Consider the following 144,179-nt stretch of genomic DNA (forward strand, 5'->3'; position numbering starts at 1 on the left):
AAGACACATCTCACACAGCTTTATCAGGAGGGAGATTCTCAGTGGTCCCTCATGAAGTGCTGAGTTCACATCCTGAAGAATATCATATATCATATATTTTTTCAAAACCCTTTTGGTCATGGTATTTATAAAATCATTAGAAAGGAAACTAGAACAAATTTCTGCCAGCTCCCAGTTAAACTCTTAATTATGGATAAATTAAAACTTAGGTAACATAAGGGAAAATAATATAAAAATCTGCATGAGACCTTTAGCTAGCATCAACAACTATAAAAAACATGAAAAACTGTGTTGCATCTAACTTGCGTGCAGCAATGTATATCAAATCCAAGATGTCTCCTCCATATGTGCACACTTTCTTCAGTGTGTCCTCCAGATGAATAGAAATTGAACATATCCATAGCTTTACACATTTAGAAATAAATAATAATGAATCACATTTGACATCAGTTTTTAACCAATGCCAAATCTCTAATGATCACATAAATCTAATTTTCTGTTTTGTTTATGTTTTCAAAAGACTTCAGTAAGTTCAGCTATTGTATTTGGTGGAAGTAAATTTTAATTTTCCTAGATTTACTTTCCTTTTGTACTGTCCATGAGGAATACAAACTTGCAATTGATGTGAGAACTCCTTCAGCCAATAGCCTTTAAATTTCCAGCTCACTTCGGCGTGGTAACTTATACTACAAATGCAGCTGTAGAACTTGCATGCTCTCTCTGAGCTGCTGGATTCAGTTCCTGTCCCGAGTTCGTGCAGAGGACCATGATCTGTGAGTCTTCCCCTAAATTAAGAACCTTTTATTATACTCAATTCTGAGCTAGTGTGGGACTTCTTTATATCGTCACTCTACATCTGACGCCCACATGAATCCCAACTCCATACCTACTGGGACTGGCCCAGAATGTCTCCCACCCCTGTTCACCTGGCTTGATTTCACCTACTAAGCAGTTTTTTTTTGTTTTTTTTTTTGGCCAAAACCCCACCATAGCGGGGATACTCCTTTTGTGGGTCTACATGCAGTGTTGACTTTTAAAAGTTGCAGCTTTTAGTTTGTGTTCCTAGCTCACAAGCTCTGGGTTCCTTGATATTCTGGCCACCAAAAAACTCTTGCCTAGTACAAAATTGCTTTAACTGCTCTTAATTTGTTAAGCAAAGCAGATTTGTCAGTATTTAAGCAGACACCAGTATGCAGAATTAGGTGGGACTGTTCACGCTCCACTGGTCTATCACATGGTTGCAACCACGACATCTGTTGGCCAATAAGGATTATTACACTTACAACAAATTACTGAAGACCCATGGCAAAGTACATTCTTTAACATAAACAAATCAGTATTGCAGACAATACCACCATCCAGGAATTTAATAACCTTTTTACTTATACTATGAAAGGTATTCTCAAGGCTTATATGTTTTTTTCTGATACATCCATTTATTGGATATTGGTACTTAGCTTTCTTTAAGAAAATGGTTTGATAACAGAGCCAAGAATGAGGCACTTTTAGAAATGATATAGTCTTTACATACAATAATGAATGAACAGCTAGCTGACAGGATTAATACCATCAAAAATATAATATATAAAAGACATTTTGGATCAGCATACTTTAAAAGCATATTATTAATAAACACAGATATGAAGTACCCCAAACAATCATAAATACATACAAGGCCTTTGAAACTGAGGCTCTTTTTCATTTTAATTGTTTTGTTAATTTTACATAGCAACCACAGTTTCCCCTCCCTCCTCTCCTCCCAACTCCCACTTTAGCTCTCCCTGCACCCCCCTCTCATCTCATCCACTCTTCAGAGAGGGTAAGGTCACCCATGGGGAAACAACAAGGCCTTGCACTTCAAGATGAGGCAAGATCAAGGCTCTCCCCCATTGCATCAAGGCTGAGTAAGGCATCCCACCACGGGGAATGGGCTCTAAAAAGCCAACTCATGCACCAGGTATAGATTGAGAAGGGCTGATCACATGGGCAGCCTCACTCCCACATGTCAGCACCCATTGTAAGGACAAGACAACCAGTCCTCCTTAACTCAGCTTTGTTTCTCCTGGCCCCTGAGAAGACATCAGTTGTGTTGTATGATCTTTCCTTGGAGAGACAAACAAATATCTATTCATCCCTTATAGGCACCCATAACAAACCAAAGAAACATTGTCTTACAAGTCGAGTTAGGAACATTGATCACCCACAGGCAGCTGGGTCACTGCAAAGCCCACCTTAGAGTGGCAATGATTCACCAGAGTCACAGCCCTGGAGGCCCCAGCATCATTTGCAGGTATCTTCGCAGGCCTGAAATCCCCACTCCTGGGAGAATAATTTTTGCTTTTACAACCTGTAGGAGAGCTTCATGACTCTTTTAAGGTTTGCACTATCTAAGATATTATTTTTATTTACTTCCTGCCTCTTATTTTATTTTATATTTAAAATGTGTCTCTCTGTTTAGTGTGCATGTTCACACATGTGGGGGCATGTGAGGCTTATGTTGAGCCTGATCCTCAATTTTTACTTTATTCATCAAGGCAGGGTCTCTCGATTGAACATGGAGATTGCAGATGTACACACTCTAGGCAGGCAGCTTACTCTATGATTCCGTTCTCTCTCTGTTTTCTGAGCTGGGAGTTCAAGGTGGCTGGACACCCACTCTGCATTTATGTGGGTTTTGGATATTGAGTTCTGGTCCTCATACATGCATGGCAAGTACTTTATGCACTTGATCATAGATTCCCTCAACTTCCTGAGTTTTCATTAGAATGATTAGGAGGAAAGAGCAATAATACAACTATGTGTGCGTGTGGAGTTGAAGATCAGGAAGGAAGGTAGAGAGCTGAGGTTGGGGATTGTCAGGTTCTGACATAATAACACATATGAACCCTACCCTTAGGTTTTCCCATGTTGATAGTGGATGGGCTAGTGTTACAAGGGTGGAGGGCAGGCATGGAAGTACTGGGAAATGAATAGGATTTGGGTACATGCTGTGAAATTCTCAAAAAATAAATCAATTAAAATATATGCTAAAAAACAAACAAAAAAGCAGAATGTGGAACTGTAAACAGTTATGGAGTCCAGTCATCTTACAGATGCACCCTCCATTTCTGGACTCTAGACTATTCCAGGTATAGTCAGGTTGACAACCAAGAATCAGCATCACACTTATCAAACAAAAGCAGTGCCAGTTTGTGGTACCTGCCCCTGAGTTGTTGATTAGGAAGGTCCCAGGGACCTCAAAATAAAGCAGTCGGCTATTGGTATTATTTTTCATTCCTTACCAGACCCTGATGTTAAGATTCTGTTGCTGAAGACACCACATATTTTGGGCACAGGACATAGAGAAATATTGGTACTGAGCAGAAAGCTTCGTGCTTTGTGACCAATGTTCACAATATGGAGGGTACTATGCAGCCTGCTGAGGGAGAACAGTAATTAACAGTCTTGTGTGACTGGGGATTTGGTCAAAGACCAGTCTTCATGGGAAGAACACTTGCCTTTCTTTTCTGCAAAAATCTTGACATCTAAACCTTGTCCACTATGACTCAAGACTCCAAGACTCAAGGTCCAGCTAAGGCCAGGCATTTCCAGCTTATTTTCTTCCCCTTTTAAAATGGGTTTAAAGAACCTAGTGATGGACCTGTCCCTTTATCCCAGGAACCAGAGTCACTACTGCAGCATGCCTTACCACTGTGTGTCTGAAATACTTGTCTTATTGGCAACTACAACTCATTCTGGAATAGAATTCTGTTCTACCAAGTGTGAGTCTCTGGAGCATCTCTTTTCTGTTAGAGCCATGCCAGTGCTGGTCTCTGTTCCCCAGGGACAGAGATACTGTCACATCCCGTCTTAAATGAGCTACTGAGCCCTATATCTGAGTCACAGACCTGTGCGTGTTATGCATTCCGTGTTTTTTTTTGTGGGTTTATGTGTATTTGTTTTCTCTACTCCCCAGAGGCTTAAGAGTGAATATGAGACTAAGTCCTAGGTGCTACAGACCCTGGGGCCATAGCCATCACTTCACTGCAGCTCCAAACAGGCTCAAGTGATGCTGGTATTTCTTGTGGGTCACATTATACCTGAAACCTTTCCAAATAGCCCTGACTTACACCGAGTCTTCAAAAGCTCAATTATATTGCACATAAAGTTGATACTCACCCCACTCCAGGAAATACTATATAAGAATTTATTTCCCCTTTTTTTTCTGAAATGGACTGTCCATGATTTTTGTTACCAGCAGCAAACAAACAAACAAACCTCATATGAAAGGCAAAGCCTTTCTAGTTGCAGGTTCCTCCCCAGCTGTACGGAGGCCTTCATTCCTAGAGGAATGATTGACAATGGGAAGAGAAGAATGTGGCAGATATAAGGGGACCTGTATTAATCTAGCTGATATGACAGTGGCTTTGGCCTGGGAGGCTTTGTCTTGTGTACTTAGAGTTTCTCAAAGCTCAGCAATCTCCTCACACAGCTTCCTTCATGGATGGTGTTCTGACAGTCAGTGTTTCTTCTCATCAACAGAGAAAGAAACTAAGACAATGTACAGATTACTTCTTAGGGCCTGAGACACCAAACCTTTGATCTATATTTTATCTGTCTGGCAGATTCTATAAGCTTTCTATTGGAAATTGGCTCATTGCTCCCTTTAAGAAGTTTACCTAGTGGCTCAAGGTCTCCCATAAGAATATTATAACTAGGGCTTTAGCCATTAAATATCTAATTAAAAGTTTGTAAGCTGTGCTCCTCTTAAGGTGTAAGTCTGTCTAACTGATAGAAGAATGGAAAAAGAAAACATTTTAACTCATGATGCTGGCCTCATTAGACATGTAGAAGATTGAAAGTAGATTCACATCCATCTCCAGCTAAGTCGGTAGAGCATGAGACTCTTAATCTTAGGGTCGTGGGTTCAAGCCCCACGTTGGGCGCAATCTATCCCATCCAGAGGGATACAAACTGGGGTTCCTGACAAACCTGGAGGAGAGGAATGAAAGGGCAAGAGATAGGAGAAACAGCGGCAAGACAGGTTTTCTGATCACGTCGTGTTTTATCGTTTCTCATAAGTTGTTGTACAGAAAAAAAAAAATAAAAAATAAAAAAATAAAAAATGGGCAAGTGGGAGGGGAAGGTGTCAGGACCACTGGAATTCAGGTCCAGAGACATCCCTAGCTGATAAGGAAATACTGAGTGTCTGTGATTGTTGACTAACAAAGGAAATGCTAATTGTTTCTAAAAGCCTGGGGCCAGCAGGTCTTATTAGGAGATAAGATACCAGGTTGATTTCCTAGGCCCAGAATTTACCCTGCAGAGGGGAATAACTTACTTGTGAACTTAAGATGACTGTAAACAAAATACAGACCTCAAAATACAGGTCTTTGCTTCTGGCAAGGAGGGGCTTGCTTCTGACTCAACTGAATGTGTCAGGCTTTGGTGACTCACCATGGGAGGCCTTAGCATTTCTGAGGAGTGGATTGGGGTGTGCTTATGGGAGGCAGGGGAAGAGGGGATAGGAAGACTGTGGTTGGTATGTAAAATGAATAAAAATATTAAAAAAATAAAATGTGTCTCTCTGTGTGGTATGCATGTTCATGTGTGTGTGTGTGTGTGTGTGTGTGTGTGTGAGTATGTCAGACTTATGTTAGGTCCTATCCTCAATTGTTCTCTAGTCTTTGTCACCAAGACAAGGTCCCTCAATTGAGCCCAGAACTTGCAGTTATCTCACACTCTTGACAGCCAGCTTGCTCCATGGTTCCGCCTTCTCTGCCTTCTGAGTTTGGAGTCCAAGGTGCCTACCATACCCACTCAACTTTTATGTGGGTTCTGGAAATTGAGCTCTGCTCATTATATGTGCACGACATGGCACTGTGTGTGTCTGTGTGTGAGTGTGTGCATGTGTGTTTTAAAGTGTACATGTGGAGCTGTGTAACATGAAGGCCTGCTTGTTGGTTCCTGTCCTGCCCAGTTCCCACAGCTGGTAAGCCCCAAAGAAAGTCACACAGAGGTCTCTATAAGTTATAAACTGATTGGCCCATTAGCTCAGGCTTCATATTAGCTCTTATAACTGATGTTAACCCATTATTCTTATCTATGTTAGCCACATGGCTCAGTACCTTTTTCAGTGGGACAGGTCACATCTTGCTTTGTCGGTGTCTGGACAGGACTCAGAAAGAACTTCCTTCTTCCCAGAATATTCCTGTTCTCATTGCCCTGCCTCTACTTCCTGTCTGGTTGTCTTGCCTATACTCTCTGCCTGGCTATTGGCCTATCAGCATTTATTTAAAACATGATTGACAGGATACAGACAATTCTCCCACACCAGAGTTGAAAGACAGAGAGGAAGGTAGAGAGTTGAAGCTGGGGATTGTCAGGTTCTGACATATTAACACACATGGCCCTTATCCTTAGGTTTCTCATGGTGATAGTGGATTGGTTAGTGGAAAGAAAAGATATAAGAGGGGGAATTTATCTAGTGATTCCATTGTATTCACCATTGATCTTGTGATCTTGTCATGGTCAGTCACTGTGGATGAGCTGATGATGGAGGAAGGTCATTGGTTAAATAAAAAGAAACTGCTTGGCTCTCATTGGTTAGGAGATAGGTGGGAGGAGTAAACAGAACAAAATGCTGGGAGGAAGAGGAAGTGAGGTCATACTCGACAGCTCTCCTCTCGGGAGCAGACGCCTCAGAGAGACACCATGCTCCCTGCTCCTGGGCAGACACACGCAATGAAGCTCTGAAGCTCCCACCCAGGATGGACTTAGGCTAGAATCTTCCGGTAAGACCGGTGCTACACAGATGATAAGAAATGGACTAGTCCAGGTGCGAGAGTTAGCCTAGAAGAGGCCAGGTAGAAATGAGCCAAGCAGTGATTAAATGAATACAGTGTCTGTGTAATTATTTCGGGGCATAAGCTAGCCGAGCAGGCGGCTGAGGTGTTGGGGATGCAGCCCCGCCGCCGCTTCTTATTACTACAAGCTGAGCTTGAACTAGTTTTTTAAAATATGTCTCTCTAAGGAGAACTTTGGCATCTTCAGTCACTGTGTCAAGGAAATAAAGCTGTAAGTAAAAGGTTTTACCAAAGTAATGCCCTGTAGCAAGAGGCCCACCATTAGCTGAGGCAAATTTCTCCACATATTTCAAAATCATTTCTCCCAATGTTTCTTCTTTCTTAGTTTCCAACAAATAAGGAGATTTAATGTTTTTTTTCAGTTGTTCAACAGGCACTTGAGAATCGTTAGCCATGACTTCCAGGGATTCATCATCCAGTCCAAAGAGGACTCGGTAGTGGTTTAACTTCACTTTCAACTCCTCGACTTCATCCATGAGGATGTCCACTGTAGGAACAGTAGCCAAAATTCCAGCCTGGCAGGCTTCCAACAAGATAAACTGCTGCATAGATTTGTGCTTTTTGTCAACGACAGCCTCAGTATTATTAGGCAAGGAAAGTGTAAAGTTGTGGTGCTGTTGAGCAGGAAGATATTTTATCAGGGTGTTCATCAGGACTGGAAAATTATAGTCTGATAAATTGTGGTTAGAAATCAAGAAAATCGGTGGAGCATCCATGTTATTCTGAATGAAGGTGTTCATACAGTATCTTCTGATCTTCTGCAGGGTCTTTACTCTGTCAAAGGTACATGGTTTGGATTCCTTTTCATTTTGTAAGTCAGCATCCACTTTGGTTCTTACAAAGTAGCAATTCTTTCTCTTCAATCTGATTTCTTGGGCAAGGTCTAGTTCAAGTAGTTTAAAGCGTGTGGCGGAAAGAATCACGAAGAAGTCATACTCTTGGAATTTCACTTTTTCCAGATAATATTTTGGTGGAATGTTCATAGTTCCAATACCAGGCAGCTCCCAAAAAGTCAACGTTTCAATTTTGGGGTGCTTGTATGGAGTTCTCCTCATAGCTCTCTCTGCTATCCCAACTTGAGTTGCATCTTCCTCTTCAGGTCCAACTCCCCTCAGGGCATTGATGAAGCTGGACTTCCCTACTCCAGAATCTCCTGTCACAGCAATGTTTATTGGGGCACAATAAATATATTTTAATTGACCACTGATTAAATAATGTGCCTGCTGAACATCTCCTTTTCTCAGAGACCTTTTTATAAAACGGATGATTTCCGGAGGAATGATTTTGTTTTCTATTTCAATATTATTAAAATATGCAGTGAAACTGGATTCCAAATCTCCACGGTCTTCATTCTCTGATGTAGAAGAGAATGACTGACCCATGATCGTGATTAAAGAAATAAGTCACTGAAAGAAGGAAGGGAGAGTAAGTTACAAAAGATCAAAGATGCCTGTAGTTTGCATTTTAATTGTACTTCAATAAATAAATACTTCCTGAAGATTTAAGAGTAAAACAGTCCCACTGGTCAGCCTTACAGACCAGGAAATGGTAACACACACCTTTAATCTTAGCAGCCACACTAGTTGCCATAGAAACCAGGCGATGCCAAGGACAATGGCACGCGGTTTTGATCCAACGCAATGTGCTGGCTTGGTGGGAGCCTAGCCAGTTTGGATGTTCACCTTCCTAGATATGGACGGAGGGGGGAGGACCTAGGACTTACCACAGGGCAGGGAACCCTGACTGCTCTTTGGACTGGAGAGGGAGGGGGAGAAAAGTGGGGGGAAGGGGAGAGGGGTGGGAGGAGGGGGAGAAGAATGGGAGGAGGGGGAGGGAAATGGGAGGTTGGGAGGAGGTGGAAATTTGTTTTTTTTTTCTTTCTTTCTTTTCTTTATTCTCCTTTTATCAATAAAAAAAATACATAAAAAAAAAAAGAAACCAGGCGATGCATGCCTTTCATAATAATGGTACAAGCCTTTAATCCCAGCCCTAGAAAGGATTATAAACAGGAGAAAACAGCTCTCACACACAGTCTCATTCTGTGGTTCCAGGAGGCAGGATCGCCATTTCAGACTGAGATCAAGGTAAGAGCCAGTGGCTGACTGCTTTGCTGTTCAGATCTTTAGGTTGAACCCCAATTTCTGACCCTGAGCTTTTATTAATCTTGGTTCAGATGCCTTCATTCTTAGCACTCTTTTGCTTCACTGTGCTGCCAACTTAGTTACATTCTGTTATTGACTAGTTCCTGGATATTTTGTGCTTTTTTTTTTATCAAGTAGATACAAGCTATAGTCCTATTGGAGAAGAAAACCTCATTTGAGGAATTTTTCCCATCAGATTTGACTTGGGGCACTTTGTTGATTCAATATTGATGTGGGAAGTGCCAGTTCACTGTGGGTGGTACCATCCTTGGACTGGTAGTCCTGGGTAAATTAAGAAAGCATTATCAAACTATGGAGAGCGAGTCAGCGAACAACATTCTCCTATTGTTCCTGCCTCTGCTCCTCCAGAGTTTCTGCCCTGATTTCCCTGAGTGATGGACTGGGATCAGAATGTGTGAGCCACCCCCCCCCATCATATGATTTTCAAAATGTTTTTGTTCCTGGTGTTTATAAAAGCAATAAAAGGAATCTAGATTAAATTTCTACTAGCTCCCAATTAAACCCTTAATTACAAAAATTTGATAACTGAAGTAAAGCAAGGCAAAATCATATAAAAATCCATATGAGTCCTTTAGCCAGCGTCAACAAGTATAAAAACACGAACAATTGTACTGTATCTAACCTGACTGCAGTATTGTATAACAAATCCAAAATATCTTATTCATTTGTGCACACTTCCTACAGTGTGTGCCTTCAAATGAATGGAAACTTAACAGACATCTGGTTTTGCACCCTGAGAAATAAATAATAATGAGTGATATTTGATATTATTGCTTAATCAATGCCATATCTCTAATGATCACATAAATCTTTCTGTTTTCTTGATTTTTCCAGAAGATTTCATTAAGTCCAACTATTGTATTTGGTTGAAATAATTCTTAATTTTTCTAGATTTATTTTCCTTCTGTCTTTTTTTAATTATTCGGAGCTCAACTCCATGAGGAATATAAACTTGTAATAATGTAAGATATCTTAATATTATTAAAGTCCAAGTTAACATCTATTTCTTCAGTCCACTATTTCAGGTCCTCAAGTCATCTTTCTGATTCACTGCTTTCTTTTAAACCTTGCATGTTCTGAAAGCACTCTAACTGTGCCCTTCAGATATAGGCCAATTGCTTTCCTAGAATGAACAGGGCTTTGGGTTCAATCTCCAGCATCTCATCAAATGCAGGTTCTTGTGGATCTCTGTCATTCTGGAGCATAGGAAGTAGAGGTAAGAGTATCAGTACTTCAAGGTCATCCTTGGTAAACTGTGAGTTAAGGGCTATCCTGGGCTACTTGAGACCCTGACTCAATAAAATAAATATTATGTTATGAAAGATGACTCGGGGTCAATATCAGGACTAAAGAACTAAGTTTGATTGCTGGGTAATTTTTTTTTTAGTTCAGATATCATATTTCTGTCCTGTATTATCCACAAACCTGTCTACAAGACCTCCCATGGCAGCACAATGGATGTTACTATCAGTTAAGAAAGCAGCAAATCTCCACTGTCACCCTGGAGCCTTTTCCTGTCTCACCCATATCAAATTGGTTTGCAGACTTAAGCTCTATTTCCAATTCCACTCACACTGATCATTCCTCCTACGTTATCTTCTTCAAGACCTCCTCAATCTCAGCTTTGATAATGTCATTGACATTACTGTATTCCCTGTGATTGTTCTTGCAACAGCATGGATGATCAGCCAGAGTTGTCCCATTGACACTGAAGTCATATGAGGTCATGTCAATTCTGAGATGTACCATTAGGATACCACTTTCCCTCAGGGAAAGTTAATTTGATAAAGAGCGCACATGCTACATACAACATAAATTGAACTTTATTATTACACTTCTGGGGTTTTTTCATGTCTGAATAACAGTCACCCTGGTATTTTGGGCTATTTTCTCATCTCAGAACTTTGTACTGAATGACTGTTTCCTTTCCTTGTTGGTCTCCCCTTCAGAACCACAGGTCTATTAACTTAGTCACCCACATCTAGGTTGTGCATCAATTAGGCATGCTTTAGCATTGCCATCCCCATTGAGATATAAAAATCGCACCTGCCTCTATCACCCACCATCCTTTATCTTTCCAGCTCTACACAGCACTTGTTGGCAGATGATGTGCATTTGTCTGGGTTCACTTGCTCTCAGCCTTCCACAGTATAATGAGCCTCAGGTATCAGAATGTGCTTTTGTCTTGCTCACTTTTCTATGACCAACACACAGCAATGGTGATTTATCATTAGGCAATGAATGAGGGCTATGAGGGAAACACTAGATGTTTATTGTAAACATTTGTGCCTATTCTGTAGTTTTCCCTGGCCAGTAGGTTATTGAAGACCTAGTACTTTCATAGAGAGTGGGTACCGGAATCTCTGGGAGAGCTCAAAGACAGTCTATCACAAGAGAGGGCTGTCCTTAGAATCCTACTGTGTATAAGCACAGGCACATACAGACTCGCTGCACAGGACACCCCATCCATCTACAGGACAGATGGGGTACAGCTGTGCAGGAAAGCAGAGCTGTAGAACTTTGTTCAGTATGACTGCAGGCACAGGACAGGAAGAGGTGGGTAAAGAGAATGTCCTGAAAGGGAAGCCAAATCTGATTAAATAAACAGCGTTGCCTGATTTCCTGTTGACGGGGACAGTCACCCACAGGGCACAGACAGCATGTTCCTGAAGTGCACAAGCTGTTCTCATCTTCAGTTTTCCCCTCTCATTCTGTCAGCTCCTGGATCTGTGATGCAGACTCCGGTGTGACAGTTGTCTGCAAGGTCTTTCCACTGAATATGAACACAGGGAACGAGAAGGCTGTGATACAGCGAACATTTCAAAGGGAAGCCTGCCTAAATGTCAGCTGTCACCACACCCTGACATCCTCAAGTTCTCATAGATGGAGAGAAGATCCTTAGCACTCCTGCTTGACAATAAAGGAAACCACAGTGAACAAGATTTGCCAGGCAAAGATCTCCGCAGCCAGCTATGGCAGAAGCGGCGAGCAGAGAGACCTCTTCTCCACAGGCCAGAGGCCTCAGGGTGTAAGGAACTAAGTACTATACCCTGAACTAGGAAGGAAGATGAGAATGACAAACAGCAATCTCGGGCCCACTGCAGATATTCCATCAGCTGCAGCAGCCAGTTACAGCCATGTTAGAGAAAGGAATAAGAAACAAGCCAAAACAATTTGAAACGTTTTACCAAAATCAATACCCAAATAATTTCCTTTGTTCCTTCCTCAACTTGAAGAATTGGCTAAGCCCATCCATGATGCAGTCCTGTCTGCCTTGCACCAGAGCATCCCAGCTTCCAAGCAGAGGATCCCCACTCTCAGAATATGTTCATAAATGTCTGATTACCTATCTTCTCTTTAGAGAAGAGAGATGGTGAGGGTTACAAGTTAGATCTGAGTGCCCCTGTCCACTTACCAGAGAACCCTGAGTCCAGTGTGTGCGCTCACTGTAGTTCAGCTGCAGGAACCACTGTCCACTGTGCTGCAGTCTCTTCCCATGAACCAACCCCTCCTTCCTCTGTGGAAAGCAGCAGGTTTCTGACAGTTTGGCAGGACTCACACTCTCTCCAGGGTTCTGCCCTCCCTCTCAGTGTGTGCTGACCAATTACAGAGCAGCACCGGTCAGTAGCTTTCAGACCTGCTGCATTTCCAAGAAAAGGAAAATGAAACTAAAGTGACCAGCTGTGCTTCATTCTATTACATCTTTGTTTCTTGGCAGACAAGTCTGGACAGTCCTAAAATAGTACAGGTGTGAAATGTGGGGCTTGGGAATGGAGGGAGAGCACGGAGAAGCAGCTGACTAACCAGGCTGGAACACAACCCTTGAAAGGTAATTTTTGGGATCCCTGACTCCACAAATACAGCCTGAACTGAAGTCTGGTGTTGTGTGCAGATGCCAAGTTAAGGATCACCCATGACACAACCTATTTCCTCACAATTGTGGATTCATGTTCCTTAATTCTTGTCATTCTCAACTCTCCTGTCAGTGCACACATTTGATCTGGTTTGGGTGTGACAGGTTTTACACATGTTGTCACAACCCTTGTGAGCTTATACATCCAGCTGCCTTGTTGTGTCCAGAAGACACAGTTTCGCTGTAGCTGTCTACCCTACTGACTCTGGCTCTTATAGTCTTTTTGTCTCCCCTTCAACAACCATCCCTGTGCCTTTGGAACTAGAATTATAAATATTCCATTCAGGGCTGGATATTGTTCAGTGTCGTATTCTCTGCATTTTGGCCAGTTGTGGGTCCCTGTATAGATTATGATCTACTGCAAATATAAAAAACTATAAGAAAGGTTGGGAATTGCCTCAATCTATGGGTATAATGATAAATCAAGAGGAGCTGGCTTAATAATATATCCATTTAACAGCATAACAATAGAAATTTTTACCTTGAATCTATAATATATCTAGCCTTAAGTTCTTGCCCAGGTATGGGTTTCATTTAGTGGAGAAGCTATTAAATCTAATCAGGAAGCAATTAGTTACATGGATGAGTTTCTTGCCACTAATACACTGGAGAGCATGTCTCATCTGTCCAGTCATTATAGTTCATAGAGTTCAGAGACTGGTATGATTAATGATTACGTTTATTCTTTGTAGTATAATATGACTACAATTTGACTACATAGATGACTTTTAATTTGCATTTTTAATTATACTTTTATTTTAAATGAGTTACACAAACATAATGCCTCAAACAAGAATAGAAAGAAATATGCAGTATAAGAAATTACCTTAAATTTGTAGCAATAAATGGAAATACATATCAATGTAAAGTATTCATTTCCATATCATATCCTATTCATATTCCATATCATATCTTTCTTTAGAAAGAGATTGACTGTGACCATTAGCTGTTTATAAGCAACCCCTTTTAAATGAAAACAAACATTAATAGACAGTATTTAGGAATTTTGGTATAGATTTCTGTACTACTTCCTGCTGATTGTTGGTCTTGAGAAAGTTTAGAATTATGGTTAAATCTTGGCTGCAGTAGTCAGTGAGGTTGCATAATCTCAGCCAGTTGCCTTGAAGCTGTTTCAGGGGGTCTTTTTCTATCAAACCATATTAACATAGAAGGAATCCACATCTTATCTTCCTTAAAAACAAAAGAAGAATCTCTTTTTCAAAGCAACATATCCTTAGACCTGAATTTTGAAGTTAAATACTTATATGTGGGTTTAGCTTAGCAGATCCCACAATTAAATATCTTTCTTCAGTTAGCTCATTAACAGTTGAAAAATTCAAAGAAAACACAATAATTACATAATCTAGACTCTGTGTATTTTCCATCATTACGTGGCCCATTATAAATTTTTTACTCTCTTTGTCTTTTAAGTACCTCAGTTTACTACCCTTAAATTTCTTTTTTTAATCTGTGACTCTGTCTGTCTCATATTCTCTTCCTTCCAAGCTCATGCACATTTATCAAACACAGTGTGATCACTCACAGGCACACTCACTGCAAAGCCCACCTTAGAGTGGCAATGATTCACCAGAGTCACAGCCCTGGAGGCCCCAGCATCATTTGCAGGTATCTTCGCTGGCCTGAAATGCCCACTCCTGAGAGAATAATTTTTGCTTTTACAACCTGTAGGAGAGCTTCATGACTCTTTTAAGGTTTGCACTATCTAAGGTATTATTTTTATTTACTTCCTGCCTCTTATTTTATTTTATATTTAAAATGTGTCTCTCTGTTTAGTGTGCATGTTCACACATGTGTGGGCATGTGAGGCTTATGTTGGGCCTGATCCTCAATTTCTACTTTATTCATCAAGGCAGGGTCTCTTGATTGAACATGGAGATTGCAGATGTACACACTCTAGGTAGGCAGCTAACTCTATGATTCCACTCTCTCTCTGTTTTCTGAGCATGGGAGTTCAAGGTGGCTGGACACCCACTCTGCATTTATGTGGGTTTTGGATATTGAGTTCTGGTCCTCATACATGCATGGCAAGTACTTTATGCACTTGATCATAGATTCCCTCAACTTCCTGAGTTTTCATTAGAATGATTAGGAGGAAAGAGCTATCTATCTAATCATTTTTGTCTGCGCTTGTGCATGTTTGTGTGTTGTATGTGTGCATGTGTCCATTTGTGTGTGTGTGTGTGTGTGTGTGCATGTGTGCATGTGTGCATGTGTGCATGTATTCCATTGTGCATGTAGAGTTGAAGATCAGGAAGAAAGGTAGAGAGCTGAGGTTGGGGATTGTCAGGTTCTGATATATTAACACACATGAACCCTACCCTTAGGTTTTCCCATGTTCATAGCGGATTGGCTAGTGTTACAAGGGTGGAGGGCAGGCATGGAAGGACTGGGAAATGAATAGGATTTGGGTACATGCTGTGAAATTCTCAAAAAATAAGTCAATTAAAATATATGCTAAAAAACAAACAAAAAAGCAGAATGTGGAACTGTAAACAGATATGGAGTCCAGTCAGTCCCACAGGGTGAAAGGTCCATCTCTCGGCCTTTACCCCGCTATTCAAATAAACAGGGACTTATTTTCCTAAAATAAATAACAATGATAAATAAATCTTTTTTAAAAAAGAGTTTATTTTTATTTTTATTCTATTTATATTAACCGATTTGGTTATGAGTTTTTCTATGGTTAGAAAATTTCTAAATTTTCTTTTAATCTCTTGCTCTTCTCTCTTCCCCTCCATGACTTCTCCACTCTCTCCTTTGCTCCTTCATTTAATTAACTTTGTTTCTCAAATTTTTCTCTTTCCTTGCCCCTTTCCTTTGTCACAAGGGGAAGAGAAAGAATAAAAGCTTCTTGCTCTGTTAAAAGTAGAGGCACTTCCTGCTTTTGCAGCTGGTAGTGTTCCAACAGAAGCCCTTTATTTTGTTCCAAAAAGCAGCGCCAGGCACCTAAGCTGAGGGAGCAAGCAGCATTTGTGTCTGGCCTGAGAACTGTATCCACGTAGGAGCAAGTCTCCAGTTTTTCCCTCTCTGTGTCTTCAGTCCCCAGTAAGTCCAGATGCTTCAGCCTTTGTTTCTATTTCCAGAACCAGGAAAGGGGCACTGGACAAAAGAAGGTGTTTGGAAATCAGTCATGAAAAGGGGGTTGAAGGAAACAATTCCAGAAAGTTGTCCCAGGCCAGCGGGGCTCAGCCCCAAGTTAAGATGATCTGGCTTTTTGCATAAACAGGATGTACATACCAAAAGCTTTGAAAAGTGTGGCATAGGCGGCCGGCCGCACTAGTATAAAGCTGTCCACTAGATGGAGCAAGTTAGAAACAGCTTCAACTAGCACTGGCGAAGCTTGGGAAATTGCGGTTCTGTGGGTACCAAATAGCAGAAGATAAAAAATAAAAATAGCCTGGCGGTGGTGGCACAAATCTTTAATCCCGGCACTTGGGAGGCAGAGGCAGGCGGATCTCTGTGAGACTGACGTCTACCTGATCTACAGAGTGAGTTTCAAGACAGGCTCCAAAGCTACAGAGAAACCCTGTCTCGAAAAAACCCAAAACCCCAAGTCGAAAGAAAGAAAGAAAGAAAGAAAGAAAGAAAGAAAGAAAGAAAGAAAGAAAGAAAGGAACGAAGAAACAAAACACAACTAGGCCAAAAAGAAATTAGTGTTCTTCATAGAAGCATACTAATCAAAACTTCCAGAACACCATTCAAAGCTGTCATTCACACGAAGACATAGGAAAGGCAATCAGAATACCTTGCAGAAAAAGTAAGTTAATAGAAATATCAAATTTTTCTTTGAAAGAAAGTTGATAAAATGAAAAAGACATACTATTGATTTGGAGAAAAAATTGCAAATGAAGAATCAGACCTTATGCACAACATATAAAGATTTCCTAAAACTCAATAGTAAGAAAACAAGCAACTTGATTTTCTAATCTAATAGACACATTAGCAAAAAGAAACACTGATGTCAAATAATCACTTGACTATACAGTCACCATTGGGGGAGTTCTAACGAAAACTTCACATACCCACTAGGTGGGGAAGGATTTCAAATGCAATTTAAGACGCTTAGCAAGTATAACCTTGTCTCATGCTGCTGGGAATGCTCCCATTGAGAAACAGTTTGCCCGTTTTCAACAATATAAATTCCACTTTATCCAGCATTCCTGATGTTGAGGACCAGCTTCAATGAAAACACTTCTTACCAGGGTAGGGGAGTGGGAAAATAGAGAAAGGAGAGAAAGGAACCATAAGACAGTAGGAGTGAGTTTCAGGGATTATTCAGATCCTGAAATCACCTGCATTTATTTTGCCACAGTTTTTATACTTAAGGTAAACTGGGGGAGAAGGTAACAAAGGTTTTGTTAACATGACAGCCTGAGACTTCCCATCATTAGCATTCTGTTGCCTAGGTAGCAGGAAGACTCAAGTCAGGGTTGACTCACAGACACTGGTCATGCAGGCAGAAAACACCCCTTCCCCAGGTGATCTCATAAGTTACAGTGGAAGGAACAGAAGTACATTGGCAATCCTGACCACCTGTAGGGATGGCGCTGAGCTATCTTAACTTAAAATAGAGGCCAGGCAGCCACCCCCTGACTGATAATGATTAATGCTTATTATTCCCCAAATGCTCTGACCCTCAGATAACGTGGGAAAGGGGCCTGCATTTCTCGGCCCCAACAGGTAGATACTTACTAAAGAAAAATAAAAAAAATAAAATGAGATGGCTCAATCTGTAAAGATACTTGCAGCCAAACCTAGACAAACCTAGTTCAATCTCGGAGAACCACATGGTAAAGAGAGAACTAATTTTGGCAGGTTGTTCTCTCACCTCCACCTATGTGCATAATATGCATTCATATAAATAAATAAATATGTAAAAAATTCATGGAAAAATGAAACGTTGCATTCATATAAAACATAATCCAAAGGGCTGGTTCAGTGGGCAAGAGCATCATGGTTTAAGGAACTAAATAGCATACCCTGAACTAGGAAGCAAGATGAGGGTGAGATATACCAACCTCATTCACACTACAGAGATATTCCATCACTTGAAGCAGACATTTCCAAATCCATGTTAGAAAGAGAAATAAGAAATAAGCCAAAATAATTTAAAACATTTAACCAAAATCAATATCCAGGTCATTTCCCTAAGGAGTACCTCAACTTGAAGAACTGGCTAAGCCCATCCATGATGCAGTCCTGTCCACCTCCCACCAAAGCATCCCAGTTTCCAAGCAGAGGATCCCTACTCTCAGGGTATGCTCCTAAATGTCTTGTTCCTTGTCATCTCTTTAGAGAAGAGAGATGGTGAGGGTTACAAGTTAGATCTGAGTGCCCCTGTCCACTTACCAGAGAACCCTGAGTCCAGTGTGTGCGCTCACTGTAGTTCAGCTGCAGGAACCACTGTCCACTGTGCTGCAGTCTCTTGACATGAAACCCACCCCTGCTTTTTCTGCAAGACATACAGACTCTTCTAGGTTCTGCCCCTCCCCTTTCAGTGTGTTTTGGACAATCACGGAGGACCATGGATCTATTTGCTTTTAAGGAATCACCTGCATTTCCAAGAAGAGGAAATGAAGTAAACAAAAAGTTGTTTTTGATTCTATTAACTCTTCCTTACTTGGCAGAAAAGGCCGGACACTCCTAAAATAACGTGGAACGAGGCTTGGAAAAGAACAGAAACACGGAGAAGTGTCTTACTGACTATGCTGGAAAACAGCCCTTGAAAGATAAATTTCCTGATCCCTGACTCCACAAATGCAGCCTGAACTAAAGTCACACAGCACATTGTCTGAGTTCCTTTGCAGACGCCAGTTTCAGTCTCACCCAAGACACAACCCATGTGACCCCCTCTGACCGTAACCTTATTCCTTCACAATTGTAGATTCACGGTCCTTAATTCTTGTCATTCTCAGCTTCCCTGTCAAGGCAGAGATTTGGTCATGCCTGGGCTTGACAGGTCTTACACATGCTGTCTCAACCACAGCCAGTTCACATGTGGAGCTACCCTGCAGTTTCCAGAAGACCCTGTTTTCTTGTAGACATCCACAGCTCTAGCTCCCACACTCTTTTTTATCCTTTCCGCCACAACTATTCCTGTATCTTTGGAAATATGACTAAGTATATTCCATCTAGTTCTGGACATTTACCAATGTCTTATTCTAAGCATTTTGTTATATCAGTTGTGGATATCTGCATTGATTATAATGTACTGCAAATAAGAACTTCCATGATAAGGGTTAATCAGTGCCTTAACCTATGGAAAATCATTGGGAGCTGGTTTAATATTATGTTCTATAGCAGAATAATAGTAATAGGTTCTCACTAAGATGTATGACCAGCACAGCCTTAGGTGATTGTCTAGATATGGTACCAAATACGGGTTTTGTCTTGTGGAGAAATATTAATCCCATCAGGAAGTACTTGGTTACTACCACCGCATTCTTGTACTACTAGTATATTGGTGGTTATTTCTTATCTGATCAGTCATTATTATTGCTCAAAGAGTTCATACCTGGATATGATTAATGTTTCATTTTCTTCTCTGTTACTCTGTCTAGAACCTTCCAGCACTGTGAAAAATAACTGGTAGGGGTGGAGTTTCTGGGTCAGTATCGCCTTGGTTTCTCCATGTCCTATAACTCAGCAATATGGTGTTTCACTAACAGGATCTTACCATGGAGTTCTGGAAGGTGCTCAAGAGCACTGACAATGGCTGGTAATGATTAGGATCATCACTGGCCAACAAGTTGAAAAAAAGCCAAGTAATTCTTGGGTCTGGGCTTTTTATTTATTACCCTGTGGTGTCTAGCAGGGACATCACTACCCCATTAGAGGGTCTCTCCATTGTCTTTTTCATATATGTATACATATATTCAGGAAGCCTTTACATTAGTAGGTTACATGTGACATTTTGAAAATCCTTTAGTGTTATTTAGCCCTCCGACTTTCACTCCACTCCCCTATTCTCAACTCCCAGCTCAATTTAACCCTTCTTTACCCATACTTCTCTTTTAAATCCCATCTTCCCTCTCCTGCATTTTTCCCTCCATGACACCATAGTAATTTTGAAACTCTGTGGGTATTCCAAATGAAACACACATCTGAAGAAGCTAAGAGCTACTCATGAGAGGGATTAAATGATGTTTGTATCTCTGGGCCTCTGATGCCTCACCCAGAATGGTTGTTTCCAGCACCATCCATTGCCCCAGGAATTTCATAGTTTCTATATTGTCAACAGATGAAAAGTCTTTCAATCTGTAAAGTTGCACGTATTCAGCATGCATCCATCAGTTGATGGACATCTAGACTGGCTCCATTTCTTGGTTCCTGTGAATAGAGTGTAGATGATGGATAAGCAAGTAGGTCAACAGAAGGAGATGACGTCATTTGGGAATATTGGCAGGAGTAGCACAGCTGGATCATGTAGCGAAGCTATTTTCTCTTTGTGTGGAGCTTCCACACATGGTACCCTAGAAACCTCCAGTTTGCCCTCCCACTAGCGGGGACTGAGTGTTCTCCTCCCCCACCCTCCACAATGGCATTAGTTGCCATTTGTACCTCTGTTTCTAGTCTCTCTGACTGGGCTGAGGTGAAATCTCAATGTAGTTTTGGCTTGTATTTTCCTGACATACAAAAATGTTGAAAATTACAAAAAAAATATTTCTCAGACATTTGCACTTCATCTTAGAGAACTCTGTTTAGCTTATGCTCCATTTTTAGGTTGGGTTCCTCCTTTTCTTGAAGTTCAATATTTCTCTACAGATTCTAGATACTTACCCCCTGTCTCCTACATAGCTGATAAAGATTTTTTTTCAGTATTGTAAACTGCCTCTTCATTCAAATGATGGTGTCTTTTAAAAGTATTTTGTGTCAGTGTCTTCCTTTGTATACAGTGTAGGTCTAGTGTCCCCATGGGTCTATGTAATCCAGACTGATCTTGATCTCCTGGTGATTTTCTCACCTTAGCGTTCTGACTGCTGAGATTTCAGCTGTGAAAACCTTGTTTCTCCGGCTCAGAACCTCCTTTTGATTTCGTGAGCCAATCTACAGCTTATGGACATTGGCTGTACATTAAACAGCCCCTGTGCATGGATATTGAGAGGGTGTAAAGTGCCCAGACAAAGCAATTTCTATTTCTCTGAGTTCTTTGAGAAATGATACACAGTTCGCCTATGGCAACTACTTTCAGGAGCTCCAGTTCATCCTAAGCAATTCTGCTGGATGAATCCTGTTGATCTGTAGCATCTGCTCACACGTGCCAGAGATCAGTCAACAGGAATGAAGTCACCTGCTATGGTCAATTTCATCGTCTGAGCTATTGGAGCTCCTTTCCAGGGTTGTAATTTAGGTTAGTTTTGTTGATGTTGTTGTTTTCCCTCAGGTTGGGTCAGGCCCTGGAGCACTGTCTGCTCACAGTTCTGAGAGAAAAGTGAGAGTTATGTTAGTAATGCAGGACTCCCAGTGGACTCTTAGCCAAAATAACAAGGAGAGCTGCATTTCCAGTCATTGCCAGGAATGCGAAACTGAAACTGCTTTTCTATGCTGCCTGCTAGTCATAAATGCTGCACATTCAGAGTGTGGGAAGGGGTGCATGTAACAGAGGGGAAGCTTTGGTTGAGCCTTCCTGCTCTACGCAGATCCCTCATTGTTCTTCTCCCATCGTTCCCTTTCTCACCAACACACCAGTCTTTCATATTCACCACCATGTTTGCTATTTTTCAACATGCTATTATTCAGCCACACTGTTCTTGAATTGCAACGGAACAGTGGATGAGCATAAATTTTTGTTTGCTTCATCTCTAGCTCCCCAGTGCTGGGAAATAACAAATAGGTGATATTCGGTGATTCAGTGTTTTCTGAACTCTACCAACTGAACTACATCCGCAATCTTACTTATTAATTCATTTACTTGAGTCTGTGCCTCACTATGTCACCTTGGCTGTCCTGGAACTCAGTACTTAGACCAGACTGACCTATAACTCACAGAGATCTGCCTGGTTTTGGTCTCTGAGGGGTGGGCTACAGGCAGATGCTATCACTGTAGGGCCATTACCTCTTAAAGTTAAATATTGAAGGATGGAGGGATGGTTCAGTGATAAAGCACTTGCTGTGCATGCATGAGGACCTCGCTTAGGTTTGCCACACCCACTAAAGCCAAGCATGGTGAGGTGAGATCACCGTGCAGCCTTCTACCTATCAATGGTTATTAGGATCAATGAGAGACCTTGTATTGAAAAATAAGGTGGAGAGTGATAGAGGAAGACACCATACCTTGACCACCTCCCTGCATCCTCCACATGTTCATATATGGTTGAGTGCATACATATGGATACACACACTCACACGAACATACACCACTCACACAAATGTCAAATTTGAATTTTTAAAAATAGTAAGAAGTTTTTGTAAAATATATTAAAAAGTAAAAAGTCATTTCTAGTCAATGACATGAGCAGAAAATGATTCCCATTTTCTGAGGCTAACTTAAGCCTCACCAAACTGATGGAAAATAATGATGTATATACTCTTTATACAAATCTCATTTTATTGTTTGCTACAGACATCAGCTACTTGATATCATCTTAAGGATGACGTCAGCATTTCATATTTATCAGTAACAGCTGGAACAGAACCAGTGGCATCTGATCTCAGGACACACAAAAGGTTTACTAACTGTTTGACAGTGTAATTCTAATCATTCATACAGAGAAATGCAATGACCATTGCGGTCTCCCAGCTAGCATCCCTTGGGATTGAAAGGCCTTAAAGAGTTTCAGAAGAGACACACTGCGCTGCACCTCACTGGCCAGCAGGAGGCAATGCTGATTCACCTGATTCTAGTCCTAAGTGATTGAGGTGTAAAGCAAAAAAAAAAAAATAAAAAAAAAAATAAAAAAAAATCTATGGATCTCTAGGATCAAGACTTATTTATAAAAGGAAAAAATGGGAAGTGCTGCTTGCCTTTTTGTCACTTGTACAAAGCAGCTGCTTACAGAATGGGAAAAGATGTTTACTAACTACACATGAGCTTTGTCTGGGTAGGTTCCAATTTGCAAGTCATTGCCTTAGAGGCCCAGGGCCTCACATGATTTTTTTGATTTTTTTGGGCTGTCCTGTTGAAGACATGGCTGTGCCAGGCGCCTGGCCTGACTGGGACAAAGGGTGGAAACTAAGAGCTATATATGAGAGGGATAAAATGATGCTTGTCTCTCTGGAACTCACTCAAAATGATTGTTTCCAGCTCCACCCATTTTCCCGTGAATTTCATAGTTTTTATTTTTTTAGCATATAAGTAATATTCGATTCTGTAAAGCTGTACTTTTTCCTCATCCATCCATCAGTTGATGGGTACCTAGGTTGTTTCCATTTCTTGGGTATTGTGAATAGAGCATGGCTGATCAATTATCAAGTAGTTTAACAGTAGGAGATGAAGTCATTTGGGAATATTGCCATGAGTAGTCCACCTGGATTATGTAATAAATCTGTGTTCCCTTCTTGTGTAGCTTCCACACATTACCGTAGTCACTTCCCCAGTGTGCCCCCCACTATCGGGGACTGAATATTCTATTTTCTCACCTCCACAACACATTATGTTGTCATTTGTATTTTTGTATGATATGTTACTTTGGAGGAGAGATTTTGCTTTTGTATTTACAGAAAAAGAGAGGTTGTGGATTCATTCTAGGTTAAGAAAATAAGGTTTGATTGAGAAAGGTCTCCTGAAAACTCTTCAGTGGGAAAGGATGGCCAAGATGATCCAGTGTTTCTGAGTACCTCTGTTATAGTTTCCTCTGAGTTCTACATCCAGAATAGCTTCAAGATGGCTGGCTGAGATGATCAAGCCTCACAGAATACTCTAGTCAGGACTTGACCATAATTCTAAATTTTCTTTGTGTTCCCATAAGTTTATCAGTGCCCCCAGTCAGCAGGAAGTAGCCAAGAAAACTAAGCCCACATTCCCAAAATATGGATTATAGATCTTTGTCCTTGTTTAGAGTGTTGGTTACAAGCTTTTATGGATAATGGTCAGAAGAAAAGCTAAACAAAGGAGATTTGAGTCAGATTTATTGTTTTGAAAAGAAAAAAGGTGAAATGCTGTGGGGGAAATACTCTTGTAAAATGTAAACATTTGTCACTTGTTTTGGTTTAATAAAATGCTGATTGGGTAGTAGCTAGGCAGGGTGTATAGGCCAGCAACCAGACTAATAGAATTTTGGGAAGAAGAAAAGCAGAGTCTGTCACCAGCCAGATGCAGAGAAAGCAAGAGGAGAATGCCTCACTGATACAAGTTACCAAGCCACGTGACTAACATAAACAAGAATTCTGAGTTAATTTAAGATGTGATAGCTAGTTAATAATAATCCTAAACCAATAGGCCAAGCAGTTTATACTTGTTATAAACTTCTGAGTATTTTTTTGGTACTGAATGACCGTGGGACTGGGCAGGATGAAAACTCAGTTTATGATAAATTATGTAGGACAAGCCAGCCTACTGTGGTGTGTGCCATCTCTAGGAAAGTGGTCCTGGGTTGTGTGAGAAAGTGGAGTGAGCAAGCCATGGAGAACAAGTCAGTAAGCAGTGCTCCTTCACAATCTACTTCAGTTCCTACCTTGTCCTCCCTTGATGATGAACTATAACCCACCGGGAAAATCAGGACATTCTGAGGGTTAAACAAGGTCTTCTGAGCAAAGCTTAGCTGAGTTCAAGTTTTATACAGTGAGGAGGGCAAGGTCATATGAGGTCAAGACTACATACAGTCATGATGACAACTTGTATTTAAAAATATCATTCTAAATAATAACGGGAAAGATCATGCGTAATTGAAAAAGCAAAATCCACTGCTATTTATCCCACCTGAGAGGGGGCACAAAAGCATATTCCAAGAACAAATCCATGCTAATGAGTAACAGAGGTTAGAAGACTCTTGTATGTAAATATGTAAATGTGATGGGTGCTTTGTCTTGTTTACTTGGAGTTTCTCACAAGCTCTCAGAAATCTCCTCACACAGCTTCATTCAGGGATGTTGTCTGACAGTGAGTGTTTAATCTCATCAACAGAGAAACAAACTAAGGGAATGTATAAATTATCTTTTATGGCCACCAAATTCCATACTGTGACAATGGCTACTTATGCCAAAACATCTCTCTTATTACATGGCTTTTCCTGGGAAGAAAGAAAGAAATGTCTATTCATACTAGAAAGGGCACTGGTGACAAGCTAAAGAAGAGATTCCAGCCATGTCTGGTTTAATGAGTCACTGAGTTTATTAGGTTTAATTAGAAATTTTATTGCTCTCTGTCATCTTCCTCAGGTGGGCAAACACATGAGGAGAGCTTTGTATCCTGGGACTTCACTTGGTTTTACTTAACTCCTCTCTGACAATGTACTGGGCAGTCTAAGACCTTCACCTGCATGTATTATGCATGCAAATCTCGATAGTGACACTTCTATCATCCTAGGACATTACCCACTTCTACTCTGGGTGCATGTACACCTACTATAGACAATGGGTAGGATCTCTGTCTCAAGAACCCACTAGGATCTACCTCTGTGTCCAGTTTCTATTTAGGTATGTCTGGGTACAGGATTGAGAGGGCCAATCAAATGGGCATCATCACTTCCATATATTAGCATTCATTGTAAGAACAAGGCAATGAGTTCTCCTTAACTCAGCTTTGGTTCTTCTGGTCTCTCTTCAAGGCATCAGTTGTGTTCTGTGTTTTTCCTGGGTAGACACAAAAAATCTATTCATCCCATCTAGGAACCCACGACAGACCAAAGGGACGTCTTTCTAGTCTAGTTTGTGAATGAGCGAGTTTATTAGAGTGAGAGTGACTTACAGGAAGATTGCCCAATCAGAGGAGGCTGCATCACTGAAAAGCCCACTTGAGAAGGGCAATGATCCACCACAATTGCTGCCTTGGGGCCCCCTGAATGATTTTCAGGAACTACAGCTGCTCTGAAATCTCCACTACCACAGAATTCTTTCTGCTTATATATCCTCGAGGGAAAGGAACTTCATGAATCTTTTACATCTCTGTATGTTGTTGTTTTTACTTTTTAACTCTTTGGGCGGGGGGTGGGGCTGCCCCTCAGCTCCCAAACAAATGCACACAGAGACTTACTAATTTTAAATGCCTGGCCTTAGCTTGACTTGTTTCTTGCCAGCTTTCCTTAAATTTTCCCATATACCTTTTGCCTCTGGGCTTTTACCATTCTCCATTTCTTTATCTCTTTTCTTTCCTCCTTCTTTCAATTCTGGCTGTGTGGTTGGGTGGCTGACCTCCTTTTTTTCTTGATCTTTTCTCCCAGATTTCTCCTCCTACTTATACTCTCTGCCTGCCCCTCATATCCTTACTCCTTCCTTGATATTTGTCATTCAGCTCTTTATTAGACCAACCACGTGTTTGGACAGGCAAAGTCACACCGCTCCACACAATTAAACAAATTCAACATAAAAGAATGCAACACATCTTTGCATCATTAATTTAATTGTTCCACAGATCCACAGCATAAAAATGTAACACTTCTTAAAGTAACATTCTACAACATTTCTCCCTTTGTCTAAATAAAAATGAAAGGTTTTAACATTAACAAAGCAAAACTACACACAACAAAACAGTCACCAAGTAAGAATTACATTTACAATATTTAGCCCATTTCTGTTTAGCATATTCAGAGAAAATAATCCATTACCTATCTTATCTTAATTTAAAGTTTTACATCCAATTTACTTTCTATAATAACTTAGGAAAATAGCAACTCTAGCAATCTAGTCTTTAACTCCATCAAAGTTAAACCCTCAGAAGAACATAATATTATTAACAGCAGAGACTACTTGCTGCCTGGACAGTCACTCCAAGTTCATTTGCAACACTGGGGCATCTACTTTCAGCCTACAGGTGAAGAGTATCTCACAGACTTTTCAGTTTAGCAGGATATGTGAAGGACTGTTCTGCCTTGTTTCAGCTGTCATTTTCCTGTGAGTCCTGTGTGTCCAGTCTTCAAGGTACACAGTCAAGCAGTCGAAGAACAACCAGTTTCTTTCCCAAATGCCTAATCTTGTCACAATGAAAACAAACTTCTATGAAGTTTCTTTGATGCCCATCATCCTCTTATGATGTTCATGTATGCTGCCAGAGGCAGATGTGTCTCATTGACATGAAAAGCCCTAAGTTAATAAAACATTTTAAATACCATATTCTATAGGTTTTTGTACTGTTTGCAGAGCATTTATCTATCTAAAATATACCTAATAACCTAGAAATCATAACCAATGTGACTACAACTTTGATTATTATAGACTATTAACCTCATTTCTTATTTATATATTTCATCCTTAAATGAACTGCATAAGTGCAATATTCCCAAGAGTAGAAACATATACAGTGTTATAAAATTTATTTATAAGCTTTAAATTTGTATCAATATACCAAAATTGATGCCAGTGCAAAATATCTGAGTTTAATAGTTGTGTTTTTATCCTATATTTCTATATTCCCCTAAATGATAACAATCATCCATACCCCATCAAATATCCAAAAGCCCCCCACATCCCTCTTGGGAATATTGGCATTGTGTTCTCGAAACTATATCCTGTTGTTGTATGTGGGCATAGACATTTTTATGGGTCTCTGAGGAAAATTGGGATAATGGCCAAGTCCTGGGAAGATCAGCTATAACCTTTATAGATATTTATCAACTGTCAAGATTCAGGAGGTCTCATTGTTCAAAGCTGATCCATATTATTCCCGAAGGAATCCAAAGTTTCTTGTCTCCTGTGGGAACAAAACTCCAAAGCATATTTGATTTCCATTTGACAAATATGTTTTTGACTTAATTTTTAAAGTTAAGATTGTCCTAAAGTATATAGGCTGGTTCATTTTTTCAGTCCTGTTCATAATCCCATATCTCCTAACAGTTGTCTTTGCCCATCAGCATTCAAAAACTTCAACACAATACTATACTTGTATATTTCCAATCTAATGTGGCTTTTTTTTCTTTTACTCCATTGTCTCTTTAAAGACTTCATTATTTTTAATCTATTTCTTCCTATGGCTATCTACAACAATTTTCTTTTCTTTCTTAAACACACTGGAACATGTTTACAGTTTTTTTCTATCTGAACCTCTTTTACTATTTATCATTTAGCATTTTTTGAACTCATGAGTCTTTAAACTGCTAAGTGATGTGGATCCTTTCCCAGCTTTGGTGGCTGATTCTGTCTGCTTCTTGGGTTGCGAAAGCTAAGGCTAAAGCTTATGGCCTGGTTGGAGGTTCCTGTTGAGGAAATTCACACCCCAAACTCTGGAATGCCAGTACCCTGTACTAGGACAAGTGTCACTTACTTAGATTTTTGTTTCTACTTTGAGGACAGAGGCTGCTCGTTCATTTTCCAGATGACCAGACTCAAAATAATCACACAGAAACTGTATTAATTACAACACTGCTTGGCCAATGACTTAGACATATTCCTGGCTAATTCTTATATCCTAATTAAACCATTTCTATTAATCTATGTATCATCACAAGGTTGTGGTCTACTGGTAGGCATCTTTCTTCTTCAAAGTTACATTGCATCTCTTTGGTTCTGCCTACTTTCTTCTCTATTTCTGCTTGGAATTCTGTCTTATTCTGTTCTGATTTTCTGTAGGTCAAAGCAGTATTACTCATTAACCAATGGCAAAAGAACACATTCACAGCATACAGAGGGGAATCCCACATCACCTCTCCTTTTCTGTCTAAATAAAAAGGAAGGTTTCAACTTTAACATAGCAAAATTTAACATAAAAAACAGGTATCAAGTGAGAATTATAGTTACAATATTTATGTCTATTTTATTTTTTATCATAACTAAGTAAAACTATGATTATACCTATCTATTCTTCAACTACGCCAAAGACCCCAGAAGCTTATAATATTACCTAAGTTAACAAAAAGTCCATTTTAAGCAACTTCCAAAATTCTTGAATTGACAGAGACATCTCATGGCCTGGACATTCACCCAAAGTTCTGTAACATTGGGGCATCCATATTCATCCTACATGCCTATAGTTTCTGATAGACTTTTCCATGAAACAGAAAATTTCAAAGACTGTTTCGCCTCTATTGACAGTTTGTCATTCACTTTCTTTTATTTCCTGCAGAATGTCTGGCAGACTCTTTTATGAAGCAGGAACCCTGAAGGACTGTCTCACTTTTTGGCAAGTTTAGCAGTTATTTTTGTGGGTTCTGCATGTCCATTTCATACAGCATAACATCTAGCAGTCTAGGCAAGAAAAGTTACATTGAAGGCAAATTTCATAATGAGTTTCTTCAATGCCCATTGGGCTCTCTGAAGTAATTGGTGCTGCCAGAAGCAAACATGTCTTACTGTTGAGAAGAGTTTAAGTTCTTAAAACATTTTAAATGTCATATTCTGCATATCTTAGAAAGATTTCAAAAATACCTATAAGTCTGTACATCTAGACAACCCAACTAAAATGACCACAAGTTTGACTATTACAAATGACTTTTAATTTCTTTTTCTTAAGTATACATTATATTTTAAAATAAAATTTACAAATACAATACCTAAACAAGTGCAGAAATATACATATAACAAAATTGACCTAAAAATTTGTATCAATAAACAAAGATCTAAACAAATGCAAAGTATTCATTTTATAGGATATCCCCCTTTAAATGCAAACAAACATTTATAAAGGATATTTGGGAATTTGGATATAGTTCTCTTCAGATTGCTTCTTACTTTCTGTTGGGGGAGGTAATTTTGGGGTCTGTTGAGACCTTTCAGAGGGTCTTGGTTCATTAAATTACAATACTTTGGAAGGAATCCACAGGTTCTCACCCTCTGTGGAAGAAAAGCAAAACCTCTTTTCCAAAGGAACATATCCTTAGACCAAATTTTGAAGTCAAGATACCTTTAAAATATATATATAAAATATATATGCTGGTTTAGCATTGCAGCCCCCAGAATCAAATATCTCTCTGTACTTAGCTCATTCACAGTCAAAAATTTAAATAAAATTTATACATAAATTAAAATAAATTCAATGTTATTCAAAATTCAATTACAATACAATATTATACATATTATTGACATCTTTATGAGACTTATTTTTTTACCCTATTACTTTTTTTTCAAGTTTAATATTTATTTTATTATCTTTACATATTTAATATAAGACTGCCTGTACTCTTATATATTATAACTGTCTATACACTTTTTCCTCTCTCTCTCTCAAGCCTATGCACATTTATGCAACAGTACGACCCACTTAGAGGTCTTTTTTTAAAATCTGAATTTGTCTTTATTGAGTATGTATCTGTAATTATTTTTTTGACCAGAAGCACTTTAAAAAAATGCTAAACAGGCATGATTAGGACCAACTCTGTGGCCCTGCCTGTTGACTTGACCCATTTTAACATGGCAGAGAAATGTTCACTGCATCTACATCATCATTAAGCAATTTGTAACATGCTACTCACATACCCTATTTAAGTGCTCCATCTCCTGAAAGAGCCAGAGTTGTTTGTGCTACTAGCATGAACAAGTAATCCCTCTCCTAAAGAAGCTGAGCAGCCTTCGCTGCCAATGATAAGTCAGGAAGACCTCTCCTAAAGGAGCCGCTGTGCCCCCTGCTTGCCACCAGCAAACAGAGCCCACTGGAAAGAAAATGTGACTACCAAGAAGCTGTGCTCAACTCTGTTCTGTTTGGAATTTCTTATTAAACTCTCTCAAGTTTTGTGTGGATGTAGTTGCCCACATTTAGCACATCTTACAATTTATATTTCACAACAGTAGTTTGTAAGACTTTAGATTTTTTTACTTCTTGAGTTTCATTTTATTTCATATTCAAAATGTGTCTCTCGTATGGTATGCGTGTTCACATGTGTCTAGGCAGTTCTGCCTTATGTTAGGCTTTATCTTCAAATGCTTTCTGTCATTTCCCAAGGCAGAGTCTGACAGCTGAACCAGAGCTTGCAGATTTACTTGCTCTAGCTAGCCAGCTTGCTTCATGGTTCCACTGTTTCTGCATTCTGAGTTTGGAGTACAAGGTGGCTGTCCCACCCACTCAACATTTATACAGGTTGTGTAAATTGATCTCTGCTCCTTCTATCTGCACGGCAAGTGCTTTATGCACTGTGTGTGTGCATGTATGCATGCATGCATTCATATATGTGTGTGTGTCTGTGCATGTGTATTCAAGTGTGCATGTGGAGCTGAAAGACAGGGGGGAAGGTAGAGTGCTGAAGCAGGGGTTGTCAGGTTCTGACATATTAACACACATGACTCTTACCCTTAGTTTGTCCCATAGTGATAGAGGACTGGCTAGTGAAAAAAAAAAGCTATCATAGAGGGAATTTATCCAGTGACTTCCCGGCATTAACCGTTTGATCTTGTCATGGTTAGTAGCTGTGGATGAGTTGAATTTGAACTATATTTTTGAGTATGTCTCTCTAAGGAGAACTTTGGCATCTTCAGTCACTGTGTCAAGGAAAAGAAATTGTAAGTAAAAGGTTTTTCTAAAGTAAAGACCTGTAGCAAGGGGCCCACCACAAATTGAGGCAAATATCTCCAAATATTTTAACAACATTTCTCCTAATGTTTCTTCTTTCTTAGTTTCTAACAAAAAAGGTGATTTAATGATTTTTTTCAATTGTTCGGCAGGCACTTGAGAGTCCTTAGCAATGACTTCCAGGGATACATCATCCACTCCAAAGAGGACTTGGTAGTGGTTTAACTTCACCTTTAGTTTCTCTACCTCATTTGTGAGGATGCCCACTACAGGAATAGCAGCCAAAAGTCCAGCCTTGAAGGCTTCCAACCAGATATGCTGCTGCATAGACTTGTGCTTTCTGTCAATGACTGCCTCGGTAATATTAGGCAAGGAAAGCATAAAATTGTGGCGCTTTTGATTAGAAAGATCCTTAATCAGAGTATCCATCAGAACTGGAAAATCATAGTCAGATAAATGTTTGTTAGAAATCAGGAAAATATGTGGTTCATCCATGTTATTCTGACAGAAGGTGTTCACACAGTAGTTTCTGATCTGCTGCAGGGTCTTTTCTCCGTCAAAGGTGCGTGGTTTGGATTCCTTTTCATTTTGTAAATCTATGTCGACCTTGGTTCTTACAAAGTAGTAATTCTTTTTCATGAATCTGATTGCTTTGGCAAGGTCTAGTTCAAGTTTTGTAAAACGTGTGGCAGAAACAATAATGAAGAAATCATACTCTTGGAATTTCACTTTCTCCAGATAATCTTTTGGTGGAAAGTTCATAGTTCCAATGCCAGGCAGGTCCCAAAAAGTCAAAGTTTTAATTTTGGGGTGCTTATATGGAGTTCTCATCATAGTTGTCTCGGTTACCCCTTCTTCAGCTGCATCTTGGTCTTCAGGTCCAACCCCCCTCAGGGCATTGATGAAGCTGGACTTCCCTCCTCCGGACTCTCCTGTCACAGCAATGTTTATTGGGGTGTTATGAATATTTTTTAAAGCATCATTGATTACAGAGTTTGCCCCTTGAATGTTTCCCTTTTTCAGATGAAATTCTATTAAATGGATGGTCTCTTGAGAAAGGATTTTGTTTTCTGTCTTAATCTTCTTAAAATATTTAGTGAAGCTGGACTCCAAATCTCCGTTGTCCTCATTCTTAGATGCATCAGAGAATAACTGACCCATGTTTTTGATTAAAAAGCAGTCACTGAAAGAAGAAAAGGAGAGAAAGTTGCAAAAGATCAAAGATGCCTTTGTCCTTAGCACTATGTTTCTTCTCCGTGCTGAAGCCTTAGTTATGTTCTGATATTGACTAGTTCCCATACATTTTGCACTGATTATTTTTTATCAACAAGATAAAAGCTTAAGTCCTATTGGAGTAGAAAATCTCATCTGAAAAATTTCTCCCATCAGAATGTGCTTGGGGCATGCCCATGATAGGTTTTCTTGATTTAGGATTGATGTGGGAGATCCCAGCCTAATCTGAATGGTACCATCCTTGTGCTGGTGGTCCTTGGTAATATAAGAAAGCAGTGTCTGACTATGGGGAACCAGTCAGTAAACAGCATTCTCTCATCATTCTTGCTTCTATTCCTGTAGAGTTTCTACTGTGACTTCCCTCAGCAATGGACTGTGATCAGAATGGGTAAGCCATCCCAAATAATTTCTTTTTTCAAAATCCTTTTGGTCATGGTGTGTATAAAAGCAATAGGAAGGAAATTAAAACAAATTTCTTCTAGTTTTCAATTAAACCCTTTATTATGGAAAAATTAAAACGTAAGTAAAGTAAGGGAAAATTATATAAAAAACAGCATGGGTCCTTTAGCCAGCCTCAGGAACAACAAAAACAAATGCAACTGTATTGCATCAAACCTGACTGCAGTTTTGTATATCAAATCCAAGATGTTTTCTCCATCTGTGCACACTTCTTTCAGTGTGTGCCTTCAGATGAATAGAAATTAAATCAACACACATCTAGTTTTTCACACTGAAAAATAAGCAATAATAATTGACATCGGTGTTTAATCATTGTGAAGACTGAAATGATCACATAAATCTAATTTGTCTGTTTGATTGATTTTTCAAAATATGTCAGTAAGCCCAACTACTGTATTAGGTTGAGATAATTTTTAATTTTTCTAGATTTACCTTCCTTCTGTCTTATCCGTGACTTGGAATTCACCTATATGAAGAATATAAACTTCGAATAATATAAAACTTCTTCCTGTTACTGTTAAAATCCTTTTCTTCAATACAATATTTCCGAGTCATCAAGTCATCACTTAGATTCACAACTGTGCGCTGGAGATGTAGATCAGCTGGCAGTGAGCTTTCCCAGCATGACTAAGGCCTTGGGTTCAACCCCAGCATCTCATCAAATGCAGGCACTTCTGGATCCCTGTAGTTCTGCTACACATGGAGTAGATGTAAAAGGTTCAGTATGTTCAGGCGATCCTTGATACACAGTGAATTAGAGCCTAGCCTGGGCTACTTGAGACCCTGTCTCAAGAAAATGAATATCAAGTTCATCATGATGGCTCAGCAGGTAAATACACTTGCTGACAGATTCAAGGACATGAGTTTGATTGTTGGGTATTTAGGTAGCTCAGATCTCATATTTCTGTCCCTTTATTCTCCACAAGTCTGCCTTAAAGTCCTCAATAGCAGCACAAAGATCTCACCATTAGTTAAGGAGACAACAATCCCCATTGTCACCCTGGAGCCTCCTCTGTCTGTCTCCCCTCTACCAAATCAGTTCATAGACTTAATCTCTATTTCCAAATCCAAGCACAATTGACAACTCTGCCTGCATTATCTTCTTCAAGACCTCCTCAGTACGAGCTTTGAGCATGTCACGGGCATTGCTATATTTCCTGTGATGGTTCTTGCAACAACATGCATGATCAAACAGCCAGAGTTATGACACTGAAGTCATATCACGACAATCCTGAAATGTACCAGAAGAATCCCAATTTCACTCAGGCCACACATTAGGTATAGAGTGCACAAGCTACATACAACATACCTTTGAATATAATTATTACACTTCTGGGACATCTGGTGTATGAATTCCAGACACCCTGGTATCTCAGTCTGTCTTTTCATTCCAGGACTTGTACTTTGTCACTGCTTCCTTTCCTTATTTTATTGCTCTTCCGCAGTAGCGACATGGCTAGTAACTTAATGACCTTTCTCCAGGTTCTGCTTTGAATAGGCAGGCTTTAGCATTTACACCCTGATTGGGATATAAAAGTGTACATGCCCGCATCTTTCCCCACCCTTTCACTATGTTTCTGTCTCTCTACAGCACTTGCTGCCCATTAATGTCTATTCATCCGGGATCATTTGCTGTCATCCTCCCACTGTACAGTGCACTGAGATAGCAGAGTGACTGCAGGCACAGGGCGGGAAGAGGTGAGTAAAGAGAATGTCTTCAAAGGGCAGCTAAACCTGATTACATAAAAACCACAGCCAGATTTACTGTTGAAGGGGACAGTCACCCACAGGACACAGACAGACTGTCTCTGAAGCACACAAGCTGTTCTCATCTTTCAGGTTTTCCCCTCTCATTCTCTCTGTTCTTGAATTTGTGGTTCAGATACCAATGTGTCAGTTGTCTGCAAGGTCTTTCTACTGAGTATGATCTGAGGGAACGAGAAGGCTCTGACAGAGCAATCATTACAGCAGGACGCCCGCCTAAATGACAGCTGTCACCACATCCTGACATGTTCCTCACAGATGGAGAGAAGATCCTTAGCACCCCTGCTTTACAATAAAGAAGACCACAGTTTACAAGATTCTTCAGGCACAGATTTCCACAGCCAGCTACATCAAAAGCAGTGTGCAGAGAGACCTCTTCTCCATAGACCAGGGGCCTTGGAATGTAAGGAATTTAATAGTTGACCCTGAACTGGGAAACAAGATGAATGTAACATACAACAACGTCATGCACAAGGTAGAGATATTCTATCACCAGAAGCAGCTATTTACAGCCATGTCAGACAAGCCAAAACAATTGAAAATGTTTTTTTAAATCAAAATCAATATCCAGATCATTTCCTTTAGGTTTACCTCAACCTGAAGAATTGACTAAGACCATCCATGAGGCAGTCCTGTCCACCTTCTACCCAAGCACCCCAGCTTTAAACTGAGGATCCCCACTTTCAGGGCATGTTCCTCAATGCCTTATTACCTCTCAGCTCTTTAGAGAAGAGAGAAGGTGAGGGTTAGAAGTTTTCCCCTCTCATTATCTCTGTTCTTGAATTTGTGGTTCAGATACCAATGTGTCAGCCGGGCGGTGGTGGTGCACGCCTTTAATCCCAGCACTCGGGAGGCAGAGGGAGGTGGATCTCTGGGAGTTCGAGGCCAGCCTGGTCTATAAAAGCTAGTTCCAGGACAGGCACCAAAGCTACAGAGAAACCCTGTCTCGAAAAAAAGAACATATACCAATGTGTCAGTTGTCTGCAAGGTCTTTCTACTGAGTATGATCTGAGGGAACGAGAAGGCTCTGACAGAGCAATCATTACAGCAGGACGCCCCGCCTAAATGACAGCTGTCACCCATCCTGACATGTTCCTCACAGATGGAGAGAAGATCCTTAGCACCCCTGCTTTACAATAAAGAAGACCACAGTTTACAAGATTCTTCAGGCACAGATTTCCACAGCCAGCTACATCAAAAGCAGTGTGCAGAGAGACCTCTTCTCCATAGACCAGGGGCCTTGGAATGTAAGGAATTTAATAGTTGACCCTGAACTGGGAAACAAGATGTAACACACAACAACCTCATGCACAAGGTAGAGATATTCTATCACCAGAAGCAGCTATTTACAGCCATGTCAGACAAGCCAAAACAATTGAAAATGTTTTTTTTTTTATCAAAATCAATATCCAGATCATTTCCTTTAGGTTTACCTCAACCTGAGGAATTGGCTAAGACCATCCATGAGGCAGTCCTGTCCACCTTCTACCAAAGCACCCCAGCTTTAAACTGAGGATCCCCTCTCTCTGGGCATCTTCCTCAATATCTTGTTATCTCTCAGCTCTTTAGAGAAGAGAGAAGGTGAGGGTTAGAAGTTAGATGTGAATGCCCCTGTCCACTTACCAGAGAATCCCGAGTCCAGTGTGTGCGCTCACTGTAATTCAGCTGCAGGAACCACCCTCTATAGTAATCCAGTCTTGTCACAAGAAACCCACTCCTCCTTCCTCTGCAGGATTTAAGGACCTTCTAGGTTCTGCTCCTCCTCTCTCAGTGTGTTTTGGCCAGTCACAGAGGAACAAGGATCAGTTGCTTTTAGGAATCACTTGCATTTCCAAGAAGGAGAAAGTGAGGTAAAACAAAGAGTTGTTTTTCATTCTATCAAAACTTTGTTACTTGGCAGAAAAGGCCGGACATTCCTAAAAGGACAATGTGGAACAGGGTTTGAAAAAAGAACATAAACACCAAAAAACAGATTGTTGACTATGTAGGAAAGCAGCTCTTGAAAAATAAATTTCCTGGTTCCTGACTCCACAAATGCAGCCTGAACTAAAGTCACACAACACATTGTCTGAGTTCCTTTGCAGACGCCAGTTTCAGTCTCACCCAAGACACAACCCATGTGACCCCCTCTGACTGTAACCTTATTCCTTCACAATTGTAGATTCATGTTCCTCAATTCTTGTCATTCTCAGCTTCCCTGTAAAGGCAGAGATTTGGTCATGCCTGGGCTTGACAGGTCTTAAACATGCTGTCTCAACCACGGCCAGTTCATATGTGAGCTGCCCCGCTGTGTCCAGAAGATACTGTATAGTTGGAGTTATCCATGACTCTGGTCCTGACATTCTTTTTATTCTTTTCTTCCACAGCCATTGCTGTGCTATTTGAGTAGAAATACAGATATTACATTTTGTTCTGGACATTTGTCAGTGTCTTATTCTAAGAATCTTGGCCAGTTGTGACTATCTGTATTGATTATAACCTACTGCAAGTATGAGCTTCCATGATAAGGGTTAAGCAATGCTTTAATCTATGGGTATCATGGAAAATCGTCAGGAGCTGTTTTAATGTTATGTCCTTTAGCAGAATAATAGTAGCAGGTTCTCACCAGGGTGTAGACCAGCATAGCCTAAAGTAATTGTTCAGATATGGTGCTAAGCACTGGTATCATCTTGTGGAGCAATACTAAATCCAACCAGGAAGTAGTTGGTTACTACCATGATGTTCTTGTCACTATTCTACTTGTAGCTGTATCTTATCTGTCAAGTCAGTATTGTAGCTCACAGAGTTCATACCTGAATATGATTTATGTTTCATTTTCTCCTCTGCTACTGTGTCTAGAACATTCCAGCACTATGAAAGATAACTAATAGGGATGGAATTTCTGGGTCAGCATCAGCTTGATTTCTCCATATTCTCTAACTCAGGAACGTGGTATATTCACTAACAGGATGTTACCATCATGTTCTGGAAAGTAACCAAAGCTCTGGCAGTGGCCTCTAAGGATCAGGTTTATCACTGGCAAACAAGTCTATAAAAACTAAGTAATTCCTGAGTCTGGACTTTTACTTTTACCTTGTGGTGTCTATCAGGGACATTGTTGCTCCAGTAAGAAGGTATCCCCATCATCTTTTTTATCTCTGTGTACATATATTTAAGAAGCCTCTGCATTATTAGGTTACATGTGACATTTTGAAATTCTTTTAGTGTTATTTATCCCTCCTACGTTCACTCCTCTCCCCTATTCTCACCTCCTAGTTTAATTTAATTTAACTTTTCTTTGTTCACAATTCTCTTTTAAATACCATCTTCTTTGTCTCATAATTACCACTCCATGGCACCATAGTAATTTCAAAGCCTGTGCTGGTATTTCCAATGGAATATGCATATCTGAAGGGTGAAAGCTAAAATCTATCTACACATGAGAGGGGCCTCTGTCACCTCACTCCAAATAATTTTTTCCAGCTCCATCAATTTCTCCACGAATTTCATAGTTTTTATTTTGGTAGCAGGTGAGTAATGTTCCATTCTGTAAAGCTGCACATTTTCCTCATCCATCCATCAGTTGATGGGCATCTAGGTTGTTCCCATTTCTTGGGTATTGTGAGTAGAGCATGAGTGATGGAGAAGCAATAGCTCAGCACTAGGAGATGAAGTCATTTGGGAATATCACCATGTACAGTATAGCCTGATCATGTAGTAAATCTATGTTCCCTTTGTGTGTAGCTTCCACACATTACCTTAGTCACTTCCCAGTGTGTCCTCCCACCAGGGGGACTGAGTGTTCTACTGAGTATTTGTTAACATTTGTATTTTGTTTCTAGGCACTCTGACTAGGGTGTGGTCAAATCTTAAAGTTGTTTTGAACTATGTTTTCCTGATAGATAACAATGTTGAAAAATTAAAAAAAATATTTCTTAGGCATTCTCAGGTCATCTTTTCAGAACTCCTTATTTATCTTATGCTCCATTTTTAGATTGGGTTGATTGTTTTCTTGATATTTAATTTTTTTAACAGATTTTAGATTCTAAACTGCTGCTCATTACATAGCTAGTGAAGATTTTTCCCATTCTGTAAGCTGTCTCTTCACTCAAGTGATAATGTCTTAAAAATTCTTAGCTAAGGGACCCACTTTAGGGTGGGCAGGAGAATTGACCCTAGAGGGGCTCCCAGGTGCCCAAGCTGAGGTCCCCAGTTAGTTCCTTGGGCAGCTGAGGATAGGGAACCTGAAATGACCCCATCCTAGCGCAATACTGACAAATATCTTGCATATCATCCTAGAACTTTCATCTGGCGATGGATGGAGATAGAGACAGAGACCCACACTGGAGCAATGGACTGAGCTCCCAAGGTCCCAATGAGGAGCAGAAGGAGGGAGAACATGAGCAAAGAAGTCGGGACCACGAGGGGTGCACCCACCCACTGAGACAGTGGAGCTGATCTAGTGGGAGCTCACCAAGGCCAGCTGGACTATTACCAAAAAAAGCATGGGATAAAACTGAACTCTCTGATCATGACGAACAATGAGGGCTGATGAGACGCCAAGGACAATGGCACGCAGTTTTGATCCTACGCAATCTGCTGGCTTGGTGGGAGCCTAGCCAGTTTGGATGTTCACCTTCCTAGATATGGACGGAGGGGGGAGGACCTAGGACTTACCACAGGGCAGGGAACCCTGACTGCTCTTTGGACTGGAGAGGGAGGGGGAGAGGAGTGGGGGGAAGGGGAGAGGGGTGGGAGGAGGGGAGAAGAGTGGGAGGAGGGGGAGAAGAGTGGGAGGAGGGGGAGGGAAAGGGGAGGCTGGGAGGAGTTGGAAATTTGTTTCTTTTTCTTTATTCTTCTTTTATCAATAAAAAAATCACTTTCAGATATTAAAAAAATATTTTGAAACAGCATCTTCCTTTGTATACCACGTAGGTCTAGTATCCATGTAGGACTATGTAGTAAAGACTGATCTTGAGCTCCTGGTGATTTTCCTACAATAGCCTCCTGATTGCTGATTTACAGCAGGGAATCTTCATGTTTGCCTTGCTCAGAACCTCTTTCTTGATTTTGTGAGCCAGTCAACAGCTTATAAACATTGGGCATACATTAAATAGCACCCGTGGATGGATATTTGGAACGTGTAAAGTGCCCAGACCAAGCAATTTCAATGTTTTTGAGTTCCCATGAGAAATAACACACAGATCACTTATAACACCTGTTTGTAGGAACTCAAGTGCATCTTAAGCTACTATACAGGGAGAACATGGAGTAGCATCTGGTCACAAGAGGGAAAGACCATCCAACAGCAATGAAGATACCTGCCATGGTCAGTTATGCCATGGGAGCTCATTTCCAGGATAGTACTTTAGGTGGATTTTGTTGTTGCTATTTTCCCTGCAGAAAGTAACCCAAAGTGTGCTCAAAAGTATGAAATCTTACAGAAGGATGTGTTCCATTTTGTAGAATTTGGAAAACTGAAATATGTACACCACACCGTTGATACCTACCTACTCAGGTTTTCAAAGGGCAATTGCCTTGAGTTAGGAAAAGGCTGATTTAGTAATCACACATTTGCTAGAAGTTATGGCCGTCATGAGCGTAGCTGGGCAAATAAAGTCAGACAATGCTCCAGCATATGTGTCTAAGAAAATAAAACAGTTTTTGCTTATTATAATATAAAGCATATTATACCTATCCAAACAATCATACACATTAGGCAGTTATAGAAAGATCAAACTGAACTATAAAGGATATGTTAGAAAAACAGAAAGGTATGATAAATACTTATAGAAATAAATTGCATAATGCTTTCTTAACCTTGAATTTTCTTAATGATTATGAGAATGGAACAGGGGTTTCAGAGAGACAATGGATAACAGAAAAAAAAACCCTCTGAGTTAAATCAGCTGGTGTATTTCAAAGATGTGTTGACCTCAGAATGGAAACCAGTAGATGTACTATGTTGGGGAAGGGGATTTTCTCCTTGTTTCCACAGGAGAAGAAAAGCTATACATATCATCAAAATTAATCAAGATGTGATTTGAAAAGGAGAAACCTCTTGATAAAGAGAAGTGACAGCTCATTCTCAGAGGTGACAACTTACAGGTTGTAGGGAAATCTCATAAGGGTTGTGGAAGGGTTCTGTTGTTGTCTTTGCAGGAAAACATCCATCTTTGAAAAGACAAGAGACCTTGGACATCTAGATGCCTAAAGAAGAAAACATAGCTAACTAGAATCACCAAGCAAAGAGAAATATGAATTATAATACCAGTATCCTCTGAGAGTAAACTCTATCTAATCTCACTATCTAAACATATATTTCCCTACTTCTCAGTATAATTGTAGTTGAGACTCACTTAAAAATCAAAGCTGACTTTGGAGTCGGACAGTGGCTCTCCTCTAAATCCAAGTGTGCTGTTACAAGAAAAAGTCAGAGTTTGTGTTTCATATCAGGAAGCACCTGGTGTGTGTCAAAAGGAAGAGAAAATCTAGGGACTAACGGTATCAAGACTCTGCTCTCAAAATTTTATTTCTCTTTCTACCATTTTCATCTCTATGGTACCTTTCTTTGAGTATGTGTCTATTGAAATTCAGACTTTCTGTTTTGCTATAAATAATATTTAAGTTTTTCACAGTTTATAATACATTTTTCTACAGTAATCTTTGAAGTCTCCATGAAGGGGATGGGGCCCCACAACAATGATTCTACCTGGTTGATATGATGTTATTCAGTTGATAGCAACATTTATACATCAGTTTGGATTGCAAACTGCTGAGAACAATTTCAAAGTTGCTAGCAGACTCAGAGACTGCTCTAGCCAGGATTTGAGACAAGCCCTGTGCTTTCCCATTACACATAGACAGAACAAAAACAATACTGCTACCTCTCTCAGGACTTGATAATTAATTAAAATTTTTTCTTTTAGTATCCCCTAAAGGTACCATAGCCTCCTCAAAGCAGGAAGCAAATTTAATAATATGATGCCCAAATTCAACTAAAAGTCCTTAAATGTTTTACATTGTATTCAACTTTTGTATATTGTATACAAATTTTGTATATGTATACAAATTTGAGATTAATTTTATTAGGATAAACTGTCCATATCTTCTGTTTTTCAAGGTGTTGTAACTTTATAACTCATTTAACAATGTAACAGAAAATTTTATTCTTGAAAGTTATTATTGCCAACTGTTTAGGACAATAAGGAAATGGAGGTTATACTAGGTTGTCCTCTAGTATAACAAAACTTAGGTACGTTTTCAAGGTCAAACAAAGATAAACTTTAGATAATTAGTACATCTTCAAACACCTCAGAAATCTACAGAATATGGCATTTAAGATGTTTTAATACCATAGGATCTTTTTATGGCAATGACACGTGTCTGCTCTTGGCAGCACCAATCTCCTCCAGAGAAAATGATCCACATGGAGATCACTTTCCTTGTGACAAAAATAAGTCACTGGGCAAGAAAATACCCCTGCCTTGACTGCTAGAGTACGCTGTCCTAATTAGACAAGCAGGACACAAAAGAAAGTGACTGTCAAACATTGTCAAAACAAGGAGGAAAAGCCCTTCAGAGTTTCCTGCTTCATTGAAAAGTCTGTTGAATATGCTAGACCTGTAGGCTACCCAAGTGTTGCACAGGAACTTGGATTACTGTCCAGGCAGCCAGTTGTTTCTGTCATTACTCACATTTTTTAGAAGTCACTTGCTTGCACTTCCTGCTTACTCAGTTAACATTTTTTTTCTTGGATCTCTGAAGGAGCTGAAGACTAGATAGTTATAGTTTTCCTTGTTTAGCTGTCACAGATTGCAAGTTAAGATAGAAAGTAAATTAGTTATAAGACTTTGGACTCACCAAGATATAATAGATATGGAATATATTCTATGGATTTGTCAAATTCAAATGGACTAGATATTGTTGATATATATATTGTCTGTATATATTTTTATATAGTTATTGTACTTATTATATATAGTTTTTTGTATTAGCTATAGCATTATTTTTTTTTTATTTTAGACACAAAGGGGAAATGTAGTGTTAGTTCATTTGTATTTTAATAAATGAAACTTGTCTACAGATCAGAAAAGTAAAACAGCCATTCTGGCCAGCCTTACACACGAAACAACAATGATACACATATTTAATCCCAGCAGCCACACTAACTTGCTATTGGAGGAGGGGCTGCTTGTTTGTCCTGCCTGCCCAGATAGCTTAGACCCAAAATAATCACACAGAATCTGTATTAAGTAAATTCACTGCTTGGCCCCATTAGCTCTTATTGGCTAACTCTTACATCTTAATTGAACCCATTTCTATTAATCTGTGTATCGCCACATGGCTGTGGCTTACTGGCTAAAGTTGCAGCACGTCTGTCTCTGCTGACACCAAGGCATCTCTCTGACCCTGCCGTTCTTTCTCCCAGCATTCAGTTCCATCTTCCCCACCTACCTAAGTTCTGCCCTGCTATAGGTCCAAAGAAGTTTCTTTATTCATTTATGGTAATTTAGTATACAGAGGGAAATCCCACACCAACTTTCCATAGAAACCAGGTGGTAGTAATACACATCTTTATTCCCAGAACTAAAGAGGATTATAAGATGGCAGGAGACAGCCCTCAGTCTCATTTTGAGATTCCTGGAGGCAGGATCACCATTTTGGACTGAAGTCAAGGCAAGAGCCAGTCACTGGCTGTTTTGCTTTTCTGACTTGTAGGTTGAACCCCAAATTCTGTTTCTGAGTTTTTAATAATCGTGCTTCACTGTCACATCCCTTCTCCTGAAATGAGCTACTGAGCAATATGTCTGAGTCACAGACCTGTGTGTGTGTGTGTGTGTGTGTGTATGGAGCAGAAGTGTGCTTGAATTCTGACCTTTGGTCAGGGTGGAGAGCATCTACCTCTATGGGCCATCTTAATGTCTCAAACACCAAGTAACTACACTCTAGGTCAAGGTGTGCAGCCACAGTTGCCAACAACATCGAGTAACCTCAAAATCTCTGATCTTCAGACAAGGTGGAATAGGCTCACATTTTTGGTTCTCCACAATTTTCAAGCCCCATGCTGATACACCAAAATGTTGTTTGATTTTAGACTTTGGCCCTTTGTGGGGCTCATCACACAGCTTCAAAATAACTACACACAGAGACTTATTATTATAAATGCCTGGCCTAGGCATGGCTTGTTCTTTTAAGCTTTTCTTAACTTAAATTATCCCATATACCTTTTGCCCCTTGGCATTTTCTTTCCCCTTTTTCTGTATATCTTTTCTTTCCTTCTTATTCCATTTCTGGCTATGTGGCAGTTTGGCTGTGTGGCTGGCCACTACTTTTCTTGCTCCGAGTTCTTTCGTACATTCCAATCCCTGTTTATCTCATTTTATTTCTTCTCTCTGCATGCTAGCATCTCCTATACTTTCTACTACCTTGCTATTGGCCCTTCAGCTCTTTATTAGACCAGTTAGGTGTTTTAGACGGGCAAAGTAACACAACTTCAGAGAATCAAACAAACACAACAAAGAAGCATGCAATACAACTTTGCATCATTAAAACAAATGTTCCACAGCATAAACAAATGTAACAAATCTTAAAATAATATTTCTCAACAGTACTTTCTAAGACTTTATTTTTACTCCCTAAGTCTTATTTTATTTCATGTTTAAAATGTGTCTCTCTATATGGTATGTATGGATGTTCACATGTGTGTGGCAATGTCAGGCTTATGTTAGGCCTTATCTTCAATTGCTTTCTGTTATTTTCCAAGGTAGGGTCTGTCAATTGAACCCTGAGCTTGCAGATTTACATGATCTAGCTTGCTCCATGGTTTCACTCTTTCTGACTTCTAAGTTTGGAGTACAAGGTGGCTGTCACACTCACTCAACATTTATACAGGTTGTGTAAATTGATCTCTGTTCCTTCTATCTGCATGGCATGGCAAGTGTTTTATGCTCTGTGTGGGGGCATGAATGTATGTATGTATATATATATATATATATATATATGTGTGTGTGTGTGTGTGTGTGTGTGTGTGCTGTGGGTGCATATTCAAGTGTGCATGTGGAGTTGAAAGACCAAGAGGAAGGTACAGAGTTCAAGCTGGGGATTGTCAGGTTCAAACAAATTAATGCACATGGCCCTTACCATTAGGTCTCCCCTTGGTGGTAGGGGATTGGCTAGCGTAAATAAAAGATATCATATAGGGAATTTATCCAGTGACTCCGTGGCATTAACTGTTTGATCTTATCATGGTCAGTAACTGTGACTGAGTTGAGTTTGAACTAGTTTTTTGAGTATGTCACACGTAGGAGAACTTTGGCATCTTCAGTCACTGTGTCAAGGAAAAGAAATTGTAAGTAAAAGGTTTTACTAAAGTAAAGACCTGAAGCAAGGGGCCCACCACTAGCTGAGGCAAATTTCTCCAAATATTTTAAAAACAATTCTCCTAATGTTTCTTCTTTCTTAGTTTCTAACAAATAAGGTGATTTAATGATTTTTCTTAGTTGTTCAACAGGCACTTGGGAATCCTTAGCCATGACTTCCACAGATTCATCATCCACTCCAAAGAGGACTCGATAGTGGTTTAACTTCTCCTTCAGCTTCTCCACATCATCCCTGATCATGCCCACTACAGGAACAGTAGCCAAAATTCCATCCTTGAAGGCTTCCAACCAAATATACTGCTGCATAATCTTGTGCTTTCTGTCAATGGCTGCCTCTGTAATATTAGGTAAGGAAAGCATAAAATTGTGGCGCTTTTGATTAGGAAGATCCTTAATCAGAGTGTCCATCAGAACTGGAAAATCATAGTCAGATAAATGTCTGTTCGAAATCAGGAAAATCTGTGGTTCATCCATGTTATTCTGAGTAAAGGTGTTCACACAGTAGCTTCTGATCTGCTGCAGGGTCTTTTCTCCGTCAAAGGTGCGTGGTTTGGATTTCTTTTCATTTTGTAAATCATTGTCCACCTTGGTTCGTACAAAGTAGTAATTCTTTTTCATGAATCTGATTGCTTTGGCAAGGTCTAGTTCAAGTTTTGTAAAACGTGTGGCAGAAACAATAATGAAGAAATCATACTCTTGGAATTTCACTTTCTCCAGATAATCTTTTGGTGGAAAGTTCATAGTTCCAATGCCAGGCAGGTCCCATAAAGTCAAAGTTTGAATTTTGGGGTGTTTGTATGGAGTTCTCATCATGGTTGTTTCTGTTACCCCTTCTTCAGCTGCATCTTGGTCTTCAGGTTCCACCCTCCTCAGGGCATTGATGAAGCTGGACTTCCCTCCTCCAGACTCTCCTGTCACAGCAATGTTTATTGGGGCCTTATCAATATTTTTTAAAGCATCATTGATTACAGAGTTTGCCCCTTGAATGTTTCCCTTTTTCAGATGAAATTCTATTAAATGGATAGTCTCCTGAGAAATGATTTTGGTTTCTGCCTTAATCTCCATAAAATATGTAGTGGCACTGGACACCAAATCTCCATTGTCTTCATTGTTAGATGTATCAGAGAATAACTGACCCATGATTCTGATAAAAAATAATCACTGAAAAAAAAGCAAGAGAGAGTTATTTGCAAAAGATCAAAGATGACATTTTCCTTAGCACTGTGTTTCTTCTCTGTGCTGCAGCCTTAGCTATGCTCTGATATTGTCTAGTTCCCGTACATTTTCTGCTGATTTTTTGTTTTTGTCAACAAGACACCTGCTATATTCCTATTGGAGGAGAAAATCTCATTTGAGAAATTTCTCCCATCGGAATGAACTTGGGACATGCCTATGGAGCATTTTCTTGACTGAGGATTTATGTGGGATGTCACAATTCAATCTTGGTGGTACCACCCTTGGGGTGGTGGTCCTGGGTAATTTAAGAAAACATTTTGAACTACTGGGAGCAAGCTAGTAAACAACATTCTCCCATTGTTCCTGTTTCTATTCCTGTAGAGTTTCTGTGGTGACATCCTACAGCAATGGACTGTGATCAGACTGGGTAAACCCAAATGTAGGAAGGTGGGATCTTATTGTTTCCCAGTTACCAGACTAGCTTAGACTCAAAATTAATTAATTAATAGAAACTGTATTAATTAAATCACTGTTTCCCCCATTAGCTTTTTATTGGCTAACTCTTATATATTAATTTAACCCATTTTTATTAATCTGTGTATTGTCACGTTATAGTGGCTTACTGGTACAGTTTTCACACATCTGTTTCTGGTGGTGGCTCTATGGCTTCTTTCTGATGCTTCCTCCTTTCTCCCTGAACATAATTTAGTTTTCCCTGCCTACCTAAGTTCTACCCTATCACAAGGCCTAAGTAGTTTCTTTATTCATTAAGCAATAAAAGCAACACATGAAAAGTCCTAAGTTATTAAAACATTTAAAATCCCATATTCTGAAAGTCTCTAAGGATTTGAAGAATATCTATCTATCTGAAATATGTCTCTATATATCTAGAAAACCTATCTAACGTGACTACAAGCTTTACCTATATTTATTAATTATGCATTACCTTTTTAAATAAACTGCACAATCACAATACATTAATCAAGAACAGAAATATATATATACACATACATATACAGTATAACAAAATTGACCTTAAATTTGTATCAATAAACCAAAATCCGTACCAATGCAAATCTCTATTGAATATCCCCTTTAAATGTAGAAAAAATTTATAAGCAATATTTGCGAATATGGGCATAGTTTCTCCAAAATGCTTTCTGCTATTTATTGGGTAAAGTATTTTCTTTGTGGGGGTGTTCATGGCAACCTTTCAGGGAGTCTTGTTTCATCAAACCATATTGGTCTGGAAGCAATCCACAGGTTCTCATCTTCTGTGAAAACAAAATAAGAACCCGTTTTCCAAAGCAACATATCCTTAGATCCATATTTTGAAATCAAGATACCTTTAAGATATATGTATGTATATATATATATATATATATATATATATATATATATATATATTTAGCTTAGCAGCCCATACAATGAAATGTCTCTCTGTATTCAGCTTCTTCACAGTCAAAAAATTCAAAGATAATACAATAATATACATAATCCAGACTTTCTGTGTAGTTTCCATTTTATGTGGCTTATTTTTTATTTACTCCCTTTAATCTATGACTGTCTATACTTTGCCTATTTAAGGACTTTACCTTTTACTTCTTTTTTTTTATTTTATTATTATTTTTTTATTGGGAAAAAGGAAAAAAAGAGTTTCCCCCTCCTCCCAGCCTCCCATTTCCCTCCCCCTCCTCCCACCCTTCTCCCCCTCCCCCCACTCTTCTCCCCCTCCCTCTCCAGTCCAAAGAGCAGTCAGGGTTCCCTGTCCTGTGGAAAGTCCAAGGTCCTCCCCCCTCCGTCCATGTCTAGGAAGGTGAACATCCAAACTGGCTAGGCTCCCACAAAGCCAGCACATTAAGTAGGATCAAAACCCCGTGCCATTGTCCTTGGCTTCTCATCAGCCCTCATTGTTCGCCATGTTCAGAGAGTCCAGTTTTATCCCATGCTTTTTCAGTCATAGTCCAGCTGGCCTTGGTGAGTTCCCAATAGATCAGCCCCACTGTCTCAGTGGGTGGGTGCACCCCTCGTGGTCCTGACTTCCTTGCTCATGTTCTCCCTCCTTCTGCTCCTCATTGGGACCTTGGGAGCTCAGTCCAGTGCTGAAGTGTGGGTCTCTGTCTCTATCTCCATCCATCAAGTCCAAATGGATTAAAGACCTCAATATCAGTCCGAACACACTGAACCTGATAGAAGAGAAAGTGGGGAGTACCCTACAACAGATGGGCACAGGAGATCACTTCCTAGGTATAACCCCAGCAGCACAGACATTAAGGGCAACATTGAATAAATGGGACCTACTAAAACTGAGAAGCTTCTGTAAAGCAAAGGACACTGTCACTAAGACAAAAAGGCAACCCACCAACTGGGAGAAGATCTTCACCAACCCCGCAACAGATAAAGGTCTGATCTCCAAAATATATAGAGAACTCAAAAAACTAGACTTTAAAATGCTAATTAACCCAATTAAAAAATGGGGCACTGAGCTGAACAGAGAATTCTCAACAGAAGAAGTTCAAATGGCCAAAAGACACTTAAGGTCATGCTCAACCTCCTTAGCAATCAGGGAAATGCAAATCAAAACAACTTTGAGATACCATCTTACACCTGTCAGAATGGCTAAAATCAAAAACACCAATGATAGCCTTTTACTTATTTTTATAACTCTCTATAATTCTTTTTTCTTTCCCAAGCCTACATACATTTATCCAACACTATGATTCATCTGGATTGTCTTTATTGAATATCTGTAATTTTTTACTGTCCAGGAGCACTTCTTAAAATGCTAAGCGCTTTTTAAAAACTTAAATGTGCCATTGATAGGGGAAATAAGGCAGTGCCTGCTTGCCCCACCCAGTCCAGCATTGTGGAGCTGCTCGTTGCCTCAGAAATCCATGCACACTGCCTCACTTCCAGGTACACAGCTGGTACAAGTTGCCATCAAGCAAGCTGCAGCATGTTGCTCACAAACCCCATTCAAATATTCGGTCTCCTGAAAGAGTCAGAGGTTGCACTGGGATCATGTCCCAGAAAGCCAGCATTTTAAAACAGCATGGCTTTTCTGCTATGGCCAAGTCAGGAAAACCTCCCCTAAAGGAGCTGCAGCATGTAGCCAGCTGAAAAAAAAAAGGCGGCTATTTTTTTTTTTTTTGTCTAGAGTTTGTTCCCTCTCAGGTTTTACATTGATTTAGTCTACCACATTGGCATGCTAATTGTAGGAAGGATGGCACTTGTTTGGTTCCCAGCTGTTTGTCTAGCTTAGACCTGAAATAATCACCAGAAACTGTATTAATTAAATCACTGCTTGGCCCATTAGCTCCAGCTTCTTATTGGCTAACTCTTACATATTAATTTAACCTATTTCTATTAATCTGTGTATTGCCACATGACAGCGGCTTACTGGCAAAGTTTCAGCACATCTGTCGCTGGTGGTGGCTCCATGGCTTCTCTCTGACTCTTTTCCCAGCATGCCATTTAGTTTTCCCCTCCTACCTAAGCTCTGCCATATCAAGAGGCCAAGGCAGTTTCTTTATTCATTAACCTATAAAAGCAACACATGTGCAGAAGAACCTCCCATACTACCAAAAACTCATTTCTATTTTCAAAATCCATATCTTCTTGATGTTTATAAAAGCCGTAGAAAGGAAACAAGAATAAATTTTGTCCAGGTCTCAATGAAATCCTTAATTATAGAAAATTATATAAAAAATAGTATGAATCCTTACGCCAGCGTCAGGAATAATAGAACCAGAACGATTGTCTTGCATCTAATCTGACTGCAGTGTTGTCTGTCAAGTCCCAGATATTTTCTTCATTTGTGCACACTTCCTTCAGTGTGTGCCTTCAGATGAATGGAAATGTAATCAACACACATCTAATTTTTATAAATATAATGAATGATAATTTACATGAGTGTTTAATCAATATGATGTCTCTCAAATGTTCAAATAACTCTAATTTGTCCGTTTTATTGATGTTTTCAAAAGATGTCAGTAAGCCTAACTACTGTATTTGGTTGAAATATTTGGTTGAAATATTTTTTAATTTTCTTAGATTTACTTTTCTCTTATCTTTTTCACGACTTGGAGCTACTCTCCATTAGGAATATAACCTTTCAATGACATAAAACTTCTCATTCTTATTGTTATAACCCTTTCTTCAATACCATATTACAGAGTCATCAAGCCATTACATTGCATCTGCCACCACCCTCTCACTGTTTCTTTCCAAATACTTGCTGCCACATAAGGTATATTCATCTGGGATCATTTGCTGTCATCCTCTCATAGTACAATGCACCTCAGCAGAGTGAGCTTTTGTCTTGCTCACTTCTTCCTCACCAACATACAGTAGATGGCACTTTATCATCACAATGAATGAGGACTGTGATAAAAACATTTGAACTTTATTGTGAACAATTGTGCCTGTTCTGTAATTCTAATTGGTCATTGGGTTATTGAAGACCTAGTACATTTATAAAGTGAAGACCTAGTACATTTATAAAGTGTGGGTACCAAGAGTCTGGTGAAAGAAAAAGACAGTCTAATACAAAACAGAGACGTCCTTAGAATCATGCTATGTATGAGCATAAGCACATACGGACTCATTGTAAGGCAGCCCCTGTTCTATCTACAAGAATAATGCAGACAACCTTACAGGAAACCAGGGCTGCAGAACTTGGTTCAAACTGACTTTATATATATTCCAGGAAAGGTTGAGTAAAGAAAATGTCCCCAAGGGGAAGCTAAGACTATTTAAATAAACACCTTTGCCTGATTTGCTGTTGAAGGTGATAGTCACCCACAGGGCACAGACAGAATGTCCCTAAAGCACCCAAACACTCTTCTATCTTTCCAGTTTTCCCCTCTCATTCTGTCAGTTCTAGCTCCTGGATCTGTGATGTAGACTTCAGTGTGATTGTTGTCTGCAAGGTCTTTCCACTGAATATGAACACAGGAAATGAGAAGCAAGCATTGCAAAAGGAAGCCTGCCTAAATGGCAGCTGTTTCCACACCCTGACACAACTCATGTTCCACATGGTTGGAGAGAAGATCCTTAGCACTCCTGCTTTACAATAAGGAAAAGCACACTGAAGAAGATGCTTCAGGTACAGATTTCCACAGGCAGGTCCAGCAGAAGCAGTGAGCAGAAAGATCTCGTCTCTGCAGGCCAGAGTCTTCTGGATGTAAGGGATTAAACCATTGACCCTGAACTAGGTAGCAAAATGAGACTAAGATACAACAACCTCAGGCATATTGCAGAGACACTTCATCACCTGAAACATTCAATTACAACAATGTTAGAGAGAGAGGAATGAGAAACATCAAAACCTATGTACAGATTATTTCCTTTAGGCCTACCTCAACTTGAAGTATTTGCTAAGACCATCCATTGTGTAGTCCTGTCCTCCCACCAAAGCACCATAGCTTTCAAGCAGAGGATCCTTACTCTCAAGGCATGTTCCTAAATGTCTTGTTCCCTATCTGTTCTTTAGAGAAGAGAGGCGATGAGGGTTAGAAGTTAGATCTGAATGCCCCTGTCCACTTACCAGAGAATCTTGTGTCCAGTGTATGTGCTCACTCTAGTTCAGTTGCAGGAGCCACCATCCAGTATGTTCCAGGTTCTTTACACGAACCCACCCCTGCTCCCTATACAGGACTTATACCATCTTCTAGGTTCTGCCCCTCCCCTCTCAGAGTGATTTGGCCAATCATGAAAGAGCATGGATCTAGTATCTTTTGAGAATCACCTTCATTTACAAGAAAAGGAAAGTGAAATAGCTTCAACAGCTGTTCTCACTCTATCAACATTCATTTCTTGGCAGAAAAGCCTGGACAGTCCTAAAATAACATTGTGGAACAGTGCTTGGAAAAAGACGGTGAAAGCAGAGAAGCAGCTTATTAGCTGGGCTGGACAGAAACCCTTGAAATATAGTATTTTTTGTATTGAGATTTCTTCTTGATGGGTTTTTCCTGTGACTATTATGAAATGACCTTCCTTGTCTCTTTTCATTGATTTTAGCTTGAAGTCTATTTTGTTAGGTATTAGGATAGCTACACCTGCTGGTTTCTTAGGTCCATTTGATTGGTATATTTTTTCCCCAACCTTTTACTTGGAGATGATATCTGTCTTTGAGGTTGAGATGTGTTTCTTGTATGTAGAAGAAGGATGGATTCTGTTTTTGTATTCAATCTGTTAGCCTGTGCTTTTTTTATCGGTGAGGTGAGTCCATTTACATTAAGGGATATAATGACCAGTGTTTGCTATCTCCTGTTAATTTAGTTTTCATTGTTGGTGATGTTAATTTGTGCGTTTTCCCTTTTTTTGGGGGGGGGATTTGCTGCTATGAGACCATCAGTTGTCTGTGTTTTTGCTGGTGTAGCCAACTTTCTTGGGTTGGTGTTTTCCTTCTAGTATTTTGTGTAGGGCTGGGTTTGTGGCTAGGTATTGGTGAAATGTAGTTTTATCATGGAATATCTTGTTTTGTCCTCCTATAGTGATTGAAAATTTTGCTGGGTATACTAGTTTGGGCAGGCATCCATGGTCTCTTAATGTCTGCATAATGCTTGACCATGACCTTCTGGCTTTTATTGTCTCCAGTGAGAAGTCAGGTGTAATTCTGACAGGTCTATTTTTATGTGTTACTTGGCCTTTTCCCTTTGCAGCTCTTAATATTTTTTCTTTACTCTGTATGTTTTGTGTTTTGATTATTATGTGGCAAGAAGACTTTTTGTTGATCCAGTCTATTTGATGTTTTATAAGCTTCTTGTATCTTCATAGGCATATCTTCCTTTAGGTTGGGAAAGTTTTCTTCTATGATTTTGTTAAATATATTTTCTGTTGTAGTAATATGGGCAGCGGGGCTGCGTCCCCAACACCCCAGCCGTCTGCTCGGCTAGCTTATGCCCCGAAATAATTACACAGACACTGTATTCTTTTAAACACTGCTTGGCTCATTTCTACCTAGCCTCTTCTAGGCTAACTCTCGCACCTGGACTAGCCCATTTCTAATCATCTGTGTAGCGCCCCTAGGTGCGCTTACTGGGAAGATTCTAGCCTAAGTCCATCCTGGGTCGGAGCTTCATAGCGTGCATCTTCCCTGGAGCGGGGAGCATGGCGTCTCTCTCTGAGGCGTCTGCTCCCGATAGGAGAGCTGTCCAGTCTGAGCTCACTTCCTCTTCCTCCCGGCATTCTGTTCTGTTTACTCCACCTACCTATGTCCTAACCAATAAAATGGGCCAAGGCAGTTCCTTTATTAGCCAATGACCTTCCTCCATCCATCATTCTGTGCTTTTGAGTTGAACTTCTCCTTCTATACCTATTATTCTTAGATTTGGCCTTTTCATGGTGTTCCATATTAACTGGATGTTTTGGGTTAAATTTTTGCTAGAGTTAATGTTTTCTTTAACTGATGAGTCTATTTCCTCTTTTATATCTTCAGCGCTTGAGTGTCTCTTTTCCATCTCTTGTATTCTGCTTTTCATGCTTGTGTTTGTGCTTCCTGATTGTTTTCTCATAATTTCTCTTTCTATAATTCCCTAGGCTTGTGTTTTTTTATTGTCTCTATTTCAGTTTTCAAGTGTTGAATAGTTACCCCCCTTCTTTGGCAGCTACATGTTGTCTACCTCCTTTGGCAGCTACATGGCATCTTTTTGACTTTGCCTATTCTCTGTATATATCTATGTTCAGATTTCCCACCTGACTATGCTCTGCTAAGCTTTTGGCCAAAACAGCTTTATTCATCAACCAATAAAAGCAACACATATAGAGAGGAACATCACACATCATATTCTGTAGGTCTTTTAAGTGTTTGAATATTACCTATCATTGTGGGATACCTCTCTGTGCATCTAGCAAACCTAACATGACTGTAAATTTGACAAACATTGGTGACTCTACCTGTAATTCTCAATAACCTATGTGGTTAAAGACTAAAGCCTCAGAATATAAAATAAACAACCTGTAAACAGATGTACAATATAAGTACAATGACTTTGACATTGTGAAAATATACAAAAATATTTTCACCAGAGCTAGAAATGTACAGTGCAATATGACAAAAATAACCTTAATTTGCATCAATATACAAAATATCCTAAACAGGAGTAGAAACATATATACAATATGACACAAATATTTTTACATTTGTATTAATATACAAAGATATTTTAATAGAAGTAGTAACATAGATACAATATGACAAAAGTAATTTTGAATTTATAACAATATACAAATTAAATAGGGAAAGAAAAATAATTTTATATTTGTATTAATATGCATGAATCCATAATATTGAAAATTATCTAAAACTGATATTTGTTTATTTAGTTTACAAGTAGATATAACAATGTACCTCATTTCCCTATTATATATTCCCTTTTTTTCTATTCCAAATGAGATTCCCAAGTCTAATTTTTATTGCTCTGCCCCAACCCTTTAACAACTTATAATCAACCCATTACAGATGATAATTATCTGTATAACCCTGAGAAAAAACAAAAACAATACACCTTTCCTGATGGTAGAGGGAGTGTTGTATTGTTAGAATTACTTCCAACTGTCTGGGGAGGGTGACAATATTGCTATGGGATTCTGTAAAAGACAAAAACAATCGTTACTCAGGAGAACTAGCTGTAACATTTATAGCTAGTCTCTGAGTAATGGGTGAAACTAATTTGACATTCTGGCTAGAGTGTATAAGAAGATGGAACATCTCAGCTAGCCACCTTGGAATTGTCCTGAGCAGTTTGTAGTCCAAAACCAATCTTTGGGTGGTGTTTATTGGCTAAATGGCATTATTATGAACCAAGTAGAATCGTTGGTGTGGAGACTTCAGAGATCACTGTAAGGAAATTTTTTTTGTTCACTGTGGAAAATTTAAACAGTATTAATATCAAAATGAAAAGTTTAAATTTTAGGATTGTATTATATCTAAAGAAAGGTTTTAAAGAGTCAAAAATAAGTATGAGGGGAAAGAGATTTGTGGCAACAGTTGTCTTTAGGTTTTGAGTTTCTTCTGTCCCAAATCAGGTGGTTCTTCTGATATGATATAGAGACTCTAGAATTTTCTTTTAACAGCATGCTTGGGCTTAGGGAAGAAGAGAGCCACACTCCAACCCCAAGGCCACGTTTGCTTTTTAATTGAATCAAGACTACACATTTTTGAGAAGTAAAGAAATTTTAATTTTTACGTACTGAGAATTTACCCTGTAGAGAATATTTGTACAATTAGGCCAGATATTTCTTTTCTTGGCAATTTTTTTCCCAGAGAGTTTCCCTTCTTCTTTAGATGTATAGATGTTCAAGATCTTTTGACTTCTTGAAGATGGGTATTTCCATTTTTCTGTAAAGACAATAACAGAACTCTGTCCCGATCCTTATTTGGTGCATTTTCCTTTGACATGTAGAATTGTCATATCCATTAATGAAGTATCACTTCTCCTTCTTAAGAGGTTTCTCCTGTTAGAATTAAATCTTTATTAATTTTGATGGTACCCATAGCTTTTCCTCTCCTGTGGAAACAATAGTGGAACCCCTTCCCCAACTAACACATATCCTAGTTTCAATTCTGAGATCAACACATCTCTTAAGTATACAGGTTGATTCAGTTTAGTAGTTTTTTCTATTTCCATTGTCTCTCCTCAGCTTTTGTTCTTTTCTTATTAATATTTATGACTTATAAAGCTGTTCAGTGTTAGCGTGTGCTAGTATATTGTGGAAATACATTGGGGAGATGTAGAGCTTAATGGGAAAGCACCTGTGGTTTCTGATGTAGATACTTTAAGCCAAGGAGGGAATCATAATTAATTATAATATATTGTTCAGGGTCTGTCACATCTTACACACGGTGAGATGCTACAGTAGAAAGTTTAGGCCCATTCCATAGTAGATACAGACACTTACAGAGATTGACCTCTCTATCAATCTTCAATGGAGAATTCTGACTTGGACAGGGGACTAACTGCTTTCTCAACTTTATGTGCCTGTGCTGGAGAGACGGTTCATATCATATCAGGCCACCACAAATGAGCTGTTGTAAGGAGCTGCAGACCTGCTTTTCGTCCCGCCAAGCTCCCACATGGTTAGCTTTACACCCGAAATAACAACACACAAATTATATTCATTTAAACACTGCTTGGCCCATTAGTTCTAGCCTCTTAATGGCTAATTCTCACAATCTTGCCTAACCCATATTTAGTAATCTGTGTAGCACCAGTTTTACTGGGAAAGATTCAGCATGTCTGACCTGGCTGCTTGCTTCATCGTGTCTTCCCTGGAGAGCAGAGGCATGGCATCTCTGACCTCACATCCCTTCTTCCCAGCATTCTATTCTGTCTACTCCACCCACCTAAGGGCTGTCCTATCAAATGGGCCAAGGCAGTTTCTTTATTAACCAATGACCTTCCTCCATCATTTTCTGTTGAAAGAGCTGCGGTCGCATTCCTGCCACCCAGCTCCCGGCAGCCTGGCTAGCTTATGCCCCAAAATAATGACACACAAACTGTATTCATATAAATACTGATTGGCCCATTTCTATTAATGTGTGTAGCACCACGAGGTGTGTTTACCAGGAAGATTCTAGCCTATGTCCATCCTGGGTCGGAGCTTCATCATGTCTGCCCTGGAGAGCAGCAGCCTGGCATCTCTCTGAGGTGTCTTACCTCACTTCCTCTTCCTCCCAGCATTCTGTTCTGTTTACTCCACCCACCTATGTTTTAACCTATCAGAGCCAAGCAGTTTCTTTATTAATTAACCAATGACCTTCCTCCATCAAATATTAACAAATGAAACAACAGGAACCATACAAACTCATGGAATTTAACTCTCTGAATGAAAAATGGATGAAGACAAAAGTTAAGAAATAATTAAAGACTTTTTGGAATTGAATAAATGAATTCACAACATACCCAAACTTATGCAACGATGATTGTGTTTCTAAGAGGTAACTTCACAGCACTACGTGTCTACATGAAACAACAAAAATTAACAGCAAACAAGCCAACAAAGTGAAACAACGTGTAGAGATCTCTTGCTAATAACTTAAAAAAATCCAAAAATTTTATCTGGAAACTTCTACAACTAATAAACACATTCAGTGAAGTGTCTGGATAAAAAACAATTTAAAAAATCAGTAGCCTTCCTACCCAAATGGAAAATGGACTGAGAAAGAAATCAGGAAAATAAAACCTTTCATAATAGCCAAAAATATTATAAAATATTTTGTGGTAACTTTAACCAAACAAGTAAAAACTTGAATGATAAAAAGCATTAGGACACCGACTAAAGAATTTGAAGAAGTTATCAGAAGATGAAAATACTCCCATGTTCATGATTGTGTAGTACAAACAGGCCACCCTACAAAAGCAATCAATGGATTTTTATGTAAACTTCATGAAAATTCCAACATAATTCTTCTGTGTCTCTTCCAGATGTTTAACTCAGTTACTGATTATCACATTTTATTTTGAGGAAAACAAAGTGTTAGGCCAGGGAACAGGATCTGAGATTATCATCAAACAAAAGTAACACTGCCAAAAACCAACATGAGTATATCATGGGTATACCAGGAATGTCAAATGCCAACAGCAGACACTCTTTGTAATCAGCAATTTATTAAGTATTATCTTATGACATCATATACTAATCAAAGTAGTTCTTCACCTTTATTGTCAAGATAAGAAATGACAGACAGAGGGAACTCAGGGTTCTTGCTGGTTCTGGCATAGAATTATAGATATTCTTTGCTGTCTCTAGAAGGATTCTGATGAAGAGTTTTAGGAATTGACAGGTTATTAAGAAACTTGTGGTCGTTGGTTATAGTTTCTTTTGACTTTGGCCTTAAGGTCTTCCTGTTGATAGAATCTATAAGCCATGGCTAGTCACTCTTTTAACTCAGACTTAATGAGGGTAGAAGTAACTTTTAGGTGAATGTGCATGAGTGTATGCATGCGTGTGTGTGTGTGTGTGTGTGTGTGTGTGTGTAGTGTGTTGTGAGACACAATGAGAACAACAGAGAAAGGTGCATGAAAAGTAAGAAGTGTTTGTGCATAGGTTTCAGAGAGGTTAATGTTGCAACAGAAAATCATTGTAAGGAAGTACAGAAATGACACAGAGCTCATCCTCCCTCTCCCCTTTACCCCTCTTTTTCTGTGTGTGTGTGTGTTCAAGTTTGTGTGTGTACTTGAAAAACTTGAAAGAAGGTGTAGGTGAACATAGAGACTTGAAGACAGATTGGGTGTTGTCAGGTTCTGACATATTAATGCACATGACCCTTATCCTTATGTTTTGCCATGTGGTAGTGGATTGGCTAGAAAAGATGTCGGAGGGGGTAATTTATTCTAATGCCTCCTTGGTATCAATCATTTGATATTGTCATAATCAGTAGCTGTAGGTGAGTTGAATTTGAGATATTCTTTTGAATATGCCTCTCTAAGGAGAACTTTGGCATCTTCAGTCACTGCGTCAAGGAAAAGAAATTGAAAGTAAAAGATTTTCCCAAAGTAAAGACCTGTAGCAAGGAGCCCACCACTAACTGAGAGAAAACTTTCCAAACAATTGAAAAGATATTCTCCTAATGTTTCATTTTCATTATTTGTCAACAAAGAATGAGATATAAGTTTTTCTTTTAGTTTTTCGACAGGCACTTGGCAATCCTTAGCAATTAATTCCAGGGATTTGTCATCCACTCCAAAGAGGGTTTGGTAGTGGTTTAAATTTGCTCTTAGCTTCTCTAGCTCACTGTTGTTGATGCTCTTCAGTACAGGAAAAGCAGCCAAAACACCTTCCTTGAGGGCTTCCAACCAGAGAAGCTGCTTTGAAGTCTTGTACTTCATTTGAATGGCTGCCTCTGTAATATTGGGCAAAGAAAGCATAAAATTGTGGCGCTTTTGAGCAGGAAGATCCTTTATGAGGATGTCCACTAGGCTTGGAAAATCATAGTCAGATAAATTGTGGTTAGAGATTAAGAAAATCTGTGGTTCATCAATTTTATTCTCACGAAAGGTATCCAGATAGGAGTTTCGGATTCGCTGCAGGATCTTTTCTCGGTCAAAAGTACGTGGTTTGCATTTCTTTTCATTATCTATATCAAAGTCCACCTTGGTTCTCACAAAGTAGTAATTCTTTTTCATCAATGTGATTACTTTGGCAAGATCTATTTCATGTTTTGTAAAACGTGTGGCAGAAGCAATAATGAAGAAGTCATACTTTTGGAATTCTACTTTCTTCAGATAATCTTTGGGTGGAAATTTCAGAGTTCCAACACCAGGAAGATCCCATATATTCAAATTTTTAATTTTTGGGTGTTTGTATGAAGTTATCTTCATAGTTGTCTCTACCACCCCAACTTCAGCTGCATCTGCCTCATCATGTGCCACCTCCCTCAGGGCATTGATGAAGCTGGACTTCCCTGCTCCAGACTCTCCAGTCACAGCAATGTTTATGGGGACATTATCAATGTTTTTTAATACATCTCTGATTATAGAGTTTGCCCCCTGAATGTTTCCATTTTTCAAATGTAGCTCAATTGAATGGATAGTTTCTGGAGAAATGATTTTGCTTTCTGCCTTGATCTTCTTAAAATAGTCGGTGAAGCTGGAAACCAAATCTCCATTGTCTTCCTTCTTAGATGCATCAGAGTTTACCTGACCCATGACTTGGTTGGAAAAGGACCCTGAATGGAGGAAGGGAGAGTAAGTTACACTTTCTTCAGTGTGTGCTTTCACATGACTGACAACTTAATCAACCTGTGGCTGGTTTCTCAAACTGAAAAACAACTAAAAATGAAGAATAATTGACACCAGTGTTTAATCAGTGCCAAATCTCTAACAATCACATAAATCTTTGTTTTATTTTTATGGTCAAAAGATGTCAAAAATCCAGCTATTGTATTTGGTTGAAATAATTTTTAATTTGCCTAGATTTACTTTTCTTCTGTCTTTTTCGTGATTTGGGGATCATTTTGCAATAATATAAACCTTTTTCACCATTAAAGTCCACGTTAACATCAGTTTTCTCAATACAATATTTCAGAGTCCTCAGGTCATCATTTAGAATCACTGTTTTCTTTTAAACCCTTTGATGTTATGAAAGCAATCTGACTGTAGAATGGAGATTTCCAGTTGCCCTCAATTAAACTCTTAGTTATGGAAACATTAAAAGTTAAGTACAGGAAAATAATATAAAAATATTTATGTGTCCTTTAGTCATTGTTAAAAAACTGTCAGAACACTAACAATTGTGTTTCTTCTAACATGACTTGAGTATTCTATATAAAATCCAGGATTTTTCTCCATCTGTGCACACTTCCCTCAGTGCATGCCTCAAATTTTTGGAACTACAAACATCTAGTTTCTCAAATTAAAAACTAAGTAGTAATGAATGTTAATTGACACCAGTGTTTAATTTATGATAAACATCCTTAAAGATCTCATAAATATTTCTCTGTTTTATTTTTGTTTTTAAAAAATGTCAGTAAGTCAAGCTATTGTACTTGGTTGAAATAATTCTTAATTTGCCTAGATTTACATTCCTTCTGTCTTTTTCATTTCTTGGAACTCACTTCATGAGGAATATAAACTTGAAATAATATAGAATTTCTTTACCCTTAAAGTCCATGATAAAATCCATTCCTTCCATACACTATTTCAGTGTCCTCAAGTTATCATTTAGAGTCACTGTTTTCTTCTCAACCTTTTATTTTATGGAAAGCCCTGGAGATGTAGGCCAGTTGATGGAGAGCTTTCCCAGCCAGATAAGGCCTTGGTTTCAATTCCAGCACCTCATCAAATGTAGGTGCATGTGTATCCCTGTAATTTATTTACTCAGGGAGTTGAGGTAAGAGGGTCAGCACTTCCAGGTCATCCTAGGTACATAGTGAGTTAGATGCTATGCTGTGCTACTTGAGTCCATGTCTTGAAAGAATAAATATCAAATCCAGAAAGATGGCTCAGCTACCAGGCCTAAGGACCTGTGTTACAAGGGAAGGAGCCACTTGTTTGTCCCAGCCACCTGGCTAGCTTAGCCCTAAAATAACCACACAGAAATTGTATTAATTAAATCACTGCTTGGCCCATTAGCTCTAGCCTCTTATTAGCTAACTCTCACGTCTTGATTTAATCCATTTTTATTAATCTATATATCGCCACATGACAGTGGCTTACCAGCAAAGATTCAGTGTGTCTGACTCTGGTGGTGACTCCTTAGTGTCTCTTCCCTACTGTGCCTCTCTTCCTCCCAGCATTCAGTTCTTTCTTCCTTGCCTACCTAATTCTACCCTACCAACTAGGCCAAGGCAGTTTCTTTATTCATTAACCAATGAAAGCAAACACAAACAGAAGGACCTCCTACACCAGACCTGAACTGGATTATTGGGCATTTAAATTAATCAGATCAACTTAGTTCAACAGCAGAGTTTTTCTATTGGCACTGAAATCATGTCATGTTGAGTAAATTCTAAAAGGGACTATAAGCATCCCCATTTCCCTCAGGGAAAGTTCATTAAGGTATACAGCATACATGCTACATACAACATACCTTTGAAATTTGTTGTTACCCTTCTGGGGCCACTACTGTCTGAATCCCAGCCACCCTGTTATCTGTGGCTGTCTTCTAATCTCAGGACTTTGTACTTAGTGACTGCTACCTTGCCATGTTGCTCTTCCTCAGTTATTAACTGGAGAATAACATGGCTATTAACTGTATTACCTTTCTCTAGGTTCTGCTTCAATTTGGCAGAATTGTGATTTATATTCACATTGGGATGTAAACATATACCTGCCGCCATCATCGGCCATCCTCTCATTATGCTTCTGCCTCTCCACAGCACGTGCTACATGTCATGTCTAGGTTTGTTTGCTGTTACTCTCTCACAAAACAATAAACCTCAGGCAGCAGAATGTGCTTTTATTCCCCTCCTCACTTCTTCATCACCAACACACAGGTGTATGGTTAATCATCAGGAAATGAATGAGGAATATGAGGAAAACATTTGATGTTTCTTGTGGACATTTGTGTCTGCTCGGTAGTTCTAAGTGGCCAGTGGGATATTCAAGTATTTAGTACATTCATAAACAGTGAGTGCTAGGAGTCTGGGGAGACTACAAAAATGCTCTAATATAAAACAGAGATCTCTGTAGACTCATACTGTGCCCTTGGCCCTGCACAAGCACGTACAAACTTGCACAGGCAATCCCTGTCTAATCTTAAGGACAAATTGGGGCTGCTGAGCAAGAAACCAGAGCTGTAGAACTTTATTCAAACTGACTACAAATGCAAGCCAGGAAAGGGTGGGTAAAGAGAATGTCCTCAAAGGGAAACCAGAGAAGCTAAACATAGTTAATTAAACACAAAGAACAAGATTGCTATGACACCGCAAACATTACAAAAGGAAACCTGCCTAAATAACAGCTGTCACCTCATCCTGACACAGCTACAGCAGAAACAGCATGCAGAGAGACCTCTTCTCTATAGGCCAGAGGCCTTGGGATGTAAGCAATTAAATAGTTGACCCTTAATTAGGAAGCAAGATGAGACGGAGAAACAACAACCTCAGGTACATTGCAGAGATAGTCCATCACTTGAAACATCTAACTCTAGCCATGTTAGAGAGAAGAATAAGGAACATCAAAACCTATTTCAAGATCATTTCCTTTAGGTCCACCTCAACTTGAAGTATAGAACCTGTCTGTATATTTCAGTCTCTAAGACTGTTCACTGTGCAGTCCTGACTATCTCCCACCAAAGCATCCCAGCTGTCAATCAGAGGATCCTCACTCTCAGAATATGTTCCTAAATGTCATGTTCCCTATTAGTTCTTTAGAGAATAGAGATGATGAGGATTAGAAGTTAGATCTGAATGCTTCTATCCCCTTACCAGAAAATCCTGAGTCAAGTGCATGTGCTCACTCTAGTTCAGCTGCAGGAACCACCATCCAGTGTGCTCCAGGTTCTTCATATAAAACCCACCCTACCTTCCTATGCAGCACTTATATCAACTTCTAGGTCTTGCCCTCCCTCTCAGAGTGATTTGGGGAAACATAAAGGAGCATGGATCTAGTTGCTTTTCAGAATCACTTGCATTTACAGGAAGAGGAAAGTGAAGTAGCTTCAGCAGCTGTCCTCACTCCATCAACATTCACTTCTTGGCAGAAAAACCTGACAGTTCTAAAATAACAACCAGGAACAGTGCTTGGAATGAGACAGTGAAAACAGAGAAGCAGCTTACTAGTTAGGCTGGACAGTGACCCTTGAAAGATAGGATTCGTTATCCCCGACTCCACAAATGCAACCTGAGCTAAAGTCACACAACACATTGTTTGAGGTCCTGTGCAGATGCCAATTTTAGTCCCATCCAAGCCACAACCCACTTGGCAGAGTGGTATCAGAGGGCTGACTACAACCTTATTTCTTCACAAGTTTGGATTCACATTCTATAATTCTTGTCATAATCAACTCCCCTCTCAATCGAGGGATTAAGTCTGGCTTGGGCTTGGCAGGTCTTACACACGCTGTCACAATCATGGCCATTTTGTTTATGGAGCTTCCCCGTAGTGCCCAAAGGACACTGTTTCCTTGAAGTCATCCACCAATTGTGGCTCTTACAGTCTTTTCACCCTTTCTCCGACAACCATTCCTGTGCCACTGGAAGTAGAAATAAGAATATTCCATTTATGTCTGGCATTTACCAATATCTTATTCTATGCATGCTGGGACAACTGTGGGTATCTGTATTGTTTATCATCTACTGCAAATGAGAGCTTCCATGATAAGGGTTAAGCAATACCTTAACCTGTGAGTGTTATGGAAAATCATTAGGAGCTGGTTTAAATGTTATGTCCTTTAGTAGAATAACATTAGTAGGTTATCACCAGGGTGTAGACCAGTATAGCGTTAGGTTATTGTCCAGATATGGTTCAAAGTATGGTTATTATCCTGTGGAGTAATATGAAATTTAATCAAAGAGGAATTGGTTACTACCACAACATTATTGTCACTGTTTTATTGGTGGTTGTATCTTATATGGCTAGTCAGTATTATAGCTCACAGATTTTACACCTGGATATGATTGTGTTTTATTTTCTCCTCTGCTAGTGTGGCTAAACCACGATGTAAAATAAGCAGTAGGCATAGGGCTTCTGGGTCAGCATCAGCTTGATTTCTCCATATTCTATAACTGACAAACATGGTGTTTTCATGAACGGGATCTTACCATCAACTTCTGTAAGGTAACCAAGAGTACTGACCATGGCCTCTAAGGATCGGGATCACCACTGGCCAAAAAGTCCAAAAAACTCTAAGTAATTCCTGGGTCTGGGCTTTTTATTTGTTACCCTGTGGTGTGTCTCAGGGACATTGTTGCCCCAGTAGAGGGTAATTCCATCTTCATTTTTATGTGTGTGTACATATATTTAGGAAGTCCCTACACTAGTTGTTTAATACGACATTTTGAAATTCCTTTAGTGTTATTTATCCCTCCCACTTTCACTCCCCTCCCATATTCTCACCTCCCAGTTCAATTTAACACTTCTTTGTCCATAATTCTCATTTAAATCCTATCTCCCCTCCGTGGAGATAAGTACAGCTCCGTGGCACCATAGTAATTTCAAAACCTGTGTGGGTATTCCCAATGGAATATATGTATCTGAAGAGTGGAAGCTAAGATCTACACACGAGAGGTATTAAATGATGCGGCCTCTGTGGGCCTCTGTTACCTCACTCAGAATGTTTTTTTCCATCTCCCTCCATTTCTCCACGAATTTCATAGTTTCTATTTTGTTAGCAGGTGAGTAATGTTCCATTCTGTAAAGCTGCACATTTTCCTCATCCATCCATCAGTTGATGGGCATCTAGGTTGTTCCCATTTCTTGGGCATTGTGAGTAGAGCATGAGTGATGGAGAAGCAATAGCTCAGCACTAGGAGATGAAGTCATTTGGGAATATCACCATGTGCAGTATAGCCTGATCATGTAGTAAATCTATATTCCCTTTTTGTGTAGCTTCCACACATTACCTTAGTCACTTCCCAGTGTGTCCTACCACCAGGGGGACTGAGTGTTCTACTTCCCACCTCCATAACAGCATTTGTTGCCATTTGTGCTTTTGTTTCTAGGCACTCTGACTGGGGTGAGGTCAAATCTCAAAGTTGTTTTAACATGTGTTTCCCTGTTGGACACGAATGTTGAAAACTAAAAATATATTTCTTAGCATTTGCAAATCATCTTCTGACAACATTCTGTTTAGTTTATGGTCCACATTATGTAGGTTTGCTTATTTTTGATGTTTAATATTCATTTACAGATTATAGTTTCTAATCCCTTGTCCAGTACAAAGCTGGATAAAGTTTTTTTCATTCTGTAAGATGCCTAATCATTCAAGTGATGGTGTCTTTTAAAAGTATTTTGACACAGTATCTTCCTTTGTATACCATGTGGATCTGGAGTCCCTGAAGGATTATGTAGTCCAGACTGACTTTGAAGTACTGGTGATTCTCCTGCCTCAGCCTCCTGACTGCTGTAATCAGAGCTGTGGATCCTGTGTGTGTGTGTGTGTGTGTGTGTGTGTGTGTGTGTGTGTGTGTGTGTGTGTGTACGCCTGTGCACATCTATCTCAGAACCTCCTTCTTGATTTTTTTTTTGTTGCAAATATAAAGAGGTTTATTCACTTGTTACTGGGGTACAAAACATAATGCATAAAAAAGCCTCCTCCTCTCTCTTCAGTGTGAGCATCTTGGTTGTCCATGGCCACATCAGTCTTCAAACATAGCACAGCTGGTGCAAAGCGTCTTCTCACCGTCATCAGCATAGTCTGCAAGGCCACACAGTATACAGGCCAAGGCACCGCAGCTCCAGCAGGTATATATACATCGTCCACACAGGGCCCGGTCGCACTGGCTGCAGACTGCGTTCCCATCCACAGATCTCACGCAGGATGAACAAACGATGGGTGCTGTCCCAGGCAGTCCAGCTTCTGAAGCTTGAGTTTGGCACCGTGTCAGTCGGCCATCAGGTCCAATCAACATCTGTCCCCTTGTAGCTTGAGGGGCCCCAGCCAGGCCAGGCTTCAGTGACTCCGGCAGGTGGATGATGGAACAGCCTTCTTCCAATACATGATCTCTATAGGCTTGGGCCCCTTGGAAAAGGAGCTGCTTGGTTCTTTAGAAGACCTCGCGCGAATAGCGTTCGGCGAACACACCGCGGCTCAACTCTCTCGGGCCCACATGGACCTTGAGCTGTAGCGGGGAAGCGTCCGCGAACGGGCAGCTCCGCTTGGGCATGGCAGTGGGTACCAAACACAGACCACAGCTCTCCTTCTTGATTTTTTGAGCAAGTCTGCATCTTATGGACATTGTGTGTACATTAAACAACCCTTGTGGATAGAGCTTGAGAGGGTGTAAAGTTCCTAGACCAACCAATTTCAACGTTTTTGAATTCCCTTGAGAAATAATATACCGTTCACCTAAAGCACCTTCTTTTAGGAACTTTTAGGAACAGTTCATCCTAAGCAATTCATCTAGGTGAAACACTGAGTAGCATCTGGTCATAGGTGACAACCGACACCAATAATTTGAGCCACTAGAGTTCATTTCCAATGTTGTAATTTACGTGTGTTTTGTTGTTATTTTTTTTCCTTCAGGCTGGATCAGGCCCTGGAGGCCTGTTTGCTCACAGTGTTTAGTGAAAACTGAGAACTGTTTTGACAGGGGAAGGAATGCAGGACTCCCAATGAACACTTAGTTAAAAATAGCAAGGAGAGTTGCATTTCCAGTCATTGCTAGGAATGTGGAATGGAAACTACTATAGCTGTTTGCTATTCATAAACGGTGCCCACAAGGAACGTGGGAAGAAGTGGAAGCCATAGAGGGGAAGATTGAGTGAGCCTCCCTGCACCATGTTGATTCCTTACCATCTCTTCTGTCTTTCCCTTTCTCACCCGTGTGCCCATCCTTCCTCCTCACCACAGGCCATTCACTACCATGATTTGTGTTTTTCAACATGCTCTTATACATTGCATCTTTAAATGAATTGCATAAGCACAATATCCCCCAAAAGAGTAGAAACATATATACAGTGTTACAAAATTAACTTTAAATTTGTATCAATATACTAGAATTCATGGACAATGCAAAATACCTGAGATTAATAGTTGTCTTTTTTTTTCTAGATTCTTATATTTCCCTAAGTGATAGGAAACATCCATAACCCACCAAATAACCAAAAACCTCCCACATCCCTCTTGGAAATATGGGCATTGTGTTCTCCAAATTGCATCCTGTTGTGTGTGGGCATAGACATATTTAGGGGTCCCTGTGGAAAATTGGGATAATGGCCAAGTCCTGGGAAGATCAGCTATAACCTTTACAGATATTTATCAACTGTCAAGATTCAAGAGGCCTCATTGTTCAAAGTTGATCCATATTATTCCTGAAGGAATCCAAAGCTTCTTGTTTCCTGTGGGAATAAAACTCCAAAGCGTTTTTGATTTCCATTTGACAAATACGTTTTTGACTTAATTTTTAAAGTTAAGATAGTCCTAAAGTATATAGGTTGGTTCAATTTTTCGGTCCATATCTCCTAACAGTTATCTTTGGCCCATCAGCATTCAAAAACTTCAATACAATACTATACAGATTCCTTGTATATTTCCCATTTAATGTGGCTTTTTTCTCTTACTTTTATTGTCTCTTTAAGACTTCATTATTTTTAATATATTTCTTCCTGTGGCTATCCCAATTTTTTTCTTAAGTGTATGTACATTGTAAAACACACTGGAACCTGTTTACAGTTTTTTTCTCTCTGAATCTTTTTTACTATATATCATTTAGCATTTTTTGACCTCATGAACCTTTAAAGTGCTAAGTGATGTGGATCCTTTCCCAGCTTTGGTGGCTGATTCTGTCTGCTTCTTGGGTTGCGAAAGCCAAGCCTAAAGCTTATGGTCTGTTTGGAGGTTCCTAATGAGAAACTATATTCATACCCCAACTCTGGAATGCCAGAGACAAGTGTTATTTACTTAGATTTTTGGCTTTACTTTGTAGGCAGAGTCTGCTCATTTGTTTCCCGGATGCCCAAACTCAAAATAATCACACAGAAACTGTATTAATTACAACACTGCTTGGCCAATGACTTAGACATATCCCTGGCCATTTCTTATATCCTAAATTAACCCATTTCTATTAATCTATGTACCACCACAAGGTTGTGGTCTACTGGTGGGCATCTTTCTCCTTTAGCAGCTACATGGCATCTCTTTGACTCTACATATTTTCTTCTCTGTCTCTGCTTGGAATTCTGTCTTTCTCTGTTCTGTTTTTCTGTAGGTCAAAGCAGTATTACTCATTAACCAATGGCAAAAGAACACATTCACAGCATACAGAGGGGAATCGCATATCACCTCTCCTTTTCTGCCTAAACAAAAAGGAAGGTTTTAACTTTAACATAGCAAAATTAAACATAAAAAAGGTATCAAGCAAGAATTACAATTACAATTTTTTTATCTATTTTATTTTTATCATAACTAAGTAAAACTATACTTATAATTATCTATTCTTCAACTACATCAAAGACACCCAAGGGTTTTATTATTACCTAAGTTAACAGAAAGTGCATTTTCAAAAACTTCCAAAACTCTAGAATTGACAAAGACATCTCATGGCCTGGATAGTCACCCAAAGTTCTTCTGTAACACTGGGGCATCCATCTTCATCCTACATGTCCAGAGTGTCTGGTAGACTTTTCCGTGAAGCAGGAAATTTCAAAGACTGTTTTGCCTCTATTGACAGTTTGTCATTCACGTTCTTCTGTATCTGGCAGAATGTCTGGCAGACTCTTTTATGAAGCAGGAACCCTGAAGGACTGTTTCACCTTTATGCTAGTTTAGCAGTTATTTTTGTGGGTCCGGCATGTCCAGTTCATACAGCATACCATCTATGAGTCCAGGCAAAAGAGTTTCTTGCCCAAATGGCTACCTTTGTTACATTGAAGGCAAATTTTATATTAAGCTTCTCTCTGAAGTAATTGGTGCTGCCAGAAGCAAACATGTCTTACTGTTGAGAAGAGTTTAAGTTCTTAAAACATTTATATGTCATATTCTGCATATCTTAGAAAGATTTCAAATATACCTATCCATCTGAAATATAAGTCTCTACATCTAGACAGCCCAAATAAAATGACTATAAGTTTGACTATTACAAATGATTATTAATCTGTTTTTCTTAAGTATACATTATATTTTTAAAATAAAATTCACAAACACAATACCTTAAACAAAAGCAGAAATAAACATATAACAAAATTGAACTAAAAGTTTGTATCAATAAACGAAGATCTAAAGAAATTCAAAGTATTCATTTCTATAGCATATTGCCCTTTAAATGCAAACAAACATAAAGGATATTTGGAAATTTGGATGTAGTTCTCTTTAAACTGCATCTTAATTTCTGTTAAGCGAGGTAATTTTGGGGTCTGTTGAAACTTTTTATGGGTCTTGGTTCATTAAACCACATTACTTTGGAAGGAATCCACAGGTTCTCATCTTCTGTGGAAAGAAAAGCAAAACTGCTTTTCCAAACAACATATCCTTAGACCCAAATTTTGAAGTCAAGATACCTTTAAAATATATATGTTGGTTTAGCTTAACAGCCCCCAGAATCAAATATCTCTCTTTACTTAGCTCATTCATAGTCAAAAATTCAAATAAGACACAGTAATATACATAATCCAGACTTTTGGTGTATATTCCATCTTCACGTGGCTCATTTTTCTTACTCTTACTTTTTCTTCAAGTTTAATATTTATTTTATTATCTTTACTCCTTTAATATAAGACTACCTGTACTCTTGTATATTATAACTTTCTATATACTTTTTCCTCTTTCTCTCTCTTTCAGCCTATGTACTTTTATTCAACACTGTGACCCATTTAGAGGTCTTTTTTTAAAATCTGAATTTGTCTTTATTGAGTGTGTATCTGTAAGTATTTTTTTTTTGACCAGAGCACATTTTTTTTTTAAAAAAAAATGCTAAGTAGGCAACTAGACCCAACTCTGTGGCCCTGCTTGTTGACGTCACCCATTCCAACATGGCAGAGGAATGTTCACTGCATATATATATCACCGTTAAGCAATTTGTAACATGCTGCTCACATACCCCATTTAAGTGCTTCATCTCCTTAAAGAGCCAGAGTTGTTTGTCCAACTAGCCTGAACCAGTAATTCCTCTCCTAAAGAAGCTGAGCAGCCTTCACTGCCAATGCTGAGTCAGGAAGTCCACTCATAAAGGAGCTTCTGTGCCCCCACTTGCCACCAGCAAACAGAGCCCATTGGAAAAAAAAATGTAACTACCAAGACGCTGCACTAAACTCTGTTCTTTTGTGTTTGAAATTTTTTATTAAACTCTCTCAAATTTTATGTGGATGTAGTTGCCCACATTGGGCACATCTTACAATTTATATTTCACAACAGTAGTTTGTAAGACTTTAGATTTTTTTACTTCCCGAGTTTCATTTTATTTCATATTAAAATGTGTCTCTCTGTATGGTATGCATGTTCACATGTGTCTAGGCAGGTCTGCCTTATGTTAGGCTTTATCTTCAAATGCTTCCTGTCGTTTTCCAAGGCAGAGTCTGACAGCTGAGCCAGAGCTTGCAGATTTACTTGCTCTAGCTAGCCAGCTTGCTCCATGGTTCCACTGTTTCTGCATTCTGAGTTTGGAGTACAAGGTGGCTGTCCCACCCACTCAACATTTATACAGGTTGTGTAAATTGATCTCTGCTCATTCTATCTGCATGGCATGGCAAGTGCTTTGTGCACTGTGTGTGTGTGTGCATGTATGCATGCATGCATTCATATATGTGTGTGTGCTTGTGCATTTGTATTCAAGTGTGCATGTGGAGCTGAAAGACAAGGGGGAAGGTAGAGTGCTGAAGCTGGGGTTGTCAGGTTCTGACATATTAACACACATGACTCTTACCCTTAGTTTGTCACATAGTAGTAGAAAATTGGCTACTGTAAAAAAAAGATATCATAGAGGAAATTTATCCAGTAACTTCCTGGCACTAACCGTTTGATCTTGTCATGGTCAGTAGCTGTGGATGAGTTGAATTTGAACTATATTTTTGAATATGTCTCTCTAAGGAGAACTTTGGCATCTTCAGTCACTGTGTCAAGGAAAAGAAATTCTAAGTAAAAGGTTTTTCTAAAGTAAAGACCTGTAGCAAGGAGCCCACCATTAGCTGAGGCAAATTTCTCCAAATATTTTAAAAACAATTCTCCTAATGTTTCTTCTTTCTTAGTTTCTAACAAAAAAGGTGATTTAATGATTTTTCTTAATTGTTCAACAGGCACTTGAGAATCCTTAGCCATGAATTCCACAGATTCATCATCCACTCCAAAGAGGACTCGATAGTGGTTTAACTTCTCCTTCAGCTTCTCCACATCATCCCTGATCATGCCCACTACAGGAACAGTAGCCAAAATTCCAGCCTTGAAGGCTTCCAACCAGATATACTGCTGTAGAGACTTGTGCTTTCTGTCAATGACTGCCTCGGTAATATTAGGCAAGGAAAGCATAAAATTGTGGCGCTTTTGATTAGAAAGATCCTTTATCAGAGTATCCATCAGAACTGGAAAATCATAGTCAGATAAATGTTTGTTAGAAATCAGGAAAATCTGTGGTTCACCCATGTTATTCTGAGTAAAGGTGTTCACACAGTAGCTTCTGATCTGCTGCAGGGTCTTTTCTCTGTCAAAGGTGCGTGGTTTGGATTCCTTTTCATTTTGTAAATCATTGTCCACCTTGGTTCGTACAAAGTAGTAATTCTTTTTCATGAATCTGATTGCTTTGGCAAGGTCTAGTTCAAGTTTTGTAAAACGTGTGGCAGAAACAATAATGAAGAAATCATACTCTTGGAATTTCACTTTCTCCAGATAATCTTTTGGTGGAAAGTTCATAGTTCCAATGCCAGGCAGGTCCCATAAAGTCAACGTTTGAATTTTGGGGTGCTTATATGAGTTTCTTATCATAGTTGTCTCGGTTACCCCTTCTTCAGCTGCACCTTGGTCTTCAGGTCCTATCCCCCTCAGAGCATTGATGAAGCTGGACTTCCCTCCTCCAGATTCTCCTGTCACAGCAATGCTTATTGGGGCCTTATCAATATTTTTTAAAGCATCATTGATTACAGAGTTTGCCCCTTGAATGTTTCCTTTTTTCAGATGGAGTTCTATTAAATGAATGGTCTCCTGAGAAATGATTTTGTTTTCTGCTTTAATCTTCAGAAAATATTTAGTGGCGCTGGACACCAAATCTCCATTGTCTTCATTGTTAGATGTGTCAGAGAATAACTGACCCATGATTCTGATAAAAAAATTAATCACTGAAAAAAAGGAAGAGAGAATAAGTTGCAAAAGATCAAAGACGACTTTGTCCGTAGCACAGCATTTCTTCCCTGTGCTGCAGCCTTACTTATGTTCTGATATTGACTCTTTCCCGTACATTTTCTGCTGAGTTTTTGTTCTTGTCAAAAAGATACCAGGTGTAGTCTGATTGGAGGAGAAAATCTCATTTGAAGCATTTCCCCTGTTGGAATGAACTTGGGGTACGCCTATAAAACATTTTTTTTGATTGAGGATTGATATGAGAAATCCCAGCTTAATCTGGGTGGGATCCTTGGGATAGTGGTCCTTGGTAATATAAGGAAGAAGTGTCTAACTAAGGGGGGGGGCAGTTCGTAAACAACATTCTCTCATTGTTCTTGCTTTTATTCCTGTTAAGTTTCTACCCTGAATTCCCTCAGCAATGGAGTGTGAGCAGAATGGGTAAACCCCCCCAAAAAATCATTTCTTTTTTCAAAATCCTTTTGGTCATAGTGTGTATAAAAGCAGTAGGAAGGAAATTAGAATAAATTTCTTCTAGTTTTCAATTAATTTCCTTAATTATGGAGAAGTTAAAACTTAAGTAAAGTAAGGGAAAATTATATAAAAAACAGCGTGAGTGCTTTAGCCAGCAACAAAAACAACAAACACAAATGCAATTGTACTGCATCTAACCAGACTGCAGTGTTGTAGATCACATCCAAGATGTTTTCTCCATCTGTGCACACTTCTTTCAGTGTGTGCCTTCAGATGAATAGAAATTAAATCAACACACATCTAGTTTTTCACACTGTAAAGTAAATAATAATGAATTATAATTAACATCAGTATTTAATCAATGTGAAATCTCAAATGATCACGTAAATCTAATTTGTCTGCTTTATTGATTTTTCAAAATATGTCAGTAAGCCCAACTACTGTATTTGGTTGAGATAATTTTTAATTTTTCTAGATTTACCTTCCTTCTGTCTTATCCGTGACTTGGAATTCACCTATATGAAGAATATAAACTTTAATAATAATAAATTTCTTACTCTTACTGTTAAAATCCTTTTCTTCAATACAATGTTTCCGAGTCACCAAGTCATCACTTACCTAACTGTGCACTGCAGATGTAGATCAGCTGGCAGTGAGCTTTCCCAGCATGACTAAGGCCTTGGGTTCAACCCCAGCATCTCATCAAATGCAGGCACTTCTGGATCCCTGTAGTTCTGCTACACATGGAGTAGATGTAAAAGGTTCAGTATGTTCAGGCGATCCTTGATACACAGTGAATTAGAGCCTAGCCTGGGCTACTTGAGACCCTGTCTCAAGAAAATGAATATCAAGTTCATCATGATGGCTCAGCAGGTAAATACACTTGCTGACAGATTCAAGGACATGAGTTTGATTGTTGGGTATTTAGGTAGCTCAGATCTCATATTTTTGCCCCTTTATTCTCTACAAGCCTGCCTTAAAGTCCTCAATAGCAGCACAAGGATCTCACCATTAGTTAAGGAGACAACAATCCCCATTGTCACCCTGGAGCCTCCTCTGTCTGTCTCCCCTCTACCAAATCAGTTCATAGACTTAATCTCTATTTCCAAATCCAAGCACAATTGACAACTCTGCCTGCATTATCTTCTTCAAGACCTCCTCAGTACGAGCTTTGAGCATGTCACGGGCATTGCTATATTTCCTGTGATGGTTCTTGCAACAACATGCATGATCAAACAGCCAGAGTTATGACACTGAAGTCATATCACGTCACGTCAATCCTGAAATGTACCAGAAGAATCCCAATTTCACTCAGGCCACACATTAGGTATAGAGTGCACAAGCTACATACAACATACATTTGAATATAATTATTGCACTTCTGGGACATCTGGTATCTGAATTTCAGACCCCCTGGTATCTCAGTCTGTCTTCTCATTCCAGGACTGTACTTTGTCACTGCTTCCTTTCCTTATTTTATTGCTCTTCCCCAGTAGTGACATGGCTAGTAACTTAATGACCTTTCTCTAGGTTCTGCTTTGAATAGGCAGGCTTTAGCATTTACACCCTGATTGGGATATAAAAGTGTACATGCCCGCATCTTTCCCCACCCTTTCACTATGTTTCTGTCTCTCCACAGCACTTGCTGCCCATTAATGTCTATTCATCCGGGATCATTTGCTGTCATCCTCCCACTGTACAGTGCACTGAGATAGCAGAGTGACTGCAGGCACAGGGCGGGAAGAGGTGAGTAAAGAGAATGTCCTCAAAGGGCAGCTAAACCTGATTACATAAACACCATAGCCAGATTTACTGTTGAAGGGGACAGTCACCCACAGGACACAGACAGACTGTCTCTGAAGCACACAAGCTGTTCTCATCTTTCAGGTTTTCCCCTCTCATTCTCTCTGTTCTTGAATTTGTGGTTCAGATACCAATGTGTCAGTTGTCTGCAAGGTCTTTCTACTGAGTATGATCTGAGGGAACGAGAAGGCTGTGACAGAGCAATCATTACAGCAGGACGCCCCGCCTAAATGACAGCTGTCACCCATCCTGACATGTTCCTCATAGATGGAGAGAAGATCCTTAGCACCCCTGCTTTACAATAAAGAAGACCACAGTTTACAAGATTCTTCAGGCACAGATTTCCACAGCCAGCTACATCAAAAGCAGTGTGCAGAGAGACCTCTTCTCCATAGACCAGGGGCCTTGGAATGTAAGGAATTTAATAGTTGACCCTGAACTGGGAAACAAGATGAATGTAACATACAACAACCTCATGCACAAGTTAGAGATATTCTATCACCTGAAGCAGCTATTTACAGCCATGTCAGACAAGCCAAAACAATTGAAAATGCTTTTTTTTAAATCAAAATCAATATCCAGATCATTTCCTTTAGGTTTAGCTCAACCTGAAGAATTGACTAAGACCATCTATGAGGCAGTCCTGTCCACCTTCTACCCAAGCACTCCAGCTTTAAACTGAGGATCCCCACTTTCAGGGCATGTTCCTCAATGCCTTATTACCTCTCAGCTCTTTAGAGAGAAGGTGAGGGTTAGAAGTTAGATCTGAATGCCCCTGTCCACTTACCAGAGAATCCCGAGTCCAGTGTGTGCGCTCACTGTAATTCAGCTGCAGGAACCACCCTCAACAGTAGTCCAGTCTTGTCATATGAAACCCACTCCTCCTTCCTCTGCAGGACTTATAGACCTTCTAGGTTCTGCCCCTCCCCTCTCAGTATGTTTTGGCCAGTCACAGAGGAGCAAGGATAAGTTGCTTTTAGGAATCACTTGCATTTCCAGGAAAAGGAAAGTGAAGTAAAACAAACAGTTCTTTTTTTTTTTTTTTGGTTTTTCGAGACAGGGTTTCTCTGTGGCTTTTGGAGCCTTTCCTGGAACTAGCTCTTGTAGACCAGGCTGGTCTCGAACTCACAGAGATCCACCTACCTCTGCCTCCCGAGTGCTGGGATTAAAGGCGTTCGCCACAATTTTTTTATTTTATCAGCTCATCCTTAACTGGCAGAAAAGGCCAGGTGTTCCTAAATTAACAATGTTGAACGGGGATTGGAAAAGATCAGAAACACAGAGATGCAGAGTATTGACTATGTAGGAAGCAGCTCTTGAAAGATAAATTTCCTGGTTCCTGACTCCACAAATGCAGCCTGAACTAAAGTCACACAACACATTTTCTGAAGTCCTGTGCAGATTCCAATTATCAGATTACCCAAGACACAACCCATTTGACTCCCTCTGACTACAACTTTGTTTCTTCAAAATTGTGGATTCATGTTCATTAATTCTTGTCATTCTCAACTCCCCTCTCAATGCAGGATTTGAGTCTGGCACAATGCAGGGATAGGTCTTACACATGCTGCACCATCACTGTGAGTCCATATGTGTAGTGTCCAAAGGACACATGACCTTGTGGTCATCCACAACTTTTGGGCTTTCACTCTTTTAGCCTTCCTTTGACAACTGTTCCTCTGTCTTTGGAAGCAGAAATATGTATATTTCATTTAGTTCTGGACATTTGTCAATGTCTTATTCTATACACGCTGACAAGCTGTACATATCTGTATTGATTAAGAAATTTACTGAAAATATGAGATTCCATAATAAGGGTTAAGCAATGCCTTAACCAATGGGCATTATGGAAAATAATTAGGAGCTAGTTTAATGTTATGTCGCATAGCAGAATAACAGTAGTAGGTTCTCATCAGGGTATATGACCAGAATAGCCTTAGGTTATTGTCCAGATATATTGGCACTAAGTATGGGTGTCATCCTGTGTAGTAATATTAAATCCAAGCAGGAAGTTGTTGGTTACTACCATGATATTTTTGTCTCTATTCCATTCTGTAAGTTGCCTCATCACTCAAGTGATTGTGTCTTTTAAAAATAATTTGAGGCCGGGCGGTGGTGGCGCACGCCTTTAATCTCAGCACTCGGGAGGCAGAGGCAGGTGGATCTCTGGGAGTTCGAGGCCAGCCTGGTCTACAAGAGCTAGTTCCGGGACAGGCACCAAAAGCTACAGAGAAACCCTGTCTCGAAAAACCAAAAAAAAAATAATAATAATTTGAGACAGCGTCTTCCTTTGTATACCGTGTAGGTCTAGTACCCTGTAGGAATATGCAGTCTAGTCTGAACTTGAGCTCCTGGTGATCCTCCTGCCTCAGCCTCCTGACTGCTGAGATTACAGTTGCAAAGCTTCCTCCTTGCCTGCCTCAGAAACTCCTTCTTGATTTTGTGAGCCGTTATACAGCTAACAGACATTGTGTGTACATTGAACAGTCCCTGTGGATGGAGATTTAGAGGGTGTAACGTGCCAAGACCAAGGAATTTCAATTTCTTTGAGTTTCCATGATAACTAATTTACAGATAACCTATTGCAGCAGTCACCTTCATTTTAAGCAACACTGCTGGATAAACATTGAGTAATAGCTGGTCACTAGCCAACACCAATGAAAACACCTGCTATGGTCAATTTCATTGTCTGAGCCCCTGAAGCTCATTTACAGGGTTGTAATTCAGGTGCGTTTTGTTGTTGTTATTGATGTTTTTCCTTAGGCTGGGTCAGGCCCTAGGGCCCTGTCTGCTCACAGTTCTCAAGATAAGTGACAGCCGTTCTGACAGGGGAAGGAATGCAGGACTCCCAGTGAACTCTCAGCCACAATAGCAAGGAGAACTGCATTTCCAGTCATTGCCGGGAATGGGAAACTGAAACTGCTTCTCTGTGCTGCTTGCAAGTCACAAACAGTGCACACACGGAATGTGGGAAGAGGGGGAAGCCACAGAGGGGGGTTTGGGTGAGCTTCCCTTCCACTTAGATCCCTCACCGTCTCTCCTGTCTTTCCCTTTCTCACCCACGCACCCATCTTTCCTCCTCACCACAGTACATTCACCACCCTGTTTTGTATTTTTCAAAACGTTTTTATGCAGCCAGACTGGTCTTGTGTTGCAGTGGAACAGCTAATGAGCTTGAATTTCTGTTTAGTTTATCTCTAGCTCCCCAGTGCTGGCATCAGAGGTGCGATTTGTTGAGGGGGACAGAACCAGGTCTCTCTAAACTCTACCGACTGAACTACATCCCCAGTCTTACTCCTTGTTTCTTTTCAAAAATTCTAAAAATCAATACAAATATTTATTCATTTCATTGAGACAAGGTTTCTCTATTCACCCTGGCCATCCTGAAACTCAGTATGTAGACCAGACTGACCTCTAACTCACAGAGATCTGCCTGGTCTTGGTCTCTGAGGGGTAGAGTACAAGCATATGCTACTTCTATAGGATCATTAATCTCTAAAAATGAAATATTGAGGATTGAAGCGATGCCTCAGTTGTCATGCACTTGCTGTGCGTGGAGGACCTCACTTAGGATTTCTACGTCCACTAAAGCCAGTGTGGTGAGGCAGGATCACTGTGCAGTCTTCTACCTGTCAATGGTTACTAGGGTCAATGAGAGACCCTGTCTTAAAAAATAAGGTGGAGAGTGATAGAGGAAGACACCATACATTGACACCTCCAGCCTCCACATGTACATGTGTACATGTATGATTGAGGGCACACAGGTACACACACACACACACACACACACACACACACACACACACACATGAAAATACAGGACACACACAAAAGTCAAATTTGAATTTCTAAAAATAGTAAAAGGTTTTTGTAAAACATACTAAAAAGTAAAAAAGTAATTTCTAGTCAAGGACATGAAGAGAAAATGATTTCCATCCTCTAAGTCTGATTTAAGCCTCACCTAACTGATGGAAAATAACAATGCATATACTCCTTAGAGCAATCTCATTTTATTGTTTGCTACAGATCAGTTACTGAAATCCACTTATTTGCAGGATGGATTCATCGTTGCACGTTTATCAGTAAGATCTGGAAACACAACCAGTGGCAACCACTGTAGGACTATATTGTACTAAAAAGAGAACTAACTGCCTTACTTAGGCTTAGCAGTTACATTTCAGAATGGCATACTGGTTTAGTTGCCTCTCTAGGCTTTTTGATGGATTTAAATGTCATCAGTTGCTTATAAAAGGGCATCTGACCTCAGGACACACAAAAGTTCCATTAGCTGTTTGACAGTGCTGTTCTAATCATGCATACAGAGAAATGCAATGACCACAGTGGTCTCTCAGCTAGCATCCCTTGGGTTAGATTGAAAGGCCATGAAGAGTTTCAGAAGAGACACAATGATCTGCACCTCACTGGCCAGTAGGAGGCAATGCTGACTCACCTGATTCTAGGCATAAGTGATTGTAGTCCATGACTTATAAAGATGTAGAATGTTAGTGTGTGTTAGCATACTGTGGAAATACCCTGAGGAGATGCAACGCTTAAACCTATGGTTTCTGATGTAGATTCTTTAAACCAAGGAGGAGTAATAATTAATTATAATTATATTGTCCAGGCCTGTCATATATTACACATGGTGAAACGTGGCACAAATAATAAAAACTCAGAAATAGATATTGGGGTTCAACCTGAAGATCACAAAAGCAAAACAGCCAGTCACTAGAGAGGACCTTTTTACATGAATCCTCAAACTCCACACACCCCTGAGTTCCTGTCTCTTCCCTTTTATATTCCTCTCTCTGCCCAGACATATAGCTTCTGTTTCCACTTCCCTAGTTCTGGGATTAAAGGTGTTTGATTCCCAAACACTGGTATTAAAGGTATGAGCCACCATTATTTGGATCTATTTTTGGACCGATCTTGTGTAGCCCAGGGTAGACTTGAAATCACAGTGATCTGTCTGCCTCTGTCTTCCAAGTCCTGGCATTAAAGGTGTGTGCCACCACTCCCTGAACTGTATGGCTGCTTTTTTCCTCTGATCTTCAGGCAAGCTTTATTTATTAAGCCACAAATAAAATACCACGATAGTAAGATGCTACAACAGAAAGTTTAGTGCCATTCCATAGTAGGTATAGATACTTCCAGAGATTGACCTCTCTATATGCCATAAACAGATGCACCTGTCTCTCAGTTCTATGGAGAAAACTGACTTGGACATGGGAGTGATTGCTTTCTCAACATTATGTGCCTGTGCTGCAGAGACAGCTAAGTGGTTAAGAGCTTGTACTTTTCTGAAAGAGGACCCGAGTGTGTTACTGACACCATGTCAGGAAGCTCACAGCTGCTCTAATTCTAGCTCCAGGGATTTCTGATGCCTCTGACTGTCTCTGTATTTACATGCACATACTTCAATCCCCACCATACATAGACATGATTGAAAATAAAGCAAATCTTTCTTTAAAAAGACTATACTGTTGAATGTACTCCCCAGAGGTATATGTTTTTCTATTTCCCTGAGTGTTTCTTAAGTAGAGTCTTTAAAGCACCACTCAGTGACTCAAAGTGGAAAAGGTAGACACTCCTCTGAGGAACTGCCAATTCTTCTTAGGAACACTGTCATTTTGTATTCCAACTGAACAGATGATAGTATTTTTATGAATAAGCTGTCACACGCTGCCATTTCTCTGCATTCATATGGAGAATCAGTATCTCTTAACTATGCTACTAGTATTTCTCACTATATTTCCCTTCTCCATCTCTGTTTCCCTTAAGTTCAGGTTCAGGGTAAACTGACATAGTGGTTGCTGACAGTCTGAGGGTGTCTTGGCTTGTAAGACACAAACCTTTGAATTACATCCCTATCCAGATCACTTGTCTTTTTGATGGAATCCTCCAAACATGGATGTCTATATAAGATTATTAAAATGAGCTACAGGCTGTGGTCCAGCTAGTCCAACAATAGCTGTCTATCAATGGAAGGTCCAAGAATCCAGTTTAATGTCTTATCTGGTCTTCTGAATACATTGGAATCCTGAAGAAGTAGGCTTTAATGCCAGAGAAGGGATAGACTTACCACTGAGAGCAACAGGTGAATATAAAAAATTTCTTCCCTTCATCTCATTTATATAGACTAGCAGCAGAAGGTGTGGTCCAGGTGAAACATCTATCTTCCCACTTAAAAAGGTTTAGATTAAAAGTTGGACTTCACACTTCAAATGATTTAATTAATAATAATATCCCTCAATAATGTACCCAGCCACTTGAGTTTTAGTTAATTCCTGAATTTCTGAGATAGTCAACTTTTCAACCAAGAGTATCCACCACTGATTTTTATCCTCCTAAAAATATAGTCATTTTAAGGAAGGGAAACAGAAAGTCAATGTGACCCCAGGTTAGCATATCCTATATTTCTGATGTGGTAAATAAATGAAGACTCTTGAACATTCTTAATGATATTTCTGACAACTCACCCCACAAACCTCACACCCCAGACCAGTTAGAACCTGATTCAAAAGTCAGAGAGCATAAGTGTCTGCAATACCACTGTCTTTCAGGAAAAAATCTAATGCTAACATTTCTGGGTCTGAACAGGAAGAGAACGTCCAGCAGCAGTCACTCTGGTCCACTGTGACTGTGAAAACCATATGTTTAAAACGTGATTAACCAGAGTATCAGAGAAACACTGTGCGAATATTGTTCTCTGGAGAAGGAGCAAGGAGAGGAAACTGAGCCTGGAAACTCCATTTGTAGCCCAATGCTTCACCCAGGCTTCATTGGTCTTGGACTTGGAGGTTCAACAGCCTTGGTATCTACAGAAACAGAAGAGTTGGAAGTAAGACTTCAATCAATAAGGCAGCCTGATATCCCCTCAAACTTATCTTGATAACCAAAGACTATCAAAACCATAGCAAAGTCTACCATTGTCCGAATGCTTCTGGATTGGAGGTAGGCTAAGGTGGAAGTCCAAGGCTCCAAAAATAGACAATGTTAGCATATCAACTTAGAAATGTTTTACAAAATAGATGAAATCTGTGTTGTTGTGGGGGTGTTAGTCACAGCTGACCATCCAGACATGGCTTTAAACAAATTAAATGTCTTTATTAGCTGGCTGGAGACTACACTGGGTGTTTGGGATCCCAATGCAGTCCCAAGTCTTTCTCACAGTTTTAAAGAACAAACCCGCATCCGGGGTTGACACACTTAGTTAACAATTAGCCAGAAGTGGAATCTCAGAAGCAGAGAAGCAAGTTTAGTACATTTAAGGACTTTCCTAGCATTGTGGATTTTGGTAAATCAGACATTTGTTTTGATATTGGTATGAAATTTATTGTGTTGCCTGTGTGCTAAGTTTTTTGGCATGACTGGTACTTCCATCATGGTGTCAGATGTGTTAAGGTTACAGTGTTAAAATACATATGAAGATAGAGGACTTTAAAGACTTGGTGAATCAAATATAAGTTATAAAATGTTGGCTGTAGTTATTAAAAAGTTCAGTAGAAATCTAGCTGTTAGCTCTGATGCTCAAATGAGAAATGGATTTTCCACATATTAGTTGAAAAGTATGCAGGCATCTACAAAGAAGAAGGTTTTAGGCATTCAATTTTCAGTCAAATTTTGTAAGAAAGTTTGAGATAGTTCTTGAGATTTTTTTGTGTGTGGTGTGTATGCCTGTGTATACGTGTGTGTTGTATGTAGATGGTATATTGTGTGTGGTGTATGTGCAAGTATGTGTATGCAAGTATGGGTGTGTTTCTTCATGCATAGAAATCAAGGGAAGATAGCAGTTATCCTAGTATTTTATGCTATTCCTTATTTATTTGCAAATGTCTCTTGGTGTAGGAGGGTCTTCTTTCTATGTGTTGTTTTCATTGATTGAATAAAGAAGCTGCCTTGGCCTTTTGATAGGGTAGCCCTTAGGTGGGGCAGAGTAGACAGAACAGGATGCTGGGAAGAAGGCAGGCTGAGAGAGCCACCATGGAGCCAGCCTCCAGGTGAGGCATGTTAAATCTCTCCCGGTAAGCCACAGTCACGGGGTAATACACAGATTTAATAGAAATGGGCTAATTAAGATGTGAGAGTTAGCCAATGAGAGGCCAGAAATAATGGGCCAGGCAGTGTTTAAATGAATACAATTTCTGTGTAATTATTTCCAATTAAGGAGAAGACACAGCCTGCTTCTCTTCACTACAGTCTCTCATTGAATTTGGAGCTATGATAGTGGCCAGAAAGCCTTGGCATATCCCCTGTCTTCATCCCTCCCCCAGAGTGGTCACACCTGGCTTTTACCTTGTTGCAGTTAATCTTTGCCCTCAAGTCCTCATTATTTTGTGGCAAGCACTCCAACCTACCGAGCCATTTCTCCAGCCTAGTTTTTGAGATTTCTGAGGGACATAAAAGTGTTATCACCTCAACCATATGAGAAAGATGACTACAATGACAAAAACGTTGAGAGGACAAACATTGGAAGTATGCTAAAGTGTCATTATGATAGGAAAGTCACCAAGAAGGCTCAGTAGATTAAGACTCTTGCCTCTATGCCTGATCTCCTGAGCCATATCCCAGAAGCCAAATGGTAGAAGAAGAGAATCCACTTGTTATGCATTCTTTTTATCAGCAGCCTATGCAAGTTTTGAGTGTGCATTGTAAACCTGAGGACTATTTCGTAAACATAAAACTATGAGATCATAAGGTAGAAATAGAAAGTAGTATATTCTCAGTTAAAAAATGTGCAAGGAAGCCGGGCGGTGGTGGCACATGCCTTTAATCCAAGCACTGGGGAGGCAGAGGCAGGCGCATCTCTGTGAGTTCGAGACCAGCCTGGTCTACAAGAGCTAGTTCCAGGACAGGAACCAAAAGCTACGGAGAAACCCTGCCTCAAAAAATCCCCCCGCCAAAAAAAGAAAAAAAATCTGCAAGGAAAGAAGATTCCTCCCTACCAAAGAACAGGCATGAAAACAGAAAATTGGTAGACTAAGTATAACCATATTAACACATATATAAAATATAAATAGTTTAAGAGGTCCAATTAAAATATCAATTTTTAGCCAGGTGGTGGTGCCGCACACTTAAAGGCAGAGGCAGTCAGATCTCTGTGAGTTCGAGGCCAGTCTGGTCTACAAGAGCTAGTTCTAGGCTCAAAGCTACAGAGAAACACTGTCTTGAAACTAACAAACAAAATCAACTTTTTGAAATGTATTAAAGAAAAACAGTCAAGACTGTTTTATGCCCAATTTTCAATAAAACCACTTTAAATGCAAGTGTAGATCAGGTTAAATTAAATATAGAGCAAATATACCAAACAAATAGAGCAAATAAAAAGTAAATAGATGCCCTGCAGGTAAAGACTATAGAGGATCATGATTAAAATGTGTGAAAACCACAACCAATTCCATCATGCTGAGGAATTAATAAGTGCATTTGTTATCATTTATCATAAATGCAGAGTTAAAATAATGCAAGCTCATTTCTCAGCAGTTCTGGATTGAGAAGTCTGACCCAAGTGTCTCTAAAGTCTAGTGTTGGGTGGATTCTCTTGCTCTTTGGAATTCTCTTCCAGGAGAATTCGTCTGCTTGCTTTGCCACCTTTCAGAGATCATCAAGGTTTTGGGTGTGATTCCTTCCATCATCTTAAATTGTGTGTGCTGGAATTGGCAACCATTGTTTAGTTTTCAGGACCCACTCAGACCCCTTCTGTTTCCCTCTTCTACAAGTTGGAGCACACTGTGGTTGAGGTTCAAGTATGCCCAAAGCAAAGTTCATTGCTCACCAGCATGGTGCTGTTGGCACATAGTAGAACCACTCAGTAGTGGGACTTCCTAAGAAGGTTTGGGATCATGAGGAATACGCTGTTGAGGGGACACTGGACCTATTTCTCTTTCTTGCTTTTGCTTCTAACTCATGAGCTGAGTGTGTGTATGTTTGTTTGTGTGTATGTGTTTTCCTTTCATGTGTTCTCCACTTTGATGTACTACTGCAGATTAATAGCAATGGGGCTATTTAATCGCAGACCACAGACAATGAAGCTGTAAGTCAAGAGACAATCTTTTTCTTTGCGTGATGATTATCTCTTATATTTGTTAAACTAACACTAATTTTGCTAACATGAGGCCTCTTGGTTTATAGTATGATAATCCAGAAACATCTGCTTATTTCAAGGAAATAAACAAATTTAATCCCATGGTCACCTTAAAGGTTCCTTTTCATTTGACTGGATTTGTTTACTAGTTTCACAGATAAAAAAATGCAGGCATATTTCTTTTGGTTTGCCTGCCACAGTAAGATAATATGGTAAAATATATAGTTCATACCTGACAGTAAATTGGAAACTTGATTAAATCAGCAGTTCTCTGCGTGGTATCCAATTTCAAAATGACTCCAGAGGAAGTAGACTACCTAAACAGCTTTTTGTATAATAAAAAATTCATTAGTAAAACTCCATGCCCAGAAATATTTGCTCCTTTGAGATCTGTTTTAGTTTTTATATTCTCTTGGTTTAATTTTGGTAAATCATATGTAACAAGAAGTTTCTCCATTTTTCTTCTAGATTTTCCCTTTTTTGGAATCTATGTTTTCAAAATACTCCTCAATAACTCAACTTTCTCTCAGTGTCTGTTATCATGTTAATCTTTTCATGTCTAATTTTATTAATTTTCATCTTCTATTTCTTTTGGTTAGTTTGGCCAAAGGATAGTCAATTTTGTTTATCACCCAGAAAAATCAAATCTTTGTCTTCTTGGTGTCCACAACGTCTGGTGAATATATGTTTATAATTGTTAAATATTCTTGACAAATTATTTTCTTTTTTTCACATTGTCTACCAATGATTTTATTTTTTTTATTTTAGATATGGAAAATAATAAATAAATTTAAAATAAAAAATTGTTACTTTCTTAATGTAGAGTAGCTTTCATCATCTCTTCTGATTAATTTTGGTTGGAAGTTAATTTTATCAGGTAGTGGAATAATAGCTACACCAGGTTATTTTCAGTTTCTGTTTACTTGATAGACACCACACCCACCATATTTTGATTATGAACCTATGGGTATCTTTATCAGTAAGGAGTTTCTTGATGACAATAGAAAGTTTTTAAATTAACTTTAATTCAGTGGCAAACTCAAGGCTTCCCTTCCAAGTAACATTACATATTTACCAGTTCCGAAAAGTAAAATGTAGACCAGTTTCTAATAATCTGCCTGCCACAAAAGGATAGTATCTAAGAAGCTTGTTTCTAGTTCGGATCTCTCCAGCTATCAGCATGGGGAGGGGGCTCTTAGTAGCTAGGTTTTTTTGTGTGTCCTGGCTTGTGACAGGTATACATTTCATTGTCTGAGGGTCTGAGGGGATTGCAAGTGTAGGCAATGACATTCACAGTTGGAAAACCCAGGTTTAGGTGGCTTTTGTACCAACAACCTACAAGTTTTGCCTAAGTATGCTTACTTCTGTGAGTTTGTGAGCAGGTGAGAAGCCTTCAGGTGTTTGCATGATCTTCCAGGTCTTTGATCACTTCATCTATGGAGGTGTCCTCTGCAGTTTGGAGATGAATTATCTCTGAATTTCCCCCCTCCACTGCAGGGCATTTTGTCAATTCTCTCAGTAGCCATCACCTCCCTTGCACTAGCCCAACATTTAGAGTGGCATAGAAGGCTCTCTCCACAGGCAGGTTGTCTTCAGTTCAATTTTTGTTTTGCAGAGTTTGCTCCCAGAGGTCTTCATTTCTCTAGATTTAAACCTTAGAACAAGGGACAAGTGGGGGCCAGGGAGGGTCTCCTTTCCCCACAACTTTCTTCAGGGTTTTAAATTGACATTTTTGGTTTTGTTGTTTATCTATCTAAGCAGTGGTTTCCAAAAAGGTTAGGATTACTCTCTCATGTGGGAGGGACACCCAAGAGGGGACAATTTACATAACTGCATGGTAGGGACTTTGGATGAAGACTGGGGTCATTTTCTATTGGATTGATTAACTTTCTGGACTTATCCTGGGCTGAATAAACTAGAATGTGTCACGTGCTACACATATGATAATGTGGTGTCCATATGACATTTGTCCAGTTAGGGGAGGACACATTTGAAGCTCCCTGATCTGACCTTGGCTTCTCTGCTGGCCATTAGCCTGAATTGTGACGTCACTAATCAAGCTTCCAAGTGTTGCTGGTCTCAGATCATTGCATAGGATGCCTGTCATTCATGAGCCTGTGTCTTTTTGCTTTTGGGTAGCATGGCCACCTTGGAGTTTTAGCATGGGCCCATTTCCCTTCCCTGTCTGTGCAGTGTTAATCCTTATCACTGTTACTAAGATAGAGCTGCAGTTTTCCTCAGTCACTACACAGCTCCTTGCCAGTGGGGTGGGCTATGGGTGATCTTCCTGGAGTAGGTGAAGGTATTTTGGAAATTGTTCTTATTCAAAATTTAGTTTGTTACAGTTAGCTGCATTTGAAGGTAGATTTGGGGAGTAGGCAGTGATCCCTTGCTAATGTTCTCAGTGTGTGTGACTTCATAGGATCCTGCCAGAGCCTGTCAAAATGGTCAGAGCCTTGTCTTTTTTCTTTCTGGTCACCTTGGCCATCTCATTCCCACCTGCAAGTCCTTTTATCTTTCTTCATAACTATTCTAGGCCATGCCTTTTGGCCCTAGAATTCCTGTTTTACCACCAGCACTTTTCTCTGCTTCATGGTTCTGTTCCTCTTTGCTCTTCGTGGTCCCAGCACCCGCTTCTTCATCCCTAATGCCCTTCTGTTTGTTCTTCCTTTTCCTGAATGCAGCACATCCTTGATACCCCGATTCTTCATTCACAAAGATATCAGGACAGGTGTCATCTGCTATATTATCCCTGATGCCTAACTTGTAGTTTTAAATTAACTCGTTGATTTATGTCGATTCAAGATTTCTGATTTTTAAATATATAAATAAAAGAAGAATAGAAGATATTATGTATCTCTGGTGGCATAATTTTGTCTTGCTTTTTTTTATACCCCTCCCCTATGTGTGTGTTTGTGTGTATATATGTGTGTGGTGTGCATTCTTCTTTGGCCACGTGCAACAGCATAGGTGTGGAAGTCAGAGGACAAACTCAGCCCCTTGTTCTTGATTTCCTTCTTGTTTGAGGCAGTCTCTTGTTGTTATGCAAGGCTGGCTGGCCCACAAGACTCCAGGCATTCTCTTGTCTCTGCCGGCTACCCCACTACTGTGGCACTGGGTTACAGAAATGCAGTCCCACATCTGGGTTTATTTGGTATAATGGCTATTCTTGGTTTATTTGGTATGATGGCTATTCTTGGTTTACTTGGTATGATGGCTATTCTTGGTTGTCAATAGGACCACAACTTCAATTAACTAAAATCTGACCATCGAGGTCCACCTGTGAGACTTTTTTTGTAATTAAACCATTTGAAGTTGGAAGGCCCACACTAAATCTGGATCTCTTGAGGTGGGAAGATCCACCTTTAATCTGGACCACACTTTCTGCTAACAGCCTATATAAAGTACATGGAAGAAGGAAGTTCTTGTCCTTTGTCTAGTTGTTCTCACTCTCACTGGCAAGTTCATTCCTTCACTGGCATTAGAGCCTAGTTCCTCATTATTCCAGCCTATACCGAAAACCAGCTAAGGTTTCCAGCCTTATGGACTGAACAACTACTGGATTCTTGGTCTTTCCATTGGTAAACAGTCCTTGTTGAACTAGTTGGATAACAATCTTAAGCCACTCTAATCTGTGTCTATATCTGCATCTGTCTCTCCACCTGTATATCCATCTCTCTCTCTCTCTCTCTCTCTCTCTCTCTCTCTCTCTCTCTCTCTCTCTCTCTCTATCTCTTTCTCTCTCTATCATCTCTCTATCTCTCTATCTCTCTAATCATTTCTGTTCCTCTAGAGAACTCCAACAAATACATTTGGGATCAGGTCTTCATACATGTAGAGCAAATACTTTACCCATGAACTTCCCTAGCCCTACAGCACTTTAAAAAAAGATACCTACTTATTTTATGAACTTCTCAGTATTTATGCAATGAGTTGTGTTAATGATTTTATGTAGTGATGCTATATCTTCTCTTTATCCTCAGGAAATTCCTTTAGAATTATTCTTTTCTTTTTCTCGCATTTCCTCAGCTTCCTTTGCAGTGTCCATTGACAGATTTTGTGTTTCCTTGGTGGCATCAATTCGCCTTTCATTCCCAAACTTCTTCATCCTCTTTTATGCATCTGGTGTGTCAGTGTCTTACCAATAGGGTAGGAGAATTAATTTGGAAAATATTTTCCCCTGAAAAAATTGGGTATTATGAAGGAGGCTGCATAGGCTTTGGTTCTGTTTGGATACCAATGGTGTCTCTACAGACTATGATGTCTCTAATGATTATGAGAACCTGATCTGCAGCCAGTCACACAGGGTAAAGACATTCTAACAGCCAAAGACATATATATAATTTGTGATACCCTGTTGGAGCCACTCAAGGGGCCTTTGAACATGAAAGTTGGAATGGAGAGTGGTTAGATTTGGTCTTAAAATGACACCATACACCAATAGCTTACACAGGGGAGGGAGCTATGTAAATAGAGGTACCCATGGGGACCAATGCAATAGTGTGTATTCCATTACAACTCTTTGTGGAGCTCAAAATTATTGATGGCTACAGTATTGCCTTTCAGAAAATTTATGACTGTGGTGTAATTATGGAAAATCTAGGATCTACTATGTACAATTTCTGAGTTGTAAGAGGACTTGCCACATTCAAATAAGCTCAGGCTTGGAATCAAAAGCGCTCTATTCAAGGTACTTTGTTCCCTTTTCAACCTGACTACCCAGAGCCTCCATTTTCCATAATTGTCTTCCATGTGCACTGTATTGCAGCATTCTTCAAATATTCTCAACAACCTTCATGAGCTTGTTCTTTGGTTGTGTTTTAAGTAGAGAAGGTTTTGTCTAGTGTTTTTCATTAGCCATATTTATGCAACTCTGCATCTCAATTTATGGTAAAAATATTTTGGAGTATTTGGTTTAGGTGACTGGCAAAGTTTCTATTAAGAAAACAGGTGACATCCAAAGGGGTTGTACCAGCTTGCATTCCCACCAGCAATGCAGAAGTCTTCCCTTTCCCTACAACCTCTTCAGCATAAGTTGTCATCAGTGTCTTTGATCTTGGCCATTCTTACAGGTGTAAGATGGAATCTCAGAGTTGTTTTGGTTTGCATTTCTCTGATGACTAAGGATGTTGAACCTTTCCTCAAGTGTTTTTCAGCCATTTTAGATTCCTCTGTTGAGAGTTCTCTGTTTAGGTCTGTACTCCATTGTATTTTAATGGATTATGTGATCTTTGGATATCAGTGTGGTGATTTCTCAGAAAATTAGGAAACAACCTCAAGACCCAATAAAACCACTTTTGGGTATATACCCAAAAGATGCTCAATTGTGCCACAAGGACGTGTGCTCAACCATGCTCATAGTAGCTTTGTTTGTCATAGACAGAACCTGGACACAACCTAAATGTCCCTCTATCGAAGAATGGATTAGATAAATGTGGTACATTTACACAATGGAGTACTACACAGTAGAAAAAAAATGATGACAGCTTGAATTTTGCAGGAAAATGGATGGAACTAGTGAACATTATTTTGAGTGAGGTAACCCAGACACAGAAAGAAATGATCACATGTATTCACTCATAGGTAGTTTTCAAACATAAAGCAAAGAAAGCCAGCCTACAAACCACAATCCCAGAGAACTTAGACAACAATGCAGACATTAAGAGAGACTTACATAAATATAATTCACATGAGAAGTAGAAAGTCTTAAAAGACAAGATCACCTGAGTAAATTTGGAGCATGGGGACCTTGGGGAAGAATTGAATGGGGGGGGGGGGAGAGCCAGGAATGGGAGCAGAGAAAAATGTAGAGCTCAATGAATATTAAAAAAAGAAAACAGCTGAACCACCAGCATAATGTGCATAACTGTTATAGACTGAGTGTTTTACCCCTTAAAACATATGTTAGTAGCCCATACCCTCAGTGGGTTCATGCTAGGAGGAAAGGCTTTGGGAAGCATCTATATGTAGGCTAGGTCATGAACATGAAGCACAATAATAGCGTCATGGAAGAAGCAAGAAGGGAACCATTCTCTGGATAGACGCACCATAGGAGGCCATGTGAGGTCTTACCAGGAAGAATGCTTTTACTGGGGCTCTGGCCACAGAGGCACCTGAAACTCATAAATCATTCAATGGAAGTATGAGAACAAAATCCCATTGTTTAACCCATATAGTCTATAGGAATATAGCTGCCCAAACGTTAAAAAACTGTTCCTCTCCATAGATAACTTTTCACTTTCTTTTGTGTCTCTCCTTCAGTCTTACTAACAGATGTACTGTTTATCTACATTTTATTTCAAGGACGATAATATGTATGCCAGGGAGGGTGAAATGAGATAATAAGCCAGTAATAGTAATACATTAGAAATAGTATAGTATTACCAATGATAGTAATAAACAGTCACTGTAAAGCTGGTATGGGTTCTTGGGAACATCAAGTGACAAAAATGCCCCTTATTTCACAAAGAGTTTATTAAATAGCTTTTGGTATTGATATGAAGTAAATCAGTCATTTAGTAACTACAACTTTCAAAAAGTTATGAATACAAAGTAGGAAAATCCCTTCATCTTCACGGTTCTGGTACAGAATTAGAGAGCTTCTTTAGTATTTTTCGCAAGGATTCTGACTAAATAGGATTTTTAGAATTTCGGTTATTATTAAGACTTTTATGATCTACATGGTTATTGCATCTTTCTCTCTTGCACTCCTTGTTCAAACATATATCTCTTACATTTTTTCTTTAATTTTATTGTATGAATATTTGTCTTGCATGCATTATCATCTATTAACCACATGTGTTCCTGGTCCAATGGCTGTCTGGAGGATATCAGATCCCCTGAACAGGAGTTATAGGCTACTGTTTGCTACTATGTGGGTTCCATTATGTAGGGCCTGAACCCCGGGTCTCTGCAAGAGCAGCCAGCATTCTTAACCTCTGAGCCATCTCTCCACTTCACCTTTCACCCTGTTTCTGGAGTGCTATGGCTTTAACCTGAGGCCACATGCATGTGCACATTATACCACTGAGTTACCACCGCACACTTTCCTTCTTAGTTTTAAAGAAATTTTTTTTTGTGTGAGTGCATTTGCATGTGTGATGACCATGACGTGGCATGTATGCAGAGCTCACTGGATTTTGGTTTTTACTTTCCATATACTTGTGTCAGGGTCTCTTTAAGGGGCTGCATGTGGCAGGTTATCTGGCCCCAGAGCTTCCAGGAGTCTCTGCCTCTGCCTCCTGTCTCTCCACAGGAGTGTATGGACTTCAGGTGCATAGATGGCTTTATGTGGGCTCTGTGGATCTGAACTGAGGTCTTCAGACTTGCAAGGCAATTGATCCATCTCTCCAGCCCAGTTATGGCTTTTCCTGTGGTATTACTATGAAGAGAGGACATAAGTGTGAAACTCAAGGTTATAGAGGAGTCGCAGCAGCAGCTGGGGGCAGCTAGTCCCCCTCTACCCACAGTAAGAAAGCAGAGAGCAATGCATGAGTGCACGTGTTCTATGTTAGTCTCCCTTTCCATATACACAGTCAGGGATCAGTAGTTAGGGAATGGGCCACCCACAGTAGGCAGCGCTTCTCACCTCAATTAACTTAGGCAAAATCTTTTGTAAAAGCAAGTCCAGAGGTTCATCTCCCATTTGATTCTAGAGTCTGTCAATTAAACCACCCATCCCTAAGTTAAACCTAAAAGCAGGTGTTGATTGATATGAAATAAATTTGTATAAAAGTACAATTACTCGTTCTGAGGGTTTATTTAAAGTGAGTAGATTGTTTTTAGCTCTCAGCTTCTTTACACATATCTGATCCCCTTGCTTCAGCTAATGTGGATATATGATCACTAAGTAAGCATGAAGCCTAGAAGGCCTGAATAACCCAGTATGTTGTTTTGCAAAATCAGTGTCCATTTTTTTCTTTCATTGATCCTGATTATTGACAGCTACAAGATTTCAGCCTAATCAGAAACCAAGTTATTTTTTACACATATCTCTCTGAGAAGAGCATTAGCATCATTTGTCACCATGTTAAGGAAGGAACATTTCAGGTAAAACAATTTTTTAACATAAACATTTGTTGCAAATACGTCCCTGTTAGCCAAACAGAACTCCTCATAAAGTCTTGAAAGCTTGTCTTGCATTGTTTCTTCCATTGTAGTTTCAAACACATGAGGAGATTTCATCTTTGCCTTGAGCTGATCCAACGACACCTGCCAGTCCTCAGCCAAACCCTGCAATGAAGCATCATCCACTCCAAACACATCTCGAAAGATGTTCATGCTGATTCTAAGATTCTCCACATCATTGTCCATTAAGAGGGTCAGTGAAGGAATCATAGTGAATAAGGCAGTCGCAAAGGCATCGAGGCAAATGATCTGCTCCAGGCACTGCCGTTTCCTTTCAATGGCTGCATGTGTAATACTTGGCAAGGAGAGCATAAAATTGTGACGTTTGTATTCAGGGAGAGTATTCGCCACCTTGTCCATCAGGATTTGGAAATCATAGTCATATAAGATTTTATTAGAGATCAAGAAGATTGGTGGTACCTTAATGTTATTCTCCCGAAAGGTCTTCACACAGCTGCTGCGGATCTGCTCCAGGACCTTTTCTCTGTCAAATGTTTGTCCTTTGATTTCCTTCTCATTTTTCAAGTCAAAGTCCACCTTGGTTCTCACAAAGTAGAAATCCTTCTTCATCATGCTGATTGCTTTGGCGAGGTCTATATCATTTTTCTTAATGCGTGCGGCAGAAACAATGATGAAGAAATCATACTCGTTGAATTTCATTTTCTCCAGATAATCTTTGGGTGGGAAATTTGTGGTTCCAACCCCAGGCAGGTCCCAAAAAACCACATTGGGAATCTTGGGGTGTGTGTAGGGATGCCTCTCCTTGGCTGTTTCCACCACACCAGTTTCAGCTGCACCTTCCTCTTCATGCCCAATCCCCCTCAGGACATTGATGAAGCTGGACTTCCCTGCTCCACACTCTCCGGTCACAGCAACATTGAGTGGGGTGCTATCAATTTCTTTTAATGCATTAGTGATTGAAGAGTTTGCCACCTGAATGTTTCCTTTTGACAAGTTTAATTCAATTGAAGCTAAGATTTCTTGAGGAATGATTTTGTTTTCTACCTTAAACTTCTTAAAATATTCGTTAAAGCTGGAGGCTAAATCTTGGTGGCGTTCATCCTTAGGTGAAGAGAACCGCTGACCCATGACTGTGAGCAACTAATGCACTGAAGGAAAGAAGGAAGAGTCAGGAGGATGTTTATAAAATTTAAGATCTACATTTTATCAAATTTCATGTATATTGCCACATAGCATCCTTAACGATTGAAGTCCTGCATCTGATCTTCCACGGTGTTCATTTTATATATCTGAGACTTTGTGTCCTTTGACCAACATCATCCTATTTCCCTCTCCCATAGCTTTTCTATCACCCTGCCTTCCACCTCTATGTGTTTGGCTTCTCTAGAGTTCACCAATAAGTGACACAGTAGGGCCATTCTTTCTGCAGGATCTGAAACCATCATATGAGACTTTAATGTTTTAGTCTCCATTGTGTCTTTGCAGATCTATCTTAATATTAAGTCTGTTCTGTACCTCTGAGTCATGTAGACTCCATGACCAGAGGCCCCTTACATTCTCAATTCCAGTACAAATCAGCTCTATTTGGTTATAGCCTCCTTGCTGGTTTCCATGTCTGACTGTACCTGCTTCTATTATTCATTATCATCTATGCTATTTGGCCTTTGTCAAGCTTTCAGTCCTCATGTTATTTGGTATAGGAGAATATTCTGTAATCTGTCAATCACGTTTTAAATAAACGCTGATTGGCCAAGCAGGACATATAGGCAGGAATACCAGACAGGAAGTAGAAATGATGCAATGAGAACAGGAGAATTCTGGGAAGCAGGAAGTTGATTCCTCCCACTCCTGACCATATCACCAAAGCAGTACGATGTGATCTACCCCACTAAAAAAGGTACTGACCCACATGGCTAAAATAGATCAAAAAAATGGGTTAATCAAGATGTGACAAGTTATCCAGTAAGAGGATAGAACTAATGGCCCAATCAGCTTTATAACTTATAGATATCTCTGTGTTATTTCTTTGGGGCTTGCCGGCTATGGGGTATCTGGAGGGACAGAAACACCAAGAAGGTGGCCTACACTCATGTTACAGTAATTTTAAGAAAAATATTTTTTCTTATTTGTCTTCTTAGATCTGGTAATGTTCCTCACACTTTCAAGCCTTGGTTGTCACGCAGTCCCTTATTTATCTGCTTGGCATGTTTATTTTCTCAATTGCTCTTTTGTCAAAGTCTCTTATTTTTATGATTTATTCATGAACCCTTCTTGATCTCTAATATATAACACTCTTCCAATAAAGATTTGGATTGAAGGCCAATGGACAAGTTCTTTCCATGGCGAACTGAGAAACTTTGCAAAATATAATGCATATTTATATGGGGTGTAGTGTTAGCCAGTTCAGTCAACATTGCCACACAGATTTGTCCTAGGACCATTTTGTTTAGAAGAGACTTGGCCTCCCTGAATAACTGAATAAGAAGCCAAAACAGATAAAGTCCTGTTAGGGACATCACCCATCCCAATGGATTCTTGGTACACAGATGCTATAAGCAGGGCCCCTGTAGCATTACAAATGAACACAGACAACATGTGCAGGAGACAGGAGAAAGAGCAGTCAGGAGGCTGAGTTGATATAGATAACAGCAACTCCTGAAACTTGAATTTGCCAATCTGTATTGGCCCTTGGGTTATTTTTATAAGCTTGACATCATAAATGGCCCTGTGGGAAAGGAGGATCTGTCAGGTACTAGGTCAGTTACTGTAGGAATAACAGGTATAGATGGACACATATAACTCACTTCTACAGCACTGAGATCCCTTGGTAGATATTCATTCATAATTCCATAGCTCACAGAGTCCTAGAAGCAGAGCCCATGAGCAAAGAGGGCTATCAACCTTCAGGTTCCACTAGACTCTCTCTATTCCTTGGATTCATGGAAAATCTGGACACAAGAAGCTATAATGAGATGGAAAAGAGTTAAAGCTACTGACCTTCCTAAAAAAATATTTGGGTACCCTGAATGCTGTACAGCATGTGAGATTAGCCTCCATGTGTGGATGCTCAGGTAGGACAAGAACATGTGCCAATCTGTGATTGATTAAGAAAGTCAGGTATCTTCATGGACAGATTTTATCCTGCATTCAGTTCCTTCAAACTATCATTTTCTTTATTGTCAGCAAAATATTATTGTGGAAGATGGGGATTCTGAGAAACATATTTATCTATCACTTTAAAATGAGCATGGTGAGGGAATGTAATTTTAAAAAGAGCAAGCTTAAAAGCTGGCCTACACCTATATGAATATGTATGGACCCTATGAATAAAATTGCTATGTTCTTTTGGCTGTGGAGTGAGTTAAAACATCACATTGGAAATAGCTATGTGCTTGCTTTGCCTAACTTAGGTAATAAGTATTTACCAAATCTGTTATATTTTGCCTGTTTATTTTTGCCCTGAGTGCACTAAGATGCGCATTAAAAGCAATGAATTTCTATTGTTGGTTAAACTAAAGTGGCCTATCTCAGCAAGAACCCTTCTCCATTGCCCGAGTTAAAGCCAGGAAGGGAAACATCTCAGGGACCTAGTTCAGCTCTTGTTTGCATACCCTGATGGTCCTGAGATAGCTTTGTGGCCTTTCTGATTCTTCAAATGCTTTTTCCAAGCCCCTGTGCCAACACTTCAAAAGAGGTCTTAGAAGATTTGAAGAAGTCTTGGGCCAAAATTCTAGCTATCTAAAGTGCTAACCAGGGGCACCTCATTTTGGAAAGCAATCCCATTTTGGTTGGTGATCATTTCAGAAATGATAGTGCTTTGGTTTTCATGAGTAAAACCACTTTTATCCCTAAGATTCTTGCTTGTGCACCCATAGAGTCCTTGACTGCAAGCATCCATTATAGGCTTCTCATCAATCACATGGCACAGATCCGTAAGAAAGGATTCCCTGTTCTGCTACAGGGAACTGATCTCAGAGTCTCTGCCATGATGCTGTGTGCCTGTCTGTCTACGGCATTCACAACCCTTTTAACAAATCTCCTACTCAAACAACAATCTTCTCCAGTGTGCTTCTAGAATCCCAGATTTTCCCAAAGTATAAACATGGAGTTTCTCATCCTATACACCTGTGTCTCAGGGGGAAAGGTTGGGATCTGGGTTTGTTTTACTGATTAGATCATTTGTGCTTTCCATGTTTCAGAAACTTCCAGATGTGTGATTTTACAACTTAGTTCTGTAAGCAGCCAAGTCAAAATTTCAGCTCAGTAAAGATAATAGTTTTCATGTTGACTCATTGTTTTCCACCTTCACCAACATTCTGTTTAGTCATCCTGTTTAAGGAACTATAAACTGAGACAGAGGTTTTCTAATTTGTTTCAACGGAAAATTAAAACTTTTAAAGAAGAGAGTTAAGATTGAAGCTCACCTAGAGATACGGAAAAGACAATCAAAGCAGAAGACTTTAAAAATAACATGCAGAATACATTTCACAAATATTCCTTGGCTGTGTTAAAAAGTATTTGATACAGATTTTATGTATGGATATATTGTGTTATATCTACATCCATGCTTATGCTCATATACTGCTTCCATGGCACCAAATGGCCTTGTAGAGGGGATTAAGCTAAATTGAAATTATTAGATGAGACTAAATCCTTTTTAGCTCACATAAATTAAATAAATCTTTGGCAAATAACTTAGACTTGTTGGTGAAAGCCGAGTTTACCTTCTGAATTGTTCATGTGTATTCTTCCTGAGCCCCTGGCCAATTGGGTTTATAATTGTTTGTTGGATATACAACGTTATTTGCTTTCCTATGACATGTCACAGCTCAAACTATCATGAGTAACTCTTGATAAGATAAAGTTTCTAAAAGAGACAATGGAGGTTCTAGCTTAACTAACAAAAACTCAGACCTGAGCACAGTCACTGCTCAGAAAGCCAGCCACAGATTTGTTTCAGTCTCTTGAGGCCAATAAATGGTTTGAGTTAGGATTTCAATATTTTCTAATTTAAAAGCACACAGCCATTCTCTTTGTCTTTTGAGGTTTGGGCTGCGTAGCCTCTAGTTTAAGGAAACTGTGTGTTCTGTTTTCTGTCCCCTTCAGAGCTCTGACTGTTGTATTGGGGGACATAACCTCAATTATAGTGACAGTTCCTAGATCCTGTTCTGTCAAATTGTTTTGATTAAGCTAAGGACCCTATGAAAAAGCAATCAGTTCACATCCTTCAAAGTTTGACAGGGCAACAAATACCATTTCCATCTAAAAGTTGTTTATTTATAACATCATGTTTCACAATATTAAGAAAAGTAAAGCATCATTCAATAAGAAGGAGATAAATATTTAAAAGCTGATACATATGCTGATATGTATTTTTAGAAATGATGAAGAAAAGGTGTTTTAAGTGGTTTTGTTTTAATGCAGAGTATGGCTGAAGATTTAAAAAAAAAGATATGGGTATGACTGAGTCAGCTATAGTTAAAGCTTATTAAAATTCCTAAGCCAAACTTCACTACAATGATACAAATCTAAAATTTATTTATATCAACAAGGTTCTTGTAAGATGCCGATTTTCTTTGGACAACATTTACAAAAGTAGACTTTAACCAAAATAATATTCATTAGAACCATAAGAAAAATGTTGTCATAATTCACCAAACATCGAGTCCATAGCAGTTCATGGCTAGTACATAATATATTTTTATACACATCTATGGGATTAGATGTTTCAATACCTAAATTGGTATGCACATTTTTTGTATAAATTTCTAAACTTCACGTTTCCTTCAGGCGGTAACTGTTCCTGTTTCCTGCTGAAGGCCTGACTGCTGACAGGGCCAGGCCCTCAGCCCCAGCACCACTAGCAGCACAGCAGAGCATGGTCCACAACAGCCACAGAGCCAGACCCTCTTCCCCACACTCAGAAAAGTGACGACTCTACAGGGTAGAGTGGCGCCGCTCAGCTCCTCTCCTCTTGGCTAGGTGATTGTTGTTGCTGAAATGCCAGGGTCCCCTCTGAGTTTTGTTACCTGTCTGTCAAGCTGGACAGACATCCAGGTTCAACTCTCAGGCAGCCTCACTAAACCTCAAGGCGGTGGTCAGGGGTGGGTGCAGTGGGTGGTAAGGTGGGGTATCAGATTTAAGCTATTCTGATAGTGACTAAAATTAAGTAGTTGGTAATAATTTGGCCACTCACAAAAGTTTACTAGACCCGGATGAAATTGAAAGTAGTTAGATCTATCAGGGCAACCATGAGCCTGGATCCTCTGCCTTTAGCCTGGGGGAAAGTTCCTGAGACAAATGTTGCTGGGGATCTTTTACAAAAGCCTCCCATCCTTTAAGTCCCCATGTCTTGGTCTACACACGCACACTCTAAAACTGTCTCGGGCCATCTAAATGACTGAGCAGGCAAGGGTACTTGTCTCTATGACAGATGATCTGAGTTCTAATTCCAAGAGTCACATACAGACAGACCTGACTTCTACACCTTGTCTTTTGACCTCCACAAGCATACTCTAGCATGTGAGCACCTAGCCCCGGTGTATGAGGACACAGAGAATGAATACATAAATGAAATAAAACATAAATTAAATGCACTTTACCAAATTCTCAAAGAACTTCAAAAACAAGCAAAAGAAAAATATACAAGAAAAATTTGTGTTAAATGTCTTACACTGAGTATGACTAGCGCAAAAGATAATTCCATGAAATATTAATCACTACCAAAGGATGCCTTTCTTCACTAGTGCCCCAACTTCATGATAAAAACCACCAAGTTAAAGAGGATTCCCTCATTAAAAATGGCCCTCAGCATCAAGTGCTGCTGTTTTGATATGTGGGCCAATTTCCTTCTAAATATTTTGGACTATACCATAGATTACTGATGATCTCAGCCTTGCTCAGACAAGGATTTTGTTGTTGTTGCTTATTCCCCATTTGGATTTTTGTCTGGTTTTTAAATTTTTATTTATTTCCTTGAAGTGGGTAGTGTTTTGATGCTACCCAGTGGGTAGTCTCATAACTGGTCAAAGTGGTGAGAATAAGTGACGGTTGAGTGCTTCTTCTTAAGTAAAACGGCAAAATATATTTCTCCCACCCTAACCAGGTTTAGAAAACACCACAGAAAAACCAGAGGATGGGGCAAGGGGAGTGGCATGAAATATGTCTTCTGACTACGACATGGCAGTTTCAGGTGTAAACTCCTGGCATCTGGTGTTGACCCTGCAGGAGACTTACATAAGGTTTAGCTTGTTCACATTTCAGCAGGAACAAGATCAGAGGCACATGAGGCCTTATCCTTCGCTTAGGATTAGAAACTGGTTGGGGGAGAGTGATTCATTTTTCTTTAAACGTATGATGACTAGACAGTTGAGCATGATCAAGTAAATAACACCACACCAGAACAAGCAAGTGATCCTGATTAAAATCAGTGAGTATTACAAAAAAGTAAAAAAGACAAGAAAACATAGGGACATCCATGGGAAGAGGAAGGATCGCAGAGAGAATAAGAATATGAAAATTCTAAAATTGTTCCCCAGCAAGTTATAGCAGAAGCATCTTACAGAGGGCATCTTTCACCCATCTAGCTTCCACCAGAGTTTAAAATAAATAGGCTGACCTGGGTAGAAAGGGAAAAGAAAAGAATACTGGGAAATAACCAGATTGATACAACAATTTTCATATGTTCTATAGTTATAATTCACAATACATATATACCGAAAGGCTCATTTTCCTCTAACAAACAAAAAAAACCCAAATCTAAAGCAACTGGGAAATTTTAAATAATAACTTGGTTATTTGCTTTAGGTCTATCTAAACTTGAATAATTACCTAAGAACATCTTTAAGTCAATCCTGCGTGCCTCCAATCAAAGACTCCCTAGCTTTCAAACTGAGGATCCCAGCTCTGAGAATTCCACTCTAAATGTCTTGTTATTCGGAGGCTCCCATTAAGAGACAGAGGAGGGTGAGAAGTCAGATCTGAATGCCTAGTTACCAGAAAATCCTGTGTCCAGGGGATGCTCTCACTGCTCAGAACAGGAACAGCCCTCAGCTGTGCTGGAGTCTTTGCAGCAGAAACAAGGAAGTTGGGTAGCTCCTTTGTCTTACTTTTGTCCCACCTTCAGAGTGTGCTAGCCAATCACATAGGAGAGGGGGTCCAGTTTTCTCTCTGATTTGCCTGCATTTTAAGAACAGGAAAATGAAACTAAACTAGCTTTTATTTTTTTCTCATTGGTTCCACAATTCAAGGAAGTAGAAATCTCCGTAATAATAAAGGTGCATTTTAGCCTAAGGTTTAGCCAGTGTGAGGAGCCCCAGAATCAATTATTAACGAGGTTAGAAGATCTTCCATGACCCATTAGAGTTTATTTTCTCTTGACCCCTGTTTGCTGGATAGTTTTGTCTACTTGACATAAATCATAGTCATCTGAGAGGAGGGAACCTCCGAAAAAGAAATTTCCTTCAGAAGTGTGAGTTGCAGAAAAACCGGTACAACATTTTGTAAATTAGTGATTGATGGTGGAGGACTGAGCCCCTGTGGGTGATGATTCCTTGGATATGTAGTCTTGGGGGTCTAAAAGGAAAGCAGGTAGAAAAACCATAGCAGCAATTTAGTGAGCAGTATCCAGGGTCTTTGCATCAACAACTGATTCCAGGTTACCTGCTCACTTTGTGTTCCAGTACTCGGTTCTTTGATAACAAATAGTGATATGGAAGTGTAAGCCAAATAAACCCTTTCCTCTCCAGCTGATTTTTAGGGCATGGTGTTTCATCACAGAAATAGAAACCTCAAAATAACATGGTAACAGGATTATGGGCTATGGTGAGAGATCTGACATGCTGTTTTGAGAAAGACTGTGAAAAGACCGTGAAAGCTTGGTCTAGAAATCCATTACGAGTTCAAAACTTGATGATGCTTTCTTTGGTAGCGTGGAAGATAAGAATGTTGATAGTAAAGCAAACAATGGAGGCCTAATTTGAGAAGTTCCAGAGGGAGTTTGTGATTCACTTCAAGACCAAAGGTGAAATCTGAGTGTGATTAGCTGGGACTGAAGAATTAGCTGTAATTAACAAGAACAGAGACAGTGAAGTCAATCTTTGCTTTACTGGGACAATAGATGCTGGTCAACTGGAGCTAAGAAATTAGCAGTGATTAAGAAGAGGCCAACATCACTTAAGCAAAGACACTTAGGAGAGGTGGTTCCTCAGAGTCGGTGCATAGAAACTGTGTTCCAGAGCCCATCAAAGTTTCATATCTTACTAGCAGCCTAACCTGGTAACGTCTAAGAGTCTCTCAGGTGGTTTGAAGGCATGAAGGGGTCATGGAAAGCAACTGTGGTTGTCACTGTGAGAGGCCCGGATAGGCGATTGGAGAAGAGGCAGCCTCAATATTAGTGAAGCCCCAGGATAGAAGGGCTCATGGAGAGAAGTGGAAGCTTGGTTGGCACCATGAAGAGAGACCTGGTGTAGCTACTGGTGGCAGCCTCATTGTATCAAGGGACTCCATCATTTTTGGAGATGTCAGACCATGGGATGACCGGGAAGGACAGTAGCAGCTGTGGGGTGGAGCCAGTCCTATCAATGCTGCAGAGCGTGAAGCCAGAGAAGGAACCTAATCTCTTTGGAGCACAACAGAAGATTGTGAGTGGATTCTAGACATTGGATGTTGAGTTATTGTAAGGACATGAAAAATTTTAAGGAACTTTTTGCTTGCCTAATAGCTAAATAAGGCACTGTGTTTAAATGCAAGGCATTAGGGCTGGTTGAAAACAGGATGTCTAGCTAGGGCGCAGGGCTAACCACAAAGTGCTCCTGCATCCTGGCCGCAGACCAGCCGTTAACTCCTAGCTCTGTGGTCCATCAGGGGAGCAGAAATTCGGGTAAACCTCTGGGGAGGGCTGCCCTGCTAGACAGAACCGGTACTTGTAAGACATAACCACTTTGGGGAGGGGGCTTGTTAGAGATAAGGCACACCTGTTGTAATGTAAGAGTAACCTCTTTGACCCAAAATGAACCTGGCTTGTGGTTTTTTCCTATGTATTGTCAACCCCAAATGATGAGGGGGCATTCTTCCCTACTGCTCTGTTACCAGTAGGGGTGGAGACCTCAGCCTGCCTGAATAGAACTCCAAATAAACCTTGCTTTTTTATTCTGGACTTGACTGAATCCTGGTGGTCTCTGGGGGTTGCGACTTGGACACAACATTTAGTGCATTTGCCAGGAACTGCGGAGTCCCCTGCAGGGAACCCCAAGGTCTAGATAATCGTTCTAATACCGGTAAGGTGAATATGTATGTGCTGACTGTCGGATATATATGTTCCTCTAAGCTCTTCAGCAGAGGGAAGGAAAGGCTCTCAGGGGGAGAGTAACTCTCTGATTGAGAGAACAGACTCTGGCTCTCTGGGTGAGAGCAGACCCAGTGAACTTGGGCTCTCTGGGAGAGAGAGCAGACCAAGTGTTAACCAGGCCCTGACTGGACAGATGTGTCCCGACAGTGATCCTGGAGGGGTCGAGAGAAGTCTCCATTGTATGGAGGTTGTAGCCAGTGAGACTGGCTGCTGCAAGCCTCGAGATAGCTGAAGTCAGGTTTCAGCCAACTCTGGCAGGGATCGATCAGGAACATATTTGTGGAAAGTCTGGTTCCCAGTCAGGAGTGTTTTTGGGTTTCTTCCCTTGCCAAGAGAAGAGGAAACATCTTGTTCTTTGTCCGGGACGTTGTCAAGGTCTTGATTTGTTCCTTGTTTGCTTTGATCAGAGTCTGTGTCTTTGTTGCTCTGTTCATTCTAAGTCGTTCCACCTCTCCCTCTAGTACTATGGGAAAAAAACCCTTCCACCCCTCTGGATCTAACTCTTGCTCACTGGCAGGACCTTAATGACACAGCCAACAACAACAACAGACTGTTGGTCTAGAAGCACAAATGGGTTACCTTCTTCTCAGCCTCCTGGCCCTCAATCAATGTTGGATGGCCAGCAGGGGAAAAGGGGGGTGAACCTTCCACCTGGAGACTATGGATAGAGTGTCAAGGACGGTCTATTGCCCCGTGCCGGTCTACCTGACCAGATCCTTACATTGAGGTGATTCGTGCGGAAACACTGCCCCCTGACACATCAGCCAAGAGGGCCAAGCTAATAACCCCTGGTAAAGGTCTTGGACTAGGGGAAGGAAAAAAGGATTAACATTTTCACAGGTAGCAGTCAAGCTTTTGCTACCTTTTGTATCCATGGAGAGAGGGTTGCTAATGGCAGCAGGAAAGACTATCAAAAATAAACAGGAAATCCTAAACCTGTTGCAGGCCCTTTGGCTCCCCCTAAAATTGGCTGTGCTGCATTGTCTGGGCCATCAAAAGGGAAACGACTTGGTCACCCGAGGAAACAATTTGGTAGTCAGGACAGATAAGGAAGTGGCACTAAGTAAAGCATACTACACCTTATCAGCCCAGAAACACCCGGGTCATGCTCTCTTCCCCTCACCCTCTTGCTACAAGCAAGAGGAAACTGCCTGGGACACACAAGTTGAAGGGACTCAAAAAGAAAACGACTGGTGGTACTTTCCTAATGGGAAAAATTCTTCTCCCACAATTCATCGGACAACATTTATTGTATCAGCTCCTTCTCTATTCCCACATGGAGGCTAAGAAACTTAAGGATTTACTCCAAAGGTCACCCTTAAAGATTAGGCATGCCAGACAGCTAATTGACCTAATTATTCTTTTCTTTTTTTTTGATGCAAAATCTTTATGATCTGAGAAAAATATAATAAGAGTAAAATGTATTTATTCATAGCAAGCAACTCAACTGTGATATGAAAATTAATAACAATAATTCTAATAATATAGGTAAGTTAGCCAAGCAGGATGTGCCCAGTGGTGCAATAGTGGAAGTCTGTTATTGGGTAGATGTGATCTACTTTCTTTCTGATGTGATCTGAGGCCTGCTCCTCCGGAAGGAATTCACAACTAGCATTGTAAAGCTTGTCAGAAGTTTCCGGCTGGGGAGGTCATGAGTCCCAATGGAGAAACTGTTGCTACTGTTTTCTTAATGGACATGTTGTACCGTCAAGTTGCTTTCTAAGTGACTGCATTTCTCTCCATAGCCTAGTGCTGCTCTTTGCTTTAATCAAAGAGCTTCTTTTCGCAATGAGCGGTGATAACCACAGTATTAAAAAATCCCAGGCATGTCAATTGGTAAATGCTTACCAAACAAAAGGAGAAAAAGATACCTGAGCAAGAGAAACTCGCTCTAAAATATATTGGGAAACAGACTTCACTGAAGCCAAACTGGGGAAATACAGATATAAATACTTGCTAGTCTTTGTAGATACTTTCTCAGGATGGACGGAGGCATTCCTGTCTAAACGTGAGACTACATACACTGTAGCCAGAAGAATCTAGAATAAGTTCTTCCCAGGTTTGGTGTCCCACACGTGATAGGGTCAGATAATGGACCTGTATTCATCTCTCAGGTAAGTCAGGGAATAGCCACTGCACTGGGAGCCAAATGGAAATTACATTGTGCATACAGGCCCTAGAGTTCAGGACAGGTTGAACAGATGCATCGAACCTTAAAAGAGACCCTCACTAAATTAGCCTTGGAGACTGGCGAGGACTGGGTGGCCCTCCTTCCCTATGCTTTATTTAGGGTTAGGAATTCCCCCTACCAATTGTGTTTAACTCCCTTCAAGATTATGTTTGGACACCCAACCCCTCTCATCCCCAGCCTGCAGTCTGAACTCATTGCACAGGACGGGGAAATAGACTTAACCCAAAGCTTGAAAGCACTCTCCCAAATTAGGGTGGAGATCTTGCCAAGACTAAAAGAGATTTACTCTACTGCTTACCCCCCTAAGCCCCATAGCTTCCAACCCACAGACTGGGTTCTGATCTGGCCACATCAATATTGTAGTCTTGAGCCGCACTGGAATGGCAATTACTCTAATTCGTAGTAATTCTCATGACTCCCACCTCAATCAAAGTAGACAGATTTGCTCCCTGGCTTCACCACACCCACTTCCACCAGTTGCAGGTAGAGGAGACCTGGAAATCTTACCCAGATCTTAGCATCCCTTCGCGATTAAAATTTCACTGCAATAACAATTCTTCTACGGTTGATTTTGCTCCTGCCCTGGACACCGGTGGGGAGCCACATGCTTTTAGAGGATCCAAATCCCCATCAGCCTATGAACCTCACTTGGACACTCTATAATGTGGCCACCGGCAAGGTCTGTTACAGGACATCAAAGACAGTACCTCCAGGGACTTGGTTTCTAAATATAATTCTTGACCCTTGCAACATATATACCCAACACATACAATTGAGTGATTATGGGCCCTTATTTCTTATCTGCCCAGGATATGATATAAAGGGGAGGCTTAATGCTTGTGGGGGTTGGGAGGCCACGATTATTATATCAGACTTCAAGCTGTGACTCCACAGGGCACTTGTACTGTCACCTAGAAACTACAGGGGACTACATCAAGGTAAGCCGGGAAAAATGCCCCTATTGTGCCTGGCAAAACCCCAACACTGCTGCTACCATTGATCTCTGCATTTACCCCACTTGTAGCCCTAGCAAGATCCAATTCACCAAAGAAGGTAAAGAGGCTGCTGTCTGGAAAGCCATCTATAGCTGGAGATGTGGATGCTCTCCAAATCAGATGGTTTGGCAAGGGGACAGACCCAGAAGTTCTTTTTGCCATCTGGCTAGATGAATCAGAACCTCAGACAGCAAGTCCATCAGTGGCTATAGGACCAAATGCTATTATTAAGAATTTCCAGTAATCAGTGCAAAGAACCCATAGGAAGCAGATTGCCACAACCAGACAGGATAAGAAGCAGAGACCTCGCCCCCGTGCTTCCACTGACCTTCTCCCAACCTCTCAGTCCCCATTAGATACCAAAAACTCCATGTTAAAGGTCCTACAACAATCCTGTTTCTTAATTCAACCAACCCAAATGTTACTAAAGTTTGCTGGCTATGTTATGACATAGCCCCTCCCTTCCTTTAGGGGATTTCAGTTGGGGGAGCTATTCAAGCCATACAAGTAACTCTGCATGTCTATGGCGATTTGGGGGCAGCCTCACTCTTAGTCAAATAAAGGGCAGAGGACAATGCATAGGGTCAATCCCATTGTCTCACCAACATCTTTGCAAGAAAACTTATCCTGTCCCAGGCCAGGACTCCCACAGTCATATAATTCCCCATGAGGACACTTGGTGGGCCTGCTCCACAGGATTTACCCCATGTATCTTGCCTTGGTTCTTTTTTTATTTTAGGGAATACTTTTTTTTTATTGATAAAAGGAGAATAAAGAAAAAAAAACAAATTTCCACCTCCTCCCAGCCTCCCATTTCCCTCCCCCTCCTCCCACTCTTCTCCACCTCCTCCCACTCTCCTCCCCCTCCTCCCACCCCTCTCCCCTTCCCCCTTGCTCCTCTCCCCCTCCCTCTCCAGTCCAAAGAGCAGTCAGGGTTCCCTGCCCTGTGGTAAGTCCTAGGTCCTCCCCCCTCTGTCCATATCTAGGAAGGTGAACATCCAAACTGGCTAGGGTCCCACCAAGCCAGCACATTAAGTAGGATCAAAACCGCGTGCCATTGTCCTTGGCGTCTCATCAGCCCTCATTGTTCGCCATGTTCACAGAGTCCAGTTTCATCCCATGCTTTTTTGGTAACAGTCCAGCTGGCCTTGGTGAGCTCCCAGTAGATCAGCTCCACTGTCTCAGTGGGTGGGTGCACCCCTCGTGGTCCTGACTTCCTTGCTCATGTTCTCCCTCCTTCTGCTCCTCATTGGGACCTTGGGAGCTCAGTCCATTGCTCCAGTGTGGGTCTCTGTCTCTATCTCCATCCATCGCCTGATGAAAGTTCTAGGATGATATGCAAGATATTCGTCATTATTGCTCTAGGATAGGGTCATTTCAGGTTCCCTATCCTCAAACAGCCGGATACTGTGTCTAGGTATGTCTATTCCACAGACTTATATATCATACCCATGAAGAAATGTTGGGTCAAATAGCAGGATCAGAAATGACAAGGCCTGGGCTGGGGAGATGGCTCAGTGGTTAAGAGCATTGCCTGCTCTTCCAAAGGTCATGAGTTCCCCTGGCTCACAACCATCTGTAATGAGGTCTGCTGCCCTCTTCTGGTCTGCAGACATACACACAGACAGAATATTGTATACTGTATACACAATAAATAAATAAATATTTTTAAAAAAAGAAATGACAAGGTCCATGAGGGAAATAATAACTTCAGTGCCTTAGTGGAAACTGGAATAGCTGCTGGAATAGGCACTGGTGCAGCAGCCTTAGTCTAGCAAAGCAGCCAATATTCAGCCCTGAGAATAAGTCTGGACGTAGATCTCCAAAGAGGAAAACCGTCTATTCCTTGCTTGCAAGTGTCCCTTAGCTTGCTGGCTGAGGTAGTCCTACAAAACAGAAGGGATTTAGACCTTTTATTCCTTCAACAAGGAGGTCTCTGTATGGCACTAAAAGAAGAATTTTTTTTTTTTCCGAGAACACACAGGTGCAATTCAGGATAATACGGGAAAAATCAGAGAAGGATTAGAAAAGTGAAAAAAAGGAGCATGAAGCTTCCCAGGGTTGGTTTGAGTCCTGGTTTTCATCTTCCCCTGTAGCGGCGTAAACGAATGCAGACAGTTTGTAAAAATATATATAGTTTTAATGTAGAGATAGACTTACAGAACCACCATTCCCGTGGAGACCAGGAAAGTAGAAGAAGCAGCTCAGAGCACGCTCGCCAAATTTATAGGCAGACATTAGCCCGAGGCGAACACGCCCCCTAAGGGGCGGGACTTATCCCTACATCTCCCCTTTTTGTCTAAATAAGACAGAACCAAACCAAATACAACTACATACAATAACAACAAATAATAAATATAACAAACAATATTGAGAACAAAAGCTTTGCTAAACATTCGATCTCAAGGAGTCCAAATAATGTAAAGAGTAACTACAATTATATAATCTTCAACTCAGTCAAAGATCTGAGAAGGGAATAAACACTACTCAACAAACGAGATATATCCAAAATGTGCAACAATTGACAGAGACAACTGACTACCTGGGCAATCACCCAAAGTCTCGTTTGCAATGTTGAGTCAACCAATTTTGGCTAAGGCCTAACATAACTGACATACCATTATTAAAGGCAAGGAACTTTTCAAAACTATCTTACCCTGTCTTGGCAGGATATGACAGTCCTGTTTTATCTTTTGATGCACGCTCTGTATCTGTGTCAGTGGTTGAGGTATAGGCATTTCTTTGCCCAAAGGTCAGTTCTGCCAAATAGAAAGGCTCCAGGTGGAGTGTCTTTGGTGCTCAACATTCTATCGGGAATGGAGTGGTGTTGCCAGGAGCAATTGTGTCTCACTATCACGAAACTCTGAGTTAGATTAAAGGCCATTTTCTACAGCTCTTTGAAGAGGTTGAAGATTATCTACCTATACTGAGTATAATCTCTATATATCTAAAGAACCTGATTAGTCTGATTATAAATGACAAACTTAGATGACTATTTATCTATATAATTCTCAATATCTATCTAACTTAAAGACAAAGACAATAAACAACTGTGTAACAAATGAGGATAATGACCTCCAAATATAAACACTGTACAAATATACATTGCAATATGGTAAATATATACAATATATATATCAATACAATATATGTCAATACATAAAAATGTTTTAAACAGACATAGAAACATGCATGCATACAATAGTCAATATAATTTAACTTTGTTTCAATATACAAGAATTGATACCAATATATTTGTCTAAAAGCAGTAACTCACAATTATAAATCTATAATCCCATCATTCCCTCTTTTTTTTTTCAAAATGATCCCTGAGCTTATAAAATTCCTCCCCCAACCTCCCAACCCCTAAATGATGTCCCTAAACCCAGGGGTAAACTTTACTGGGAGAGGGGACGTCGTCCTCTAGAATTACTTCCAGCTGTCATGGGGGCGACGTTCTTTCTGGGGGATCCTGTGAAAGTAAAATGATGGTTAAATTTCAAGATCAATGTCTTTTAAAATTGCAAATAGTCTCTGAGTATTTTGTGGAGGTCTGGCCAGAATGTTGTACAAGATGTGCACCATTTCAGCTAACCAAGTTGGAATCGTCTTGTGCAGCTGGTATCCAAAACAGGTCTTGTAGTAGCGCTATCAGTATCATGACGTCATATCAACCAGGTAGAGTTGTTGTTGTGGGGCCCCATCTTCTTCCTGGAAACTTCAAATGTCACTTCGGGAAAAACTCATTGTTTATTGTGAAAAACTTAAACATTAATCATATAGACATATATATATATATACATACATATATATATTCAATAAAAGGCATGATATATATATTCAATGAAAAGTATGATAGATATGAAGAAAAGCAAGGATGTTTTCTAAACTCATATTTCTTTCTGTCCCATATCATGGCTCTTGACATGAGACAGAAACTCCAGAAACTCTGGGTTTTTCTCTTACTAACAGGCTTGGAATTGGAGAGGGACTGAGCCAGAGTCCAACTTCAAAACCAGCTCTATATATTTATAAAGAAATGTTTAATAAGATATATAAATAAAAATTAATACTTACAAAATGTGTCCATCCATCAGTAATTAAATATTCAGGGTCCCTCAATTTCTTTGAAGATGAGTATTTTCCTGTGGAGATAAGAAAAGAACCCTGCCTCCAACCTATCTGTATTTCTTACCATCAGTATGTTCGCCATCCTTATGAAAGAATTGTTATTTATCTTTTCCAAGTGGCTTCTTTTCTTCAAACTGAACCTTTATTAATTTTGATGGTATCCACAATTTTTCCTCACCTGTGGAGATAAGAGCAAAACCCCTTCCCCAACGTAGCACATATCCTGGCTTCCATTGTGAGGTCAGCACATCCTTAAAATAAACTGGTTGATTTAGTTCAGTAGACTTTTCCATTATCCAATGTCTTTCTGCAGCCGTTGTTCCCTTCTCATTAGCATTGAGAAAATTCAAGGTTAACAAAGCATTATGTAGCCTATTTCTGGGGGTGTTTTCCACCCCTTTCTGTTTGTTCAACATATCTTTTATAGTTCGATTTGATCTTTCTATGACTGCTTGACCTGTAGGATTGTATAGTATACCTGTAACATGCTTGATATTGTAATAATCAAAAAACCGTTTCATTTTCCTAGAAACATAAGCAGGACCATTGTCCGTTTTTATTTGTGTAGGTATACCCATGATAGCCATGACTTCTAATAAATGAGTGATTACTGAATCAGCTTTTTCTGAACTTAAAGCAGTTGCCCACTGAAAGCCTGAATAAGTGTCAATGGTGTGATGAACATATTTTAATTTGCCAAATTCTGCAAAGTGGAACACATCCATCTGCCAGATTTCATTCCTTTGGGTGCCCTTTGGATTAGCCCCTGCAGGCAGTGGCGTTTGGTTATAGAAAGAGCAAGTAGGGCATTTCTTTACAATCTCCTTAGCTTGTTGCCATGTAATTGAAAACTCTTTCTTCAAACCTTTGCTATTAACATGATGTTTTTTATGAAATTCAGAGGCTTGTAGCACACTACCAATCAGTAATTGATCAATTTCTGCATTACCTTGTGCTAGAGGACCTGGCAGACCCGTATGGGATTGGATGTGTGTTATGTACATAGGGCAAAGCCTGTTCCTGATCAAATCTTGAACCTGGAGAAACAATGAGGTTAGTTCAGTATCATCAGGTATAAATTCAGCAGTTTTAATATGTAAAATAACTCTTTCTGCGTATTGTGAATCTGTAACTATATTAATAGGTTCTTTAAAATCCCTTAGCACCATAAGAATGGCATATAATTCTGCCTTCTAGACAGAATTATACGGACTTTGTTCCACCTTATCCAAGTCTTCTGATTTGTAACCTGCCTTCCCTGATTTATTGGCATCAGTATAGAATGTACGGGCTCCAGTTATTGGAGCATCACGGACGATTTGAGGAAGAATCCAAGAAGTTCTCTTTATGAAGTTAAGCCGCTTGCTTTTTGGATAGTTGTTATTAATGTCTCCCAAAAAATTAGCACAGGCTCTTTGCCATGGTTCGTTATCTTCCCATAATTTCTTTAGTTCATCAGCAGTGAAGGGCACTATAATTTCTGCTGGGTCTATGCCTGCTAGTTGACGAAGTCTCAGCTTGCCTTTTATAATTAACTCAGAGACTTTTTCCACATAAGTTTTCAGTTTCTTACTTGGTTTATGTGGTAAAAAGATCCATTCCAAAATAATATCATCTCTCTGCATTAAAATTCCTGTAGGAGAAATTTTTGATGGTAGTATGACAAGAATACAATCGAGCTCTGGATTCACCCTGTCCACGTGTGCCTGTTGTATTTTTCCTCAATCATTGTCAGTTCCTTTTCTGCTTCAGCTGTTAATTCTCTGGGACTGTTTAAATCTTTATCACCATCCAAGGTTTTGTTCAAATGAATTATTAGATCAGGTGTTATTCCAATAGCTGGTCGTAGACTGGAAATGTCTCCTAACAGTCTTTGAAAGTCATTAAGAGTCCGTAGGCGATCTCTCCTAATTTGTGCTTTTTGTGTCTTAATTTTTTGCAAACCTATTTTATAACCTAAATAATTAACAGAATCTCCCTTCTGAATCTTTTCAGGAGCGATCTGCAATCCCCATTTAGGTAAAAGTATCTTTATTTCTTCAAACAGTCTGTTCAAGGTATCCATGTTTGAATCGGATAACAAGATGTCATCCATGTAATGGTATACTATAGATTTGGGAAATTTCTTGCGTATTATTTGCAATGGTTGGTTCACAAAATATTGGCACAGGGAGGGGCTATTTAACATACCCTGGGGGAGAACGGTCCAGTGGTACCTCCTCGAAGGTTGAGAATTGTTATAAGTAGGCACTGTGAAGGCAAATTTTTCTCTATCTTCTTTTTGCAAAGGTATAGTGAAAAAACAATCCTTTAAATCAATAACTATGAGAGGCCATCCTTTTGGTAATAAAGAGGGCAAAGGAATTCCAGATTGCAGAGGGCCCATAGGTTGAATAACCTTGTTGATGGCCCTGAGATCTGTCACCATTCTCCATTTACCTGATTTTTTCTTAACCACAAATACAGGAGAATTCCAAGGGCTGGTAGATTCTTCTATATGTCCAGCATCTAATTGTTCTTGTACCAGCTGTTCTAAAGCCTGTAACTTTTCCTCAGCTAAAGGCCATTGCTTTGTCCATATTGGTTTCTCAGTCAACCATTTTAGAGGCAAGGCTGTTGGTATCTCTGAAGGGACATCAATTGCTTGTTCTTGTACAGCCCGAATGGCCGGTTTTCTCCGTTTGTAATATCTTTTAATATTATTCTCAGAACTATAGGCTCTAGAAGTAGCAGGAATGTTAATTTCGGTATTCCATTGTTGTAATAGGTCACGACCCCATAAATTCATTGCGATATTGGCTACATATGGCTTTAATTTTCCTATTTGTCCCTCTGGCCCTATACATTCAACCCATCTCGTGCTCTGCCTTACTCGAGATAGGGTTCCAATTCCCAGGAGCTGAACATTTACATTCTGAAGAGGCCAATACGGATGCCAAGATTCTGGGGTAATGATACTTACATCAGCACCTGTGTCCAGCAGGCCAGTAATAAAAATGCCATTTACACACACTCTCAGTTTAGGTCTTTGATCATTTATAGAAGTTTGCCAAAACACACGTTAACTTATCTTTCTGATCATTATTGCTTGTAACAGTAGGCATGGGGCTTCCTAATTGTCCTGATGAGGCACGTTCTCTGCAGAAACTGGATATGACTGAACCATGTTTGCCATGGGGGCCTGTGAGGCCCCCCCTCTCACGTTTCCCGACTGTATCAGGTTGCCTTGTCTATCTCTTGTAGACCTGCATTCATTCGTCCAATGTCTGCCTTTTCCACATCTTCTACATAAACCTGAAGGCTGAGTCCTCCTATTTCTGTTATTTCTAGAAGATGTATTATTATTATTATTTCTGAAAGATGCATTATTATTATTATTATTATTTCTGAAAATCCGTTGTCTACAATTCCTTTTCATATGACCCATTTTGCCACAATTAAAACATTTGGTATTCTGGTGTCTCCTTTTACCATTGGAAATTGCTTCTTCTACCCATGCTTCAGTGCCATAATCAAATGTATCAACATTGAGTGTATGCAAGACCCATTCTTCCAAAGGCGCTGATCTGAGCTTTAAAGGCCCCAAAATCCTTTTGCATTCCACATTTGCATTTTCATAAGCCAAAGACTCAATCATTATACGTCTTGCTTCTGGGTCAGATATCCCTATTTGTACAGCCTTAGTTAATCTTTGTAAAAAGTCACTAAAGGGTTCTCTCTGACCCTGTTTAACTCTGACAAATGATTCCATTCTCTGTCCTGGGTCTTGTACCCTGTCCCAAGCCCTTAAGGCTGCTGTAGTACACATGGAGAGTGTGTTTTCATCCAAATTAGCTTGTTCCTGAGGGTCGGAAAAGAGCCCTTCACCCAGAAATTTATCTAGGGAAATGTCAATTCCCTTTGCTTTTTCCTGCTGTTCTAAGAGTCTAGCCTCTTGCCTGAATAAGCATTGCCATTTCAATTGCGGTCCACTCTCAAGTACTGCAGAGCTCAGCTGGAGCCAGTCCAAGGGGGTTGCTCTGTTTGTCGTGGCCCAAGATCTTAGCATCTCTTTAACAAAAGAGGCTTGCATCCCAAAAGTCATGACAGCCTGTTTAATTTCCTTGAGGTCATTCATACGGACAGGCTCCCATGTATCCTCCTTGATGACCCTAGGGTTTCTGGAACCAACCACCTTCTCTGTTGTTATTACTGGAAAGGCAGGTAGAGCTGTCGGTAGAGCTTTGTGGAAATTGTCCCGGAGAGATTTACCCACAGATGTAGTTAAAATTTGCCCTTCTACCCTTTGCTCTTCATCAGAATTTAGAAATTCCTCAATCTTTTCAATTCTATTCACTATTGCCTTCTGCAATGTCTGAATCTCCTGTCCAGAATTATGTTCCAAAGCCTTCATTGAGGATTCTAAAGTATGAAGTTTGTCCGTTAGAGATAACATCTCATCTTTGGACATAATTTTTATGGCATAAACCATGCCTTCTTGTATTGACAATCTTTCCATCTACTTGTCATAAGCTTTAGACAAAATCCGATTGTCACATTCAGCAGTTTTGATTCTCTCAGTTAATGTTTCATTTCCTACAGAAAGGGACTGAATCTTATTGTCCAAATCAGCTGTTCCCTCTTCCATAGTAATGAATTTCTCCTTAATATCAGCCACTAATGTTTCAGTTCCTACAGAGAGGGACTGAACCTTACGATCCAGATCAGCTGTTCCCTCTTCCATAGTAATGAATTTCTCCTTAACATCAGTCTGGAGAACTCCAAACTGATTCTTGAGAAGATTGTTATCAGCCTGGATAACTTCAAACTGATTCTTGAGAAGATTGTTATCAGCCTGGAGAACTCCAAACTGATTCTTGAGAAGATTGTTATCATTCTCAATTGTTTTTAAGCGTTCAATCTCTGCCTTAAGAATCCTGGATTCGTCTCGTAAAGACTTTATCATATTTCTATTATCAAACCATTTGGTGCCAATGAAAACTATGAATCCCAGAAGGATCCATAGAGGTGGCGTGATAGACACCTCTTGTAAAATCTCCCACATGGTACAATTAAAAAAAACTGTTAAATTCTTGAACAGTAATGTGTTCAGACATTTTATTTATAAAAGAAAAAAATTTTTTACCTGCAATGATCGGTTCTTGCCAGTTGTTGGTCTCTGTGTTTTTGGAGCCTGTCCTAGAACTAGCTCTTGTAGACCAGGCTGGCCTCGAACTCACAGAGATCCGCCTGTCTCTGCCTCCCAAGTGCTGGGATTAAAGGCGTGCACTACCACGGCCTGGCAGGCCTCAAACTCACAGAGATCCGTCTGCCTCTGCTTCCCAAGTGCTGGGATTAAAGGCGTGTGCTACCACTGCCTGGCAGGCCTCAAACTCACAGAGATCCGTCTGCCTCTGCTTCCCAAGTGCTGGGATTAAAGGCGTGTGCTACCACTGCCTGGCAGGCCTCAAACTCACAGAGATCCGTCTGCCTCTGCTTCCCAAGTAAGTGCTGGGATTAAAGGCGTGTGCTACCACTGCCTGGCCGGCCTCAAACTCACAGAGATCCGCCTGCCCTTGCCTCCAAAGTGCTGGTATCAAAAGCGTGCGCCACCACTGCCCTGCCAAGTCACTTTGTGTCAGACCAAATCTGCTGCTGTGGCAGCTTTTGTTGCAAAACCGCAGGTACTTAAGCTTCCGCTAATTCAGGCAGTGGAGTTCCGCTGTAAAACTTAGCCAAGGCAGGCAGAATGGGCCTGTGTGGCCGAGTATGTCTCGGACTCGGCACTGGGGCCGGAGTCACGAACTGAAAAACAGCACCCAGGAGGGTGCTGTGTTAGCTAGCGGGCTACCCACTTGAGTCGGGGGCAAAATAGCCCGACGTTGGATGCCAAAATGTAACGGCGTAAACGAATGCAGACAGTTTGTAAAAATATATATAGTTTTAATGTAGAGATAGACTTACAGAACCACCGTTCCCGTGGAGACCAGGAAAGTAGAAGAAGCAGCTCGGAGCACGCTGGCCAAATTTATAGGCAGACATTAGCCCGAGGCGAACACGCCCCCTAAGGGGCGGGACTTATCCCTACATTCCCCTTGGCTAACTACATTAGTAACTGGATTAGTGGGACCCATAATAATTCTCCTGTTGCTGTTAACGTTTTGGCCCTGCATAATAAATAGATTAGTACAGTTCATGAAGCAAACATTGGGGGCAATACAGCTGATGGTCCAACAAAACTATGTCCCCCTCAATGTAATAGAGGAAAGAGATGTTGCTCTCACGTGGCTTTAAGGAACTTTTTGCTTGCTTAGTAGCTGATGAGGGTACTGGTTTCAAATGCAAGACATCTAGGGCTGGTTGTAAACAGGATGTCTAACTTAGATGCTGAGCTCAAAGCGCAGACCACAAAGTGTTCCTGGCATCCTGGCAGCGGGCCACCAGTTAATACCTAGCTCTGTGGTCTAACAGGTAGCAGAAAAGTCGACTACTTCAGGGAGGGCTTTGGGGAGAGGGTACCTGCTAGACATAACCACTTTGGGGAGGGGGCTTATTAGAGATAAGACACACCAGCTGTTATGTAAGACTAACTCCTTTGACCCAAAATAAATCTGGCTTGTGGTTTTTGTCTATATAATGTCAACCCCAAATGATGAGGGGGCTCTCCTCCCTACTGTGCTGTGTTGAGTAGGGGAGGAGACCCCAACTTGGCTGAATAGCACGCTGAATAAACTTTGCTTTTGCATTCTGGACTTGACTGGGTCCTGGTGGTCTCTCTGGGAATAGTGACTTGGGTTCAACAGAGACTTTGGAGCTCATTCCTAGGGTTGTCATTTAGGTGGATTTTGTTGGTGTTTCTTTTCTTTTCTTTTCTTTTTTTTTTTGGATATTCGAGACAGGGTTTCTCTGTGTTTTTTTTTTTTTTTAACTTTTTTTTCTTTTCTTTTCTTTCTTTTTTTTTTTTTTTGGATTTTTGTTGTTGCTGTTGTTTTCTTGCAGACTGTGTCAGACCTTGTCTGCTCACAGTTGTTATGGAGAATGAAAGCCGTTCTGACAGCAGAAGGAATGCTGGCCTCCCAAAAAACTCTCAGCCAAAATCAAAGGAGAACAGCATTTCCCGTCACTGCCGCGAATGGGAAACTGAAACTGCTTTTCTATGCTTCTTGATAGTCATCAACGATGCACACACGGAATGTGGGAAGAAGTGGAAGCCATAGAGGGCAAGTTTGGGTGAGCCTCCCTGCTCCATGTAGACCCCTCACCGTCTCTTCTCCCATCTTTCCCTTTCTCACCCACTCACCATCCTTCCTCCCGACCACAGCTCATTCACCACCATGTTTTGTATTTTTTTCAACATGCTCTTATTCAGTCAGGCTGGCCTTGTATTGTAATGGAACAGATAATGAACGTAAGGTTTGGTTTGTTTCATCTCTAGCTCCCCGTGCTGGCATTACAGGTGTGATTTGTTCATAATAGTTAAATCCAGAACTTTCTAAACTCTAAAAACCTGAACTATACCTCCAGTCTTACGCTTTGTTTCTTTTCAATAAAATTTTAATATGTATATAAAATTTTATAATTTGTATAATATATTTATGTTTGGATTACAGACATTTGTGTCCACTGTAGGACCATTTATCTCATAAAGTGAAATATTGAGGGTTGAGGGATGGCTCAGTGGTGAAGAACTTGCTTAGGATTGCCACACACACTAAAGCCTAGGGTGGTGAGGTGGGATCACTGTGCAGTCTTCTACCCATCAATGGTAATGGGATCAATGATAGACCCTGTCTTTAAAAATGAGGTGGAGAGTGATAGAGGAAGACACTATACATTGACACCTCCAGCCTCCACATGTACTTGCATGGGTGAGTGTGCACACGCACACGCGTGCGCACGCACACGCGCACACACACACACACACAAGTCAAGATTGAATTTAATAAAGTACTAAAAGTTTTGTAAAATATATTAAAAAGTAGAAGCCGTTTCAGGTCAATGACGTGTGTAGAAAACGATTCTCATCTTTTAAGTCTGATTTAAGCCTCACTTAACGGATGGAAAATAAAGATGCATATACCCTTTACACTAATCTCATTTTATTGTTTGCTATAGATGTCAGTTATTTGAAATGCTTTTTATTTGCAGGACAAATTCAGTGTTGCATGTTTATCCCTAACAGCTGGAAACAGAAGCAGCTACAACCTCTGAAGCCCTGTAGTGTTTTCAATAGAGAACTAATTGCCTGACTTAGGCTTACATTTCAGAATGGCATACTGGGCTTAGTTGCCTCATTAGCATTTTTGAGGGATTTAAATGTCATCAGTTGCTTATAAAAGGGCATCTGTCCTCAGGACACACAAAAGCTTCATTAGCTGTTTGACACTGCAATTCTACCATAGATACAGAAAAATGCAATGGCCCCAGCTAGCATTCCTTGCATTACATTGCAAGGTAGTGAAGAGTTCAGAAGAGCCGCACTGCTCTGCCCCTCACTGGCCAGTAGGAGACAAAGCTGATTACCTGATTCTAGGCATAAGCGATTGTAGAGAATGATTTACAAAGATGTACAATGTTAGCATGTGTTAGCATACTGTAGAAACACAGGGGTGATGTAGTGCTTAACAGGGGGGCACTTGTGGTATCTGAGTGGATTATTTAAACTAAGGAGGGCATCGTAATTAATTCTATTATATTGCCCAGGCCTGTCACATCTTACACATGGTGAGTTACTACAGTAGAAATTTAGTGCCATCCAAATTAGGAGCGACAGATTCAGACATCAACCTCTATCTTTCATAAACAGATCCACCTGCCTCTTCATTTTTCTATGGAGAAATCTCACTCAGACAAGGAACTGACATTCTCAACATTTTATGCCTGTGCTGCAGAAATGACTCAATGGTTAAGAGCATGTACTGCTCTGACATGGTACTGGTATCCATCTCGGGTGGCACAAACTGTCTCTAATTCCAGCTCCAGGGTTTCCAGTGCTTCTGACTGCCCTTGCACTCAAATAGCCATACTTTATCCCCCACAATACACATATCTGATTTGATATAAAGTGAAATCTTAAAAGGTTGTACCCCTTAATGTCAAACCCACCCCCACAGGTATACATTTTTCTATTTTCCCAAGTGTTTCTTAATTTAAGTCTTTAAAGCACTACTCAGTGACTCAAACTGGAAATGGTAGACACTCCTCTGAGTAATTATTAATTCCTCTTAAGAACACAGTCAATTTGCATTACCACTGGACAGATGATGGTTTTTCTATGGATAAGCTGTCATATTCTGACATTTCTCTGAATTCAATTTGAGTATGAGTATCTCTTAACTATAATACTAGTATTTCTATAAGTTTTTCAACTAAATTTTCCTTCTCCATCCCCTCACTTCCTAAGTTCAGGTTCAAGGTAAACAGACATAGTGGTTGCTGTCAATCCAAGGGTGTCTTGGCTTGTAACATACAAACCTCTGGATTAAATCCGTAGGCAGATCACTTGTCCTTTTGATGAAATTCTCCAAATATTCATGTTTATATAGGATTGTTAGAAAGGCCTATAAACTGTTGTCCAGCTAGTTCAACAATAGCTGTCTACCAATGGAAGGTCCAAGAAATCAGCTAGATGATTCAGCTGGTCTTCGGTATACACTAAAATCCTGAAGAAGTAGGCTCTAATGCCAGAGAAGGTATAGACCTGCCAATGAGAGCAAGAAGGTGAATAGAAGAAATTTACTTTCTTCATGTCCTTTATATGGGCTGGCAGCCGAAGGTGTGGTCCAGAATAAACATGTATTTTCCAACTTTAAACGATCTAAATTAAATGTGGATATTCATGTTTCAAATGATTTAATAAAAAATCCCTAACTAGTATACCCAGCTAGTATACTATAACTAGTATACCTGACATAGTCAACTTTTCAACCAAGAGTACCCATCACTGATGCTCATCCTCCTACAAATATAGCCATTTTAAGGAAGGGAAACAAAGTAAGCATGACCCCAGGTTAGCATGTCCTGTATCTCTGATGTGGTAAGTGAATAAAGACACTTGAACAATGATATTTCTGACAACTTACCCCACAAATATCACACCCCAGACCTGTTTGAACCTGACTAGAAGCCAGAGAGCATAAATGTCTGCAAATACCACTGTCTTTCAGGAAAAAAATTAATGCTAGTATTTCTGTGTATGTACAGAAAGAAAATGTCCAGCATCAGTGACTCCGGTCCACTTTAGACCAGTGCTCTCCTATCCATCATTTCCCTGGCTAATTCACATCTTGTAGCCATGTTGGTGGGTTCGGACCAGTTTTTCGTCTTTCATGCTCTGAAGGTCAGCTCTTCCACACCTACACCATCAGGGCCAGCCCTATTGTGTTATCTCTACAAGGTACAGGTGCTACTCTCCTGAGTGCTGCAGCTGGTGAGGAGTACAGACTGCTCTCCTGCTCTTATGACCCTAGGGCCAGATCCTCCACTTATCTTAGGGGTTGATTGTCATGGAGTAGGAGATGGCCACCTCTTCTCTGTCCATGCCACCACATGTTAGATGACTAATGTGGACTGCTCTCCTTGCTCATAAAATTGGGGGTGGGTTATCTCGCCTCCAAATAACCAAAATTTTAAGAATCTAAGTATATGATTGCCTGTTCTCAGTCTGGAGGCTCTGTGACTTCAAGGATGCTAGACAGAGAGAAAATCTACAAGCTAGCCTTAGCAGTATATTGTTAACTCTTGATGATCAGAGTGCCCAAGAAAAATCCTCAGCCAATGTTGCTGTATTTATTATTGAATTTCTGTCTTAATACAATGTTGTATTATATATCTCTATAGGATTATTTTTTATGTCTAATGTGACATTCTTTTCCTCCTTCTCATATGACATAACAGTGGCCTTGCATGAGCTATCTTTTCTAAGAAAGGGAGGTCCTGATACCTCATTCTTTTATTATCTTTCTGTGCCATTCTTTGTCCATCAATATAAGTCCCTGTGGATGACAGAGGGAACTTCAGGTAATCTAACTTGGTTGCTGTTTATGTCACCTAACTGCCTGAATCTATAGTGGGAAGAGACTTGCAATCTGATCTCCAATTCCCCTAGCCCATGGAATCTTGTTGACTTCTAAAAGTTTACTTTGTTCTGATTATATTGTTCCTAAGTACAGAACAGATGTTTCAAGAATATCTTATGACTTATAAAGAGATCTGGATTCTTTATGTACATCACAATCTCCAAGGTGTCAGAAAGACTTCCAAGAAGATAAGAATATCTCCCTAAAAGTGGGAGAGGTAGTGTGCTCAGGATTTTCTTGGGGAAATCATACTGTAAAATCAGTACTCCTGGGAGAAGTCATAAATGATTCAAAAGAAATTTCCCATCAATCCAATATCCTCAAATTGTACAAATATTAAAAGTCCCTCAAGTATGTGACACAGAGATCCAAACCAAAAGTAGTACCGTGGCCATCATGTGGCTCAACCTTTCTGGATCTTTGTCAAGCACATGGGCTGGTTTTACAACTTTTGTCATTCCCTTCAGATATGGCTTCACCAGTCTGCCAGTGAGACCTCTGTGAATTAGATGAGCCAGGTTCACCAGAGTGTCCCAAAATTTACAATCCTCCTGTCTCTGACTTCCAAGTGCTGGGATTAGAGGTGTAAGGTCCTACACCCAACTGGATTTTCTTCTTCTGATCTGTGTGCATTTTGTTCATATCTGAGCACTTTTCAGATTGCCCTTTCATTTATTTAGTTTATACATAGTTTTATAAAATACTAAGTACCATTATGATACTTTCACACATGAATACAATATTCTTTGATTGTATAACACTCCTACACTATCCTTATCTGTCTTCCTCTCTCTACCTGCTCCATTCCTCTCCCCTCAAAGTCTGCTTTTTCTTGTCTTTTCTCCCCAAATTATACTTTGGAGAAAGTGTGGTGCTTGATTCTCTGAGTATGTTTATTTTACTTAAATTGATGATCTTCAGTTCCATTTGTTTGATATGCAAATGACATGTTGTGGTTTTTTGTGAATGAGTAATATATACACTGTTATCAATATCATGATTTTTTTATTAAGTAGTTTGTTGATGACTTTCCAAGACTAGTAAGACCACCGAACACAGAACTTGGTGTAGTGGTGCACACCTTTAATTCCAGCATTTGGGAGACAGAGGTAAATTAAAGAGGACTCTAGACCAATGTTTTACCCAATTGATTTCTGATGATGAACTTATCAACAAAGGGAAACCCCAGAAGATATGGGTGTGGTGTTTTAAATGACATCTGACCCTCATAGGTTCGTATTAAGGAGTACTAGATTTCTGATTGTTGGAACTATTTGGGAGATATTGGAAAGTGTGTCTCATTGGAGGAGGTATGTCATTGAAGGTGGGCTTTGAGGACACACTATCCCAAATACATTGGGAAAGTTAGCTATATTTGGGTTGCCCATGTAGGTAATTCATTTTCACCATCATGTCAGCCTCAATTGTGTGTCTCATCACCCATCTCCTGGATGTGCTACCCCTCCTCCCCAGCTCAACTGTGGTTCTGTTAGTTCTTGTTCAGGTTCCAATGTAATTGTGTGGCTTTTCCTGGTGTGATGGTTAAGTTCAATTACCCACTTTCTGAGGCCTAGAACCAGCTAGAAGATCAGCCTCTGGGCATTTTATGCGGGATTTCTGGATGCTGGTAATTGAGGTGGAAAGAACCACAATAAACATGGGTGATGCCCTTACCTTGGATGGAATTCTGGACTGTGTAAATTGAGCACGAATATTCACTATTCTCTGCTTCTCCTTTTCTGAGGCAATGTGACCAGCTGCCTCCAAGATTCCCACAAAGGCCATGACATACTACTGTACCATCGAACTGTAGACCAAAAAGACCTCTTCCTCTAACATTCCGTTTGATAGGGTATGTTAATAAAACAACAGGATAAGTAACAGAGAAAAAAACTTGGCATCAAGCTGTGGACCTGTTACTGTCATGAACCTAACTATGATAAAAAAAAAATCTCTTAGCCGGGCGGTGGTGGCGCATGTCTTTAATCCCAGCACTGGGGAGGCAAAGGCAGGCAGATCTCTGGGAGTTCGAGGCCAGCTTGGTCTACAAGAGCTAGTTCCAGGACAGGCACCAAAACTACAGAGAAACCCTGTCTTGAAAAACCAAAAAAAAAAAAAAATCTCTTGTTCTTGCACTTTACACTTTTATATGATATCACATTCCATTTGCTAAAAATACTGTCTACAGTTTTTTCAGATTCATCTTCATTTATGTGTATGTACGTGTGTATGGGAGAGCGTATGCCATGTGTGCGGGCGCCACACGAATCCAGAAAAAGGTATTGGATCCTTGGAACTGGAGTTACTGATGGTTGTACAGTGTCTACTGTGAGTGCCCAGAAATGAGCACTGACTCAATAAAGGAGCAGCGAGTGCTTTAGACCATCAATCCATCTTTCCTGCCCATGCTTAGGCCTCTGGCATCACGATTTATTAGAAATATTGTTTGTAGTTTTATTTCCATGTAATATCTTTTGGTTTTGTGTCAAAGCAATGACAGTCTAATAGAATGAATTTGTAATTATTTCTTATTCTTTAATTTGGTTCATTTTTTTATACCATTTTTATTCCTCTGTAAATATAGTGTGGGACAGTTTACAAGTGACATCGAATGGGCCTGAAATTTTTTTAGTATTGGGTTAAAACATTAAAAAAGTTAAATGTGTGTATGTTTGTGTATGTGTAAGTATGTGCATGCTGTGGTACATGTATAAAGGTCAGAGGACAACCATTAGGAGTCAGTTTTCTCTTTCTACCCTGTGGGTCCTGGGAGTTGATCTCAGGTTGTAAGACCTAGTGGTAGTTAGTGGTAGGCATCTTTACCCATAGATTCATCTTACTGGCTCTAGTAGGTTTAAACTATGAATCTGACAAAAATTGATATATAGGATCCAGTAAGATGACTCATGTGTTCAGTGTACAGAGCAGTTTCAGACAAGATCTTTATGCATCAATCTTAATATGTATTAAATTACCAGATAATATATAGATAAAAGAGAAATATTAACAGAAAATGTACTCTATGCTGTACTAGTGCTCATTTATAAGGAAAAATATTTATAGCATTAGTTAAGAAAGCTTTCTTGAATTCAGAAAAATCTCATTTCTAGCTGATCTAGGCATAAATTCAAGACAATCTAGATTCAATACCGAAGCCCCTAATACATTGATTGTGAATGTAGATAATAAAAGGGAAACCAGATCAAAATACACCAAGTTCAAGACCTAGAGTTCTTTAAAAGATCCAGGTTAGTTTATATCAGTTGAAATAGAAGATACATATATATCAACTTCATTTACACTACTCAATCCATTTTACTATCTTTATATAAGTCTCTTATATATAGCTTGAATAAGACTGATAGAAAGGCCTACTGGCTGTGGTCCAGCTAGTTCAACAATAGCCGTCTACCAATGGAAGTTCCAAGATTCCATTTGGATGTCTCAGCTGGTCTTCTGTATACACTGGAATCCTGAAGAAGTAGGCTCTAATGCCAGAGAAGGGATAGACTTGCCAGTGAGAGCAAGAAGGTGAATAGAAGAAATTTACTTTCCTTATGTCCTTTATATTGGCTGGCAACAGAAGGTGTAGCCCAGATTAAACACGTACCTTCCAACTTCAAGAGATCTAGATTAAAAGTGGATTTTCACACTTCAAATGATTTAATTAATAAAAATCCATCACTAATGTACCCAGCCCCTTGATTTTTGTTAATTCCTGACATAGTCAACTTTTCAACCAAGGGTATCCACCACCTCGTACAAATATAGCCATTTTAAGGAAGGGAAACAGAGAGTTGGCATGACCCCAGGTTAGCAGATACTATATCTCTGATGTGGTAAGTGAATGAAGACTCTTGAACATTCTCAGTGATACTTCTGACAACTCATCCCAGAAACCTCACACCCCAGACCAGTTAGAACCTGATTCAGAACTTAGAGAGCATAAGTGTCTGCAAATACCACTGTCTTTCAGAAAAAAAAAAACACTAATGCTAGCATTTCTGTGTCTGAACAGGAAGAGAATGTCCAGCAGCAGTGAATCTAGTCCACTGTAGACTGTGAAAACCATATGTAGAAACCACAATCACCCAGCATATCAGAGAAACATGGAGTGATGTTGTTCCCATGAGAAGGGCTGAGAAGAAGATTCTGAGCCTGTCAATTCTATTTGTAGCCCAATGCTTTACCCAGGCTCCATTTGTCCTGGACTTAAATGTTCAATAGCCCACTGTCTGCAGAAACAGAGAATTGGAAGAAAGGTTTCACTCAATAACACAGCCGGACACTGCCTTGATAATGAAGCATTCTCAAAACCATAGCAAAGTCTACCATTGTCAGAATGCTTATAGATTGGATGTAGGCTAGTGGGAAGAACCAAGGCTGTAAGTATAGATAATGTTGGCATATCAACTTAGAAATGTCTTACAAAATAGATGAAATCTGTTGTTGTGGGATGTTCATCAGAGATGACCATTCAGTATGGGTTTAAGCTAATAAAATGTCTTTTTTTTCTGGCTGGTGACTATACTGGGTGGTTGCTATTTCAATACAGTCCCAAGCTTTTCTCAGAGTTTTTAAGCACAAACCCACATCTGGGTTGACATACTTAGTTAACAAGAACAATTAGCCAGCAGTGGAACCATAGGAGCAGAAAAGCAAGGTTAGTACATTTAATGACTTTCCTAGCATTGTGGATTTTGGTAAATCAGGCATTTGTTTTGGTTTTGGTATGAAGTTTGTTGTGTTGCCTATGTGCTAAGTTGTGTGGTCTGAATGGTACTTCCATCATGGTGTCAGCTGTGCTAAGGTCTGTGTGCCTATTACAATGTTAAAACACAGACTAAAGTGGAGAACTTTAAAGATTTGGTGAATCAAATATAAGTTATAGGAATGTTGGTTGTAATTATTAAAAAGTTTAGTATAAATTTAGCTGTGTGCTATGATGCTCAAATACAAATGTATTTTCCCCATATTAGTAGAAAAGTACATATGACTCTATGAAGCAGTAGTTATTAGACATTATTTTTTCTGATAAATTTTACAAGTAAGTTTGAAATAGTTCCTGAGGTTTCCTGTGTGTGGTGTTTATGTTTGTGTGTATGTTATATGTATATATGTATTGTATATGGGTTATGTGCAAGTTTGTGTGTGTCTTAGAGAGGGGGGGAGAGAGAGACAGAGACAAACAGAGAGAGACAGACAGAGAGAGAGAGAGAGAGAGAGAGAGAGAGAGAGAGAAAGAGAATGTGTGTGTATATATGCAAGTATACGTGTGTTACTTCATGCATAGAAATCAAGGGAAGATTACAGGTATCCTATTATTTCATGCTATTTTTTATTTATTTGCAAATTTCTCTCATTGAATCTGGAGCTATGATAGTGACCAGAAAGCCTTGTCATATCTTCTGTCTTCATCCCTCACCCAGAGTGGCCATGCCTGACTTTTATTACCTTGTTGCAGTTAATCTTTGCACTCAAGTCCTCATTATTTTGTGGCAAGCACTCCAACCTACTGAGCCATTTCTCCAGTTCAGTTTTTGAGATTTCTGAGGGACATAAAAATGTTATCACCTCAACCATATGGGTAATTTCAAGAAAAATGACTACAATGAAAAAAATGTTGAGAGGAAGAACATTGGAAGCATGCTAAGGTGTCGTTATGATAGGAAAGTCACCAAGAAGGCTCGGTAGATTAAGACTCTTACCTGTATGTTTGATGTTCAGAGTCATGTCCCAGAAGCCACACGGTGGAAGAAGAGAACTCACATGTTATGCATTCTTTTTATCAGCTGCCTATGCAAGTGATGAGTGTGTATTATAAACATGAGGACTATTTCATAACATAAAACTATGAGATCATAAGGCAGAAATGGAAAGAAGTATATCCTCATTTAATTAAAATTGCGCAAGGAAAGAAGACTCCCCCCTACAAAAGATAAGGCAAGCAAATAGAAAACAACAAATTGGCAGACACATGTATAAACCTATCAATATAAATAACAAACATAATAGTTTAAGAGGTTCAACTAAAATATTAACTTTTAGCTAGGCAGTGGTGGTACCTGCCTTTAAGCCCAGCACTGGCAGGCAGAGGCAGGGAGATGTCTTTGAGTTCATGGCCAGCCTGGTCTACAATGGCTAGTTCCAGGACAGGCTCTAAAGCGACAGAGAAAACCTGTCTTGAAAATCCAACCAACCAACCAAACAAACAAACAAAAAACTTTTTGAATTGTATTAAAGAAAAATGATCAAGACTATTCTATGCACAATCTACAAAAAAAGCCACCTTACATGCAAGTGTAGATCAGGTTAAAGTAAATATAGAACATATATACCACACAAAGAAAACAAATAAAAAAATAAATTGATGCCACTGCAGGTGGAGGCTATAAAGGGTCCTGATTGATACGTGTGAAAACCACAACGAATTCCATTATGCTGAAGAATTTATAACTGTATTTGTTTTCACTCATCATAAATGCAGAGAGTTAAAACAAAGCAAGCTCATTTTTTAGCAGTTCTGGATTGAGACGTCTGACCCAAGTGTCTCTAAAGTCAAGTGTTGTCTGGATTGTCCTGCTCTTTGGAGTTCTCCTCCAAGAGAATGTGTGTGTGTGCATGTGGTGTGCATTTTTGTGCTCCTGGTCCTTGATCCTTCTTGTTTGAGGCAGTCTCTTATTGTTTGCACTGCAAACACAAGGCTGGCTGGCCCACAAGTCTCCAGGCATTCTCTTGTCTCTGCCTGCCCCCCCCACTACTGTGGCACTGGGTTACAGAAATGCAGCAACACATGTGGCTTTTCTTGGTATGATGGCTATTCTTCATTGTCTATGTGACCATATCTGGAATTAACTAAAACACAAGCATCTAGGTCCACCTGTGTGAGAGATTTTTTGGTAATTCAACCATTTGAAGTTGGAAGACCCACACTAAATCTGGATCTCTTGAGATGGGAAGACCCACCTTTATCCTGGACCACACCTTCGCCTAACAGCCTATATAAAGTACATGGAAGAAGGAAGTTCTTGTTCTTCATCTGACTGTTCTCACTCTCAATGGCAAGTTCATCCCTTCACTGGCATTAGAGCCTAGTTCTTCCTTTTCCAGCCTATACTGAAGATCAGCTAAGGCTTCCAGCCTCATGGACTGAACAACTACTGGATTCCTGGACTTTCCATTGGTAAACAGTCATTGTTGACCAGGTTGGATCAAAATTTTAAACCACTGTACTCTGTGTCTATATCTGTACCTGTCCATCAATCTGCCCATCTATCTATCTATCTATCTATCTATCTATCTATCTATCTATCTATCTATCTAATCATTTCTGTTCCTCTGAGAACCGCAACAGATACACTTGGAATCAGGTCTTCATTCATGTAGAGCAAATGCTTCACCCATTAATTTCCCCAGCCTCACAATATTTTTTTAAATTATATCTATTTCATTTATAAACTTTCATTATTTATACTGGTGTGTCAGTGTCTTAGTATTTGGGTAGGAGTATTAATCTGGAAAATATATTCCCCTGAAGAAATTGAGTATTATTTTAGAGGTTGCATAGGCTTTGGTTCTGTTTGGATAGCAGTGGTGTCTCTACAGACTGTAACTGATGACCCTGAGACCCTGATCTGCAGCAAGTCACACAGGGTGAGGACATTCTAATAGCCAAAGATGTACATATAACTTGTGGTACTGTGATGGAGCCACTCAAGCGGCCTTTGAACATGAAAGTTGGAATGGAAAGTGGTTAGATTTGGTCTTAAAATGACACCATACACCAATAGCTTACACAGGGGAGGGAGCTATGTAAATAGAGGTACCCATGGGGACCAATGCAATAGTGTGTATTCCATTACAACTCTTTGTGGAGCTCAAAACCATTGATGGCTGCAGTAATGCCTTTCAGAAAAATTTATGACTGTGGTGTAATTATGGAAAATCTAGGATCTACTATGTACAATTTCTGAGTTGTAAGAGGACTTGCCACATTCAAATAAGCTCAGGCTTGGAATCAAGAGCGCTCTATTCAAGGTGCTTTGTTCGCTTTTCGACCTGACTACCCGGGGCCTCCATTTTCCATAATTATCTTCAATGTGCACAAGGAAGAATATTGCAACATTCTTCAAATATTCTCAGCAACCAACATCTGTTTGTTCTTTGGTTGTATTTTAAGTAGAGAAGGTTTTGTCTAGTGTTTCTCATTAGCCATATTTATGCAAGTCTGCATCTCAATTTATGGTAAAAATATTTTTGCAGGCTGATATTGAGGTCTTTAATCCATTTGGACTTGAGTTTTGTGCACGGTGATAGATATGGGTCTATTTTCATTCTTCTACAGGTTGACATCCAGTTGTGCCAGCACCATTTGTTGAAGATGCTTTCTTTCTTCCATTGTATACTTTTAGCTCCTTTATCGAAAATGAGTTGTTCATAGGTTTGTGGGATTAAATCCGGGTCTTCTATACGATTCCATTAGTTGACTTCTCTGTTTTTATGCCAGTACCACCCTGTTTTCATTACTGTAGCTCTGTAATAGAGTTTGAAGTCAGGGATGGTAATGCCTCCAGACAATCCTTTATTGTATAGGATAGTTTTGGCTATCCTGGGTTTTTTGTTTTTCCATATAAAGTTGATTATTGTCCTCTCCAGATCTGTGAAGAATTTTGATGGGATCTTGATGGGGATTGCATTGAATCTATAAATTGCCTTTGGTAGAATTGCCATTTTTACTATGTTGATCCTCCCAATCCAAGAGCAAGGGATGTCCATCCATTTTTTGGTATCCTCCTCGATTTCTTTCTTCAATGCCTTAAAGTTCTTGTCAAATAGATCTTTCACTTCCTTGGTTAGATTTACCCCAAGATATTTTATGCTGTTTGTGGCTATCGTGAATGGAGAAGCTTCTCTGATTTCCCTCTCTGCTTCCATATCCTTTGTGTATAAGAGGGCGACTGATTTTTTGGAGTTGATCTTGTATCCTGCCACATTACTAAAGCTGTTTATCAGCTGTAAAAGTTCTTTGGTGGAGTTTTGGGGGTCGCTTATGTACACTATCATATCATCTGCGAATAACGAAAGTTTAACTTCTTCCTTTCCAATTCGAATCCCCTTGATCCCATTATGTTGTCTTATTGCTATTGCTAGAACTTCCAGCACTATATTGAAGAGGTATGGCAAAAGTGGACAGCCTTGTCGTGTTCCTGAGTTAAGCGGGATGGCTTTGAGTTTCTCTCCGTTTAATTTGATGTTAGCTGTCGGTTTGCTGTATATAGCTTTTATTATATTTAGGTATGACCCTTGTATCCCTAATCTCTCCAAGACTTTTAGCATAAATGGATGTTGAATTTTGTCAAATGCTTTTTCAGCATCTAATGAAATGATCATATGATTTTTTTCTTTCAGTTTATTTATATGCTGGATTACATTGATAGATTTTCGTATGTTGAACCAGCCCTGCATCTCAGGAATGAAGCCTACTTGATCATAATGTATAATATTTCGGATGTGTTCTTGGATTCGGTTTGCCAGTATTTTGTTGAGGATTTTTGCATCGATATTCATGAGTGAGATCGGCCTGTAATTCTCTTTCCTGGTTGAGTCTTTGTGTGGTTTTGGTATCAGAGTAACTGTAGCTTCATAAAAGGAATTTGGTAATGACCCTTCTGTTTCTATATTGTAGAATACATTGAGGAGTATAGGAATTAGGTCTTCTTGGAAGTTCTGGTAGAATTCCGCATTGAACCCATCTGGCCCTGGGCTTTTTTTGGTAGGGAGGTTTTTGATAACAGCTTCTAATTCTTCGCGACTTACAGGTCTGTTTAGATTGTTCACCTGGTCCTGGTTTAACTTTGGTATATGGTATTTATCTAAAAAAGTGTCCATTTCTTTTACATTTTCCAGTTTAGTGGCATACAGGCTTTTGTAGTAAGATCTAATGACTCTCTGAATTTCCTCTGTGTTTGTGGTTATGTCCCCCTTTTCATTCCTGATCTTATTAATTTGCGTGTTCTCTCTCTGCCGTTTGATTAGTTTGGATAGGGATTTATCAATCTTGTTGATTTTCTCCAGGAACCAGCTTTTTGTTTCATTGATTCTTTGTATTGTTTTCTGTGTTTCTATTTTGTTGATTTCAGCCCTCAGTTTGATTATTTCCAATCTTCTACTCCTCCTAGGTGAGTCTGCTTCTTTTTTTTCTAGAGCTTTCAGGTGGGCTGTTAAGTCTCCAATATGTGCTTTCTCTGTTTTCTTTAAGTGGGCACTTAGTGCGATGAACTTTCCTCTTAGCACTGCTTTCATAGTGTCCCATAAGTTCGAGTATGTTGTTTCTTTATTTTCATTGAATTCAAGGAAGACTTTAATTTCTTTCTTTATTTCTTCCTTAATCCAGGTATGGTTCAGTAGTTGACTGTTCAGTTTCCATGAGTTTGTAGGCTTTCTGGGGGTAGCATTGTTGTTGAATTCTAACTTTAATCCATGGTGATCTGATAAGACGCAGGTGGTTACTAATATTTTTTTGTAACTGTGTAAGTTAGCTTTGCTACCGAGTATGTGGTCAATTTTCGAGAAGGTTCCATGAGCTGCAGAGAAGAAGGTATATTCTTTACTGTTCGGGTGGAATAATCTATAGATGTCTGTTAAGTCCATTTGCTTCATTACCTCCATTAATTCTCTAATTTCTCTGTTAGGTTTCTGTTTGATTGACCTGTCCATTGGTGAGAGAGGAGTGTTGAAGTCTCCTACTATTAGTGTGTGTGGTTTGATGGCTGCCTTGAGTTTTAGTAATGTTTCTTTTACATACGTGGGTTCTTTTATATTAGGGGTGTAGATATTCAGAAACACTGAACCTGATAGAAGAGAAAGTGGGAAATACCCTACAACAGATGGGCACAGGTGATCGCTTCTTAGGTATAACCCCAGAAGCACAGACATTAAGGGCAACATTGAATAAATGGGACCTACTAAAACTGAGAAGCTTCTGTAAAGCAAAGGACACTGTCACTAAGACACAAAGGCAACCTACTGACTGGGAGAAGATCTTCACCAACCCCACAACAGACAAAGGTCTGATCTTCAAAATATATAGAGAACTCAAGAAACTAGACTTTAAAAGGCTAATTAACCCAATTAAAAAATGGGGCACTGAACTGAACAGAGAATTCTCAACAGAAGAAGTTCAAATGGCCAAAAGACACTTAAGGTCGTGCTCAATCTCCTTAGCAATCAGGGAAATGCAAATCAAAACAACTTTGAGATATCATCTTACACCTGTCAGAATGGCTAAAGTCAAAAACACCAAGGATAGCCTTTGCTGGAGAGGCTGTGGAGCAAGGGGTACACTCATCCATTGCTGGTGGGAATGCAATCTTGTGCAACCACTGTGGAAGTCAGTGTTTCGGTTTCTCAGGAAATTCGGGATCAACCTACCCCTCGACCCAGCAATACCACTCTTGGGAATTTACCCAAGAGATGCTCTATCATATGTCAAAAGCATTTGTTCAACTATGTTCATAGCAGTATTATTTGTAATAGCCAGAACCTGGAAACAACCTAGATGCCCTTCAATGGAAGAATGGATGAAGAAAGTATGGAATATATACACATTAGAGTACTACGCTGCGGTAAAAAACAATGACTTCTCGAATTTTGCATGCAAATGGATGGAAATAGAAAACACTATCCTGAGTGAGGTATCCCAGACCCAAAAAGATGAACATGGGATGTACTCACTCATAATTGGTTTCTAGCCATAAATAAGGGTCACGGAGTCTACAATAGGTGAACCTAAAGAAGCTAAGTAAGAAGGTGAACACAAGGAAAAACATATCGTTATCCTCTTGGATAAGGGAAGTAGACAAAATTGCTGGGGAGAAAAGTGGGATCTTGGGGGTGAGGTGGGAAGGGGGTAAGGGGAGATGGGGAGAGAAAAGGTAGAAGGGAAGGAGGGGGGACTTGGGGAAACAGGAGGATCGGGATAAAGGAAGGTTGGATAGGGGAGCACCGAACCACAATTCTTAGTTAAGGGACCCACTTTAGGGTGGGCAGGAGAATTGACCCTAGAGGTGCTCCCAGGTGCCCAAGCTGAGGTCCCCAGTTAGTTCCTTGGGCAGCTGAGGATAGTGAACCTGAAATGACCCCATCCTAGTGCAATACTGACGAATATCTTGCATATCATCCTAAAACTTTCATCTGGTGATGGATGGAGATAGAGACAGAGACCCACACTGGAGCAATGGACTGAGCTCCCAAGGTCCCAATGAGGAGCAGAAGGAGGGAGAACACGAGCAAAGAAGTCGGGACCACGAGGGGTGCACCCACCCACTGAGACAGTGGAGCTGATCTACTGGGAGCTCACCAAGGCCAGCTGGACTATTACCAAAAAAAGCATGGGATAAAATTGAACTCTCTGATCATGACGAACAATGAGGGCTGATGAGACGCCAAGGACAATGGCACGGAGTTTTGATCCTACGCAATCTGCTGGCTTGGTGGGAGCCTAGCCAGTTTGGATGTTCACCTTCCTAGATATGGACGGAGGGGGGAGGATCTAGGACTTACCACAGGGCAGGGAACCCTGACTGCTCTTTGGACTGGAGAGGGAGGGGGAGAGGAGTGGGGGGAAGGGGAGAGGGGTGGGAGGAGGGGGAGAAGAGTGGGAGGAGGGGGAGGGAAAGGGGAGGCTGGGAGGAGGTGGAAATTTGTTTTTTTCTTTATTCTTCTTTTATCAATAAAAAAAATTAAAAAAAATATTTTTGCAGTATTTGGTTTAGGTGACTGGCATAATTTCGATTAAGAAAACAGCTGACATCCAAAGGGGCTATACCAGCTTGCATTCCCAAAAGGAATGTAGAAATGTTCCCTTTTCCACACAACCTCTCCAGCATAAGTTGTCATCAATGTTTTTGATCTTGGCCATTCTTACAGGTGTAAGATGGAATCTCAGAGTTGTTTTGATATACATTTCTCTGATGACTAAGGATGTTGAACATTTCCTGAAGTGTCTTTCAGCCATTTTAGATTCCTCTGTTGAGAGTTCTCTGTTTAGGTCTGTACTCCATTTGTTTTTTAATTGGATTATGTGATCTTTGGATGTCAGTGTGGCAATTTCTCAGAAAATTAGGAAACAACCTTCCTCAAGACCCAATAATACCACTATTGGGTATATACCCAAAGGATGCTCAATCATGTCACAAGGACATGTGCTCAGCCATGCTCAGAGCAGCTTTGTTTCTCATAGACAGAACCTGGACACAACCTAAATGTCCCTCGATCGAAGAATGGATTAGATAAATGTGGTGCATTTACACAATGGAGTACTACACAGTAGAAAAAATGATGACAGCTTGAATTTTGCAGGAAAATGGATGGAACTAGAAAACATTATTTTGAGTGAGGTAACCCAGACACAGAAAGAAATGATCACATGTATTCACTCATAGGTGGTTTTCAAACATAAAGCAAAGAAAGCCAGCCTACAAACCACAATCCCAGAGAACTTGGACAACAAGGCAGACACTAAGAGAGACTTACATAAATATAATCTACATGAGAAGTAGAAAGTACAAAAAGACTAGATCTCCTAAGAAAATTGGGAGCATGGGGTCCTTGGGGGAGGATTAAAGGAGGGCGGGGGGAGCCAGGGATGGGAGCAGAGAAAAATGTAGAGCTCAATGAATATTACAAAAAGAAAACAGCTGAACCACCAGCATAATTTGCATAACTGTTATAGACTGAGTGTTTTACCCCTGAAAACATATGTTAGTAGCCCATACCCTCAGTGGGTTCATGCTAGGAGGAAAGGCTTTGGGAGGCATCTATATGTAGACTAGGTCATGAACATGAACCAAAACAATAGGGTCACAAGAAGAAGCAAGAAGGGAACCATTCTCTGGATAAACACACCATAGGAGGCCATGTGAGGTCTTACCAGGAAGAATGCTTTTACTGGGGCTCTGGCCACACAGGCACCTGAATCTCAGACATAAGTCAATGGAAGTGTGAGAACAAAATCCCATTGTTTAATCCACCTAGTTTATAGGAATATAGCTGCTTTAAAAAACTGTTCCCCACCAAATATAATTTTTCTCTTTCCTTTGTGTCTCTCCTTCAGTCTTACTAATAGATGTACTGTTTATCTAGGTTTATTTCAAGGATGACAAAATGTATGCCAGGGAGGGTGAAGTGAGATAATAAGCCAGTAATAGTAATACATTAGAAATAGTATAGTATTACCAATGATAGTAATAAACAGTCACTGTAAAGCTGGTATGGGTTCTTGGGAACATCAAGTGACAAAAATGCCCCTTATTTCACAAAGAGTTTATTAAATAGCTTTTGGTATTGATATGAAGTAAATCAGTCATTTAGTAACTACAACTTTCAAAAAGTTATGAATACAAAGTAGGAAAATCCCTTCATCTTCACGGTTCTGGTACAGAATTAGAGAGCTTCTTTAGTATTTTTCGCAAGGATTCTGACTAAATAGGATTTTTAGAATTTCGGTTATTATTAAGACTTTTATGATCTACATGGTTATTGCATCTTTCTCTCTTGCACTCCTTGTTCAAACATATATCTCTTACATTTTTTCTTTAATTTTATTGTATGAATATTTGTCTTGCATGCGTTTTCATCTATTAACCACACGTGTTCCTGGTCCAATGGCTGTCTGGAGGATATCAGATCCCCTGAACAGGAGTTATAGGCTACTGTTTGCTACTATGTGGGTTCCATTATATAGGGCCTGAACAAGAGCAGCCAGCATTCTTAACCTCTGAGCCATCTCTGCACTTCACCTTTCACCCTGTTTCTGGAGTGCTATGGCTTTAACCTGAGGCCACATGCATGTGCACATTATACCACTGAGTTACCACCGCACACTTGTTCCTTCTTACTTTTAAAGAAAATCTTTTTTATGCGAGTGCTTTTGCATGTGTGATGACCATGACGTGGCATGTATGCAGAGCTCACTGGATTTTGGTTTTTACTTTCCATATACTTGTGTCAGGGTCTCTTTAAGGGGCTGCATGTGGCAGGTTATCTGGCCCCAGAGCTTCCAGGAGTCTCTGCCTCTGCCTCCTGTCTCTCCACAGGAGTGTATGGATTTCAGGTGCATAGATGGCTTTATATGAGCTCTGTGGATCTGAACTGAGGTCTTCAGACTTGCAAGGCAATTGATCCATCTCTCCAGCCCAGTTATGGCTTTTCCTGTGGTATTACTATGAAGAGAGGACATAAGTGTGAAACTCAAGGTTATAGAGGAGTCGCAGCAGCAGCTGGGGGCAGCTAGTCCCCCTCTACCCACAGTAAGAAAGCAGAGAGCAATGCATGAGTGCACGTGTTCTATGTTAGCCTCCCTTTCCATATACACAGTCAGGGATCAGTAGCTAGGGAATGGGGCCAGACACAGTGGGCAGCGCTTCTCACCTCAATTAACTTAGGCAAAATCTTTTGCAAAAGCAAGGCCAGAGGTTCAACTTTCATGTGATTCTAGAGTCTGTCAATTAAACCACCCATCCCTAAGTTAAACCTAAAAGCAGATGTTGATTTATATGAAATAAATTTGTATAAAAGTACAATTACTCGTTCTGAGGGTTTATTTAAAGTGAGTAGATAGTTTTTAGCTCTCAGCTTCTTTACACATATCTGATCCCCTTGCTTCAACTAATGTGGATATATGATCACTAAGTATGCATGAAGCCTAGAAGGCCTGAATAACCCAGTATGTTGTTTTGCAAAATCAGTGTCAAATTTTTCTTTCATTGATCCTGACTATTGACAGCTACAAGATTTCAGCCTAATCAGAAACCAAGTTATTTTTTACACATATCTCTCTGAGAAGAGCATTAGCATCATTTGTCACCATGTTAAGGAAGGAACATTTCAGGTAAAACAATTTTTTAACATAAACATTTGTTGCAAATACGTCCCTGTTAGCCAAACAGAACTCCTCATAAAGTCTTGAAAGCCTGTCTTGCATTGTTTCTTCCTTTGTAGTTTCAAACACATGAGGAGATTTCATCTTTGCCTTGAGCTGATCCACCGACACTTGCCAGTCCTCAGCCAAACCATGCAACGAAGCATCATCCACTCCAAACACATCTCGGAAGATGTTCATGCTGTACCTAAGATTCTCCACATCATTTCCTGTTAAGAGGATCAGAGAAGGAATCATAGTGAGTATGGCGGTCGCAAAGGCATCGAGCCAAATGATCTGCTCCAGGCACTGCCGTTTCCTTTCAATGGCTGCATGTGTAATACTTGGCAAGGAGAGCATAAAATTGTGTCGTTTGTATTCAGGGAGAGTATTCACCACCTTGTCCATCAGGATTTGGAAATCATAGTCACATAAGATATTATTAGAGATCAAGAAGATGGGTGGTACCTTAATGTTATTCTCCTCAAAGGTCCTCACAGAGCTGCTGCGGATCTGCTCCAGGACCTTTTCTCTGTCAAATGTTCGTGGTTTGAATTCCTTCTCATTTTTCAAGTCAGAGTCCACCTTGGTTCTCACGAAGTAGAAATCCTTCTTCATCATGCTGATTGCTTTGGCGAGGTCTATATCATTTTTCTTAAAGCGTGTGGCAGAAAGAATGATGAAGAAATCATACTCGTTGAATTTCATTTTCTCCAGATACATTTTGGGTGGGAACATTGTGGTTCCAATCCCAGGCAGGTCCCAAAAAACTACATTGGGAATCTTGGGGTGTGTGTAGGGATGCCTGTCCATGGTTGTTTCCACCACACCAGTTTCAGCTGCACCTTCCTCTTCATGCCCAATCCCCCTCAGGACATTGATGAAGCTGGACTTCCCTGCTCCAGACTCTCCGGTCACAGCAACATTGAGTGGGGTGCTATCAATTTCTTTTAATGCATTAGTGATCGAAGAGTTTGCCACCTTAATGTTTCCTTTTGACAAGTTTAATTCAATTGAAGCTAAGATTTCTTGAGGAATGATTTTGTTTTCTACCTTAAACTTCTTAAAATATTCGTTAAAGCTGGAGGCTAAATCTTGGTGGCGTTCATCCTTAGGTGAAGAGAACCGCTGACCCATGACTGTGAGCAACTAATGCACTGAAGGAAAGAAGGAAGAGTCAGGAGGATGTTTATAAAATTTAAGATCTATATTTTATCAAATTTCATGTATATTGCCACATAGCATCCTTAACGATTGCAGCACTACATCCGATCTCCCACTGTGTTCATTTTATACATCTGAGACTTTGTGTCCTTTGACCAACATCATCCTATTTCCCTCTCCCATAGCTTTTCCATCACCCTGCCTTCCACCTCTATGTGTTTGGCTTCTCTAGAGTTCACCAATAAGTGACACAGTAGGGCCATTCTCTCTGCAGGATCTGAAACCATCACATGAGACTTTAATGTTTTAGTCTCCATTGTGTCTTTGCAGATCCATCTTTATATTAAGTCTGTTCTGTGCCTCTGAGTCATGTAGACTCCATGACCAGAGGCCCCTTACATTCTCAATTCCAGTACAAATCAGCTCTATTTGGTTATAACCTCCTTGCTGATTTCCATGTCTGACTGTACCTGCTTCTATTATTTATTAACATCTTTGCTATTTGGCCTTTGTCAAGCTTTCAGTCCTCATGTTATTTGGTATAGGAGAATTTTCTGTAATCTGTCAATCACGTTTTAAATAAACGCTGATTGGCCAGGCAGGTCGTATAGGCAGGAATACCAGACAGGAAGTAGAAATGATGCAATGAGAACAGGAGAATTCTGGGAAGCAGGAAGTTGATTCCTCCCACTCCTGACCATATCACCAAAGCAGTACGATGTGATCTATCCCACTGAAAAAGGTACTGACCCACATGGCTAAAATAGATAAAAAAATGGGTTAATCAAGATGTGACAAGTTATCCAGTAAGAGGATATAACTGATGGCCCAATCAGCTTTATAACTTATAGATATCTCTGTGTTATTTCTTTGGGGCTTGCCGGCTATGGGGTATCTGGAGGGACAGAAACACCAAGAAGGTGGCCTACACTCATGTTACAGTAATTTTAAGAAAAACATTTTTTCTTATTTGTCTTCTTAGATCTGGTAATGTTCCTCACACTTTCAAGCCTTGGTTGTCACGCAGTCCCTTATTTATCTGCTTGGCATGTTTATTTTCTCAATTGCTCTTTTGTCAAAGTCTCTTATTTTTATGATTTATTCATGAACCCTTCTTGATCTCTAATATATAACACTCTTCCAATAAAGATTTGGATTGAAGGCCAATGGACAAGTTCTTTCCATGGCGAACTGAGAAACTTTGCAAAATATAATGCATATTTATATGGGGTGTAGTGTTAGCCAGTTCAGTCAACATTGCCACACAGATTTGTCCTAGGACCATTTTCTTTAGAAGAGACTTGGCCTCCCTGAATAACTGAATAAGAAGCCAAAACAGATAAAGTCCTGTTAGGGACATCACCCATCCCAATGGATTCTTGGTACACAGATGCTATAAGCAGGGCACCTGCTGCATTACAAATGAACACAGACAACATGTGCAGGAGACAGGAGAAAAAGCTGTCAGGAGGCTGAGTTGATATAGATAACAGCAACTCCTGAAACTTGAATTTGCCAATGTGTATTGGCCCTTGGGTTATTTTTATAAGCTTGACATCATAAATGGCTCTGTGGGAAAGGAGGATCTGTCAGGTACTAGGTCAGTTACTGTAGGAACAACAGGTATAGATGGACACATATAACTCACTTCTACAGCACTGAGATCCCTTGGTAGATATTCATTCATAATTCCATAGCTCACAGATTCCTCGAAGCAGAGCCCATGAGCAAAGAGGGCTATCAACCTTCAGGTTCCACTAGACTCTCTCTATTCCTTGGATTCATGGAAAATCTGGACACAAGAAGCTATAATGAGATGGAAAAGAGTTAAAGCTACTGACCTTCCTAAAAAAATATTTGGGTACCCTGAATGCTGTACAGCATGTGAGATTAGCTTCCATGTGTGGATGCTCAGGTAGGACAAGAACATGTGCCAATCTGTTATTGATTAAGAAAGTCAGGTATCTTCATGGACAGATTTCTTCCTGCATTCAGTTCCTTCAAACTATCTTTTTCTTTATTATCAGCAAAATATTATTGTAGAATCTGGGGATTCTGAGAAGCATATTTATCTATCACTTTAAAATTAACATGGTGAGGGAATGTAATTTTAAAAAGAGCATGCTTAATAGCTGGCCTACACCTATATGAGTATGTATGGACCCCATGAATAAAATTGCTATGTTCTTTTGGCTGTGGAGTGAGTTAAAACATCACATTGGAAATAGCTATGTGCTTGCTTTGCCTAACTTAGGTAATAAGTATTTACCAAATCTGTTATATTTTGCCTGTTTATTTTTGTCCTGAGTGCACTAAGATGCGCATTAAAAGCAATGAATTTCTATTGTTGGTTAAACTAAAGTGGCCTATTTCAGCAAGCACCCTTCTCCATTGCCCGAGTTAAAGCCAGGAAGGGAAACATCTCAGGGACCTGGATTTCAGCTCTTGCTTGAATGCCTTGATGGTCCTGAGAAAGCTTTGTGGCCTTTCTGATTCTTCAAATGCTTTTTCCAAGCCCCTGTGCCAACACTTCAAAAGAGGTATTAGAAGATTTGAAGAAGTCTTGGGCCAAAATTCTAGCTATCTAAAGTGCTAACCAGGGGCACCTCGTTTTGGAAAGCAATCCCATTTTGGTTGGTGATCATTTCAGAAATGATAGTGCTTTGGTTTTCATGAGTAAAACCACTTTTATCCCTAAGATTCTTGCTTGTGCACCCATAGAGTCCTTGACTGCAAGCATCCATTATAGGCTTCTCAACAATCACATGGCACAGATCCGTAAGAAAGGATTCCCTGTTCTGCTACATGGGACTGATCTCAGAGTCTCTGCCATGATGCTGTGTGCCTGTCTGTCTATGGCATTCACAACCCTTTTAACAAATCTTTTACTCAAACAACAACGTTCCCCAATGTGCTTCTAGAATCACAGATTTTCCTAACGTATAAAACTGTATTTTCTCATCCTATACACCTGTGTCTCAGGGGGAAAGGTTGGGATCTGTGTTTGTTTTATTGATTAAATCATTTGTGCTTTCCATGTTTCAGAAACTTCCAGATGTGTGATTTTACAACTTAGTTCTGTAAGCAGCCAAGTCAAAATTTCAGCTCAGTAAAGATAATAGTTTTCATGTTGACTCATTGTTTTCCACCTTCACCAACATTCTGTTTAGTCATTCTGTTTAAGGAATTATAAACTGAGACAGAGGTTTTCTAATTTGTTTCAACGGAAAATTAAAACTTTTAAAGAAGAGAGTTAAGATTGAAGCTCACCTAGAGATACGGAAAAGACAATCAAAGCAGAAGACTTTAAAAATAACATGCAGAATACATTTCACAAATATTCCTTGGCTGTGTTAAAAGGTATTTGATACAGATTTTATGTATGTATATATTGTGTTATATCTACATCCATGCTTATGCTCATATACTGCTTCCATGGCACCAAATGGCCTTGTAGAGGGGATTAAGCTAAATTGAAATTATTAGATGAGACTAAATCCTTTTTAGCTCACATAAATTAAATAAATCTTTGGCAAATAACTTAGACTTGTTGGTGAAAGCTGAGTTTACCTTCTGAATTGTTCGTGTGTATTCTTCCTGAGCCCCTGGCCAATTGGGTTATATTTGTTTGTTGGATATACAAAGTTATTTGCTTTCCTATGACATGTCACAGCTCAAACTATCATGAGTAACTCTTGATAAGATAAAGTTTCTAAAAGAGACAATGGAGGTTCTAGCTTAACTAACAAAAACTCAGACCTGAGCACAGTCACTGCTCAGAAAGCCAGCCACAGATTTGTTTCAGTCTCTTGAGGCCAATAAATGGTTTGAGTTAGGATTTCAATATTTTCTAATTTAAAAGCACACAGCCATTCTGTTTGTCTTCTGAGGTTTGGGCTGCGTAGCCTCTAGTTTAAGGAAACTGTGTGTTCTGTTTTCTGTCCCCTTCAGAGCTCTGACTGTTGTATTAGGGGACATAACCTCACTTATAGTGACAGTTCCTAGAGCCTGTTCTGTCAAATTGTTTTGATTAAGCTAAGGACCCTATGAAAAAGCAATCAGTTCACATCCTTCAAAGTTTGACAGGGCAACAAATACCATTTCCATCTAAAAGTTGTTTATTTATAACATCATGTTTCACAATATTAAGAAAAGTAAAGCATCATTCAATAAGTAGGAGATAAATATTTAAAAGCTTATACATATGCTGATATGTATTTTTAGAAATGCTGAAGAAAAAGTGTTTTAAGTGGTTTTGTTTTAATGCAGAGTATGGCTGAAGATTTAAAAAAAAAGATATGGGTATGACTGAGTCAGCTATAGTTAAAGCTTATTAAAATTCCTAAGCCAAACTTCACTACAATGGTACAAATCTAAAATTAATCTTATTTATATCAACAAGGTTCTTGTAAGATGCTGATTTTCTTTGGGTAACATTTACAAAAGTCGATTTTAACCAAAATAATATTCATCAGAACCATAAGAAAAATGTTGTCATAATTCACAAAACATCGAGTCCATAGCAGTTCATGGCTAGTACATAATATATTTTTATACACATCTATGGGATTAGATGTTTCAATACCTAAATTGGTATGCACATTTTTTGTATAAATTTCTAAACTTCACGTTTCCTTCAGGCGGTAACTGTTTCTGTTTCCTGCTGAAGGCCTGACTGCTGGCAGGGCCAGGCCCTCAGCCCCAGCACCACTAGCAGCACAGCAGAGCATGGTCCACAACAGCCACAGAGCCAGACCCTCTTCCCCACACTCAGAAAAGTGATGACTCTACAGGGTAGAAGGGCGCCGCTCAGCTCCTCTCCTCTTGGCTAGGTGATTGTTGTTGCTGAAATGCCAGGGTCCCCTCTGAGTTTTGTTACCTGTCTGTCAAGCTGGACAGACATCCAGGTTCAACTCTCAGGCAGCCTCACTAAACCTCAAGGAGGTGGTCAGGGGTGGGTGCAGTGGGTGGTAAGGTGGGGTACCAGATTTGAGCTATTCTGATAGTGACTAAAATTAACTAGTTGGTAATAATTTAGCCACTCACAAAAGCTTACTAGACCCGCATGAAACTGAAAGTAGTTGGATCTATCAGGGCA

At 39.9% G+C, this 144,179-nt stretch overlaps 7 protein-coding genes and 1 pseudogene across 10 annotated transcripts in view; all 8 read right to left on the reverse strand.

Moving 5' to 3' along the window:
• Positions 1–6,005: 6,005 nt before the first annotated feature.
• Positions 6,006–36,595, reverse strand: LOC142847681 (interferon-inducible GTPase 1-like). Of its 2 annotated transcripts, none has more exons than XM_075968601.1 (2): positions 36,547–36,595; positions 6,006–8,251 (listed from the first exon to the last, which is right to left on the reverse strand). In XM_075968601.1, the coding sequence occupies exon 2, from the start codon at positions 8,225–8,227 to the stop codon at positions 6,893–6,895; it is 1,335 nt and encodes a 444-aa protein (XP_075824716.1). In that variant the 5' UTR covers positions 8,228–8,251; positions 36,547–36,595; the 3' UTR covers positions 6,006–6,892. The 2 variants fall into 2 exon arrangements, with proteins under 2 accessions (XP_075824716.1, XP_075824715.1); XM_075968600.1 differs by lacking the exon at positions 36,547–36,595 and adding an exon at positions 12,423–12,546.
• LOC142847684 (interferon-inducible GTPase 1-like) lies at positions 30,906–73,996 on the reverse strand. 2 transcript variants are annotated; one of them, XM_075968606.1, is made up of 2 exons: positions 73,920–73,996; positions 30,906–32,650 (listed from the first exon to the last, which is right to left on the reverse strand). In XM_075968606.1, the coding sequence occupies exon 2, from the start codon at positions 32,626–32,628 to the stop codon at positions 31,387–31,389; it is 1,242 nt and encodes a 413-aa protein (XP_075824721.1). In that variant the 5' UTR covers positions 32,629–32,650; positions 73,920–73,996; the 3' UTR covers positions 30,906–31,386. The 2 variants fall into 2 exon arrangements, with proteins under 2 accessions (XP_075824721.1, XP_075824722.1); XM_075968607.1 differs by lacking the exon at positions 73,920–73,996 and adding an exon at positions 36,547–36,598.
• Positions 42,010–52,093, reverse strand: LOC142847680 (interferon-inducible GTPase 1-like). The gene is made up of 2 exons (XM_075968599.1): positions 52,009–52,093; positions 42,010–46,445 (listed from the first exon to the last, which is right to left on the reverse strand). The coding sequence occupies exon 2, from the start codon at positions 46,422–46,424 to the stop codon at positions 45,183–45,185; it is 1,242 nt and encodes a 413-aa protein (XP_075824714.1). The 5' UTR covers positions 46,425–46,445; positions 52,009–52,093; the 3' UTR covers positions 42,010–45,182.
• LOC142848631 (interferon-inducible GTPase 1-like) lies at positions 58,095–63,413 on the reverse strand. Its single transcript, XM_075970833.1, has 2 exons — positions 63,334–63,413; positions 58,095–60,132 (listed from the first exon to the last, which is right to left on the reverse strand). Exon 2 carries the CDS (start codon positions 60,110–60,112, stop codon positions 58,820–58,822), a length of 1,293 nt encoding a protein of 430 aa, XP_075826948.1. The 5' UTR covers positions 60,113–60,132; positions 63,334–63,413; the 3' UTR covers positions 58,095–58,819.
• LOC142848632 (apoptosis regulatory protein Siva pseudogene) lies at positions 66,096–66,750 on the reverse strand (annotated as a pseudogene).
• Positions 68,924–75,971, reverse strand: LOC142847683 (interferon-inducible GTPase 1-like). Of its 2 annotated transcripts, none has more exons than XM_075968605.1 (2): positions 75,892–75,971; positions 68,924–72,826 (listed from the first exon to the last, which is right to left on the reverse strand). In XM_075968605.1, exon 2 carries the CDS (start codon positions 72,801–72,803, stop codon positions 71,562–71,564), a length of 1,242 nt encoding a protein of 413 aa, XP_075824720.1. In that variant the 5' UTR covers positions 72,804–72,826; positions 75,892–75,971; the 3' UTR covers positions 68,924–71,561. The 2 variants fall into 2 exon arrangements, with proteins under 2 accessions (XP_075824720.1, XP_075824719.1); XM_075968604.1 differs by lacking the exon at positions 75,892–75,971 and adding an exon at positions 73,920–74,003.
• A 15,651-nt stretch (positions 75,972–91,622) lies between these two features.
• LOC142847686 (interferon-inducible GTPase 1-like) lies at positions 91,623–101,347 on the reverse strand. The gene is made up of 2 exons (XM_075968609.1): positions 101,272–101,347; positions 91,623–94,424 (listed from the first exon to the last, which is right to left on the reverse strand). The coding sequence occupies exon 2, from the start codon at positions 94,402–94,404 to the stop codon at positions 93,148–93,150; it is 1,257 nt and encodes a 418-aa protein (XP_075824724.1). The 5' UTR covers positions 94,405–94,424; positions 101,272–101,347; the 3' UTR covers positions 91,623–93,147.
• Positions 101,348–136,244: 34,897 nt separating this feature from the next.
• LOC142847687 (interferon-inducible GTPase 1-like) overlaps positions 136,245–144,179 on the reverse strand; it is a 9,765-nt gene continuing 1,830 nt past the window's right edge. The window contains exon 2 of the mRNA XM_075968610.1: positions 136,245–139,074. Coding sequence (XP_075824725.1) covers positions 137,798–139,054 — 1,257 coding nt within the window. The 5' untranslated portion in view covers positions 139,055–139,074 and the 3' untranslated portion in view covers positions 136,245–137,797. The remainder of the gene's footprint in view (positions 139,075–144,179) is intronic.

The sequence above is a fragment of the Microtus pennsylvanicus genome, chromosome 4 (genome assembly GCF_037038515.1).
Source record: "Microtus pennsylvanicus isolate mMicPen1 chromosome 4, mMicPen1.hap1, whole genome shotgun sequence".
NCBI lineage: Eukaryota > Metazoa > Chordata > Mammalia > Rodentia > Cricetidae > Microtus > Microtus pennsylvanicus.

Excerpts from the sequence above, each read along its gene's own strand:
- LOC142847681 (XM_075968601.1), bottom strand. The coding sequence starts at position 8,227 with ATGGGTCAGTCATTCTCTTCTACATCAGAGAATGAAGACCGTGGAGAT.
- LOC142847684 (XM_075968606.1), bottom strand. The coding sequence starts at position 32,628 with ATGGGTCAGTTATTCTCTGATGCATCTAAGAATGAGGACAACGGAGAT.
- LOC142847680 (XM_075968599.1), bottom strand. The coding sequence starts at position 46,424 with ATGGGTCAGTTATTCTCTGATACATCTAACAATGAAGACAATGGAGAT.
- LOC142848631 (XM_075970833.1), bottom strand. The coding sequence starts at position 60,112 with ATGGGTCAGGTAAACTCTGATGCATCTAAGAAGGAAGACAATGGAGAT.
- LOC142847683 (XM_075968605.1), bottom strand. The coding sequence starts at position 72,803 with ATGGGTCAGTTATTCTCTGACACATCTAACAATGAAGACAATGGAGAT.
- LOC142847686 (XM_075968609.1), bottom strand. The coding sequence starts at position 94,404 with ATGGGTCAGCGGTTCTCTTCACCTAAGGATGAACGCCACCAAGATTTA.